The sequence below is a fragment of the Petaurus breviceps genome, unplaced genomic scaffold (genome assembly GCF_028583685.1).
Source record: "Petaurus breviceps papuanus isolate PSGF00001 unplaced genomic scaffold, PetGlider_PUasm1.0 89983, whole genome shotgun sequence".
Lineage (NCBI taxonomy): Eukaryota > Metazoa > Chordata > Mammalia > Diprotodontia > Petauridae > Petaurus > Petaurus breviceps.
In genome coordinates, this window is record NW_027187150.1 from 350,359 (window position 1) to 482,598 (window position 132,240).

The following is a 132,240-nucleotide window of genomic DNA, read 5'->3' on the forward strand; positions in this document are numbered from 1 at the left end:
AATTCCCAGGGAGGAATATCTCTCTACTAACACAGATCTGCAACTGTTCTGTATCTTATTTTAGAAAGATGCCTAGGGACAATGAGAAGTTATGTGACTTGGCCATGGTCACATAGCCAGTATGTGTTAGAATTAGAACTTGAACCCAGATCTGCAAAGCTCCAAGTTCAGAATACTCAACAATAGACTACACTGCCTCAAGTTAAATCAAGGTTGTTACAATGAAAGTTCAAAGTCTCAATGAACAGCAACACACAATGGGATCAATTTCTATACTGCAATGCTTACGTTGGAAAAAGGAATGAAAAGAAAATCTTTTTTTTTTCCTTTTTGGAGGGCAATTGGGGTTAAGTGACCTGCCCAAAGTCACACGGCTAGTAAGTGTTAAGTGTCTGAGGCTGGATTTGAGCTCAGGTCCTCCTGACTTCAGGGCCAGTGCTCTACTTACTATGCCACCTAGCTACCCCAAGAAAATCTTTTAAAAGAGGAAACAGGAGGACTTGATGGCAAATCTGACTCAGGGAATAGGATCTGAACCATAGATTTAGAGCTGCAGGAACCTTAGAGGTCATCTAGTTCAATACCTTTACTACTAGATTTTAAGTAAAAAAGAGTTAGCTTCAAGTTCTGCCTTAGCAACTTACTAGCTGTATGATGTTAGGCTAACTGTGTGGGCCTCAGTTTCTTACTCTGTAAAATGAGGGAATTGGATTTGATGACCTCTAAAGTCCCTTCTGCTTCTTAATTTTTAATCCTATGATTTCACCACATGAAAGAGAAGATAGAGCCCAAGAATTCTAGCTTTAGAACTTGGAAGAGTGGTGTTAACACTGAACCAAAGGGGTCCCTTTTGAGAGAGGGATAAGAAATTCTCTTTTGGACACATTGAATTTAAACAGTTGGTGAGACACCAACTAGAGCTATCTGGTTAGAAGTACATAAAAATTGTTTTCGAGGATTTTGTTTGGCCCAGCAGTTCGATTTTTGTTTTCCTGCTTAGATTTTAATTCCTTGGCATATGATGGGGAAAAAAGCATGCATGTTTTTTTTCCCCCTTTCTGGTATAAAATGCAGCCTTTATTAGAATAACCACAACTTCTGAATGTGAGGTTTTAGTTGGGCAGTAACAGCAAGTCAGAATACAAAAGATTTATTTGAGGATGATAAGAACTTTGGAAGATTCCTTTAACATGACATGTTGATAAGAAGTTTTTGTTGTTATTGAGTCATCTTAGTTCTGTCTTGTCTGACTCCTTGTGACCCCATTTGGGATTTTCTTGGCAAAGATACTGGAGTGGTCTGTGGTTTCCTTCTCCAGATTATTTTGCAGATGAGGAATGGAGGCAAACAGGACTAAGTGACTTACTCAGGGTCATGTAGCTAAGTAAGGTTGAGTAAGTAATGTCTGAGGCTAGATTTAAATTCTGGTCCTACTGACTCTTAGGGCTGGCACTCTATCCACTGCCCCACTTAGCAGCCCAGATAAGAACTGTCTCTTCGGGGTGGCTAGGTGGCACAGTGAATAGCACTGGCCCTGGAGTCAGGAGGACCTGAGTTCAAATGCGGCATCAGACACTTGACACACTTACTAGCCGTGAGGCTTTGGGCAAGTCATTTAACCCCAATTGCCCTCCAAAAAGAAAAACAAACAAACAAAAAAGAACACCCTCTTTACTTTACAAAGTGAGATAACTTCATGTCATTCACCAGAGGTTTTGGATATGCCCTGTATAAAGCACAGAATTTCTTTCCATGGCAGCTGGGAAAGTAAGCACTTGGTAGTCCACAGGAAACTTATGACCCAGAGCTCATTTTTCTAAGGGCCCACAGAGAGCCCTCTCTCTTCCAACAAGTTCATAGAACTATTCAATCATAAATGGTCAAACCCTTGCAGGTCATTTTTTTTTCTATACTTCTGCTGCCAGCATTGGATTACTCTATTCCCCACAGTGGAGTCTCTGTTATTTTGTCTAATTCACTGCAAAACTTGTGCAAACTAGAACACTCACCCACGTCTTTCTCTAGCTGCTCATTCAATAGCACTATAGATGGAACTGTTGAGATTTTTCTGTTGTTACACAACTTGGAGCTTTTCTTGTTCAGTATCTTCTCTCATTTTGCTATTTACTCCCTTCAACATGATAATAATAGTTCAAGAATGTGAACATTGAACACTAAATTCTTCCATATCCAGAAAAGCATCCTTTGATAATCAACACATGGAGTTCAGAGAAGTTTGCATTTTATACACATGTGAGCATATATATGTTTGCTTTTTTTGAGCAGTGTATTAACCTTCCTTAAGTTACTTATTGGACATCTAGGTAGTGTAGAAGATAGAGTAACCAGGCCTGGAGTCAGGAAGACCAGAGTTCAAATGTGGCCTTAGATAATTACTACCCATGTGACCCTGGGCAAGTCATTTAATCCTGTTTGCCCCAGTTTCCTCATTTGTATAATGAGGTGGAGAAGGAAATGGGAAACATTCAAGTATCTCTGCCCAGAAAATCCCAAATGGGGCAAATGAGTGGCACACAACTGAAACAACTCAATAACATAAAGAAGTTCCTTATTTGTAGCTATCATAAATTTAAGTTATCGATTTAAGATACTATGAGAGAAGGAGGCAGCATGGCAAAGTGAATAGAGAACCTTCATTGCAGTCAAAAGACATGAGAAGGGCAGCTAGGTGGCGCAGTGAATAGAACACTGACCTTAGAGTCAGGAGGACCTGAGTTCAAATGCAGCCTCAGACACTTGGGCAAGTCACTTAACCCCAATTGCCCTCCAAAAAAAAGCAAAAAATAATAATAACAATAATATTTGGGGCAGCTAGGTGGTGCAGTGAATAGAGCAAATCCGGCCTCAGACACTTAACACAAAAACTAGCCATGTGATCTTGGGCAAGTCACTTAACCTTAATTGTCCTCCCAAAAGCAAAAAAAAAAAAAAAAAAAAGACATGAGAGTTCAAGACTTGCCTTCGACAAATATAGACTGTGTGACCCAGAGCAAATCTCTAAGTCTACAAGTTGAAAGAGAAGAGTTGCCAATCTGCATTATCAGAGAGACATCTCTGATCACTGATACTTCCATATACCAGTGAAATCACAGGCCCCTTAAAAAAAAAGGAAAAATATTTTATAATAGTTTTATGTAATATTTTTATCACTTGGTACTAAAAACTGCTTTAATACTAAAATTAGTGATATTTAATGGTAAATCTCTGACATTTAAATGAATTTGTATAAGATATTAGAATTTAGGAAGTTCTTTTACATCCATTGTTATATTTGCGCCTGACAACAACTTGAGGAAGTTGTAAGGCAAGCATTGTATCTATCTTATGGATGAAAAAAACTGAGGCTCAGAAAGCTTTAGCAACAAGATAGCTAGTGTGTGGGAGAGACAAGACTAAAGTCCAGTTCTTCCAATTCTCAGTGCAATATTATTTCTATTACCAAGTTGCCTTTCTGGTAATGTGACAACTAATTACTTCAACTAATTACTTTGGGATTCATATACATAGAAATTTATCTTACAAAGGAAGTACCTCCAGGAATGCAGGGACTAGTTATCTTCTCTTCCCTGTTTCATGCTCAGCCATGAGTTCCTGGACTGGGTTAACTGCTGGGGCAACCTATCTCTAATTAGGATAAGTAGGTACACTCACATTGGCTCAATAACAAATTCCCAACCCTGAATCCTTGGGATGATTCGTACTGCAAAAGTTATGGCTTATGTTTGGGTCTCTCCAAAGGGGAAAGTAAAATGATACCAATTCACAATATGAATCAGGTATGGGACAGGTAATTCATTCCTACACAGAAGGCAATGTTAAACCTTGAATCACAGCACACGTTAACAAAATGATTTAAATAAGATTCATAACTTAATTTATAAATTATAGTTGCAATCTTCTAAAAGGCTGATAGTTAAACCTCATTGAGGCATAAAACATTTTTAAAAGCTTCTCATTTGTCATTTCACATTTCACCTTGGCTTAGTTAACTCCTGGTACTAGATTGCCAGTGAAATGGTCAAGTTAGCCAGTCCTCTTCCCAGTAGCCTCTCTCCTGTCCATAGACTTCTCTTGCCATCACTACGGTAGCTGTGGTGGATGCCACCACTGCTACCACACCAGTGAATACTGTTGGGGTATTCTGTGCCAAGAGATGATGTTCCCACTACAATCAAAGACTTCTAAACCTTTCAAAACTCACAAAGTTACCTACCCATTTAAGGAAAGAAAACACAAAAAAAGGACAAAAGCAGTGATCTCAGCACAAGCTCACCTGGTTAAGGCCCCCTAGCACTAGTTACCATATGCATTGAATCACTTGATACCAGAGCAGAAGGGAGCAATCCTTCTATCACCTAGCAGGCTGAAACCAAGAAGCCCTAGTGGGAAGCTGATTTTTTTTTAAGTCCCCTGAGAGGGTGTGGGGTGGGGTGGGGAGGGAGGAAGGAAGAGAATTTGGAACACAAAGTTTTAAAAACGAATGTTAAAAATTGTTTTTACATGCAACTGGGGAAAAATAAGATACTAAATAAAGTTTTTAAAATAAATAAAAGATCTGAACCATCAGCTTTCCTATATATCAGCAGCAAATTAGAGAATTCTTAGGAATGAACCAGATACATTCAGAAGCCAGCTCCCTTGGCTCTCACTTGGCTAGGCAGAAAAATCTATGCAAACTCATATTACATTTATTTTCATAAATATTATAAACATTTAAAGAAAAATTTTCAGTGGTTCCTTATTGCCTTCTGCATAAAATGCATAGAACCCTTGATCCAAAGTCCATCTCCTTATTTATGGAGAGGAAGGCCCTTCCCTATATGAGGGATAGAGTCACCTCCGTGAGGGGCAGTTCCCCTTCAGTACTCTTCAGGAGCAGTCTCCTTTGGGATTCATCAAGATTTCAAATCTTTTCGAGCATTGAGTCTTCCAGCTTTGAGAGAGAAGATGTAAGAGCCTCACCCCACTCTTGGTTGCTTAAGGAAAAAACTGGGAAGATATGAGAGGAGATGGCAATCTCCTTCGCATCCCTATTCCCAGCTTGTTATACTAGAGACTATGAGGAGTTTCCCCTTGGGTGAGATCCAGAACTCTATTGGTTCAGCTGAGTTATCTTGCTCCCGGTTGGAGAACTGTTTCATTCTGTGTTGTCTGATATACATATTCCTATGTGTATCTTCTCTGATTTATCTTTTGCTACAATTTGGATAAATGGGTTTCTTTGCAATTCTCTATATGTCTTAATTGTGGAACTGTTATTAGGTAGGAAAGGGGGTTAAGCCTTGAATATAGAGCATGGGGTCCTTCTCCTCCATAAAAATGACAAAATGATCAGAAGTTAGCTTAAACCCGATCCTATCCTCTAGATGGACAATATTTAAGGGAAAAAGGAGATATGAGTCTAGTCTGGCACTCTCTCTCCCTCTAAGGAGAGTAGAATAGTAGCCTTAGAGCCCAACATCTTGCTTCCCCTCCTGACAATAATGAAAGTCTCCCTTGGAGAAGAATAGGGGGAGAAGATATTAGATATGTCTAGCCTATCTCCCTTTGAGCTACACATGGACAGAGTCCTTGCCATGTGGGGAGCCTCATTACACATGTGGGACCCCTACAGTCTTCTCTACATATAGATTCCTTAGTCTGGTATTTAAGGTATTCTGTAGTCTAGCCCCAGGCTTATTCTACATTACTCCCTTTTATGCATTCTATTTTCCAGCCAAACTGGACTTCCAGTTATTCTTTGAACTCAACAAAGCCTCTGTGCATTTTCATAGACCGTCTTCCATACCTCCCATGAAATCCTTTTTCAGCTTTTAAAATTCTACTCTTCTTCAAGGCTTAACTCAGGTACCAGCTCCTCTGTGAAGCTTTCACTGTTATCTCTCCCTGAAATATTATTTCCTTTCTCAAATTTCCTTGAACTGCTTTGTCTGAATCTGTTCTTTGTCCCTGTTTTTCTGGGTCTTGTATACACATATCTTCATATATGCCATATCTTCTAGCAGAATGTAAGCTCCCCAAAGACTATTTTATTTCCCATGCCTCATACAGCACCTTGTACATGGTAGTTGCTGAATAAATATTTGGTAGGTTGATATATTAAACTCTTGGGACAGGCTATAGCATGATAGGTTCTGAAGAATAGTAGGTTATTAATATAAACAATGCTTCTCCTGCCCTATCCTTAGTTCTCCAGAAGGATCTATAATAGCACCTCAGACCCTCCATTTCCTTACCCCCACATTTTACCACTCCATAGATAGGAAAAGAACACAAAAGCATAGAGATCATAGGATCATATCACGTATGATGTGTGCCAGAGAATGAACAGATTTCCTGTCCTCCAGCTCGTCAGGCTTTTGTGTAGTTATATACTCATACAAGTAATTACCCCCCCCCATTCTCCCTAAACATGACTACATTTTAACATTTATGCTTTTGATTCAATTCAACAAGCATTCATTAAAAGCCTACCACATTCAAGACCTTGTGCCACACAGGTATAAACTTTGACTTGCTAGGGTCACCACATTATGATGAGACATTAGTACAGGGCTTAATGAAGAGATTATATATGCATAAAACTCAAAATAAAAAACCAATAGCTAAGGTGCACTCATTGTATTGTATTGCTCTGAAGTGTCTGGAACAATGTCTCTCCTTAAAAAGATCCTGGGAAGCTTGCTTTTGGGAGAATCGTGTTGATGTGTGAGAGAAATGTCTTGAAGAGATAGGCTTTGGAGGGTGGGTAAACATTCACTAACTGGTTCCATTTGACTAACCATATGTTGAAGAGCAAGCTCTTTGATTGGTTAGGGAGACTGTCAGCTTCAGCTACTGTCTTTGTCTCTACAGGGTCTCATTGACTCTTTTTCTTAAAGTAAACCTTGGGAGTATTTAAAGGTCAGGAGAGTGAGCCACAGGAATCCAAGGGTCAGACCCCAAACTGAGTGTTACAGTCGGTCTAGCACTGATCCCTGGAGCAGTAAGAAGCAATTTTTGGGTTCTTGGTCCAGTGAAAGCTGAGACCAAGGTCATCCCCCTGAGATAGCATCTTTACATGTGAAATTAGTAAGACAAATGCTATACAGGAATTGAATTAAGTTGAATTTCCTTCCTCTCAGAGAGAAAGGTAGTACAGAGGAGAGTAGTGTATACCCCCAAGATGCTGGTAGGAAAGTTTATTTTTTTGTTCTGGCTATGTCTTTGAAATGGTCTTGGATAAAACCTAACAGTGGAGGAAATCTGGAGCTACAGCCTATGGCAAAGAAAAGAGACACCCACCAACCCCTCATAATACTTGAGAACCCTAAGGGGGAGGTGTAGCAGGACTGGCCCTGAAAAAGAACATGCTACAGTATTTTTGCTTCAGTCCTATTACCTAGCAGTTGTAACTTACAGATAAACCTTATGAAGTGTCCTATGTCATTGAAGTGTCCATTCTTTTCTTAAAGCTTTCTCTGAATTCAGGAACACTCCTTTGATGTGGGGAGGAGAGTAGATGGAATCTCTTCTGCTCCTCTTCCCAACTATGAACCGTCCTATACAATTTAAAGAGATAATTCAATTCCATTTAAAAGTCACATATTTTGTGAGAATTGTTCACTTATTAGATACTAGTAGGAGGTTTCTCAGTTTTTGGCTTTGGTATTTCTCTCTGTGGCTTTCAGAAGAAAGAAAGAACTTGGAGAAGGGAGGAAGAGTACCTGAGCATCCCACATCATAATGAGCCCAGGTGAGGACCTATATGAACACAACTACAAAACACTTTTCACACAAATAAAGTCAGATCTGACTAATTGGGAAAACATCACTTGCTCATGACTGGATCGAGCTAATTTAATAAAAATGACAATTTTACCTAAATTAAATTATGTATTTAGTGCCATACCAATCAATTTACCAAAAACACTACTTTATAGAGCTAGAAAAAATAGTAACAAAATTCATTTGGAAGAACAAAAGGTCCAGAATATCAAGGAAATTAATGAAAAGAAATTCTAGGGAAGGTGGCCTCGCTATGCCAGATTTTAATCTGTATTATAAAGCAGCAGTCATAAAAACTACTTGGTACTGGCTGAGGAATAGAGTAGCAGATCAATGGAATAGATTGGGTACACGAGACTCAGCAGTCAATGACAATAGTAATCTACTGTTTGATAAACCCAAAGACCCCAGTTTTTGAGATAAGAACTCACTATTTGACAAAAACTGCTGGGAAAACTGGAATATAGTGTGGCAGAAACTTGGCATAGACCATTATCTAACACCATACACCAAAATCAAGTCTAAATGGGTGCATGATCTAGGTATAAAGGCTGATACTGCAAGCAATCTGGTAAAGCAAGGAATAGTTTACCTGTCAGATTTGTGGAGAGGGGAAGACTTTATGACCAAACAAGAATTAGAGAGCATTATAAAATACAAAATGAATAATTTTGATTACATGAAATTGAAAAGCTTCTGTACAAATAAAGCCAATGTAACCAAGATTAGGAGGGAAGTGGAAAATTGGGAAAAAATTTTTTACAACCTATGTCTCTGACAAAGGCCTCATCTCTAAAATATACAGAGAATTGAGTCAAATCTATAAGAATACAAACTGATAAATGATCAAAGGATATTAACAGGCAGTTTTCAGAGGAAGAAATTAAAGATATCTATAAGCAAATGAAAAAATGCTCTAAATCACTATTGATTGTAGAAATGCAAATCAAGACAACTCTGAGGTACCACATCTCACCAATCAGATTGGCTAAGATGACAAAACAGGAAAATGACAAATGTTGGAGAGGATGTGGACAAATTGGAACACTAATGCATTGCTGGTAGAGTTGTGAACTGATCCAACCATTCTGGAGAGCAATCTGGAATTATGCCCAAAGGGCTATAAATAATTTCATATTCTTTGAACCAGCAATACCACTTCTAGGGTTGTATCCCAAAGAGATCATAGAAGTGGAAGACCCATATGTACAAAAATATTTATAGCAGCCCTTTTTGTGGTGGCAAAGAATTGGAAATTAAGGGGGTGCCCATCAATTTGGGAATCTCTGAACAAGTTGTGGTATATGCATGTAATGGAATACTATTGTGCTATAAGAAACAAGGAGAAAATGGACTTCATATTTACCTGGAGCGGCTTATACGAACTGATGCTGAGTGAGAAGAGTAGAACCAGGAGAAATTTGTACACAACTACAGATACAATGTATGTGTGATGACCAACTCTGATAGACTGGACTTTTCTCAGCAATGCAGGGCTATAAGTCAACTCCAAAAGACTCATGATGAAGAGAGATGTTTACATCCAGAGAAAGAACTAGAAAGAACTGAGTTTGAATCCAGATTGAAACAAATTACCTGCTTTTTTTCTTTGTCTTGTTTGGTTTTGTTTCCTCTTTTCCCATTGTTCATTCCATCTGATACAATCCTTCTTTATAACCTGACTAATGTCTAATGTGAAAGTATTTGCAGATCCTATACTTGATTGTATGCCGCTATGGTGGGGAGGGAAGGGAGGGAGAGAAAATTTGAAACTCAAGGAATGGTGGAACTGAATCTTGTAAACTAAAAGTAAACAAACAAATTAATAAGGACCAAGAAAAAAAAAGAAGAAAGAAGAGGAAACATAAGGGGAAAAAAAAAACCAGTGAGCCCAGGTGAAATTTTTGGAGGCTTCTCCTCAAATTGTTTTAGCTCATAAATCATAGAGTTATTTTTATGCTATTTTGTAGATATTAAAGAGTTTTGCAAATGTGACTTATTAATTTTACATTTTGCCTTGTTTTATTTGTATCATGAAGGCATTAGAGACCATGGATGATGTCTGTTTTATCTCTCTATTGCTAGTGCAGTGCCTGGCACAGAGTAGGTATTTAACATATTTGTTGAATTGAATCACACACATGTATACATATGCACACATGTACACACCTACATGTACAACACACACATATATGCATGTATGTATTCTTATGCTGGGGTTTCACAACACATTTTGTTGTTGTTGAAAGGAGTTTTTGGAGTAAAATATGTTGGGGAACCAGTCATTTCTATAATAAGCCTTAGACTATAAGTTCCTTGAGAGCAAGGAATATTTTTTGCTTTTCTTTTTGTAGTTGTGTTTTTTGACCTTTCTTTGCATCCCCAGGACTTAATGTAGAGCCTGGTACATAGTAGGCACTCCTGTTAATTGATTGACTGTATCTCTAATGGCATCTAACTATACCACTTTGTTCGTACTGGACCCTTAATAAATGTTGGTTTAATTGATGAATGAATGAATGAATACATTTATGCAATGCCATCTCCATTTTGACTGAGTGCCCAGCTTATGAGGAAATTAGCATGGAAGGAATTGACTAATTGATTATCATTGAATAATCTCATCTAATTACACCGTTTAAAATTTCATTTTGAGTTCATGGACACTTTTAAGTGGTAGTATTGTCATGGAAAAAGCATGGACTCTGGAGTTAAAGAACTTGAATTGGAATCCCTCCTCTGAAACATATTAGCTGTGTGACCTTGGGCAAGTCACTTACCTTTCCTGAGCCCTAGTTTTCCTCATTTGTGTAATGAGAGTGTTAGACTAAATAGCATCTGAGTTTCCTTCTGTCTAGATATAGCAATTCTATGAACCTCAATTGCTTGTGATGGACTAATGAGATCAAGTATTCCATTGAATCAAAGTAAGAGTTTTCCTTTCTCTCTCTCTCTCCCTCTCTCTCTAATATCTACAAAGTAACATAATAATTGAATCACGCACATGTATACATATACACACATGTACACACATAGAAGTACAATACACACATACGCATGTGGGTATTCTTAGCCTGGGGTTTCATAACACATTTGTTGTTGTTCTGTCTCTCTCTGTGTCTCTGTCTCTCTCTTTCTCTCTCTGTCTCTCTGTCTCTGTCTCTCTCTGCCTTGGAGGAAAAGAAGGAGTCTGGACGTATGATTTCAGTGGTGCAGGGAACTCCTAGATCCATTCCACCGAGGATTCAATTTATTGTAGTTAGGGAGTTGAACTGAAATACTCAAACAGATCTATAATCTGTAATCTAAGGTTGGGCCTTGAACCACATTCTTCCTGGTTCTGAGGCTAGCCCTCTAGCCACCACACTATATGAATTGGTTGCCTGTTCTCTGAAGCAGGGATGGGAATGCCTGTCCACTCTATGAGAATAAAGTGCTTCTATTAGAGGCAGCTGGTGACACGGCGGATCGAGTGCTGGGCCTGGAGTCAGCAAGAGCTCAGTTCAAATTCTGTCTGAGATACTTGCTAGCTATGTGACCTTGGCCAAGTCACTGTTTGCCTCACTCTCATCAATTGTAAAATGGGCATAATACTAGCACCTGCCTTATAGGGTTGTTGTGAGGATCAAATGAGATAATATTTGTTAAAAAAAAAAAGTGCTTAGCACCAGGCCTAGAACATAGTAGATGATATGTAAATGCTTATTCCCATGTGTCATGTTAAATATATGATAAGAAGAGAAGAAAGACTGGTCTTTGGCCAGGAGGAGGCCAGGTAGACAATTCAAGTCCTTCATTACCATCCTTGAGATGTCAAGAAAAATTGAGGAAGGCCTCCAGTCCTTTAGATAGACATTCTCTGTGGAACTAATGGGATGATCTAGACAAAAGTTCCATAGAATGGGTAGACACGGGTGGTTTGTGAGCTACATCACTGGATGAGACCTACAAAAGATGAGATTACAAATCTATTTGAATATTTCAGTTCAAACTTATCTTACATAGTTTCCAAGCCATTGGAAAAACTTCTGACATTTTTATGTAATATAAAATTTTTTAGTTGGATTGTACTGAATACTGAGGTTGAACTGGGTGGGGCTGATGACTTGCTAGTATTGAAAAAATGTGAACAACATCCTTAATATAGATAGTTATTTGTGACTAACCCAGTGGGTATAATACCCAGGAGAAAACAATAAATTCACTTACCATGCATTTTGAAAACTTAAAATTTGAAACCGTATTTTATCTTTGATCCTAAGCATTACTCAAGGAATTACAAACAAAACAAAACATTTTCATTAGGAAGGAGTTGGTGATGATGGTATGTCAACCACAAATGAGCCTTACAGCAAGATAACTCCCACCACTTCTTTATGAAGCTTAATGAACAAAGCAGACTAACATAATTTCTGAATATAAAAACCCTCTGGCCTTTTCTTTGTTTTATATTTCTTTTCTTTATTTAATTTTTATGTATATCTTTTGTTTTTATATCATCTCCAACTCCAAATATAACTCTCTCCCTTGCCCTGCCCAGAGAGTTATTTCTTGTAACAGAGATCTAAAAAGAAAAAAGGAAACAGCAGTTCAGCACAATGAAACAACATAACTTTGTTGGAAGCAGATGCAATATTCTGCATTCATTTGTCCCACTTCTCTGGGGAGGGGAGAGATACGCATTTTCTCAAAAATGTCATCATAATTATACAATATCTTTTTTGCTGTTCTTGTTCATTCTGTTTACATATGGAGGCATAGAGCCTCATAACTCTTACAAAGGCATGTAGATACCTACTTACAGTCAGGGTTGGCTTGCTTACTTGGACCTGTTTTCACATGGACAGATCATTCTCAGAGAAGGAATACTATCACATGGTTATACAGTCAGTTCTGTTATAACTTGTGTTTTGAAAATGTAAATTTGCTCCCACTTGTTTGATATATTAGGGAAATTTTGGGGCATAACAGAAATTTTGAGTTTGCTTTTACAAGATTTCTTTCTTGAGAAATAGTGAGAATGCAGAAAACTACATCACTTTACAATAACTCACAAACTGCAACCCTTCTGATGCCAGCTTCCAAAAGCCCACTTCAGCTCTTTGTCAAGATAAGGTATCATATTTATTGTTCATCTTCTGGTTCAGTGGGAGCCATTAGAAGAGAGAGGCTGGTCAGCATTGTCACCAGCTTCATCCCCATACTGCTGAACTGCCTAACATGCTCATACAGCCTGAGGCACAGAGTAACAGAAGAGGTTATTCTTTATTGTAGTATTTATGTATTTCTTAATTAATTAATATGCATAAAACTGCACTACCATTTTATTAGGTTCTTATGTCTTTTTTTAATGAGTTGCTGACAAAGTTTTGAGTATTATATCCCTAAACCCATCTTTTCCAAAAGCTCTGTGTTTTTTGTTATGCTTTTTTGCCTAGTACTGTGCTTTTTGGAAACTACTACATCATGTCATACAGAATTGACTGTACTTTATCCTGTAAGATCCTTTAAGATCTCATCAGGCTTGGTACTCCACCTCATCCACTACCCTCCTTCTCTCTGATTGGAGGGTGGGGCCATGAACTCCAAACTTCCATTTCAGGAGACAATTCAGCTCGAACACCTCTTCATTTTTCACCTGGCTGCGACACTTTGGGACTTCTCTGATTAACTTTTTCACTATGCCTTCAAGTTGGTACCTCCTCCCCCCTTTTCAGTTTCCTTTTGTGTGTTGTTTTCCACCATTAGATTGTAAGTTCCTTGACGTCAAGAACTGTCTTTCCTCATGTATGTATTCCCAGTGATTAGCACACTATAGGGACATCTTGATAAATATTTATTTACTACCATTCATTCATCTTGAGCATCCGTCAATGTATTCCTGTTCAAACAAGTCATCCACTTACAACAATGACATTCTCAATATATTAAACATAACAATTAACAACCAGGCAAAAGAAATAATAATATCACAGGTATTCATATAGATAAACCAGTACATGAACATCTCAATTTACATACAACCTAGATCACTCTCCCATCAATGTATTCTCTATCTGTGGGAAAAGAGTGAGCACAGTTACATACACCTGGCACAGAAATATATAAAGGAGATAAATTCATGTACTCAGTACAACTCAAGTCTACACTCCAGGTTTTGATGTCAATGGTCCATTCAGGAATAGCTGCACCACATGAAACCGCTTCTCTGTGAATGATTTGTCTGCTGGTCCTCACCACATTCTAGCTCGTTTCTTCTATATTCAAACTGGCAAAGAGTTTACAAGTTCTTTCATCATATAGTCACTTAAAAGAGTGCAAAAAACATGCAAATGAGATAAAGGACCATAATGACCTATAGTATTTAAGTTCTTAATACAGTCTACCATCACATTTTTTGTCCTTAGAAATATGTTTCTTTGTATTCCCATTTTGTTTTTATTAAACAAAAGGCTTTTTCTACCCCTTTAAAATACATCAACCTGATCATATAAAAATGAGGCATGATCCTACATATTTCAGAAGGTGATTTAAGTCTTTATATTTATGTCACAATTAAATTTCTATCCCAAAGTACTGAAGTCTCATCAGAAAGCTGTTTCTTCATACATGTATCTTAGAAATTTATATTAAGTCAAAGTTCTTTTTCTACTCCTTTTTGGTACCACAATGTTCTTGTGTGACAATGTCAGAGTCTTACATCCTTAATAAGTTGATTTAATAAGTGCTAAGTTAAACTCAAAACAAAGTGCACAAGTCTGAGCACATTTCTACTCAGATTTCTCATTATCATTACATAAAAATACTTTTAATGTCCTTTTTATTACTGAACTACTTCATATGAAAAGGGCCTTGAAAGGATGTTACTTTATACCTCCTAGCAATGGAATCTCTGGGTCAAAAAGTTTGGATGTTTTAGTCACATTTTTTAGCATAATTTCAAATTGCTTTCCACAATGACTGGACAACTCATAGCTCTTCCAATAGTTTATTAATATGCATATTTTTTCTGCAGTCCTTTAAACATTGACTATTTCCACTACCTGTGAATTTTTTAAAAATTTTAAATTTTTTGCTTTTTGGAGGGCAATTGGGGTTAAAGCGACTTGTCCAAGGTCACACAGCTAGCAAGTGTTACATGTTTGAGGCTGGATTTGAATTCAGGTCCTCCTGACTTCAGGGCTGGTGCTCTATTCACCATGCTACCTTGCCGCCCTACTGTGAATTTTTAATCATGTCTCATTGACCTCCTCTAAATTGTCATCACAATTATGGCTGTTATGAGGTTAAAAGGATAAAATTACCTGTGGGTTACTTTTATTAATTTATTACATATGCCATCTCAGAGACTTTCTATTTCTGGTGGATATAGAGACATCTATTTATATAACTGTGTCAAAAATTACATAATCATTGGGTTGCCCATGTTCTCCGTTGGTATCCATGCAATATTAAGAGAATTAGAAGAAGGTTCCCAGCACATTGGATTTGGAATACACGAAGAAGGATATGGACAAGAGACCATACCAAACAAGAGAGTATTGAATGGGTTATAATCTGTACAGCTGTAAGAAGTGGCTGCATTAGGAGATACCAGACCCATTAAAGTATAATGGATATATGCTATACTAAAGAAAATTTTCTTATGGAAAGGTTTCCTATATGTAGACTAATGAACTTCCAGAAGTAGTCTGACTTTTAACACAACCAGAAGGTTGTATCGCCCTGCAACATTTCAGTGATGTTTGAAATGTCTTCTGCAATCAAGGTATAAGTGCCAAGCCAGGCTGGAGACAGAGAACACAAGTCTGAGCATATCTCCGCTCTTGTTCTTAGGACTTGCCTCTTTACTAAAACCCTCTGGCTTTGGTTTTAAAGTCCCTGTCTTGTCAGCTTAGTCAAATGATATAGAGCTATCTTAAGTTAGATCTTAGACAGCCTAGGCAATTAAACCTCTAACATTTATTCTTTTTAAAGACTTTTTAAAGTCACAGTAATATTTACCTCTGCCCCTACATCACATTGAACCTTCCCTTGTAACAAAGAGAAATAGTTAAGTAAGAGCCCCTGATAATACAGCCATATAGTCTCTTAATATAGATATATACAGACATATAGTCTCTTACCTCTCTACTTAGAGGAGAGATCTGTTTTATCCTTTCTTCTCCAGTATCCAAAATGTTTCAGATTCATTTGTCTTTTAGTGTTGTTTTCAACTGTGTTATTGTAATTATTGTGTATATTCAAAGGATCATAGATTTTTATAGCTGAAACAGACTTTAGTGGGCAGCTAGTTCATCTTTCTCCTTTTACAGATGAGGAAACTGGGGTAAAGTGGTACAGTAGATAGAGTGCCAGGCCTGGAATCAAGAAGACCTAAGGTCAAATTTGGCCTCAGATACTTACTAGCTGTATGACTCAGAGCAAGTCACTTAACCTTGTTTGTCTCAGTTTCCTTATCTGTAAAATGAGAAGGAAATGAAAACCAACAAAAAATCCCATAAAAACCAGAATCTCTGCCAGGAAAACTCCAAATGAGGTCACAAACAATTATACCAGATTGAAATGACTCAATAACAACAAACAGGGCACCAGAGAAGTTAAATGACTACCTCAATGTTACACAGGTAGCAAGTGATGGAGGTGGGATATGAACCCAGGTCCAATAACTCCAAATGCAGTGTGTTTTCCACCATATTATGCAATTCTTCTTTTGGTTCTAAAGCAGGTTTATCCCTTTCTTAACCCTGGCCCCTCCCCCATTATCTGGATAATGTCCGCTTCCTACCATGGTACTTACATGATACTCTGATATAGTATATAAAGTGAAATTCAGGGTAATTAATTACATTACAAATTTGAGCAGTGATAACCTGATTGCCAATTTGGAAAATTCTTTTTGTCTTCTTATGTCACCTATGAACCCACCCAATCCTATTTTGGCATTTGTAAGGAATGAAAATTCTGTACAAATTGTAAGGGATCCCTTTGGAATCCATAAGGAAACTAAAAAATGCCCAAGTCACCTTGTCAGAGAAAGACCAACAGTGATAGCCCAAAGTTCCTTTACTATGGGAGTTTGAATAGTAGCCAATTCCCCAGGGTTTTTTTTTCTCTACCTTCTTCTCAATCCTCCAACATTGATTACTACAGTCTTCAGATCCAGGCCTTTCAATTTCCCTCAAAACTCTCCTAATCTACCAACAGAAGAATCCCATAAAACTTCACCAAAATTTACTGGCTTAAGAGGGTACCCCCATTCTCTCTGGGGTATACCCAATTCCAACTAGAATTTCAGCAGATGTGATCTTTTTCTACCATCTTCTTTGATTGTTCTTCATGTTATAAGAATGTTCCCTCAATAAAGCTGGCTTACTTTATTGTCTTATTTTGTGTTCTATGTTTCCTTGTATTCCTGTGTTTATACTTCAAAGTTTCTAATAGCTGTTATTTTCATCAGAAATCCTTGGAAATTCTTTATTTCATTAACAATTCATTTCTTTTTGCCCTCTAGAATTATACTCAGTTTTGCTGGATAAGTTATTCTTTACTCTAAGCCTATATCTCTGCCTTCTGGAATATTCATTATTGTAGTGGCTGCTAAATCTAACCTATTTAGTGTGTGGCCCTGCTTGTAGCTCATAAGTACTTAATCCTTTCTTTCTGGCTGCTTTCAATACATTTTCTCTGACCTAGAAGTTTTGAATTTCGGCTGCAAGATTCCTAGGATTTTTCATTTTGGGGTTTCAGGAGGAACCTGAGGGATTCTTTCTATTTCCACTTTGTCCTCTGGTTCTAAGAGTTCTAGTCAATTTTATTTTATGATTCCTTGAAATATGATAGCCAGGCTCTTAATTTTTTTTGTCATAACTTTTGGATAATCTAATGATTATTAAACTGTCTCTCCTTGATCCATTTTCTAGGTAAGTTTTTTTCTTATGAGATACCTTACTTTCCTTCTATTTATTTTAGTCTTTTGACTTTGTTTTGATATTTATCATTGTATTATAGAATCATTACCCTCTATTTAGTTCACTCTAATCTTCAGGGAATTTGTTCCTTGGGCAAGGTTTTGTATCTCTTCTGCCAAGCTGTTAATTCTTTTTCCAATTCTTTATTTCAGAGCTCTCATTTATTTACATTTTTTTTAATCTGGTGCTCTCAATTCATTTATACAAACATTTTTAAGCTTTTAAAAAATCACTATTACTTCAACTCTTCCAGGAATTCTGGTTAAACTTGTGCCCAAGCTGTGTTTTCTTTGAGGCTTTGCTTATATATGTTTTAGAGTCATTCTTTTCTTCTGGGTTTGTGGCTTAAGTGTTTCTATTGCCAAATAGTGAGGCTTCTCCCACCCCTCTGAATGTCCTCAGATGCCTCATTGCTGCATGATATTGACTAGGGTTTTCTAAGGCTATTATTAAAATTACACTTTGAAAATCACTGTTCCCAAAAAGACTACCTACAAATCACAGTTTTTACTTCTAAATTTTTATAAGTATTGTCTTTAATATATAGATGTAGCTCATTCTGTCAGACCTAACATTCTGGGTTTACTTTTTTCAAGAAAATTTCTTAGTGCTTTATACAACTCTCTAAATTGCAAAGAAAGTGTATAGATCCATTAATAGAGGAAATTCTCTCACCTGGGAATTCTCTACACTAATGAAATTACAGGTCAAGTCCCTATCCTATTTTCCATCCAGTGATAATGATACTTTAACTTAAAGGGACGTAATATTAACTCAGATTTTGAAGACCATGTTTGCTCCTTCTCATCAGAAGTTCCTAATGAGGGGGAAAAGATCAATGAGACTAGGGAAGTAGTAAAACTACCCATGGGCAGGCAGTTTTTTAGAGCTCTTCATTTATTCTTCCTTTATCCTTAAGGGAGACTTCCTATCATCCATTGCTTTTGGCTTAGGTAGCAGAGATATGTTCTTGGCTTTTCTGAGTTTCCCTTAAAATTGAAATTTCCCAGGGGTCAACCAGAAAGAGGCTTTTGACTTTGGTTGTTTCTGGAGTATATATGGGGAGCCATGGTAATAGGGCTGAAACAGAACTGGGAACCAGAGCATCCAGTTGGGGGCTAGGGTGCAGAGAGGTGAACTGAGGTGAACTGAAGAGGTGAACTCTGAACTGAGTGGCAAGCTGAGGTGGTTTATGAAAACATCAGTTGAAAGTGAGAAGGCTAGGTCATCAATCCAACCCCTGACACATCCTATGGTTCCTACTTTGCTTTCACTGTTTCAGTCCAGGACCTCAAGTTGAGCCTTGGATGCCAATATTAAATAGCATTGCCCTTTCCACAGCCAGTAGGAGTATGGGTGCACCTTTCTCCACATAAAGATGCTTGACCTATTTCCTTTCCACTTCTTTTTTTTGTTCTCCCTCAAGTAAATTGGTTACAGAAAGTTGATTGTGTGATACAGAGGGTTTATAGACTGAGCAAGGAAATGTACAAGATATGTGGTGGGGGTGGAATCAAAGAAATTTCTCTAATTTTTAAAAATTCATATTTAATATAAACCTCTAGGATAGAATTTAAAATACAGCAAGGGTTTCTTTCTTGTTTGGTGGTTTAAAGTTATGTGGCTTGATCACAGTAAGAAATTTGTGCATTTGGACTGGAGGGGCTCTCTTGTGCATATGTTGTTATTTAGACATTTTTCAGTCGTGTCCGATTCTTCACGACCCCTTTCTTGAGGGGTTTTCTTGGCAAAGACACTAGAGTAGTTGGCCATTTCCTTCTTCATGTGCATATATAAGACCTCAAAAAGACTATTGGGGTGGTTGCTTGTGTCTGGCACCACCTGATGGTGAAATCATTTATTTCATTTTCTTGTGGGTTAATAATGCCTTTTGATATGCTTGTAAACCAGCCTATGTGTAGTGTTACTGCAGCATCCCAATATGGGGCATCCACTAAGAGCACATACAGCTTATAGCACATTCTTTTTTAGTATAGACCTTCATTGTTTTAGAACTATCCATGTTCTAAAAGCCTGGCTGGAGTAGTTTTGAGTGGAAGAAGATGCACAAACTACTCTTTTTAGTGTATTAAATTGTAGCAGTAAGTAAACTTGTGCATAACTTGTCTACTTTGTGACATTTTAAAATGCAAATTTGTTCATAGCTATAAGCATATCATTACTAGGCCTATGTTCCAAAGAGATCAAAGGAAGAGGAAAAGGACATATGTGCATGTGCATGTATGTATGTATGCATGTTTGTTTGTTTATAGAAATTTTTTTCATAAAAAAACCAAACTTCTATTTTGAAGCTCAGGGGAGAATTTTGAAGCAAAAAGGTGCCCAAAAGCTGGAGAACAGCTAACTTGTGTTGTGTAATTGAATATTATTGTACTATAAGAAATTACAAAATGGATAGTTTCAAAGGAAACTGGGAAGATCACTATGAAATGATGCAGATTAATGTGAGAAAGGGTAACTAGGTAGTACTGTGGACAGAGCCCTGGGCCTGCAATTAGGAAGACCTGAGTTCAAATCCAGCCTTAGATACTTATTAGTTGGGGTGACCCTGGGCAAGCCATTCGACCCTATTTGCCTCAATTTCTTCTTCCATAAAATGAGCTGGAGATGGGAATGGCAAAACTTTCTAGTATCTTTGTTAATAAAACCTCAAGTGGGGTCATGAAGATTTGGACATGACTAGCAGAACTGAAGAACGACAAAATTGTGAGCAAAACTAGGAAAACAATTTATATGATGAAATTCTATTGAAAAACAACTTTGAAAAACTTTTAGAACTCTGATCAATGCAATGATAAACCATGAGTCCAGAAGACCGAAGATGAAACATGTCACCCATCTCGTGTGAAGTAGAATGAGAAAGGGGTTTTTGGGTGTGACCAATGGGGGAATTAGTTTTCCTGGACTATGCATGTTTCTTCTAAGAGTTTTTTTTTACCCCTCTTTCTTTTTTTTTTTATTGTTGACAATGGAAGGGAGAGAAAAGAAATGCTTATAAAAACAAACAAATAAATTCATTGAAAATGCCCCAAAAAAGGGGGAAAAAGAAAATGGAAAACACTTAGAATTCTACCTTTAGCTTCCTAGTTATACCTGTTTCTTATTTTACAGATATACAGTGGCATCATGAGTTATCCTGATAGACCATCCTTTGGTACCTACTAAAATAGCATTTCCTGAGCAAGTCAGTTTTACTGTAAAGCACTAAGCAAATGTAAAGTCAATAATAGTTTACCTATGTTTTTATGACTTCCAGAGTATCACTTTGTCTTTGTAGCTAATGCCAAGATATCAGGAGACACACTGTTTTTTCAGAGCCAAGGCCCAGCAAGCAAGCTGTGCCCTGGTCTTGGCATAACAATAATCCTTTGTGCTCACACTCTGAATGATCTCACTGTCTGTCAAAATCCTACATAATTATTGTACTTCTTTGACCAACACCAGGTGTTCTCTGAGCTTGTATATCAGCTCAGAGAAGTACCCATATTCTAGTCATGAAGCCCTGCTATGAATCAGACTTGTCTCACTGTTGCTGTTACTCTCATTGTCAGGGCTCCAGCTCACTGCATAGCCATTGGTATTAAGTATTGAGATCTCGGAAGACCTGTTTGCACAAAAATATTTATAGCAACTCTTTTTGTGGTGGCAAAGAATTGTAAATCAAGGGGATGACCATCAACTGGGGAGTGGCTAAACAAGTTGTGGCTATTGTGCTGTAAGAAATGAGAAGCAGACAGACTTCATAATAACCTGGAGAGACATATATAAACTGATGCTGAGTGAGGAGAGCAAAACCAGGAGAACTTTGTACACAATTACAGGCACATCATACGTGTGATGACTAACTTTGATAGACTGGGCTCCTCTCAGCAATGCAAGGTTATAAAACAACTCCAAAAGACTCATGATGGAAAGAGACGTCCACATCCAGAGTAAAGAACTACAGAGTTGGAATACAGTTTGAAGCACACTACCTGCTCTCTCTTTTGTGTTTAGTTTTGCTTTGTTCCTTCTTTTTCATTGTTCACTTCATTGGTTATCATTCTTCTTTACAACCTGACTAATGCTTAATGCAAAGGTATTTGTGGATCCTATATTTGATTGCATGCTGCCCGGAGGGGAGTGGGGGATGGGGAGAAAATTTGGAACTCAAGGGATTGTGGAACTGGATGTTGTAAATTAAAAGTAGATAAACAAATTTAATAAAATAAAATTGAAGGAAAAATTTTTTTTTTAATTTTTTAAAAGTATTGAGATATCCCCACACTGCCCAGAGGTGGGGCCCTGGCACATGTGTTCTTGCTTGCAAGCCTTTTCCCTAGCTTGGAAATTAAACTTCTGTTTGAGTCCTGACTCTCCTGTCTCTAGCCTGCTCTATTTGACTCCAGCCACCTACAGGTTAGAGGCCAGTTCAATTCAGTCGACATTACTTGGTATAAGAAGTGGAATTGGATGGGGCGGCTAGATGGCACAGTGAATAAAGCACTGGCCCTGAAGTCAGGAGGACCTCAGTTCAAATTCGGCCTCAAATACTTAACACACTTACTAGCCCTGTGACCTTGGGCAAGTCACTTAACCCCAATTGCCCTCCAAAAAAGCAAAACAAAAAACAAAACAGAAGTGGAATTGGACACACAACCAGGCTATTGGACTCTCCAGTGCTAGTGGGAAAAGACTAGGCACCATCAGAGATTTATTTCTCTGGAGTCTGACCCCTCCTTGTCTGATGAGGCCTCTATCCTTGTCCTGCTCCAATCCTCTGAACTACCTGGTTTGTCTGGGCAAATCTCTGTTAATTGGCCTCAACTGTTTTTTTTTTGTTGTTGTTGTTGTTGTTGTTTTTTTTGCTGCACACCTCTGTAGAATTGTAACTGATGTGCCTCTTGTCCCTTTGCATGCCTCTTGTCCCTCTGCATGCCTCTGCTGTTTTTTAAACTGCACACCTTGGTAAAATTGACACTGTATGCCTTGGTTACCTTGTGCCTCTGTATGGAGCATAACTGCATGCTTTGTTAAAACTATCTGTGTCTGTTTGTCTCTGTCTTGTTTTGTCTGTGTTTGTGTCTTTGTAAAATATATAATTTCTGTGTCATGTTTGTGTTGTGAGCTAGATTCTTACACTGAAAGATTTAAAATGCAGCTAGCTAGAAAAAACTTCTAAGGGCTGTAGTCAAAGAGTTTAAAACACTGGGATGGATTAATACTTGAAGCAATTGTCCCAATAAGCAAGGCTAATTCCCATTCTAGGCTTTCTGAGGGAGCTTAGGTTATAAGAAAAGAGAAAAAGAAGGGAAAAAAACCTGCAAAATGCTTTTTCCCCCTGTCTTTTCAGCTTTGGCTATGTTGGAATTACAGAAATAAAGTCAGATGATCAAAGTCTGTGGAACTACTAAAAACATTTTAGCAGATTAAAGAGCTTGAAGATTAATCATTTTAAGATTGCAAAGGAGAACTCCTGCGACCTTGGGGTAATTCTAGGAGCTCACTCCCTTCTGAAATATCTTAGTAAATTTTGGGATATCACTGAACATATTTTTTAATATTTTAACCATGAGGTTAAAGCCTGAAAGGAAATAGTCTGCTGGTACTTTACACATGGAGGTACCCAGAGAGACTGGTTGAAAAAGAAAAGTTTAACAGTCAAAATGGAAAATGGTTTCGTATACAGTGTAGGCATGCCTTATTATAACAAAATTAAATACAGAGAGACCCCACAAAAGGTTTTCCCAAACAAAGCTGCTGTGTACTACTTCAAAATTCTAATGGATCTGCCATATCATTGATTGTGGATGTTTCTTCTAGGGCTGCAGTTCAAAACTCTCAGACTCTCCTCTATGCTCCCCACAGGTATGTGGGAGAGTGTTTCTTGAGTCCTTTGAACAATGAAACATATCAATGGAACAATAATATTATTGATACATTATTACTAACCCAACCCCACCCCCCAAAGTTACAAAAGCAATTGTCACAATAACATCATTCTACTGATTTTATATTTATATAAACATATAAATGTATAATATAAATTATGAATACATAATAGCAGTAATAATACTTATAAAATTGTTTCTGACTTAATAAAATAAGCATTTTTTCCAAAATAATTGCCTCTCTATTCCTCTAAGATTTAACCTTCTGTCCTCTCCCATCCCCACCCCCACAACTAGATCCTTTATATAGACTCTGCTGAAATTTGTCTCAGTAAGTTTTACTGGAGGAGGAAAGGGAAGATAAGAGGGAGAGAAAATAGATTTTTGTTAATTGAAAAGAATAAAAGAAAAATCCCCAGATTTTTCCAAAGCACCATTCAAATTCTACCTCCTATAGGAAATCTATCCCCTCAGTTACTAGTCCCCTCCCCAATGGAAATGACTATGTATATTTTAGGTAACTGGTGCTCATGCTACACCATATTATCTCCTTCAAGTTATTATTTGTCCTAAAGCCTAGGGTGATGATAGTTTGGGAAACAGAAAGAGGAATAATAAAACTATTCAGATGTCTGTTCTGATTTTTTTTCCCCTTTCTCTCACTGGGAAAACATAGGACTATACCAAATGTGTGCTCAAGACAGGATTAAACCTCAGAAGAGGAAGATGAGATGTGGTGAGGTTTGGTACAACTGCATATGTGAAAGTCACCTCTGTCCCTTTTACCTTTTTTTTTTTTAATCCTTGAGAGTGAGGACACCTAAAAGGGCCATGCCAGTAGTAGACTTGGACTACGGCCTTCTGTATTCTAAACTAGGAGGAATGACTAGAGAACTGAGATCACAACAAACTTTTGAAGCTGCTTAGTAGCAGGAGCTCATATATGCATAGTAGAGAGCATTGTCCATATTTATTAGGGAGACTATGGAAACCTCTTGACTTGAGTGTAGAGCCACTAGGTAGAAAAAAAGAAACCATTATATTCCCCTGCAGGATCATTAATAAAGTAACATCACATAGGTTTAAATAAGGCAGTACACAAAAGATATTGGTTGGTATTATTTCTGTAGCATCTCAGTTATCATATGATACTCACAAAGTATCCCAAGCAGCCTATATTAGTGTCACATTTTATTTGCTTTTCTCTATAAAAGTGCTTTCCCTCCTTCCCCCCTCTCCATGTAAGTTCCTGGAAAGAAGCAATTATTTCATTTTTGAGTTTGTATCCCTATGCCTTGAAACATAATAAGCACTTAATAAATGCTTGTTGGATGACTGGGTAATGATGATGATGACAACGATTTTGATGATATGTGATGACATTAGAGACCAGATTTATTGAGCACAAACTAGAATGGAAACCTAGCAACAATCCAGTGAATTTGAATTGTAGGGTCAATCAATTCAGCTAACTCAGGCGAAAAATGGAGAGGTGACCTAATTCAACCTCCCTTCCTTCCCCCACCTCCACAACTGGATCTTTTTTATAAGACTCTGCTCAAATCTACCGCAGTAGACTTTATTGGATGGGGATAAGGAAAGATGGGAGGGAAAGCAAAAGCAAAACAAGTCCTTTAGGTTGCTCAAGAGTAGGCAATATTTGAAATATACTGCTATACATGAAAATATTCCGTTCAATAAACATCTGTTCACTGTGTGCAAAGTACTACCTTACCTAAACCTCCTTTTTTCTCAAGGACCTCACGGTCCATTAGAGAAAACAACACAGGGACACAAGAACTCCAAAAATTCAAAATCAAATAAAAATCAAAATGTGTTAAATGGATAAGATTTTGGATTTGGGGTCAGACCTGTGATTTTATTGGTAGAAAGAAGTCTTACCTCTGACTGGGGGTCCCAGCAGGCTTCTGGGTGCATTTTATATAGGATTTTAAAGAACATTATTTTACTTGAGTCTCATAACAACCCTGTGAAGTAGGTACTATAGTCTTATTATTCCCATTCTATAAATAAGGAAACTAAGGCTGAGAGGTTAGGTGGCTTACACAAAATCTCATAGCTAGTATCAAAGGTAGGATGTGAACCCAATATATTCTATGTCAGTAGTACCTAACCTCTTTGACTGTGCTAAATTTTTGTTTTTCAATCAGTCTCTCTGGACACCTCCATGTATAATTATTTATTTATTACTGCTCTCTCTCTCAGTAGAAGCTTTGCTTTAACACCTGCCTCCCCCCATTCTCGCTTCTGGGCTTAGTACTCTCTGGACACTAAAACCACCTGGGACCTCCTCACCAGAGCACTCTAATCTTCTGGGTCTCTAGCATGGCATGTGGTTGTTGATCATACAGGGGATATCTAGATAGGGTACGGCAAGGTTGTCTGCCTGCTATGATTGTGCTAGCCTCATTCCAGAACCTCTGACTGAGATTCCCTCCTTAGTGCCAGCAGGCTTCTGGGTGCATTTCATACAGGACTTTAAAGAGCAGTATCTCATTTGAGGCTCATAACAACCCTGTGAGGGTAGGTACTTCAGGGTTTGTTATCCCCATTTTATAGATAAGAATACTGAAGTTCAGAAAGATTAGGTGGTTTGCTCAAAGTCTCACAGTTAGTATCAGAGGTGGGATTTGAACTCAATATACTCCAGGTCAGTAGTGCCCAACCTTCTGAAAGCTATGGCTCCGTGGACAAATTCTGGGCAATTTGGGGGTCCACTTGACTCTGTGAGAGTACATTCTCTTTTAGAAAACTGTGGAAATCAGAGCTGAGAGCCACAATTAGTGCTGCAAATTGAAACTGAGATGTGCCCTGACTACATTCCACAGTTCTAGAGAATAACTTCATCCTGTTAAATGCCAGCCTCATGAGCATGATTAAAATTGACCAGTGACTAGCACTGTGCCTGCCCCTGTACTTCTATACAAACAAAGCTATTTATTAAAGTATGTTTTGGGACTGCTCTTGTACTACTGCTAAACTTGATATTTCTGAACAGTTAACAATATTTATCTTTTTTCATAAAAAAAGAAGTTAAGAATATGATTTTAGCAAAGTTAGATATGATAGCTCTCTGGTGATTATTGAATGGGAACAGAAAGGAGTGTGATCATAGTTCTCAGCTGTGCATGTAAATTTTATATAAATTGTGTATTAATATAGAAAAGCCTCACAAACAAATGCATAAAAGCAAAAATATTAAACAAATATTAAACAAAAAACTGATGACAATGCAATAAAATAAAGGATCCTTTGAAAAAAGGGTTAAAAAATAATGGGCGACTAAATAACTTAAATCTAAAGAATTAGGGGATCAGGTGGCTAGGTGGCACAGTGAATAGACACCAGCCCTGGAGTCAGGGCCTCAGACACAACACAAAACTAGCTGTGTGACCTTGTGCAAGTCACTTAACACCAATTGCCCTACCTTCCCCCCTCCAAAAAAAAAGCAAAAAAAAAAGAATCAGGGGGACAAAAATAGATCAATTTTACAAAGAAAAGGGGAATAATGAGAAAACATGCCAAGATTTGAGGATACAGACAATGCAGCACTTAAGGGAAATTTTATATGACTAAATCCCTTTATCAACAAAACAGAGATTAATAAATTGAACATGCAAGTAAAAAAAAAGAGACATATATATTTCAAAATAAACACCACACCAAAAATTTTAAAGTCAATGAAAAAAATTAACAAGTTAAAAGCAAAAAAGCACTCAAATTGATAAATAAATTAGGTTTTAAAACAATAAAATAAATTAAAAGTTTAATTTATTTAATTTAGTTAATTTGATTTTTTAAAAGGAAATCCAAATTTGTCAGTATAAAAATTACAAAAAATTTACAACTGACAATGAAATAAAGAAAATTGCTAGAAATTATTTTACCTAATTATATATCAAAAGGGATAATTCATATGAAATGGATAATTATTTGTATACAGCTCAGATAAATTGAATAAGAAATAGAGAATTTAAATAATAAATTTTAGGAAAAATAAATCAAACAAGTCACAAATGAATTTCCAAAGAAAAAAAGCCTAGGATGGTTTCACAAATGAATTCTGTCAAAGAACAATTGATTTAAATATTATAAGAATTATTTGCAAAAATAGGAAGATAAGATATCCAACTCCTTCTTTAATTAAAATATGATCTTGATACTCAAATCAAGTAGAGACAAAGCAGAGAAAGATTTATAAATCATTAATCCCAAATGAATATTGATGCAAAAATTAAATAAAATATTAGCACAGAGAATACCACAACATATTGAAAAGATTATACTTTCTGATTATTTTGGATTTATAACAGGAATGCAAAGTTGGTTCAATATGAAAAAACTATTTTTAAAAAGAGCATTTTAATAAATAAACCACCTTAACAACAGTGTCTAACAAATATTACCAATAAATCATGATCTATTTATTAATAAGTATTAATAAAATATCATCAATTCATTAACAAACATTATTAGTAAAATAAATGAACTATATTAACAAAAAGCATAAGATTATATTAATGGATATTAAAAAATGGCTTTTTACAAAATACAATACCTGAATTTCTATTAATAATACACACACACAAAGCATTGTAATAAATGGACCTTTCCCCAGTATGGTAAATAGTATCTATCTAACCCTCAGGCCAACATTTTATGTAATAGAGAAATGCTAGAAACAATTCCAATAAGATCAGTGGTAAAATATGAATGTCCATTAACATCACTATTATTTTCTCTAGTGCTAGAATTGCAAACTAGACCATTAAGAAAAGAAAAAGGAATTGAGGAAATAGAGGCAAAAGGAAAATCAAGCTATAACTTTGTGTAGATAATATATTTTATTTAGACAATCCTAAAGATTTGACTAACAGCAATTAAAATACTAACATTATCAAAGTAGCTAACTTTGCTATTTTTAAATTAAATCTACGTACATAAAGCAACAACTTTTTTCCATATTGCCAACAAAACCCAGGAGGTGAGAAATAAAGATAGAGAAATTCCATTCAAAATACTACAGAATATATAAAATATTTGGTAGCCTACCTACCAACATATGCATAGGAGCTATATAAATACAGAATCAAAATACTCTACAGAAATAAAGATAAACAAAATAAATGAGAAATATAATTGTTCATTATCAAGCTATGCTAATATTTTTAAAATGACAATACTAACTAAATTAATTTACTTATTCAGTACTATAACAATCAAACTCCCAAAAGATTACTTTTTAGAGCTAGAAAAAAAATGATGATGAAATTAATCTTGAGGTAAAAGATAAAAATTTCAAGGGAAATAATGAAGAAAGATGAAAAGGAAGAGGGCCTAGGAACACTACATCTCAAAGTATACTAAAAACTAATGATAATAAAAACTATTTAGTACTGGTTAAAAAATAGGCAAAAAATTTCAGTGGGATAGACTAGACATGCAGCACACTTATAGGTAAATACATATACTTATAGTGTGTTCAAGAAGACCCCAGGTAAAAACCGCTGGAAAAACTGAAAAACATTCTGGTAGAAATTAAGTTCAGAACCAACATCTCAGACCAGAAACAAAATGATAAAACATTATATCGAAGAGTGTGCTGGTAACTGCTTAACAAACACCTCTCTGGGGGAATGGGAGAGAGACAGGGAGTGGGAGAGGGACAACATATGTGTGTGTGTATACTTAAAACACACTTCTAAGCTTAATCTGAATTTTAATACTTTCCTTCATCACTTTCTTAAGTCTAGAGTGGCACTAGACAATCAACAAAACAAAATATCAAGGCTTGATTTGAATCTTTGGTGATTTCCAGGTTTTTAATGCTCACACTGACAATTTAACAATCAGCTTTCACACTACAGTATGAGCTGGTTCCAGAAAATGCCTGGACAGCATTAAAAAATCTAGAAAAGCAGGGAAGAAAATGCCTTTCATAAACTATAAATTATAGAAATTAAAAACCAAAGAAATAAAATGTAGTTTTCATTGCATAAAATTGAAAAGGTTTTTTAAAATACAAAAAAAAAAAAATCAATGCAGTTGAAATGAGAAGGGAAGCAATTAATTAAGGGGGAAACATTTACAGCAAAGGTTTCCCTGATAAGGCACTCATATCTAAGCTATATAAGGACCTAATTCCAAAATATATGAACAAGAGCCATTCCCTTATATATAAATGGTCAAAAATGTAAACAAGCAGTTTTCAAAGAATGATATTCAAGCTATTGACAGATATATAAAAACAATTGCTCCAAATCACTAATAGACAAATGCAAATTGAAGTAACTTTTAAATTTTATCTCAGGCCTGTAATATTAGCAAAATGAAAAAAGGAAAATATTAATTATTGGAGGGGCTATGGGAATGCAGGCACAGAAATGCAGCTATGAATTAAACTGGTCTTTCTGGAAAGTAGTTTGGAAAGGGATGGGAACTATATAGAAATAGCGGTCCCAAAAGTTTGTGCATACATTTTAACACAACAATATCCCTGCTAGAGTTATACCCCAAAGAGATCAAAGAAAGAGAGAAAAATATTTATAGTTAATTCTATGTACTGTAGCAAAGAATAGCTTCCCTTTGGTTGTCCAGTAATTGAGGAATGGCTCAACAAATTAAAGCATATGAAGAAAGTATGGAGGAAATGGTTAGAAAATCATTGAAGACTTGTATGAACTGATGCTAAATGCAGTAAGCAGAACCAAGGCAACTATTCCTACAATAAAAACAATGCTGTAAAGAAAAACAACTTTGAAAAACTTTTAAGAAATCTGATCATTAAATAACCAGACAGAGGACCACTGATGAAATAAATACACTACCTCTCACCTGTCAGAAGTGATTGAGGTCTCAAGGGGCAGAGATAGATATTTTCAGACATGGTCAATATGTAGATATGTTTTATTTGACTTTACAAATTTTTTATAAGAGTTTTTCCGTTCTTCTTTCCTCCTCCACCATTTTTGGAGAGGCGGAGCTGAGGGGAGAGGAGGGACTAATAATGTTATTAAAAAAAACAGAAGTGGGTCATTTCAGCATTTTAAAATTTCTAGAAAGCAGTTCAGAAGGAAACAGGAGCAGAATACATTTGAAAGTACATTGAATTTATCATATACTCAAACGGAAAAGCAAGCTGCACCTATAAGTATTTTTGGTTTCGTGTAAAATTCTGTTTACTCTGCCTTGTATATAAAAATGCCTATTGTCTTTGGTGTTTGTTAATTCAGTTTTTCTAAAGTGCTTATAGAAATGTCAGTTAGTCCCATTCGTTATTATTTGCTGCCTGCATCCTCATCGCCAAGTGGGATGCCGGAGTTAGTAAAAGGAGCCCTGTATCAGCTCTCCCGTGTAGATAATTCCAGAGGTCTCTCGAGAAGATTTTGAGTTGGGGGTCTCTGGGCGTGCCTCTCAGCTCTGCGACCTGTCCGATCTGCACAGCCTAAGGACACCCTTTAGGGTGGCTGCACCTCTGGCGAGCCTCAGTTTCTCTCTTCTGTAAGACGAGGGGGGCTGATGAGCTTGCTGCGGTCCCGTCCCCCCCCCCCCAGCTCCAACACCGAACTACAACTTTTGTTTTCTAGTCCAGAGTGCTGTTGCACGCCGTCACTCGGGGCTGAAGAACACCGGGACTCAGGACTTGGCTGAGAATACGCGGCCCTCCAGCGGTGGCCGTGTGTCCTATGAGCAGCCGTGATCATTGTTGTGCAACTTAGTTAAGTCCCCCGGGGTAAACACTTGCAGCCGAGCCGCGACTTGGGGAGCACCTACATAAAGATGTCCCCCAGACGTTCAGCCCAATGCGTCAGCATCTGCAGCAGCAGCAGCAGCAGCAGCAGCAGCAGCTTCGGGTGCCCCCGCTCGCCTCCACCTGCTTCGGCTCGCAGCTGCACACCACAGCCTCAAGCGGTCTCCGCCGCCGCCGCCGCCCGGGGGGGCTCACTGTGGGGGAACCCCGCTGGTCCAGCGGAGGAGTGCCGGCGCCCGTGCAGACTTACGTCCGGGGCGCCACTGAGCGAGTCTCTCCATCCCCCGCCCTCGCACGGCGATGGCTGCCAGGCCCGCGGAAAACGGAGCTGGGTGTCGGGGGGAGGCGCATCTCTGCTCCCCAGTTCGCGAGGACGGAAGCAGACCTGAGTTGAACCTTCTCTGTGGCTTCCTAGGGACGTTTTCATTATTGTAAGACAAAAAAAAACCTTTGTACCAGGAGTGGGGTTCGAACCCACGCGGACATATGTCCATTGGATCTTAAGTCCAACGCCTTAACCACTCGGCCATCCTGGTGCAGGTATGGAGGCTCCTCTCCGCCCGCCCTACAAGGCTCTGAGGGCGGGCGGGCACGGCTGCTAACTTTTTGTCCTTTCTTTTGTGTGTCTGTAGGATTATCCACGGCCAAGCCCCTTCTCTCCCGAATACCGGAGAGGCTCCGCCACATCCCACCCTGTTTATTTATTCCACAGTCGCTTCCTTTCTCCCGGCCTCCCTCTCTCTGCCGCCTCACGGAGGCGGGGGAGCCGGGAGTGAGCCGCGGCGGAGGCGGAGACAGCAGCAGCCCCAGCGTTTCCGGCTTAGGTCGGGGCTACGCTCGGTGCCCCGCTCTCGGGCTCCTCCCAGCACCCCTCAAGCTCCGGTGGCGGCCGGGCGCTACAAACAAACCGACCGACAGAACAACTTGCCTCCCCCCTCCCCCTGCGGGCTTCCTCGCGGCCTCTAGACGGGAGGCGGCCAAACAAGGAGGAGCTTGCCTCCTTCTGTGTGGTTAGGAATAGCGAGGCTCGGATCAGAGCCGGGGCACAGCCGCGCCGGCTTTATTGTAGGAAAGTTCGGGAGTTGTTTGGACAATTATTTCGTGTGAAAACAAGGAAACAAAGAACAACCAGCATTTTCTCTCCAACTGACAGTCCCAGAGAATATTTATACAAAGTCCGCGGGGCGGGGCCGATCTCTTCAACCAATCCAAACATACTTCCTGTGTGGCGTCATTTCACTTCATCCAATGGCTTTTCCAGTCTTTTTCTTCCATATGTCTTTTCTCCCTTAGGCAAAAGCTGGGGTTCTTCAGCTATTTTTTCTTTCTTTCTCTTGTAATGACGCTTTTAAATACATAAAAGACTTAGGCTTGTAAAGGGAATGCATTATATTGTTTATATAAACCATTAGAATGTGAGTTCCTAGACAGCAGAGGCTTATTTTTCTATTTGCATCCCTAGGGTTAAGTAGAGCGCTTTTCATTCATTCATTCATTCATTCATTCATTCATTCATTCATTCATTCATTCATTCATTCATTCATTCGTTCGTTCTTCCATTCTTCCATTCGTTCTTTCATTCATTCATTATTGAAATATAATCAATAAAATACAATAAATCTCCTTTGTAATAATTGTCAATTATTTGAAATACAATATTGAAATTCAATTTTCAAATATATATATATATACATATATATATATATATATATATATATATATAGTACACACTCAAACACATATATAAAATCACAATACCCTTGATTAAGAACATTAATTGTTAGGGGTGTTTAGTCCTTGTTCAACACTTCTCTTGATACCTCTGTTATATTCTCCCATGATATAGCTATGGGACTAACTGGGATAGGGTGATAAATCCTCACTGCTCTTAGAATAGCAAGGGGTTGCAAAGAATAATAGAGAGGTTTTTGGTTGTCTTGAGTTGTCATTGACTTGCCCAGTCTTCAATTACCTGTGACATCTGAAGTCTTAGAGGTCTCAAGACATGCTATCTTTATTTTAATCTTTAAACAACTTTTAATATGCAATATTGTTACATATTTTTGTTGTCATTACATGTTTCAAATGATTTGGCATTGAGCTCACAGATTTTTGACACATTTGTAGTTCTTCATCATGATACCATACTTTTATCACATTAGATATTAAGCAAACCTTTGACAATTTACTTTTCCAATTCTGCCTTTGATTATAGCCCATAGGTTTTCTTTCTTTTTTGAAAAATTCAATTTCATTTTCAGACCTGCATTCTTTCTGTCCCCTATACTTCTTCCCCACTCACCATTCCTTGAGAAAGAAAAACAAAACCCAATACATACCTACATATAGACATACAAGTCCCATGTATTGTCAATGAAAACAAATTCTTTCATTAGCCATTTTTTTTTAAATGCCTTGATCTGTACTCTGAGTCCCATCATATCTTTATCTGGAAATAGGTAACATTTCATCATGAGACCTTTGGAATTGCGTTTGGTTGTTATGTTGATCAGAATTCCTAAGTCTTTCAAATTTTTTCTAATCAAATTTTTAAAATAAAAAATCAAATATTTTCAAATAGGTCTTTTTACTATTATTGTTATTGTACAAATTGTTCTCCTAGTTCTGCTCACTTCATTTCTAATTTTTCATCAGTTCATACAAGTCTTTCCACATGTCTCTGAAACCACACACTTCATTTCTAACAATATAATAGTATTCTATTGCATTTATATGCATAACTTGTTCAGCCATTCTCCCAACTGATGGACACCCTATCAGGGCTATTGCCAGACATCTTGACTTATGTCTTGCCACTGGACTCTGATGACTCTGGAGGAAAGAAGTAAGACTGATGACATTGTATGACTTTGCCTCACTTAAATCCAATTCCCTCACAAGTCAATACATCACTATCCTAATGTCATTTGATCCTCTTTGAGAACTAAGGACAAACAACAACAAAATAACAAGGACACCCCCATCATTTTCCAAGTTTTTGCCACTACAAAAAGAGCAACTACAAACATTTCTGTTCATATAGATTCTTTTCCTCTGGGCAAATGAAGTCTTGTATTCTCTGAGGTCTGACTTCTTCTCCATGATGCCACCTCATCATTCAAAAACTTCAGTGTCATATGTTTCAAAAGCACATTTAGGATACAGAGCTGTGCCTCCATAGTGAAGGAGTAATGCTCTACAAGGCCAGCTTGAAAGCTGAAGTAGATTGTGGAAAGTTGATCCGGTATATTTCACTGGAAAAGGTTGTGTTTTCCATCAATAGCAAGGTTTTAGGTGTGTGGGTGTGTGTATAGCTTAATCATCTATGTGCAATTCTGGATTAGACAGATAATTAAAAATTATTTTGTTCATTGGACACAACTATTCTATTTAAAGAGTAAAAAGAATTTTCTGCATTCTTACCCTTCTGTTTTAGCTACTGATGAATCAGGGTGTAAGGATGATAGTTATAGGGAAAGCAAATCTCTTTTCTGTCTTAGTTTAACATTAACTGACAACAGCCACCCCATAAATATCAAAACATATATTTTCTGCTTTCTATACCAGCACTAAAATGTCATTCTGTTTCAAGGTCTATGAATTGAATCCAAGCAGAGTGGCTTCTTGCCTTACTTTGTGCCTATTGCATCTCACAGAATGAATGCCTTTCCTCTTCCTCTGACATCTCCCCAGGCCTAAAACCAACTCAATCCTTCAAAATACAGCTCAAATGCAGCCTCCTCCATCAGAACATCTCAGATCCATCCCTCTTAACCACTTACATTTATTTTGCTTTACAGTTACTTCTGTGAACTTCTTACTCGCTTCTACCCTTCACCCTTCTCTGAATGTAGGGTCCTCAAAGGAATAGATTAACTTCTTATTTCTATTTTAGAGAAGTTGGTTGATGCAGTGAAAAGAATGTTTGGTGTTCCACATTGCAGTCCTCTTGCCTTGGTTACTACTTGCCTTGCTGTTACTGCTTCAGTAGTCTTCTTTATCTCTGGTTGATACCCAAATGATCCTTTTTTTTTTTTTATAAGCAATTGGGGTTAAGTAACTTGCTCAAGGTTACAAGTAACTTGCTCAAGGTTACACGGCCAGTTATTAGCTCTGGGTGTGGTACTGAGCATCTGAGCCCGGACTTGATCCAGGTCATCCCGATACTGGAGCCGGTGCTCTTACTTGCTGAGCCACCCGGCCGCCCCTAAGCAATTGGGGTTAAGTAACTTGCTCAAGGTTACACGGCCAGGTGTTTCTGGGTGGGTGCTAAGTGTTTGAGCCCGGGATTCGATCTCCAGGGATTCGATCTCCAGGGATTCGATCTCCAGGGATTCGATCTCCAGGTCTTCTCAACACTGGAGCCGGTGCTCTTACTCGCTGTGCTACCTGGCCGCCCCTCCCAAATGATCCTTTTCAATCCTAATTGCAACTCACAGAAAAGGGAGCCATCAAAATCATCCCTAATCCATGGAGATTTGAGGAGATAGCCTCAATCTTCTCAATAAAATGCCAGTGGGTATGCCCAAACTCTCCATGGATAGCCTCAAACAAAGGTTCATCTTCCTTTAAACTCATCAAACTCATTAGATTGCTTTAATGGGAATGTAAATTTAAAATCTTCCCTGCCCCTAGGCCCTTTGATAGGCTAAGTGCACCTGGAACCTGTGGCCAGAGGCTTGTTTTTCAGGAGATACTTTGTGATTGGGCAGTAGGTCAAGAGGGTTGTTACATTCTCTGAGCCAGGTGAAGGCTATATAAACCCTGATGTAATGCTTTGTTTTGGGATTCACTTTGAGAAGTCATGTGTGATTTGACCAGATGAGACTCTGGGCAGCCGTGGAGAGCCCCCCCCCCCCCCCCCCTTTGAAAACCCAGATGTTGATGCTTCCCTCTCTGGTAACTGTGACTAGGTATGGATGTAATGGTTGGACAGTTGGAGGCCTGTCTGCTTGATCTGTTTGTTTCTCTGTCTTCTTGTAATTTCTGCTTGTAACTTCTGTATACTCTGAAGTTCGGGGTGCTGACTTTTTCCCCTGAACTAGGTAAATGATATGTTTGATTGATTAAAACAAGATTGTTAACCCATTTTGAGTTGCTTTCCTTTAGAAAAGCAGATCTAAGAACCTGTGTTGGCAGTCACCCTGGGGGTGCTAGGGTGCTTGCTGTTAAGATTGCCATGATCAACTACTTAAAGAAATACATAATGAAAAATATTTTTAAAAATAAGAAAAATTTGAAAAACAAAATGAAACATAAAAGAATTAACAAAAATGATTACATGTGTGTCTATAAACTTATTATTTACTGGTTATTAATCCCAGTCCCAAAAATGGGTATATTGATTTTTTAAACACATTAGTACTCACATTGGCCTTGTTTTATGAGTCTTCCTTTTAACTTGTCCAGCATATTTACCATGGATTAGTGTTCTTTATCTTTGTCATTACTTACAGAGTTGTGGTAAGCATGTATATTATTTTGATTCTGCTTTCTTATTGTGCTTTTTCATATAAATCTTCCCATATTTCTTTGAATTCTCCATAATCATCATTTTAGGGCATGATAATAGTCCATCACATTCTGTACAAGAATTTTTTCTGCCATTCCCCACTCATTGGACACCTTGTTTGCTTCTTCTTTGTTTTGCTTTCTTTTTCACTATAACAAAATTGCTGCTAGAAATATTTTTGTATAGATGTGTCTTTATTGTCCTACTAATAACATTCGTAGGGTTTATTCCCAGTAATGAGTCAAAGGGTCTGTATACTTTTGCAACTTGTATAATTCCAGCTCATAATATTTTAAATAAAGGGAAAAGATGTGTTTCATATTGTAGTATAATGAAATGAGAACTAGTTCTAGAGTTAGGAGGAACTGAGGTAAAACTAGTCCCATTACCTATGTGAACTTAGAGATTCACTTAGTCTCTTTGGCCCTTTGTCTTCCATCTCTAAAATGAGAAGTTTCAGGCTAGGAGCCATGTCTGGAAAGTACAAAGCAGCAAATTTAGGCTTGATGTAAGGAAAAATTTAACAGCTTTCAAAAAGTAGATTGGAGTATATTTGTTGAAAACATGTTTCTTTTCACTCAAAGTTTTCAATGAAAAAGTTATATGGTTATAAGATCGTGGATTGGAGTAAAACAGGGTTTTAGGGCCTATATTTTTTAATCCCCCCATTTTGTTGCTTTTTGGTTGTTTCAGTCATGTCCAACTCTTTGTGACCCCATTTGGGATTTTCTTGGCAAAGACACTGGAGTGGTTTGCCATTTCCTTCTCCAGCTCATTTTACAGATGAGGAAACAGAGGTAAAAGCAGGGTGAAGTGACTAGTCCAGGGTCACACAGCTAATAAGTGTCTGAGGCTAGATTTTAATTCAACTCTTTATTTTATATATGAAGAAACTAAGGCCCAGAGAGGTTAAGCAACCTGCCGAGATCACTCTGGCAGAAAATGGCAGAGGCAGGATTCAAAACCAAGTTCTTTGTTTCCAAATACAGTGCTTTCCAAAATGAACAATGATGCAGAGTATTTCTTGGGCAAGTTGTAGAGGGGATTTTTGTTCAGGTACCAGTTGGATTAGAGCAATCAGTCATTCAATCTGCCCTCCCTCAAGCATTCACTAAGTAGCTGCCCTGTACCAAGCACTGTGCTAAGTTCTGGGGATATAGTCCATCAGGAGAGATAGCATGTACAAATGCAACTATATGCAAAATAAACATGAGATAATTTTGAGGGAAGACATTGGCAGCTTTGGGGACACGGAGTAGCTTCTCTAAAAGTTCTTCCAACTCATAGGTTTTATGGTCTTTTTCACATGCTTCTCTCTTTTCTTTCTCTTCAAGGTCACTCAAAATTGAAACATTAAAATGTTGTAATTGTGATGTTCCCACACCTTTTGAGCCAACTTCCCTCTTAGAGTTTCAAGCCATGGGTTCATTCTTATTTTTTAAATCTGTTTCCCTAAAGTCTAAGAGGCATGCTGTTCTAAGGTGCTCTAAGCTCTGTTCTAAGATGACAGGGTAACTTTCCGCTCATGTACCTATGATTCTCAGTTCACCATCCAGTTCTTTATCATGGATCAGAATCAAGACCAGAATGCCACAGTCCCTTCCTGCTGCCTCTGCTCAGATAACACTGCTGCCTAAAATTCATCCTGAAAATGAACTTCCTGCTACTTTACAATGCCTGGTAGGGCTTAGACAGGAGGTGACTGAATGGCAGGTCTCACCACCAACACAGGGCTCATCCTTTACCTCTCTGTGGAGAAGCTTTCAAATGTCAGGGAACCTGAGGCCATTTTCATTGGGCTTCTCCCTTCTGTGTGCCTACCCTCACTAGGACTGAGCCTTTGACCTGCCCTACAGCATAGGAGATGGCCCTGGATGATGGACAAACAACAATAACAGCAGCACAGGAAATATATTGCTATCTCCCCACTTTTGGAATGAGGCAATCTGGATTCAAATCCTGTCTTTATCTCTTACTAGTTGTGTGAATGTGGGCAAGTTATTTATTTAAGTTTTCATACTGCATACACTGGTGCAGTAGATAGAACTCTGGGCCTGGAGTCAGAGAAGGATCTGAGTTCAAATCCACTCTTAGACACATTCTAGCCGTGTGACCCTGGGCAAATCACTTACCCCCTGGTTTTTTGGGGTTTTTTTGTTTTTGTTTTTGTTTTTGTTTTTTTTCAGTTTCTCCAGTTGTAAAATGGGGATTTAAAATGGGAACTATCATCCCAGGACTGTTGTAAGAATCATATGAGATAATATTTGTAAAGTACATGGCACATAGGAGGCATTTAATAAGTATTTGCTCCCTTCCCTTGTTTCCACTGTTATTTTCCTTATCTATAGAATATGCATAATAATATTGCATTCTCTACCTTAGGATCATAGTTTTAGTGATAGAAAGGACCTAAAAAGATGATTTTCAAAAGTCAAGCATTAAAAAGAATTCTTTATGAGAGAGTAGCAGAGTTATAATAATGATCTATGAGACGTAGAACTTTAGAGCAAAAAGATACCATAAAGAAGCGTAGTGATGAGAAACAGCTCATGGTTTGTGATTGGAAGACCTGGCTTTGAAACCTACGTTTTCTACTTATTGCTGATGTGTCCTTGTGAAATTCCCTGTACCTCTCTGGGGGGCCCTCATCTGTAAAGTGAAAGGATTTCACCAGAAGCTCTTTAAGTCCCTCCACTCCCCCACCCCCCACCATGGTCCAGTCGTTCTGGAAAGTAATTTGGAACTTTGCCTAAAAAGCTATTAAACCATATATATCCTTTAACCCAACAATACCATGACTAGAAATATATCCCAAAGAGGTCAAAGAAAGAGAGAATGAACAAAAATATTTATAGCAGTTTTTTTTAAGTAGTGTGAAAGAATGAGAAATTTAGGGGCATATTCATCAGATGGGGGAATGGCTGAACAAGTTATAGAACACGAATGTGATGGAATACTATTCTGTCGTAATGAAAGGAATGGTTTCAGAGAAACTTGGGAAAATTTTTATGAACTGATGTAGAGTGAAGTAAGGAGAACCAGGGGAACAATTTATACAATAACAACCGTATTGTAAAGATTAACAACTTTGAAATATTTAGGAACATCGATCAACATAGGTTCAACCACAATGATGAATGATGAAGACTAATGATGAAACATGCTACCTACTTCCTGATAGAAAAGTGGTAGACTCAGAGGCTATTTTGATATAACTATTGGGGGAATATGTTTTGGTGACTCTATGTGTTTGTAACAAGGATTTTGTTTTTCTGGGTTTTTTAAATTTCAAGGGTGAAAGTTATGGAGAGATGGGAAAAATAAAGGGGGATTAAAAAAACTCATTTAAAAAGAATATTCAATTTTAAGACAATAAATTCATATAAGTGCAATGTCCAATCTCAACTTTGGAGAATTGGTGCAGAAACATACTTCCCTTCTTGAAGTAGAGATTTGATAGACTAAGGGTACAAAATGAGGCATATAATAACAGTTGATCAATGTGTTGGTTTGCTTTGCCTAAATGTACTTTGAAAGGAGGATTTAATAGGAGGTTAGTGAGAAGTATCAATAATGTTTTTAAAAGAATCAATAAACAGTTTTTAAATGTTCTTTTTCCTTTTACATTATTCCTGAACCACAGGCTATTTTGCTTATCTGTTTTTTAATGTATTTTGAAAATGAGAGCTTTTAAAAATTTAAAAATTCTATCACTAAGAGAAGTAGGAATGACTTATGATGAAATATTTCCTAGTCAAACTGTGGTTTCCTTAAGGAAATGAGAAACTACTGAAAAGTCAGTGAGCTTATTGATAATTACCCAAAGGAGCAGACACTGAACAATGGAATATACTGCTCATCAGTGATAACATTTAAAAAATCAAAGTACTTTTAGTTCTGTAAAGCTATTTACTTCTGCCTAGTTCAAGCTTATTTGTCAAAGTGCATGTTGTAACGACGCTCTACTCAGAAACATTTCTTGTTAGACAGGTTCCTTCCAGAAACAAGATTACAAAATGAAGCTGAAGATTGCAAAAGGAAAGAATATCACGTCATCAATGCTTTTTAAGGGTGTGTTTGGATCAGGAAAAGCCACAGATTACTGGAAGACTAATGAAAGAAAAAAACAGACAAAATTATATATACCTATCTATAAGAGCGCTTCCTATTTTAATTATTAGAACTTATAGGCAAGTTCTCTATAAACTATCAAGAACTACAGAAATGTGAAGAATTGGGGGGTTTTTTTGGTGCTTGGAAGGGGCATAATTAGTACTTACCCGCTTTGCCCTTCTCAGATTTGCTCCTTGACTTGCTTGTCCAGTCACTTTGTCAAGTCCTGTTGATTTTATCTGCACAATCGCAATGGCATTCATCTTCCCCTTTACACCTCTACTAGTTGAGGTCTTCATTACCACTTCACCTATTGTAATAGTCTCCTAACTGCTTCCTCTACCTCCTGTCTCTGTCTCTAATCCATTCTTTTGAATAATGCCTTCTATGTTTGAACTAGACTGGATTGCTACCTGTCCTCTGATATCATCTCGATTCTATGCATTTGTGTAGGCTGTCCCCTACGGCTGGATTGGCTTGCCTGTTCACTTTTATCTGCTGAAATATTTCTCTTCCTTTAAAGCCAACTCTCCCTTTATGAGGAACTGCCTTGTTTTTCTTTTTATATGTCCTCTGCTTTACCACAATATAGTAAATGCTTAATAAATGCCTTTAATAAGATATACAGGCACTGGGGTATAGAAATCCATCTTACCCTACTAGAAATGGGGGAGGGGGGAAATGGGGGAGGATTTAAGAGAGAACAGATTGGGAGAAGGGGTATTCAGTAGGCTTGCTATTTTGGGGTGAAGGTCAGGGAGAGACTGGGAGAAAAATTTGTAACTCAAAATCTTGTGGAAATGAATGTTGAAAACTAAAAATGAATAAATAATTTTATACTAAAAATTAAATCTTATAATTCTGTATGTAACTAAAAACGAGCATTATACAAAGCAAAAATAAATGCCTTTAATTCATTTGTTCATTCAACTTCTTCACAAAATATTGTTTCCCTGACCATTCCAGATGAGAGTGATCTTTCCCTCCTTACATTTTTCTAATATTTTTTTTGCATCCCTCCATTCCCCCTGCTACATTCTACCTGGCATAATATTTATTCTGTACTTATCATATCTCTTCTATTGGACTGTAAGTTCCTTCAGAGCAGGGTTAGGTTCCTTTTCATTTTTGTATCCTTAGCACCCAGGAAAGTGCCTTACACATGCACAGTAGGAACTTACTAAGTGTTTTCCTAAGTGTGTTGTTGTTTTTTTTTTTAATAGAATTGGATTTGTTGAATTGATGTGTAGTCCCAGTGCCCATACTTTTGTTTTTGTTTGTTTGTTATTTTTTTTAAATCTCTATGGGGGTCCTAGGGCTCAGGAAATAATTCACAGAGAAATACTAGTATAGCAATTTTTAGAGAACTAGGATCAAGAAGTTCATTACTCCTACTCTTTATCAGGAGTCACAATGAGAGACAGACAGACAGACAGACAGAAGAGAGAGACACAGAGAGATAGACAAAGAAAGAGTCACAGGAGAGTGGGTCAAGCCAATCTGGCTATCACTACTTCCTCCCCCAGGGTCCTCTGGTAGCCTTAAGTGGATTAGGAGTATCTAGGTTCTCCACCAATGGCTCCAGTCCCCATCAACAGTACTCCCCCAAGTTTAGGGGGATCTCCTGCCCCCCATTTCAGTTTAACCATTGATAGTCACATTAGCTTTGAGAAAGAAATATTTACTCCAAAAAGGTATAATCACAAATATACAAACTTACTCCCTCAACTTGGGGAGGCGGGGTATAAACACCCTTACCCCTTTTGTACCATCTTAGTCTCTGGGGAGAAGAGATTTGGTTCATAACTTAACTCAGTTCCTATAGAGCACAGTTCCATTTCCAAATGCAAAATTTCTCTGGAGCTTGAGTCCCAGGCACCCTTGGCTTCTTCTGGTCTCCACTGGGCTGGCACGCTATGCCGTCTCACCTGCAATCCTGGCTTCCAGGTCATCATGACTTGAACTCCTGTTCATATAGAGGTAACCTCTGGCACCTGAAATGAGTACAAATGACACAGAACAGAAACAAACACCCCCAGGTCCATTTCTTGGAGCCAAAAGAGGGAGAACAGGGGAAGGATGTCCTTTTCCTCTCGTTAGTTTAGTTCATGGCACCCATGCTGTGGGTGAACTGATATCTTCACTTTTTGGATATAGCAGATAAGAGTGATTAGAAAGAGATTGGAAGAAAAAAAGATAGCAGAAATGGGTGGAGGGAAAGAGGAGTGTGGGCTTAGTCTCACCAGTTTTAAAATTCAGGCAGCCAATTAAAAGAAGCTAACCCCACCCATATGGTAGGGGATGCAAAAGCCTCCATGGAAAGCAACCTGGACCTGTTCTAAAGGCCCCTCAAGGTTACTTCCATTTCACCCGAATTGGGCATACCTGGATAAACCCAGGTTATAGTGGGATAAAGGGCTGTTATCTTTAACATGTAAATGCTCTCATTTCATTTCTTCTTCCCCCATTTAGACTTCCCAGAGATATTTAAGGCCAGATTATGTATTATATAGAAACAGAACAAAGAAGGCATAGTGCCAGGGATGACCCAGAGTCATGTGCAAGTTCACCCATGGGATAGTTGAAGGTTCTTTTGCTGTTTACATTTACTGAAGGTAGTTTACACTCTCTGTATAGACTCGAAGCCATATTCCCAGGATCTGGCTACCATCATACAGAGATCAGGGTAACTGCTTTCCCCTTTTAATTCATGAGACCAAGACAAAGAATAAATGCCCCTCAATATCCATTCCTTTCCATGAACCTAGGGCATATGTAAGATTTCATTTCTAAACTGTGTAATTATAGCATGCTGAGTTTCTGAATATTTTGGGAAGTGAGCACGGTGTTGGAAGAGAAATATTTTAAAGATTTGAAGCTCAGCCAAATATAGATAGCAGATTTCATATTTTAATATTTTGATCAATTTTATTCCAAGATTAAATTTGGTATATGGCCCAGAGAAGAGTTAACTATCTATTAGGAATTGTGGTTCTTGAGCAGCCTATTTTTAAACTTGAGTGACTTTTAGTGTCTGCATGAGGATACTGAAGCCTATTAGCAATGGTCACTACAGTGTGTATCTGCCAAAAAGCAGCAGGGAAATCAAGGCTGATATCTCAAGTAGGGTACCACCTGGTGGATAAAATAAATATCACACTTAGATAACTTCATAATCAACTTCCTTGCTGGATAATTAACACAGTGACACACTGCTTTCCTACAGGCTTAAGGAAGTATGGTAGCTACAACTAAAGGGTTTCATGTGGGGACTTATGTCATACTTGCATGGAAGTTGCCTGGAGAAACATCACAGCATTCATTGCTAGTAACTCAGAGAAGCTCCAGTAACATGGAATTGCCAAGTATATCCTCTTTGTTGGTAGGAAGAGGTGTAGGGAGACATTTTATCATCCTCCTCATCATAAAGCAGTCCAAGGATATCCTTAAAATAATTTACTCTTCTCCATGCAATCTATTGTTTTAATTAATAATCATTTGTCAAATGACTATTGCAGGCAGTGCTGCACTTGGTACTGCACAAGAGACAAAATTAATATGACATGATCCTTGGAGCTTATAATAGAGGGTGTGATATATATGTAAATAACTGTGGTGAAAATTAATATGTGTAGTACAAACAATGCAATGTGTTATCTAAGGGGTGGGGAGGAATGGCATTAACTGAAAGGATGAGAAAGAATAGTGGCATAGGAAACACTTGAGTAAAGACACAGGTATGAAAGTAGAGTGTGTTAGGAAGGAATATGAATAGTTTAATTTGACTGGAGTAAAGAGCATACAGAGGGAAGTAGATAAGGGTAAATGAATGAATACCAAGCAAAGGAAGTACAAATTTGTTTGATGGGCTATAGGAAGCCATTAGAGGGTTTTGAGCTGAGGAGTGACATGCCTGTGTCTATGTATGAAGATGATTTCTAGTCATAATATGAAGTATGACTTGGAGTATGAGTGAAGAAGAGAGTGGAAGTAATTGAAATAGTATAGGAAGTTAGAGGAAGTAGCTTTAGCAAGGATTAGGCACATTTCTTCCTCTGAGGATAAAAAAAAAAAAGGTAACAGAGCAGATGATGTGGAGAATTTTGAAGGAGTAGAGGAAAGTTAATGTCAGATGACTTCAATTTTTTTTATTCATTTTATTATTTTATTTTAAAATATAATACATGTTTCAATTTAATTTTAATTAATTAATTAATTTTTAGACTTCAACATTCACTTCCATAAGATTTTTAGTTCTAAATTTTCTCCCCCTTTTTCCACTCCCTCCTTCCCAAGATGGCATGCAATCTGATATAGAGTCCACATATACATTCATATTAAACATATTTTCACATCAGACATGTTGTAAAGAAGAATTAGAACCAATGCAAAGAACTACGAGAAAGAAGAAACAAAAAAAGAGCAAATAGCATGCTTCAACCTCCATTCAGACTCCATAGTTCTTTTTCTGGAAGTAGATAGCATTTTCCATTATGGGTGTTTTGGAGTTGTCTTAGATCCTTGCATTGCTGAGAAGAGCTAAGCCTATCAAAGTTAGTCATTGTACAATGTGGCTGCTGCTATGTACAATGTTTTCCTGGTTCTGCTCACTTCATTTAGCATCAGTTCACATAAGTCTTTCCAGACTTTTCTGAAGTGTGTGTGATCATCATTTCTAATGGAACAATAGCATTCCATTACATTTATATACCACAATTTGTTCAGCCATTCCCCAATTGATGGGCATCCCCTTAATTTCCAATTCTTGACCACTATAGAGCTGCTATAAATATTTTTGTACATGTGGATCCTTTTCCATTTTTATGATCTCTTTGGGATACAAGTCTAAAAATGGTATTGCTGGGCCAAAGGGTATGCAGTTTTGTTGCCCTTTTTGCATAGCTCCAAATTGCTCTCCAGAATGGTTGGATTAGTTCACAATTCTTCCAACAATGCAGTAGTATTCCAATTTTTCCACACCTTCTCCAACATTTATCATTTTCCTATTTTGTCATGTTAGCCAATCTGATAGGTGTGATGTGGTACCTTAGAGTTGTTTTGATTTGCATTTCTCTAATCAATAGTGATTTAGAGCATTTTTTTTTAAAGCAATTAGGGTTAACTAACTTGCTCAAGGTTACACGGCCAGGTGTTTCTGAGTGGGTGCTAAGTGTCTGAGCCCAGTCTTGATCCCAGGTTATCCCAACTCTGGGGCTGGTGCTCTTTCTTGCTGTACTACCTGGCTGCCCCTACAGCATTTTTTCATATGATTAGAGACAGCTTTAACTTCTTCCTCTGAAAACTGCCTGTTCATATCCTTTAACCATTTATCAATTGGGAAATGATTTGCATTCTTATAAATTTGACTCTTTTCTCTATATATTTTAGAAATGAGGCCTTTATCAGAGACACTAGTTGTAAAAATTGTTTCCTAGCTTTCTGCTTCCCTTCTAATCTTGGTTGCTTTGGCTTTGTGCAAAATCTTTTCAATTTAGTGTAATCAAAATTACCCATTTTGCATTTCATAATATTCTCTCTTATTTGGTCATAAATTCTTCCATTTTCCATAAAGATGGCTTCAATCTTATCAGTGAACTAGCAGGTGCTATGTGTTTAGGGAAGAGAGGATTTGAGGAGAAAGTTTAAGGTTTTGGAACAGTTGCCACAGGAAACAAGACAGTCAATAAAACACTGTAGGTGAAGGAATGTGTCTATTATGAAATTCCTTCTTCCCTTCCACATAATAAGGTTTGAATTGGTTCTCTTTTCTAATTAGTTAAAATAAAAATTACACATTGTATGAACGAACTTTGTATGAATGGGTGGCCTAACCTATCTAAATGCAATTCTCTAAATGAATTAACTGTTCTTTTAGTTTTGAGTATAGACTAGTCCTGGGACACAGAGCAGTATACTCCACATGACTCAGGAATCCTTTAATACTCTAAGTTTGGTATGGTAGTATTTGGGGAGTAAATCAAAGGAGCATTCCCTCTGGGACCATTAGTCTCGATTCATATTCACAATAGTGGTTTTGAGCCCCTGAGGACTAACATCCCCTTTCCCTTACACAGTTATTTAAATATGGATTGAGCTCCAATCTAATGCATCATCTAGGACAAGAAACCATAAATCAAATATCAAAGCTTAAAAAAATTTCAGTAAGTAAAAATCCACCTTCTCCCCATTTCAAATAGCAAAACCTTTAATTAGGACAGAATAAACAAGTAAATGGTGTAAGAATGAATGAAAAATAATTCTTGCTGTGGTGAAGGGCTGAACTAAGCATTAGAATGCAAAAATAAAAGCAAAGAGAGTCTCTACCTTCAAGAAGCTTGCATTCAAATAAGAGGAGACAGTGCTTATAGAAATGGTGATAGTAGAAGGATATTTTTGGTTTGGAAAGTTGCTGAATTGGTGTATTCCCAGGTGTCCTTCCACTCCCTTTCCACCTTCCTTTTGTATGTTGTTCTCCCCACCCCCCATTATACTGCAAGCTCCTTGAAGCCAAGAATTGCCTTTTTTCCCTCTTATTTATCTGTTCAGCACTTAGCACAGTGACTGGAGCATAGTAGGCATTTAATAAATGCTTATTGAAATGAATTGAATTGAATTGGGGAGTGGAGTCATAGAGAAGTAGATCAACACATTCTTTCCAGAAGCAATGGCAATGTTGATTTGATTTTGGGGAATGAGGGAAAGGCAACTGGCAAAAAGATGGCTGAGGATTCAAGTAAAGTATAGCTGGCACCTGCCTGAAACAGCAGATCTCGGATCTCCTGAGGAACTTCTGAGTCAGACAAGTGTAGCCCCAGGGCATCCATCTTCAGGGCATGGTTTCTGGCCCTTGCTATATGGCAGCTGGTGAGAAAGGTTGCAGTCTTTCATAGATTCACCTGCGGCTGATGGGAGAAGGGATGATTCTTTGGTACTCGTAATCCTAGAACTGTGCCCAAACTGAAGCAACTCTCAAGCCTCCAGGTGTAGGCCAGTTTTAACTCGTTGCCATCTGGTGGGGTTGTTTTTCATTGCTTGGGCTTCTTCCTCAAAGAGTATTTTCACTCTTTATGAGCCTGTCTGGCTAGTATGCTTCAGATTAATCAATGCATTTCCAGTTCCATCAAGTCTCCAGCTACAGGCCTGGTGGACCACAAAAGGGTCCTTCATGTTAATGCCTTTTTTCCCTCCAAACTCAAATGCTACCCTTTCAGTGGAAAGTCCTTAAAGCTCCCCTGATAATTGGGGTATAGTGAGTCAGTTCCTTTAAACTCCTTCCGTGTCTTTATCAGCCCTCACCAGGGCTGAACAAATCACCATAAGGCTTCAATAAAACAATAAGGAGGCACTTGACTACCTTAGAGAATATAGGGTGGAGTTGGCCTTTGCCCAGCTTCTGTGCCCAGGAATGATTCTAAGGCTTTTCTGCTAGTGATATAATTACATGTAACTGAAACCTGAGAAAAGACTTTTTCCATAATTCCTATATATGATTAAATATCATCTTAAAAAACCTTTCAGGTAGAACATAGTTTCACAAATTCTTTAATTCTCTGATATAACATATATGCTTTTCAGTTAGTTGTATAAAGAATTATACCTATGGCAGAAAACTGACATAGAACATCTCTTGAATTTAGAGCATGCAACTTGGAACGCTTCATATTTCTCACTAAGAGAACTGAAACAGAATGCTTAAAGGAAAGAGTCCTGGGGGATTAAAAGTAATGGAATGGGGGAATATTAATTGATGACCTTACATTAAAAATATTTCCTCTTTTACTTTTCTTGGTTTGAATTTCACAGAAACTGAAATCTACTTTTTACTTTGGGAAAAAGTCTTTTTAAAAATATCAATCATCTTTTAGGTTGGTAGAACATTTGAATAAGGGGTTCAAAACATAGAGTTTTGGACTTTCAGTCAAGATTTGTTCAAATCTTCCCCACTAACCAACTAACTATGTGGCCCTGGGCAAGTCACTTAATCTCTATAGGCCTCAATTTTCCCATCTCTAAAATAGGGATAATAATAGCAATGAGCTGACAAGATTATGAGAATCAAGTGAGATAAAACATAAAGCACTTTACACAGCTTAAAGGGTTATATAAATATTAGCTGTTATTATTATGTAGCATACAAGGCAGGGGAAGCTAGGTGGTGCAGTAGATAGAGTGCCAGGCCTGAAGTCAGGAAGACTTGAGGTCAAATCTGGCCTCAGACACTAGCTGTGTGACCCTGGGCAAGTCACTTAACCCTTTTTTCCTCACTTATAAAATGAGCTAGAGAAGGAAATGGCAAACCACTCCAGTATCTCTGCCAAGAAAACCCCAAATAGGGTCATGAAGAGTCAGACATGACTGAAATGACTGAACAACAAATAAGAGTCACATTGTCAATGTAGAAAGTTAAAGTCCAACTTTTTCCCACATGATTTCATTGACTACATCATTCTCATTTCACTCAGTTAATCAATCAAAAAGAATGGATTTAGCACTTACTAGGTACCAGGTGTGTTGATCAGCCCTAAGAATACAAAGGAAATTAATCAGTCCCTAACTTCAAGAAGCTTATTTTCTAATAAGAGAGACGAGACATTCGTATATATGTATATATACACATATATATATACATATGTATGTATGTATGTATCAGAATATGCAAGATGAAAAACAGACCTTAAAGGGAATGCTACTAACATCTGGGTGGATCTGAAAAGGGGGGAGGAGGGAATGGAGGAAGAAGAGAGAGACAGAGACAGTGACAGAGACACAAAGGCAGAGAGAAAGGAGAGAGAGAGAGAGAGAGAGAACAAACATTTCTGTATACAAAATCAGACAGAAAATGAGGATTATATTTGTAACAGTGATAGGCTCTGTCTAATCAAGATTTATAGATCCTGAATCTTTATACTTTGGGTAGATTGTAGTCCTACCTTTGGTTGGGAAATCACTCCTTTTCCCCCTATCTATCAGAGGGCTCTGGGGGTAGAATTATATCTATCAAATACACTTCAGATATTTCTAGGGTATAATTCTTTTGGGGGGAAGATTCAAAATAAAAGTATTTTTTTCTGGTCATTTGGGGTAGGTAGTAGTTATGCCCAAGAAAGGAGTTTCACAGTTTACTTAATCTTGGCATGCTTAACTTCTCCTCCCACCATATCCTCATAATACAAAAGACAATCAGAGATAGTGAGCAAACATTGATCAAAGCAAGAAGTAAAACTGTAATCAGGGAAGTCATATAGATTAGTTTTGGTGATAGAACACATAAGACTCAGAATCTGGAGCCTGGAGTAAGATGAAATCTCAGCTTAACTGGGGAAAGAAAGATTGCATCCTATGAATCCATTCTTAGCAGTCTCCAGAGTTGCAGGCACTAGGAATTTGCTGTCATTTTGGGGTGTCAGCTTTTCCGCATGTGCGTAAGGGTCTTCCATTTGCCATTTAAAGCCCCATCTTTTCTCTCTTCCTTCATTTCTCTCTCTACTTCTCTTCCTCACATCCCCCTACAATGTTACAGGGTTGTTCTGAAGGTACACCAAGCTTGCCTAGGGGTGGGACTTCATTTGTAAAACTGTGAATCTCTGTCATACAATTGAGCTGAGTTTTAAAGGAAGCCAGGGATTCTAAAAGGGGGAGAGTATTTGAAGCATGGGAAATAGGAAGTGCAAAAGTTTACATATGGGAGAGGAGAGTCATGGGTGAAGAAGAGCAAGCAGGTCATTTGGCTAGTTTACAGACTCTAAGGAGGGGAGTGAAGGGGGCAGCTAGGAGGCACAGGGAATAGAGCACCAGCCCTGGAGTCAGAAGGACTTGAGTTCAAATGCGGCCTCAGACACTTAACACACACAAAAAAACTAGCCATGTGACCTTGGCCAACTCACTTAACCCCAATTGCCCTGCCTTCCCCCCTCCAAAAAAAAAAAAGGAGGGGAGTAAAGTCTGAGAAGACTAGAAAGGTAGAGAGGGGCCAGGTAATGATGAGCTTTAAAAGCCAAATGCAGCATTTTACATTTGATCTTTGATGTAAGACAGAACATAATAATTTACTAAGTAGGAATGGTGACATGGACAAACCTAAACTTTAAATAAAAATGGCTTTGGCAGCTGTGTGTCAAATTTCTGGGAGGAAATGGACAAAAGTAGCACAAAGTGGGTAGGAAGAGATGAGCTGTGATCTGTATTATTGGAGGGAATGCCCACATCGATGAGATAACAGGTTCATTTGAATAATTGAGAGTACATAAAAAAAAAAGACAGTTTTGGGTAAGGGGGAGTGGTATGTCAGAGCTGTTTGTTCTTGCTATATACCTTTGAAGTAAATATTTCTTTGTAAAAGTTAATTTGACTGTTAAGTGGCTAAATGGAATTCAGGTGATTGAACTTCTAACATTGGGGGGAGAAATCAGTGAGGGCTTGAGCCAGTAGCAGAAACAAGAGACCCTCTTCCCAATTTTCTTAGGGTAGGAGCAAAGAACCTTGAGAGAGGGCTGAAATATGGGGGTGGGGGGAAGAATCTCATGTTACATATGTCGCCAGATCTTTTCCATTTTTTGCATGCTTCCTCCTTGCTGTTTCTTCTTTTAAATGTTCTCTGACTAATTTGGTTTGATTGAGTCTCCAGCCAAGATTTCTGCGCATTTGTTTTACTTTTCATTTTTCATTGCCTTTCAATATTAAAAATGCATAGATATATTTTTTTGATAAAACAGACATATCCCAAATAACTGCTTCCAGCTGTATTCCTCCTAAACAGTCAAGCAATTTCACTTTCTAGTGCCTCATTGTTTTATGAAGAAAAACTACTTATAAATCTCCCACCTTCCTCCTCAGTAAGACTTTGTAAATGAGTTTGTAGTCTGTACTGGTGTTACTCTTTGCTACCATGTCTTACCATTTAGGAAGAAACTTAAGTGTTTTGCAGCCTGAAGACATTACTAGGCTCTTTTGAACTTCTTATTTTGTCAGTTGCTTTACTTCAGTTAAATTTCCATAGGAAATGGTGATATCTCTCATTGTTCATTTTCTAATTTCTTATGTCAATTTCTTTTTTCAGATATATCAGATTGAGCTATTTATATATATATATATATATATATATATATATATATATATATATACATATATTTGAATATTTGATTTTAAAACTTTCAATTCCAGATTCATTCCCTTTCCCCCCTGCCACCCACCCCCACTGGGGAGACAAGCAGTTCAGTATAGGTTGTACATGTGTGGCTAATGCAAAACAATAACATAATAGATGTATTGTAAAAGACTGACTATATTTCCCTCCCTCCTATCCCACTTCCCACTTGTTCTATTCTCTACTTTGATCCTGTCCCTTTTCAAAAGTGGGTGCTTCCAACTTCCCTCCCCCCCAGCCTGCCCTCCCTTCCATCATCCCCCCTCTCATCCCCTGCCCCACTATTCTCCTGTAGGGTGAGATACCCTATTTAGTGTGTATGTCATTCCCTCCCCGAGCCAAATTCAATGAGAATAAGGCTCACCCATTCCCTTTTGCCTTCCTATTCTTCCCCTCTATTGTAACATGCTCTGGCAAGCTGGACACACACCCCAGGACCTCCACCCTAGACTGCAATCCAGATCCAAGCAGGTTAAAGCAAGAGCGATTACCCTATGAATGGTCACTTGGTCCCCCTACACTCTGCAGGCCAGGGGCTGAAGCCCCCACGTGGCGCTGGCAGGCTGTGCCAGCATCTCAGCGGTTTCTCGCCCCAGGGGTAAAAGCCACACACTCCCACTTACTGGGTCCCAAAGTCCAGACTGCACTGGCCTCCCACCTTGTCCTTCGCATCTATGTATTGATAAATCTGGAAACAGCAACAGCTGCTGCTGATCTGGACTCCCTCTGGCTGGCCAGGAGCTGAAGCCGCCACGTGGCACTGGCTGGCTGTGCCAGCGTCTCAGCGGTTTCTCGCCCCTGGGGTGAAAGCCACGCACTCCCACTTACTGGTCCCAAAGTCTAGACTGCACTGGCCTCTCACCTTGTCCTTCGCATCTATGTGTTGATAAATCTGGAAACAGCCACAGCTCCTGCTGATCTGAAGTCTCTCTGGCAGGTGGCTGGTCAGGCCCGCCCTGGCGCTAAAGCCTCGGTGTGGTGCTGGGCTCGGCTCCCAGAGCGTTGTGCTGGCCGATTCCTGCCAGCCTGCCGGGCTGTTCTCAGCGGGAGGTTAGCTTCTCTGTGTCATTTTGTGGGTTCTGCAGCTCCAAAGTTTGTTTAGAGTCCCCTTTTTACATGGATTGGGGAGGGTGGAAGCCAGGGAGAGTCGTGCTTCTACTCCGCCATCTTGGCTCTGCCCCCAGATTGAGCTATTTTAATTACATGCTGTTTACCTTTTTTTTTTTTTCAATTTTGGTGTTGACTTTGATCTCTTTGAGCCAACAAATCAGTGATCTGACTCTGCACAGACAGCTGATTCAGAAAAGTCTACCACATCAATAACTAGTCGTTTCCTGTCTGTTGAGACATAATTAATTTCATTTTTTGGTAATGTTTTTCAGAGTTTCATTAATTCATTATATAGTCTCTTAAATAATATCCATAATAATTCAAAAGAGTTCAGCTTAAAAAACTGTGTGGATGAAGAATGCCTATTGTCTCAATTATGATCTACAATTGAATGGGCAAATCCATCCAAAACTGCTCTGTATGTATGTTTGGGACAGATTCCATACATGGACAATAACCTGGGCCCAAAGTTCAACAAGAGTAGACTAGTGGGAAATTGTGAGAAATTGTGCCATGTTTTCAATGACCCCTAAAACAAAAGTCCTTTTTCCTAACACCACTATTCATTCTTTCAGTGCATGTTATGTCTCAGTCATGGAATACTGTAGTCTCAGTAGAGTATATATCTGTCTAATTGAATTAAATCCAATTAGAGATGTGAGTCATTCAGCAAAAGAGAGGAACATGTTAAATGTGAGTAGCCTACAACATAAGATAAAAAATAGTAATAAGTGTAATAGAAGCAGCATAAAGGATGATATCAGATTGGTGTATGACTGAAAAAAGATGGGCTGGTCATTCATTGAGAGGGGCAGCTCATCAATTAGTACTAATGTGATATCTTATATATATCACTTTGATTTTTTTCTGCTTAATTTTATGTTTATTTTTAGTTTACAACATTCATTTCCACAATATTTTGAGTTACAAATTTTCTCCCTCTCTTTCCCCTACCCACCACCCCAAAACAGTGATCCCACCGAATATCCCCTCCCCCAATCTGCTTTCTCCTATATCCTCCCCCCATCCCCCTTCCAACTTTCTAGTAGGGCAAGATGGATCTCCATACCCCAGTGCTTGTATATCTTATTTCCCAGTTGCATGTAAAATAATAATAATTTTTAAAAACATTTTATTTCAAAACTTTGAATTCCAGACTCTTTACCTTCTTCCCTTGTCACCTACCCTTACTGGGAAGATAAGCAATTCAATATAGGTTATGCATGTGTAGTTACACAAAACATTTCCATAATGGGTATATTGTGAAAGACTGACTATATTTCCCTCCATCCTATCTTGCCCCCCACTTATTCTATTTTCTACTTTAACCCTGTCCCTTTTCAAAAGTGTGACCTCCTAACTCCCCTCCCCTCCAATCTGCCCTCCCTTCTATCGTCCTCCCTCTTCTCCCCTTATCCCCTACTTTCCTGTAGGATAAGATACCCAATATAGGGTGTATGTTAGTCCCTCCTTAAGCCAAATTCAATGAGAGTAAGGTTGACCCATTCCCTTTTGCCTTCTGGTTCTTCTCCTCCATTGTAACAGTTTTCCCTTGCCTCTTTTTTTTTTTTTTGCTTTTTGGAGGGCAATTGGGGTTAAGTGACTTGCCCAAGGTCACACAGCTAGTTTTTGTGTTAAGTTTCTGAGGCCGGATTTGAACTCAGGTCCTCCTGACTCCAGGGCCAGTGCTCTATTCACTGTGCTACCTAGCCGCCCTCCTTTGCCTCTTTTATATGAGATAATTTGCCCTATTCTGTATCTCCCCATCTCCTCTCATTATGTTCTTCTCTCATCTCTTAGTTTTATTTTTTAGATGTCACCCCTTCCTATTCAATTGATCCCGTGCCCTCTATGTATACATGTACACATATATACACACACTCACATATGTATTCATACATACATATACCCTCCTATATAGACATATAAATGTATGTATACATATATTTACATTTATATTCCCTTCAACTATCTTCATATGGAGAAAAGTTTCATAAGTTACAATCATCATTTTTCCATGCAGGAATGTAAATAGTTCAACTTTGATAAATTCCTTATGATTTCTTTTCCCTGTTTACCTTCTCATGCTTCTCTTGCTTCTTGTATCTGAATGTCAAATTTTCTATTCAACTCTGGTTTTTTCATCAAGAATGCTTGAAAGTCCTCTATTTCATTGAATGACCATGTTTTCCCCTGAAACTTTATACTCAGTTTTGCTGGGTAGGTGATTCTTGGTTTTAATCCCAGCTCCTTTGACCTCCAGAATATCATGTTTCAAGCCCTTCAATCCCTTAATGTAGAAGCTGCTAGATCTTGTGTTATCCTGTGTTTCCACAATACTCAAATTGTTTCTTCTTGGCTGCTTGTAATATTTTCTCCTTGATCTGGGAACTCTGGAACCTGGCTATAATATTCCTAGGAGTTTTCTTTTGGGGATCTTTTTCAAGAGGTGATTGGTGAATTCTTTCAATTTCTATTTTGCCTTCTGGTTCTAAAACATCAGGGTAATTTTCTTTGAGAATTTCTTGAAGGATGATTTCTAGGTTCTTTTTTTGCTCATGGCTTTCAGGTAGTCCAATAATTTTTAAATTACCTCTCCTGGATCTATTTTCCAGGTCAGTGGTTTTTCCAATGAGATATTTCACATTGCCTTCTATTTTTTCATTTGTTTGGATCTGTTTAATAGTATCTTGATTTCTCATAAAGTCATTAGCTTCCATTTGCTCCAATTTAGTTCTGAAGGAATTATTCTCTTCAGTGAGCTTTTGAGATTCTTTTTCCATCTGGCAAATTTGGCTTTTTAAGGCATTCTTATCCTCATTGGCTTTTTGGACCTCTTTTGCCATTTGAGTTAGTCTATTTTTTAAGGTGTTATTTTCTTCAGTCAGGTTGTTGACTCTCTTTTCATGATTTTCTTGCATCATTCTCATTTCTCTTCCCAATTTTTCTTCCACTTCTCTTACTTGAGTTTCAAAATCCTTCTTGAGCTCCTCCATGGCCTATAACCAATTCATATTTTTCTTTTTTTTTTTGGGAGGGCAATTGGGGTTAAGTTATTTGCCCAGGGTCCCATGGCTAGTTTTTTGTGTTAGTCTGAGGCCGGATTTGAACTCAGGTCGTCCTGACTCCAGGGCTGGTGCTCTATTTACTGAGCCACCTAGCCGCCCAACCAATTCATATTTTTCTTGGAAGCTTTTGATGCAGGAGTTCTGACTTCATTGTCTTCCTCCCATTCCACACTTTGATCCTTTTTGTCCCCAAAAAAGGAATCTAAGGTTTGATTGCTGTGCTAGCTTTGCTTCCTTAGCTTGCTCATGTTGCCATTCAATTACTTGACTTTTGAACTCTTTGCCACAGTAGAATTCTGCTTCTAGAGAGGAGAGATTTGTCCCAAATAACTGGGGGTTTTGCAGCTGCTGGAGGTATTAGTTGGGTGCCCACTCTGCAGCCCCCACAAGCTCTGGTCCACTGGCCACACACCCCAGGACCTCTACCCAAGACAGTGATCCAGATCTAAGCAGGTTAAAGCAAGAGCGATTACCCTATGAATGGTCACTTGGTCCCCCTACAATTTGCAGGCCAGGAGCTTTGAAGGCACCTCTGCCACTTCTCACCCCAGGAACAGGGGCCAGACTGCGATCTTCCATCCCCCCCTCTCAGCATCCCCCTCCCCCTAGTAACAACAGAGCTCCACACTGACCTTTTACTTTGTCTTTGGCATTTATGGATTAATAAGTCTGGAAACTGCCATAGCTGCTTGTGATTCATTCTCCTGAAATCTGCTCTAGCTGCTGCTGGTTGGGGCTACCCTGGGGCTAATACCTCAGGTTCATGTGGGGCTGGGCTCAGCTCCCAGCATGCTTCGATGGAACCTTCCTATAGGACTGCTGGGCTGCCTTCAGCAGGAGATTTGTTTCTCTCTGTCATTTTGTGGGTTCTGTAGCTGTAAAATTTGTTTAGAGTCATATTTTATTGGTATTTGAGGTGGTTATAGGGGGAGCTCATGGAGTTTTCCTGCTTCTATGCCACCATCTTGGCCATAATGATGTGATATCAAGAGATGTAGAGAAAGACACCCCCTTTTACACCCCTTTAGTATTTTGGTGGGTCCCTAATGGAAGGTTTATGGGATAACATGGGCAAAACTAGAAAAGCATATGCAGGCATGGATACAAAGAAATCTATATTACAGGAGCATAGGAGGAAGTACCCACATGGATGAGATTAAAGATCCATTAAAGTATCAAACTATTCAGTGTTTTCAGTGTCTAGCATCTTTCATTTTCTGAAGAAAATATGATATACAGCATGTCTCCAGAATCTTAGCACATTAAATTATATATTAAAACTTAAAGCTGTAACAGTAAAACCTTTAAGATACTATGTATAAGTGGGACACTTTTGTATAATCTAGTTTAGTATAGTCTATATGACCTTTTTTGTTTTCTTATTTTGCAGAGGCTTATTTTCCAATGTGTTTTTGTTCTCCCCTATATTCACCTTTAGATTGAAGTCATGAAGTATTAAAGTATATCTTAATGCTATTTGAAGAACCTTACTGAATTTTTTATAGAACTGATTTCTTTATCTTCTGCAACAGATGAACCAACATTCATTAGTCACAAGTAATTTCAAGGTGGTTGTTTTGCTTATGATTTTCATGAAGCCCTGTAATGTTCCATTAAATGTCCCATGAAATGCCCTTTGTTTTTCATACATTTTTTGTGCATGATAAAAACAATTCTGACAACTCACAAAGAATTAAAGAATTACAATTCCTTTATCTAAGGGGAGCCTATAAGACAGCCTTCAGTTGAGCTACGACTTCCTCCAGTAGTCAACTCATTGGTTTTTATACAAGGTAAATTGCAATTGTGAGCTGGGTTACCAGTCAAATCAATAATCAAAACTATCTTAAAACTTTTAAAATGCTCAAAAGTTTCTAAAAAGTTGGATTTTTAGCATCTTATGAACCTCTCTTGCCATCCTACCACTGTCACTGCAGAAGCGGATGGGGGATGTATAGAAATGGAGGCCATGAAGTGTTTGTATGCATATATATACACACATACATATATACATATGTGTATATACTTATCTACATACATATATATTATAAACAGAGAGATAATTCTCACCATAAGTAACCCATTCTGGAGATCTCCTCCCCTGGGGAGATCCACATGGCCCTGCCCCCTCTGGGGCTCTATGCTCCCCACAGCCCAAGTTTCAGTGCCTGGGGTGCTGCCACCCCTTCTGCCCAAGCCCAAAGTGTGTGTGTGGGGGGGCTTCCCTCCCATAACACAATAGAATTTGCATAATCTGAATTTAAAGAAATCAAGATTTGTATACATGTGTCTAAAGATATAGATATATTCACACACGTGCCTATATGTGTGTCTATATCTATATACTTTTTTTCATTGCGATGGCCGACTTCATGATAAAGTGACTCACTTTGGCAGTGAGATTCCTCCTACATCAAAATGAGAAAAAAAAACCCAACAACCAACAACTGCTCATAGTTCTGTAGTACATTTTTATATTTGGGGAGAAAAGAAGATCTATATGAGAATGTGGAAAAACCTAGTCCACACCTTTCATTTAATTTACACCTAAATGGGTCTGTAACTCATTCCTACAACTTCAATCCTTCCTCCTCCGATTCTCCACAGATCCTGACCTCTAGTAGCAGAAACAATCGCGTAAACACATGAATTTATCACGTTTTATTGAGTATTTCCCTTTCACCTTTAATTTTTCTTCTGGAGTTGGATATTGTCCTGCTTCTCCAGATCAACTTGTGTATAGAACTACAAATGCAGTTATGAAAGAAAACAAACATCTTTATCACTGCAAAAAAAAGGTTCCTTATACACAAATTAGTTATGTTCTTATTCTTGCTAGACCTACTGTTGTCACTTTATTAAGGATCTTCAGTTGAACTGTCTGCTCTTTTATCTTTCCAAAATATTTAATAGCTTATCTTCTTAGGTTAATTTTGGGCTCTCAGGGAAAAAGATCCCCAATAAAGCTGCTACCTGAGCTGCAGAAACTGGAAACTTGGGGCAAAAAAAAAGTTCTACACTTTCTAAATGTAATTGTCAACCAATTCTCTAAGCAAATTAAAATGTAGGCTTTATTCTGTTTATCCATTTGAGATGTGTGAAATTCAGGCATACTTGTAACATGCAAGTGTATTTTCCTTTTCCACAGGCCTGTTAATCTGACCAAAGTGTTTTCCTAGACAATTATGTGAGTTGAGAAAATTACCACATTTAGAACAAAACCCAACCTTAGAGATTATTTAGTCTAGTTCTTTTTCTTTTTTTTTTTTTTTTAGTGTCTGGGAAATGTGAGATAAATCATTTATCCCTAACTCACAGAAAGGAATGCTAAGTGTAATGGTAATGGAATTTGAATTTGAAGATCCCTTTATATTGGCAAAGGTAACAGGTACTTAGACCTTAGTAATTAATCAAGCCTATGTTAAAGAAACAGAAGGTATGAGCCCCTGTTGCTGACGTAACAGGAAGGGGTGAAACAGGAACTAGCTGAAACAGGAAGGAGCTAATGCTGTGTGTGTGTGTGTGTGTGTGCGCACGCGCATGTGTGTGTGCACGTGTGCGTGCACGTGAGTGTAAGGAGAAGCCCCTGCTGGGTCAGATAGATCTTCTTGGATCCAGGTTCTGGAGGCTGAGGAAGAGAGGCCCAGGCTGGAGAGAATGATTTTTATTTTGAGAACCTGTATGAAGTGATTTTGATTCTGGGAACCAGCTGAAACTTCTGCTCAGTCCCAGGGCCAGCTGGAGCTGCTGAGGATTTCTGAGGACAAGCCAGAGCTGCAGAGGACTGAGGAAGCATGACTGTGGTGTCAGTATTTTGTCTGTTTGTGGCTTTGTTAAGCCTTGATCTTGGGAACAGAGACTATGAAGGACTTAAGGTGGACTGGACACCGTGAACTTCAGTGTGGAATAGGGACTACATGGAGAGCTGGACAAAGAGCTGGGAGCTGTCTGCCTTTGAACCCAGGTGACAGTTTGGTGAATCCAGGTAGGAGCTGGGACCATAGAAGGGGATCCATGGAATCTGAGAGCCTACCTCAGGTCAAGATGAAGAGATCTCTTTGTGGATACTGAGTAGTGACTAACTGAAGTTGTAACTTACTTATGACCTTGAAATTGTAATTTATTTGTGACTGAGGGGTAGATTGCTTGTATATTTTACACTACCCCTTAAGAGAGTGCTGAGTAGTGACTGATATTGTAACTTAGTGTGCCCCATGAGGGGAGAACTTTGACTTTTGTATTTTGTGACCCTTAAGGAAGCAAGCCTTGATTAATGATTGAATGACTGAATTACTAAGTGATTGATTGACTAAATGATTATACTTTGTTCAAAACCATGTGACCACTGTGCTGAAAACTATGTGGCCATCTCTGTGATAAATTGTTGTGAAAGCTGTATTTTTTTATCTGTGATAAGTTGTAACATTGTGAATGCTGTACCTTGATTTATTGTGAATGCTTTGCTCTGATTTGTTATTGAATAAATAGAGTGTTCACTGTAGTATGTAATCAGAACCTTGAAAGCTGTTCACAGCAGCAGTCCTCTGGAAAGCTGCTTGTGCTTATACACTAAGTCACAGAAAGAATAAGTGAACATTAACAGAATAATTAGAATAGCATTCTATAACAAAGTACACTTATGTTTACAATCAGTTAAGAGGCTAGTTATTTTTTTTAAGAAGCCTCATCAGAACATAAAGTATAATACTGCTAATTAGGTACCTCCCATTTTACCTTGGCCCTAGACACTATCTAATCAAACTGGCCAAGCTCCATCTCTCTCCTCTGGCCTCTCTCCTGCTAGTGGCTGAACTCTCTGAAATGGAAGTTTCCTCTGCTATTCAGCCACAGACACTCTAGTGAAGATCACTTCACCCTTGGATACAGCTGTCCCAACCACATGCCTCCAGACCTTTCCACACTCATAAGGTTTTTTAGGTCAAGAATTTTTAACTTTTTTCTGTAATGGACCCCTTTGGCATCTGTTGAAGTCTATGGACATTCTTCTTAGAATAATGCTTTAGATGCATAAAATGAAATACATAGTATTACAAAGGAAACTGAGAATATTGAAATACAGTTATCAAGATATTTTTTTAAAGTACATGTGCCCACAGATTAAGAACTTTTGATTCTAGTTCACTCTTTTCATTTTATACATGAGGAAACTAAGACCCAAAGAGGTTGAATTCCTTGCCCAGAAGTAATTGCCACAAAGTGGGTAAGTATAAACTTTAAATAAAACATATGAATAGTTCTTCCCTGCAGTGGACATTAGCTCATATTCTTTAGATATAATAACTACCCCTATGACATGCAAAACATAACATTGTAAATAACAGAGAATTTCTTTTTCTAATTTGTGAATGAGGATTTTCACATGAAAGAAAGAACAGACTCATTAATGACAAAAGAAATGGTTTAAAGCAACTTTGACTCAAAATGGTTACAAAGAGCCTGGTGGCATGTAAATTGGCCCAATGTTTCTAGAGAAAAACAAGTCATATTGGTAGAGTCATGGAATACCTCATATTCTTTGGCCTTGTAATTCAACAAATACTTCAACTCTTTAAGGATCCGATATAGCTACTCTTTCCACCTATAGGAATGGAACTCTTGACAAACAAAATTGATCAGCCAGTGGTCTACTAGTTATGGACCTCTTGGCTCTTACCTTAGATGTCATGTACAGTCCATTGCCTCGTCCATCACCCAATTCTTTCCAATTTATAAGAACCTGACACAGTTAATTCTATGCTATCATAGCTTCAGAAGACATCATACCGTGATGAGACATAAAAGTACTACTTTAATGAAGGAAATAATCTAAAGAAAATAAATATAATTTATATAAAGATGTTTATAGCAATTCTATTTGTAAGAATAAAACATCAGAAAACAACCCAACTATTTTATATTAAGACGAGATATGCAAACAATCATATATTAATACTATAGAATATTATGTAGCTATTTAAAAGGACAAGTATGTAAATAATGTCAATATACAGAAAGATAAATAAAATGTTAAGTAAAAAGGCAGAATTGTAAACACTAATTACAACTATGTAAAACTACATGTAGTGACATAAACAAAGTTTGGAACAGAATATAGAGTGGTATAAATAGAGTTTACTTTTCATCAAATTTTCGTACAAATTGTGTTCATAAAAATACATATGTACAAAAAGGGGAAGGGAGAGAAAATTGAATATCTATCTCAAATTATAGTCTCAAGTTAGTAATAGTCCAGTTACTGAGAAGGGATCTTAGATTTAGAGCTGGAAGAACCTTCACCTAGTTCTACACCCTTATTTTATGTATAAGGAAACTGGGCTCCAGAGATGTTAAGAACCTTGCTCAGTATCACACAAGCAGAAAGTAGCAGATCTGGGATTTGAAACTAGGGAAACAGTAATGACTATGGAGATGATGGGATTCAAAATCCTCGGTTTCCCCTAAGATTAATCATTAAAATAACACAGAGGTCTCAGCCACAAAGCTAAAAAACAAAACAAACAACCAGTTAAAGGAGCTATAAATAAATACTCTACTTCATCTTTTTATCCTCTTTTTATCAGAGTTTTCCCAAGAATCTATTCATTGGAGAACTGAATGACTTACCATTGACCTGGTTTGAGAAGGAGCAGCAGAAAGATATTAGGTTGACTGGAAAGGGGGCAGGACAGATGGTTAATGTGGGTTGGTTCAATGTTACTGGAGTACAATTTCCACCATTATGGTGATTTTGGTCACTGGTAAAAGTTTTATACTTCAACTCATAAAAAGGCTGGGAAGAGAAAAGATATCCTCATGTGAAATAATTTCAGTTTTCAACATGTTTTCCCTGACAACTTCTAGGCACAGAGTCTAACTCAGTAAATTTTAGTTTATAATAATAGATAAAATCATATGGGGCTGAGGCTTAAAAGGATGTGACACAAAAAATATAAGGAAAAACTACAATTAGTACTTAAAAAGACTTGTGACAAAAGGTTAGTAAATAGTACTACTTTAAAATACCCTAAATTCCTAAATGTTTGCTTTGCACAGATAGTTCTAAATTCCACTGGAGAGAAGTAGAATAAGATAAATTAATAAAATCTGACAGATGGCAAGTACTCAAGAGATCATTTAGGTCTTTATTGTCCTCATTAATTCCTTATAGTAGATAATATTTTGCCTTTTATAGCTATGATTTTCATATATTATAGAACCCCTTATTTTACAGATGAGGATACTGAAACTAAGAGAGGTAAAGTAACTTGGCCAATGTTACTTAGACACTGAGGTGGCAGAGCAGGATCTAATCCCTCAGGTGTCCTCACTTCTAGGCTAGGGCTCTTTTCACCCTAGAAATAGGGCTAAAAGGAAGAATTAGCTGTGGCGAATTGCTAATCCTAAACCATTCTTGAATTAGTGTATTTCGTTCTGAATGTCTTTCTGGCCCTTTTCACCTATCTTTGTCAAACAGAATCAGTACAAAGAGATCCTGAACAAAATTTTTAGTAGGTTTTACAGGACAGAGAAGAGACTTTTAAAAAACAGCCCAGAAAGGTGTGGGAATTCGAGGCCTTCTTAAAGTACTGAGATCTACCTAGTAGTTATTTTTAATAAGGAGTACTAATAAATCTGAAGGAAAGTGAGCTGGCTTAGTACTCATGTACAAACAACAGTGAATAGTAATGTTCTACTCTTGTATGTGCCAGGATATTCATGTGTGCATAAAATTAACACATTAAAAAGTGAACTTTATGTTAGTTAATATATATAGATGTCTAAAAACATGGGTGCTATAATCGAAGTGCTTTGTACCTATTCAATCTTCAGTGCTTAAAAATATTTGAAAACTGTTCCCAAAGTGTTCTCTAACAGAATAGAAGCAAGGAACTAATGAATGTTAATACAACACAATAATAAAGATTAGGCCGGGAGGTTGTCTAGGTTGTGATCTTAAAAAAAAAAAAAATTCATCAAAGGAGAAAAACAAGTAATTTTACATTTTCTCTCTGTTTCCAAGAGAATTAAATTCTTAAGGACCAGGTCCCAGGAGGATTCCAGCATCTAGTTATGTGAGGAAGTAATTTATTTTTCCAGTTCTATTGGAATCAGCCTATTTGACCATGATCAAATGACTAAGAAACCTCATAATTTTAGCGGACCCATAATTGGACTTCCTTTCCCCTGCTGAGAAAAAAGCTTATAACACTAACTATCCAGGGATAAGAATGTTTTCCTATCTCTATGAAAGCATTTTGGATACACTAAACACAGAGCTAATGAGAATTAGTATTATAGCAATACTAATTGCTGATGAAAACTTTGGCAGCATAAATTATCTTTTAGAGAGGAGGTGGAACCAACATCTTAGCCCAACTTTTCTTCTTCTTCTTCTTCTTCTTCTTCTTCTTCTTCTTCTTCTTCTTCTTCTTCTTCTTCTTCTTCTTCTTCTTCTGCTGCTGCTGCTGCTGCTGCTGCTGCTGCTGCTGCTGCTGCTGCTGTTGCTGCTGCTGCTTCTCTTTGAGAGATACAAAGATGACCAACAACCATTCCTGAGGCCCGGGTGAGGAAGGTCCAACTCATTTTTGTTCTGAAACCTATAAAAGTCTTGCTCAAAATGTGTTCATTTAGCATCTTCTAGTCACAGTCATTTGGTGGTGATGGGGGCCCAGGGGTTCCTGGCACATTCCTCTCATTCGAGGCATCGGCAGCAGCAGCAGCAAAGTGTCCGACAAGGGTTCTTCTTCTTGTACTCCACGGCTTTCTTCACGTGAGCTTTTGCCTCACCCGTGTAGCTCTGGATCTTTTCCACGTTCAACTCTATGACATCCAGCGTGTCCCCCTGCTCTTCCACAAGCAAAGCCATCTGGAGGAAAAGTTCATGCACCTCCCGGATCCGGCTCTCCAATTTCACCAGTTCCTTGTGCCGGCTCTCGATCTCGTTCAGGGCGGACCGGGCCCCTTTCACATCGGCCAGGAGGTTCTCAGAGAAAACATCCCACTTGCCTTGCTCGCACATCTCTTCTATCTGAGCCCTGGAGACCTCTTTGCCCATGATCTCCAGCTGCCGCTGAATACGGATCTTGCAGTTCTCCCTCTGGTTCATCTCTGCTTGGTTGTAGTCGTGCATAGCCTCCTGGAAAGCCCGAGTGAGCGCGTTGTACTGGGCCTTGGAGATCCGGGCCATGGCGGAATTGGCCCCGTGCTTCTCCTCGGCTGTCTCGCTGAAAACCTTCATGCTCTGGAGCTTCTTATGGATGGCCTCTCCCCGGGTTTTGATGTCCTTAGCAATGGAGTTGGTGTCCCGCTTAATGCTGCTGAGGCGGCGCATGGAAGTGAGGAAGCGGACGTTCTGCTTGCCCAGACGCTTGACGTCCACCGTCAGCAGATGATTCTCTGTCTGGATGTCTTGGATGTCTTTGTACAAAGATTCCAGGATGTAGTCTGTCTCAAATATAATATTCTCCTGGTCGAAGTTCTCTTCATCCTCTCCTTCAGGAAACTGTTGGTCATACTGCCTGGATAATTCTAGCAACTCCGGCAGCCGGTCTTTCATCTTGCCTGCAAAGAGATGGAATGCAGAATGGGATGAGTTCAACATTTTCATATTTTGAAGAGTTCTGCCAGTGACCATGAAATTCTTGGAGCGACATAACAATGTATTGTTATAATAATGTAATATATTATTATGCTGTAATAAATATTATTATTGTTTTAATTCCTACACATATAGTGCTTGAAAGTTTCCAAAGCACTTTCTTCATACAACCCTATGAAGTAGTAGCACCTGTATTATTAATCCCATTTTTAATATGAGGAAAGTGGGGCTTTGAGTGATGGTTTATTCATGGTCCCACAGCTAGTGTGTGAGATAGCAAAGGAACATAGGTGTCCTCATTCCTGAGGACAGTTTCCAGGCAGTTAGGTGGCACAGTGGATAGAGTGCTGGAAGTAGTAATCAAGGAAATTGGAGTTTGAATCCTGTCTCAGACACTTACCAGCTATGTGACTGTGGGCAATTCACATAACCTTTCTGAGATTCAAATTCCTCCCATGAAAAATTGGGGTGAAAATAACACCTAAATTGCAGAGCTATTGTGAGGATTAAATGAGATACCATATGCAAAGCCCTTTGCAAACCTTAAAGTACAATATATGTGCTGGCTATAATAACAATAATATATTATGATACTAAATACATAACAGTACTCTATATAATAATATCATTATTAATTACCAGTGTTCTAGTCCTGGTTTCACTACTTACTATTTGTCTTCTAAAACTTGTTTTCCTCCTCTACATAAAGTTAGGAAGCAAATGAGACATGTGAAAGATATATGAAAACTTTAAAGAAGTGTGTGTGTGTGTGTGTGTGTGTGCGTGTGTGTGTGTGTAGAGAGACAGAGACACAGAGACAGAGTCCAGAATTCTTAATGATTTGTTAGAAGACTCCCTCAATTCTCCAACACTTTATCTCTCAGGGGCAGCAATCAGTGTACTGAAAACAGCTGCTGGCTTCCCAGACTTTTTGTTTCATGGAATATTGAAACAAACATGAATATTCATATGTAGTCTGAGCCTCATAAATGCAGCAGTCCAATGCTGCATTTATGCACAATCAGTACTTAATCAACAATATACTGGATTTGGAGACAGAGCACTGAATCTCAATTCTGCTCCTTACTACCTGTGTGATTTTAGACAAGTCATAACTTTTCTGGACCTCATCATTTCTTCATCTCTACAATAAGGGGGTTTGGAATCAGCCTCTAACATTACTTCCAGTTCTAAACGTGTGATCTTTTCATGCAAAGTAAAATGTGACAAATCACACAATCCACATTTTAGCCAAGTGACAAGTGTCACCTCATCGTATCCTCCCCTCTACATGGTCTGGGAATTCATACAGACCATCTACCATACTGCCTGAAACATACTCCCATCATTGCTCACTGACATCCTTCTTTCCCTTTAAGATTTGGCTCATGTTCTTCCTCCTCGATGAGAATTTCCCTCATCTTCTAGTTAAAAGTGTGCTAGCCCTCCCCCTTCCCCAATTTTTTTCTTGTGGTACTTTGACTCTATCTCTCCTTTGCTCCCCTCACATTCACACTTCTATATCAGTCATAGACTTCTAAGATCTGGACCTGGAAGGAGCCATAGAGATCCACTTGTTCCCTTGAGGACATCAAGGACATTGTCATCTTTATATCTCTAAGTGCTATCGCATTGAACAGGAGAGAAGTGCAATGGGCTTTTAAATAAGATGGATTGAGGCTTCGTGGAGGAGGTGACAGAATGGATAGGATATTAATCAGCAAAAATCAGTTTGTTTCAGATATAAAAAAAACAGATGGCAAAAGTACAGAAGTAGGAGAGCATGTCTATCTATAATATGGGAATGTCTAATTTGACTTCAGTATACAGTGTGTGATAATGAATATGTAATAACACTGGGCAGCTAGGTGATGTTTCCTGGAGACAGGAATACCTGAATTCAAATTCAGCCTCATACACTGTGTGGCCCTGGGCAAGTCATTTAATTTTGTTTGCCTCAGTTTCTTCATCTGTGAAATGAGCTGAAGAAAATGGCAAAACATTCCAATATCTTTCCAAGAAAAACCCCCAAAGGGTCGTGAAGAGTCAGACATGACTGAAAAATGCCTAAATGACAATGAAGGAATAATGTAAAAACACTAGAATACTCTGAACACCAGTAAGTGACAACCTATGATGTTGTCTCTACAGATCTGAGAATTTAAAGCAATAAATAATTAAACTTGCCTTAAAATGGTTGAATCTTTGTTATCTTAGAGGTCACTTGCAGCTTCTTCCTGGAGGATCCTTTTATTAACATTCTGTGGTGGAGTGTGATCCCTACCTAGCAGATTCCTATTTCTTTGCATCAGTGATCCTGATGTCCTTCTTGCTTAATAAGGCCAGAGAGAATGATCTACATCTGTTTTTGCTCCCAAGGGAGATAGGAAGCTCCTAAAGCTTTTCTTTGATTAGTGGTGCCATTTGCTAAAATTCTGATGATGTGGTTCCTACTGGGATTTTCATAGTGTCAGGTATATGCTTGCTCCTATGTAATTTGGACCCTGGCTTCCAGTTAGTTGGGGAAGGAAGTGGTAGTACTTTGCAGATAATTATTCAAGGTGGGAGACCCCAATCTGCTAATCTCATGAGCCTCGGCTGTAGTTAAATTATTTCTTAGCAACATTAATGAAGTGCTGGGCAGCTATATTTAATGAGAAACAGAACAGAAAAACAGGTATCTCCCATGCCCTTCTACTACCATGGTCACTATTTGTAGAAATTGACTCGAAAGGTCTTGCCCTCTGGGTCTGGTTTTCAACATCAGTAGTTATCTTGATCACAAAAATAGCTTTGGCTTTTAACCATAGCCCTACTCATAGATATGATAGAAGACTGCCTTTCTGTTATGAGGCAAGGGGGAGGGGCAATAAAAGATTCTCATACGAAAACTATCAGACCCACATTGTCTTGCTTTTTGGGTCTAAAATGCTTTAGCATTACTCCTTAAGGGACCTCTTGGACTATGGTTTTAAGCAGGTAAAGGCTTGGGGTCCTCCACTGTAGTTCTCTGATGCCCTGATACCTCATTGTGCTGTGATAATGGCCCTATGTTCTTCAAGGCTGTGCCAGTGTAGGACACAAGGTCTAGCAGGTCCCACCAAACTAAAGAGCCTTCAAGTACTACTGGAGACAAGCTGTATATCTGCTTCCCAAAGACCAATCTGTTTGAATTTGGAAAGGCCCATCACCAGCTCTTGAAGACCATCTGGTAAGACAGCAGTTTTTAAATTTTTTGGTCTCAGGGCCCCTTTTCACTCTTAAAAATTATTAATAGTCTTTCCTCCTCTCCCCAAAGAACTTTTACCAGTTACTCATGTCAGTTTTAACTACATTAGAAGCTAAAATGTCTTAGTATTATTATGAAAATAGCTTTGATCTCACAGATGATCCGAAATGATCTTAGGGGCACCCCCACACTCCCACAGTTCTCCAGACCACTCTGAGAATTGCTGTACTATATAAAATGGCTTACCATCCCCAGGAAAAAATCCCAAATCTTTAATATATTGATATATAAGGCAGGATTCTAATTAACTAGCTAACACATTAGCAAGGATTAGTTTATCTGATTAACACATTGACATTCTCTCAACAAAGTGCTAAGGGAATAAGAGATGATATGTTTTGATAGGAGTGGAAAAATTAGGGAATGGGAGCCTCTGGTATTCTCTATGATTAATGGGGCACCATTTTAGTAAGTTATAAAAGGTCTAGAGGTAAGGTCACTGCCTCCCTACAGGGTGAACAGGAACACAGGTACAAAGGAGCCCTACTGATACTAAGATAAATCTCATTCTCTTATTCCCTATTCTTTCTATCCCCTCAAAACTGACCAGTCTTATGTCCTATTCCCTCTGGGTTCTGCTCTCTGTTTGCCTATTTCTGTTAGTGGTACCATCATTCTCCCAATCATCAAGGTTCCAAACCTGGATGTCTTCTCTGACTCTTCACTTTGCTTTATTCCTCATTTTCCATTACTAACATCTTTGAATTATTCCTTGGAAACATCATCTGTTTCCATTTCTTCTTTTCCATTCCCATTGCTACCACTCAGCATTTCACATTTTTTTTTTCTATTATAGCTTTTTAAAAGAGCTCCATGATCCCTCTAGTCCACCCTGAAGAGAACTCCTACACTTCAATGGTTATGTGATCTGACTGATGTGGATTCTTTCTCACAGAAGGTCTTTAATAAAAGGCAGGAAGAGCACGTCAGTGATGTGGTAGAGGGAATCCCTGTTCAGGGATGGGTTGGACAAGATGGCCTCCTGAAGTCCCTCTGGGGTTCTCTAACTCATTTGTTCACACTATTTTCCTTGCCTAGAATCACTCCTTGCCCCTCTCTGTTAATCTCAGAATTCTGCATTTCAGGTATGGCTTTGAGTAGATGCTAACCCAAAGTGTGCCATGAACAGATGATAGTTTCAAGGAACCCACAATTGAAGGGAGCCTAGTCGACAATAATTGCACATCTCACTATTTTGTCTAGAGCTGGAGTTCCTAACCTTTCATTTTGTCATGGGCCCTTTTGGTAGGCCGGTGAAGTCTATAAACCCTCTTCTCAGAAAAATGAGTTTAAATACATAAAACAAAATATATAAGACTACCAAGGAAACCAAATATATTGAAATAACGATATGACTTTTTCTGATCCAAGTTTATGGATTCCCTAAAGTCTTTCCATGGTCTCTTTGGGGACCCGTGGACTCCAGGTTAAGAACCCCTGGACTAGAGTATAAAGTTTTTAAAGGGTCTTGTGATACAATTCCTTGATACTTGGAAGCTCTGACTAGCACAGTACTATGTAGTAGGCCCTCATATATTGACAAAAATTAATGAATTTTAATATTTCTCACTTCTTTCAAAGTTACTCTGTCATTGTTTTTCTTTTTTTTTCTTTTTGTTTCTTGGAGGGCAATTGGGGTTAAGTGACTTGCCCAAGGTCACATGGTTAGTTTTTTTGTTGTTGTTGTTAAGTGTCTGAGGATGGATTTGAACTCATGTGGTCCTGACTCCAGGGCCGGTGCTTCTGTCATTGTTTTTCACTTCTCCATTCTACACTGCACCTAGAGATCCTGAATAGCCTTTAGCCAATAATTTTCCTTTCTTATCATTTTTTCTCATTAACATATGACAAAATATGCTATTTGGGTACTTCTCATAATCAGACCTAGTATGAATTTTGCCTCTATTAAGAGTACTTAAATATGTCAATTGCTCTTTCCTAGAAAGGGTAAGTATGGATGGATGAATCTTCCAGAACTGTTAATTAAAAACATTCATATTTTTCTCTTTTATTAGAGAATCTTTTTCTTCATGTCTCAGAAGAACCACATAAAGAATCAAGTACTGGTTGTTAGAGTTATAAGGGAATAAGAATCTAGCCTCAGGATATTTCACCTTTCCATGAAACTCCAGGGCCTTCTTGGATAGATTTCAGGGGATCCATGAACTTGGGTGGGAAAAAATGTCATCTTTATTTTCACTTTCCTCTAACTGAAATTTAACATTATTTTAGTTATTTGAAAACACACAAGGAGGCTAGGTGGCGCAGTGAGTAACGCACCAGCCCTGGAGTCAGGAGGACCTGGGTTCAGATCCGGCCTCAGACACTTAACACACACACACACACACACACACACACACACACACACACACACACACAAACCTAGCCGTGTAACCTTGGGTAAGTTACTTAACCCCAATTGCCCTCCAAAAGGCAAAAAAAGAAAAGAAAAAAAAAAGAAAACACACACATTCCTGCATAGGGTCCATAGATTTTATCAGGCTGTCAAAAGGAACTCGTTGACTCAGAAATCATGAAGACTCTCTGACCTGGTTCAAGCTCCAGACTTCACAGATGTCTATGACTGAAACTCAGAGAGAGGGGAATTAAATTGTTCCAAATAAAAAAGCTAAGATGTGGCAGAGCTTGGATTGGAATGCAGGTTTCTTTACACCTAAACCCATGGGAAGTCATGAGTCCCTGAGGATTTAAAGATGCTTTCAAGTAGAGAAAAGAAAAAAAAAAGAAAATCCAAGGTTTTTGAGAAACAATCTCTTTAAAAACAACAAAAACATAAGTGATGAGATTTTAACACATCTGACTTTTTTTAACACTCCCAAAATCTAGTGTTCATACTTTCTGTAAAGATGTGTAAATGTGTTTCTTACATTTATCTTCAGCAAAGACTCAAAACATTATTCAATTTTGCCAACACTAAATTGGTAAAATGAAATAAAACTCATGAAAACCTCAATTTAAGCCACAAATGGATTCTATCTGTAGTTAACGATCCATGACAGTGTTTTTTTTTAATTTGCTGATATGACTTAAGAGTCATATCTTAAGAGATTTCATTCTCTTAAAACCTCAAAAAAAAAGCCTATTGCTCACTCTGCAATCCCAAGAGTCCTAAAGAAACAGTCTCCACAGGTCATTTTGAACTATATAACATGAGTACTTTAATGATGCTATTAAACAGTTACAAGTCTCTTGAGGGCAAAGCTTCAGTCAATTACTTCTTTCATAGACTCATATAATTTCAAAGTCCAACCAAAGAGTTCATTCAGTTCAAATCAAGGCAACTAGGGATACAGTGGATACAGCACTGGTCCTAGAAACAGGTTCTAGTCTGACCTCAGATAGCCTGTGACCCCCCGCCCCGCCTTCCCTTCTCCTACCCCACCCCAGAGGCACTTAACCTCCATCTACCATAGTGGCAACCACACTGGCATAGCCAGGATGGCTGTTAGCACAGGTTCTCAGATCTGCTTTAGTAGGAGAGATAGCTGTTTAAGGGGTCAACACTCTTTTTTTAATTAGATTCATTAGTTCAGGGGAAAAGTCAGCACCCTAAACTTCAGAGAAAATACAAACAGAGAAAATACAGAGCAGAGAAATAAAGACCAACAGACAGGGCTCTGACTGCCTGAATCAACTATACCCTTTACATACATCCCTGGATCCAGAGAGCCTTTATATCTGAGCAGTTCGGAGCTCTGAACATGTGGCCACTCAGAATCTTGACCAGGGAATCACAAGATCCTTCTCATAAGGAAGCCCCAAAGCAAGATACCAACTCAAAATATATATACACTTCTCAGAGCCAGAAGGCATCACAGCCCTCCCAACTCAGTGCCTAATTAGAAATTAGCAAAAGGTGTGAAAGCCTTCCTATAAGCAAGACTCCCCTGAGCAAGCTTCCCTTAATGAGCTCCATGTGAGGCCTGTTAATGGGCTGGGGAGATCTTATATCCTATTAACATTACAGCTCTCAGTGTCTTCATCTGTAAAATGGGGATAATAATAGCAAGTACTTCCCAGGGTGGTTGGGAGGATCAAATGAGATAATAACTGAAAAGTAGTTAGGACAGCACCTGGCAAATAGAAGTCACTTAATAAAGTTTGTTCCTTTCCCTTCCCCTTCTGAACTGTACCCGAACAGGAAGAGACCCTGCAATATCTCCGACAAATGTTCATTCAGTTTCAGTCTGTTTATAACTGCCTGTTAATAGTATTGTTAATGATGGGAACCTCACTACCTCTGAGGCAACCCATTCCACTTTTTGTATGTTACTGCTTTACACATAGGCCTTCTCAATGAATACAAACTTTCTAGATAAATAGAGCCTTTGTGTCCTCATCTCTTAAGTAACTTGGGGAATGTGGAGAGATTTTCAAATAGGACAAAGCCCCAAAATGTACCAGTGTGATGATTAGGAGTCATATTTTCAATATGACTTAATTCTGAGGATCATAGCTATAGAATGGAAAAAGTCCTTAGAGGTCATCTAGTCCAACTTATCATTTTATAGGTGAAGAAACAAGAGTCTTGGAGAAGTGAAGTAACTTGCCCAGGCTAACACAGATACTTAGTAACAGGGCTGTCATTCAAACTGAGAGCTGGTGCCTGAAAGTTCAACACTTTTCCCCTAACATGGGGTGTGTGGGGGTTTCCCATTGAGTTGCCCACATAGCTTGGTCTCATGCTCATTTAAAAGATATATGAGACAAAATGTTTTTGTTTTTGCAAACCAATATGTATTTATGTGACGTAATTGGACTAGATAATCTTAATTCTTTAGCTATAAAAGTCCATGATGTTCAGTTGTTTCTACAAAGACATTTGGTAGAGTCAGGGTAGTGAATGACTTCAAGGGTAGTTTAGCAATAATTTTCTGGTTCAGATTCCTACCATAACAATGAGTCCTTTCAGAATTGATGGAAATTCCATACTTATTTATTATGCTGATTCATAATAAGAAATAACTTCACTCACCTAGATAAAACTAATCTCACCTGTGCTAAACCTATGAACAATTTCAGTTGGCTCCCTGAGGAAAAGAGAATGGGGTTTTTTTTTTGTTCAATGATTTCAGTCATGTCTGACTCTTCGTGACCCATCTGGGGTGAAGTGCAGGTGTTATTAGTCTTCACACTGCTGCTAATGACATTTTTCTAATTTTCAAGACTGAACTCATCATTTCCTACTCAAAACTTTCAGTGGCTCCCAAAGCCTAGAATATAAAATACAAACTCTTTAGCCTCACATTCAAAGTTCTTCACAAACTTAACTCCAACCTACCTTATCTAGAATGATTTCATGGCATTCTTCCTATACTATCTGTGCCAGACAAAGAACATGGTATCCTTCCCTCTTCCACCACAGTGTTACTGTACATTTTATCTCCCATTGCCTGAAATACATTGTAGCCAGTAAGCTTGATGGTAGGGAATATAATTTTTTCATCTTGCATCACCTTCTCATAATACACAAAGTTTCTTGTATATAGTAGATACTTAATGTATTCACTGAATTAAATTTTGGCTGCTCACTTAGTTATTGACTTTATTTTAAAATTCCCTTAAGGTTATACTTTGATTCACAACTCAAACCCTCATACAGATCCATGAAGTCATAAATTTTGTGTTTTGTTCATCACATTTGTATCATGCCCCACTGTTGAGAAGATGGCCACTCAGATGCTTTACTGAATAACCATTATGGTTTTAGAGCTCATTGACTACAGATAAAGAAGAATTATTACAATGGAAACTTCAAGGCTGGATGGCACGTAATTGCAGATGTTTTTCTCATCACCACTGCCATAAATCTACCGATCTCTTCTTCTTTCCTCCTCCAGTAAACAAGTTTAAACAGGCCAGCATTCTTTCACAAGATTTGGGGGGACAGTATTTTAGAACCAATTCAGCAAGATGCACCCTTTTGTCTTTTGTTGCTTCATTCACTGAATGCTGCCCATTGAAGATCTATCATTTAAATTTTCACCACAGTTTATTCTACAGGAAGTAGACATCATGTCCCCTTGGCCTCTGCTTTCGAAGTCTTTCTATTTGGTTGCATGTGCTATAGCTTGTGTTAAGTACTCCAAATAACCTTTGAACATCTAGGTAGGGGTTCTTACCTGGGGTCCATGAACTTGCTTTTTAAAAACGTTTTTATAACTATTTCAATATAATTTGTTTTCCTTTGTAATACTACAAATTTCATTTTATGCACTTAAGAAACATTATTCTGAAAAGTCCCATAGTCTTCCCTAGATTGCCAAAGGGGTCCATGACATCCACACAGAAGTTAAGCCCCGGGTACAATGTAGTAGGAAAGACAAAGCACTTGAACAAGATTTTGAAGGCAGAATTTTAAATAGTAGAAAGGGAGGGGGGGGCATTGTAGGTATAGACAGCCCAAAAACCCTGCTGCTGTTCCTTCTGTTTATTTGACTAAAAGGCAATTTGGAATTAGTATATAAAGTTATATTCAGCCAGGATTTCACCTTAAGGGCTATCTACTTTAAGAGGAGGCTTCTAGGAACCCTAAAACAGGGACCACCTGCACTAAATTCCTTAATCCTATCACCTTCCCAAATGTATCTACCATCACTGTGATCCATGATTCTATAAGATTCTTCGCTCCCTAATTAATATCCCAAATATTTAGATTGTTAATCTCATAAATTAAATCAGTGATTTTCAGATAAATAGGTATTCACTAATAGAAATACTTTTCTTCTCCCTTCCCTCCAAAACTTTTAATGTTGTGACTTCTGCAAAACCACATAAAAATATTATTACAACATTCAATCTGGCAGTGACCAAGCTGCAGTTTTAAAATGTTCATTGAATAATCTTTGGAGACAAAGATTCATTGTGGTTCCCTATTACTGACCAAAGATGATCGTGATAAATTATAGCAAGATAGAATTAAGCAAGTATTTACTTGACATCCTCCATGACAGTATTTTTCTGGTGCTTTGTCATGGTATGGAGGTGGTCCCTAGATTATCAAAGACAGTGCCAGCAGTGCAAGGTCTGGCAGGTTCTATCATCTTGGAAAGGCCTTAAGCATGGGTCAATGTTGGATTATGTGACTGTTGTCTCAAGACTAGGTTCAGAGTCTCCTCTCCTGAGGACTGGCCATCAGCAAGTGAATCATTTGGACAAAAGCAATTTATTAAACTATCTAATAAGATGGTGAGGGATTGCATGACTAACTGAATATAAGGGGAAATGGGAAGTCCTTGACTTCAAGATTTTGAGCTGAACAACTTGGAGAATGATGGTACCATTTTCAAAAATAGAAAAGTCTAAAGGGGGTGTTGTCTTCTGTGGAAAAATGATTACATGGTAAACTTTAGATATGTTGAGTTTGACGGGAAGTCTAGAGAGTGAGCTATCTTCTGGGGAAAAATGATTACATGTTGGGTTTTAGATATGTTTAGTTTGAGGTGCTGGAATGTGACAGGACCCACATCCAAGTGGAACTAATCAGCATAAAGTTAGAGTGTGGAACTGGAACTCAGGAAAGGAGTCTAGGACTGAGTGTAGATTTGGGAATTATGCATAGAGAAATCATGGATTTAGAACTATAAAGAACTTCTGAGTCCATTTAATCCAATCCCCACATTTTACAGATGAAGGAGTTGGGAAGGTGATTAAGGGAAGATGTGGGCAGTGTAAGGACTTAAGGAAGCCAAGATTCCTCACAAACAGCCAAGTGAAGTGCTAAAAATGTACCAGAAGGAACACAAAACCAAAGAGAACAAGTTATAAGACCCTCCATCCAGTCCAAAAATTCATATAAAGACTGCCAGAATCCTATAGAGGCTCTGTGTAGAGGCAAGCTAGAGAGGACAGGAGGCAAAGCATGGAAGCAAACAGGTTCCACAGCAGGAAACAGGGTCAGATCATTACTCAAGCAATACAATGCCCAAGTCACCAAACCCAAGCCACAATAAAAGACAGAGCCAGAACAGCATTTGTCCAAGCCACCTAGCACAACCCAGCACCCCAGTAGCTCACAACTAAACCACAGTAGGAGAGAGTTATAATTAATGCCCACACAGACCATGCAAGAACCAGGGCAGAAATAGGGGCCAGAGAGGCCTGTGGAAAGCATTACCAACACAAACAACATCTGGTTGGGGTCTGTCACATTCATAGTGACCAATTCCAAGTTTGGTACTATGCAAGGAGAAGACAGAAAAGGCACTAAGGCCAAAACCTAAGTTGAGGTCCCAGGGAAATGAGCCAAAACTCAGGAATTTTTGCAGGAGGCAAGGCCTAGTCTCAGCCACTATATCCAGGACCAAGAAAGAACTCCTCTCCAAAAGTACTGGAGTGAGGAGGGACTGACTTAAGCACAAAGCCCTAATCCAGAAACTGAGACTGATGAAGATATGAATAACAAAAAAAGTAACCAATACAAAGATGGAATACTATATAATGAGAGGACAAAACACTCGAACAGAACAACAGAGAAAAAAGTGTTCTGGCCTCAAGGAATGGAAGAAATGGAACAAGAGATACAAATTGAATAACAGCTAACAAAGAAAGAAAGTCAAGGAGAACTTGAGAACTGGACTCCTTGAAAATCAGAATAGGCCAGACAGAAAGTAATGATTCCATGAGATGAGAAATGTTAAAATAAAATAAAAAGATTGATTTTAAAAAACCAGAAGAAAATTTAAGGTATATACTGTCAAAAAACAGTTGACCTTCGGGGACAGCTAGGTGGTGCAGCAAATAGAGCACCAGCTCTGGAGTTAGGAGGAACTGAGTTCAAATATGACCTCAGACACTTAACACTCACTAGCCATGTGACCTTGGGCAAGTCACTTAACCCCAATTACCCTGCCTTCCCCCCTTCAAAAAGCAAAAAACAAACGGTTGACCTTGAAAACAGTTCAAGCAGATAAAATCTAATATTCAATGGACTACCTGAAATCATGACCATTTTACAGATGAGGGAATTGAGGATTTGAGAGAAGTTAAGAGAGTTAAGTTAATTGAGAAAAGTTAAAAAAAATTACTTGTCCAAAGTCACAGGTATTAAGAGTGGATGAATATGTATGTGTGCATGGGGAGTGGGGTAGGGGTGAAGTCACTAGAATGAGTAAGATCTCTGTGGGGGTAGAAGAGCCAAGGCTCAGAACATCTCTCCAGGTTTTTCCACTTCTGAAATGTACTGAACTTTCACAAACTAAAAACAGGAATTGCTGCATCTATATCTGTTTTGGATCTAGTAAAGTATGTCAAGCAACATTTTGATAATTCATACATCCTAAGAAGCCAGATCTCTATGTAACGAATAAGGATGGCAATTGAATCACTGAGTGAGTCCAAAAGCAACATTCTTTGGCCCTTCTTTCAAGTTTATAATGAATGTAAGGTATGAAAAATTTTTAAGGAAGAGGAATCAATGGAATTTCCAAAATCATAAAAAGACTTTTTTGTTTTTTTTTAGTTATGTCCAATTCTTCATGATCCCATTTGGAGTTTTCTTGGCAAAAATACTATAGTAGTTTGTAAGCAGCATTATAAGGGAAATTCCTTCTCCAGCTCATTTTACAGGTGAGGAAATACTAGCCCAGGGTCATATAGCTCATAAGTGTCTAAGGCTGGATTTGAACTCAAGTTTTCCTGACTCCAGACCCAGAATTCTATCCACTGTGCCACCTAGCTATCCTAAAAGATTTCTGTTTCCATACAAATAGCAAGTGTTAGGGGAAACGGTGTTCTTTCTAGAGAAATCCTTTGTCACTGATGTTATTGTAATCACTTGGCTATTACATCTAAATAATATTTATAGCTATTCAGTGTATCTTACAGGATTACTTTTGTCTCTTTTTTCCATGTAAAGTAATAATAGCACTTGATATTAAAAAAAAAAAACTCTTTAAAGTTTCTAAAGACCCTACAAAGTAGGTATTACTGTCTGAATTTTACAGGTGAGGAAATTGAGGCTTAGAGAATATAAGTGATTTACCCCTGGTCACATAGCTTACACATGTCAGGCAATATTTGAACTCAGATCTCTCTTAACTGAAAGTCTACTGGTCTTTTCCACTACTCTATATTGCTTCTCAGCGTAAAATTTGTCTAGCCTTATAAAAGAATATGCTTTCACAATGTTATCAGTGAAATTTTCAGATAATTGAAAGCTTACATTTCTTTTTTCATTTTTTGCCTTTTGGAGGGCAATTGGGGTTAAGTGACTTGCCCAAGGTTACACAGCTAGTGTGTGTGTGTGTGTGTGTGTGTGTGTGAGTGTTAAATGTCTGAGACCGGAACCGAACTCGGGTCCTCCTAACTCCGGGGTCGGCACTTTACTCACTGTGTCACCTAGCTGCCCCTAAAGCTTACATTTCAAAGACAAAAACTTTTGAAAATTTGAACTATTTTAATGGAATCTTTCTAAACTAAATTGAATGCTTCACTGCCCTCTTTAACAGAACATACTAAAAATAATTTAATCTTTTCTCAATGTATCAGATTCATCACTATGAACATCCATCACTGTACTATGCAGTAATACGATTCTGTCTTTCAAATTTTGTTTGCCTCATCTCATGATATGAAGGTTGTTGTAGCTCCTATATCTAATAGCTCTCCCCTTTTGCTTCTAGTTGGCTATTTCTACTCTGGTAGGGGCTGGGAAACAAGAAAATCAAGCTTGTTTGTTATTGTATTTTAATTGTGTCAATAAGCTCTAAGGAGTAAAGAGCACAGCTGTGGGACTAGTTCTTTGTGCCCATCATTTTAGGGTTCATAGAACTTTGTCACTTAGATCTTGTTAGGGGTCCTAGACAATGGAAGCTGTCAGGTCTTTAAACATTAATCAGAATAGAATCTTAGAGTTCAAAGGAACTTTAGAGGAAACCTAGTTTGATTCAGTTCAATCAAATAAGTGTTTATTAAGTATCTATTATGTCTAAGGCATTGTACACTGGGTACAAATATAAAAAGATCACTTCTGACCCAGCACAAAGCCCCAATCCAGAAACCAAGAATGAAGATATGAATAACAGAAGAAAGTGACAAATACAATGACAGAATATTTTACTGAAGAAAAATGGATCATGGGATCATGGCTTCAGAGCTGGAAGGGACTTTAGAGGTCATCCAGCACAACTTCCTCATTTTACGGACAAGGGGACTGATGCTCAATGACCTGCCCAGGGTCAGAGTGCTAATTCATGGAAAACAAAAGAAAGAAAAACCCAAGAGACTTGCAAGTTATATTTTAATAACATTTATATTCAAGAATCTTTACCTTATTTTTGTGTATATATGTGATAGGGAGTTTAAATTTTTTCCATTGACATATAAATATAAATATATATATATATATGTTAACAATATATTAATAATGTAACATAAATATCAAAATATATAATATTGTATATATAAACAATCCAGAAACAAGTATTTATTAAGCACTTACTATTATGTACCAGGCACTATGATAAGTACTGGGGACAAAAAGTGCAAAAATATGAAACAGTCCATTCCCTCAAGAAGTTTACCTACTAATGGGGGAGACAACATGGAGAGCATTTCAGGCCTGGAGCACAGCCAGATAAGATAGGAGATTAGTATCATGTGTCATGAACAACAAGCAGGCCAGCATGGCTGAACTGGACAGTCCATAGAGGGGCATTAAGTGTGAGAAAACTAGAAAGGTAGGAAGGGGCCAATTGTAAGAGTTTTAAATACTAGGAGACTTCATCTTTGATCTCCGAGGTAAAAGAGAACCGCCGAGGTTTAGTGACCAGTAGGCTAAGATGGTCAGGACGACACTTTAAGAAAACCAGGGTATCGGTTAGTTAAGAAACATTAATGAGGTGTGAACTTTGTGCCTGGGGAAGCAATAAGAAGCAAGACATAGTTCCTGTCTTCAAGGATCTCACAGTCTAATGAAGAGGATAACAGGAAAATATGTACAAACAGGCTATATTCAGGATAAATAGGAAATAATTAAGATAGGGGAAGCACTAGAATTAAGGAGGGGTCAGGAAAGACTTCCTGTAGAAAGTGGGGTTTTAGTTGAGACTTGAAGGAAGCCAGGGAAGCCCGGAGATGGAGATGAGGAGGGAGAGCATTCCAGGGATGAGGGACATCCAGGGAAATTGCTCTGAGCAGAGAGATGAGTATCTTTTTGTGGAACAGCAAAGAAGAAGCCAGTGTCATTGGATTGGATAATATGTGATGGGGAATAAGGTATAAGAAGATTGGAAGTGGGGGTTAACTTATTAAGGGCCTTGAACACCAAGCAGAGGATTTTGCATTTGTTTGTGGAGGCAATAGGGAGCCAGTGGGGTTTATTGAGTGGGAGCAGCAGGGTAACATGGTTAGACTTGTGTTTTAGGGAAATCACTTTGGTGGCTGAATGGAAGATGGTCTAGAGTGAGGAAAAATTTGAGGCAGGCGGATTTACAAGCAGGCTTTCAAAATAGTCCAGATGTGAGATTATGAGAACCTGTTCTGGAATGGTGGTCCTAGTTGAAGAGAGATTCGTTCAAGAGATGTTGCCCAGATGACATCATCAGGCCTTGGCAACAGATTGGATATGGGAGGAGGGGTGAGAAATAGTGATGAGTCAAGAATGACACCTAGGTTATCAGCCTGTTGGACTGGGAGGATGGTGATCACTTGAGCAACTGATAGATTAGAATGAGGAGAGTTTAGAGGCAGGGATGCCAATTAGCAGATTTCTGCAGTAGTCTAGGTAAGAGGTGATGAGAGCCTGAACCAAGATGGTGGTTGTTTGAGTAGAGAGAAGAGGATGTATGTGAAAGCTGTTGTGAAAGTACAAATGACAAGATCTAGTAATTGTCTCTATGGGGTAAGTACATATGAGGAGGCCAGGATGACTCCAAGGTTGTGAACCTGGGTGACTGGGAAGATGGTGAGTAACAGGGTCATTTGGAAGAGTAGAGGGTTTTCAAGGAAAGATGAGTTTAGTTTTGGGTATATTGAGTTTGAGATATCTGCAGGACATGCATTCCACAATGGTCAAGAGTCAGTTGTAGGGCTTAAATTCAGAAGACATTTGATCTTTGATTCTAGGGTCATCTGCACAGAGACAAGAAACTGAACTTGTTATATCATTCTCAAACTAATGTGGCCTCTAGTTTCCAAGATATGATGGTCATCATTATAGTACCCCACCTTCTTTACACTGCTACCCCTCAGCCCTAGATTCTCCACACATACACTTCTGTTTACACACACACACATACACACGAATACACATGTCCATGTGTGTTTGCATATATTCATTGTGTTAAGTGCTGAGACACAAAGGCAAAAACAGTCCTTGCCCTCAAGAAGTTTACATAGTAATGGGGGGAAAAACATGTAAAGATATGGTAATATTAATGGGATTTAAGATCTTCCCGGTCCATTAATATGCCTCATGTGGAGCCCATTAAGGAAAGCTTGCTTAGGGGAGGCTTGCTTGGAGAAAGGTTTTCACACCTTTTACTAATTTCTAATTAGGCACTGAGTCATGAGGGATGTGATGCCTTCTGTCTCTGAGAAGTGTATATATACTCTGAGTTGGTATTTTACTTTGGGGGCTCCCTTATGAGAAGGATCTTGTGGTTCCCTGGTTGAGATTCTGAGGGGCCATATGTTCAGAGCTTTCCCGACTGCTCAAATATAAAGGCTCTCTCAATCTAGGGATGTATGTAAAGTGTATAGTTTATACAGGCAGTCAGAGTCCTGTCTATTGGTCTTTATTTCTCTGCTTGTATTTTCTCTCTTTATGTTTTCTCTGAAGTTCAGGGTGCTGACTTTTCATCTGAACTAGTGAATGTAATTTTTAAAAAAGATCATTGACCCCTTTAAAAGCTATTTTTTCCTTTAAAAGAAATCAAAGAACCTGTGCTAGCAGGTCATCCTGGCTATGATTGGGTGCTTGCTGTTACAGATATATACATATACATGTATGTATATGTGTATATATGTATATATACATATATATGAAATAAACACAAAATAAGGAAGGTAAGCTTAGAGTAGAGGGTTCAAGTGGATAGGGACCAATAAAGGCTTCATGTAGCTTTTATTTTGAGCTGAATCTTAAAGGAAGACAGGGATTTTAGGAGGTAGAGATGAGGAAGGAGAATTAATACATGTATGTGTATATATCCATACATACACGTACATGCATGTATATATGTACATGCACACACATGTGTACTCAATAATTTACTGTCCTTTCTCTAGGTCCTTCACTATATATATATATAATATAATTATATAATATATGTTATAGCTATATAATATATAATTATAATATTGTATAATTATGTGTAATTATAATCATATAGGATATAATAATGCAGAATATTATATATAGTGAAGAACCTAGAGAAAGGACAGTAAATTATTGAGTAGTGATCATTTCAATAAAATAAATGAATGTATACCCTAATAAAAACAAACAAATACATAGAGAGAAAACTATTGTGGTGCTCCCAACAATTCCACACATTTTGAGTTGTAGTCCTTCTTTTATTTCCTATTAAGGACTGTGGTCACAGCACTAGGCAGGGAATAAGTTGCTGTGATATTCAGAAGTAAACATTTCACACACTCCCAACCACCACAGGAAAGGCAAAGCAACAGCTGTTTTGTAACCCAGATGAGATAGTAAAAGTCCTTGTGCTTCTGCAGAATGTCAGGTCAGCACTTGAGCTATTTGGCTGCTTTGAGACTAAGTCTCTTTCTGATAAAAACAACGACAACCTTTTGAGAACCAAGTATGGCCAGTTGTGAAAAACAAGTTGCTAGTGAAACACTTGAACTAAGCATCTGCTTTTCAGACTGCCAAAGTTAAAAACAAACAAACAAACAAACCACATGGGAGAAAAAAGTATTGCTTCTCAAACTACTCAGTGACTCTACTGCCACATTTCAAACATTGATAGAACTTCCTTAGGTGCTTTAAAAAAATCTAGTGCCAATGTATACAGAATTTGGATATAGTTAATTACTTCCACACCTTTCCCTTTAGGAGATAGATGCTCAAGGACAAAGCCTACAAAGATTTGGGAAGGAACTTTAGCTATCATCTAGCCCAACTGCCTTATCTTTCAATCGAGGAAACAGATGTCCAGCAAAGTTAAATGAATTGTCCCCCAAAGTTGATACACAGAGCTGGAATTTGAACCCAGGTCTTTTGGTTCCAGATTCACTACTACTACTTCTCAATAAAGACACTGACTTTCAGATTGGGTCCAATGATTGGCTTAACATCATACTCTTTTTGTATAATTTTAACTTAGCCACATGACTAATATCAATTCAGTTATGTTGTTGAGTGAATATGTGTATAATAAAATGCACATGGGGTGGCTAGGTGGCACAGTAAATAGAGAACCGGCCCTGGAGTCAGGGGGACCTGAATTCATATACGGCCTCAGACACTTAACACAAAACTAGCCATGTGACCTTGGGCAAATCACTTAACCCCAATTGCCCTGCCCTCTCCCCTCCAAAAAGTAAAAAAAACAAAAAACAACCTTCTGACCTTCTGCTAATGGTTCTTGAAGAGGCATACTTCCCATCTCCTCTCAGGACAAGGTCATAAAGGCAAAGTAATACATGTAGGTGACTAATATTCTATTTGGGCTTAAAATAATTTGTTATTCTTACACTTGAAAAGGGAAAATTTATATGCACAAAATTATGGAGACTGCTACAATTTAGTTCTACTCATTTTAAAGTGCAATTTCTACAAAGTACATTAAAACAATATTATTTGCCAAATTACTATCCTTTAAAGCAAAAACTTCTCTGAATTGCAGTTTATCTAAAAATTATAATTATGACATTATTATTACCAAAATGAGGGGACTAAATGAACTTTAAATTTCTCCTAACTCTATTTCTGGATGATTTTGTAATAAATATTTAGTACAGTGAACACAGTATATAAGGTAACGAGAAACATCATTTCATGGAAGGATGAATCATCTTGCCTTGCTTTGCTCACATTTGCCATAAGCAAAAAGTCCACTGTAAAAATAATTTCAGGGAATAAGAAAACTTGAATAAAATTTTTGAATTTTTACATGCTAAAAAGGTTATATCTGCTTGATGATTTTGCTTTGTTCAGTCAGTTTTCAGTTGTATTTGACTCTGTCACCCCATTTGGGGTTTTCTTGGCAGAGATACTGGAGTAATTTGCCATTGCCTTTTCCAGCTCATTTTACAGATAAAGAAACTGAGGCAAACAAGGTTAAGTGATTTTCCCAGGGTCACACAGCTAGTAAGTGTCTGAGGCCAGATTTGAATTGAGGAAGATGACTCCAGGCCCAACTCTATCCACTGTACCACCTAGCTGTCCCATCTACCTTATACCTTATTCTTTTTATTTTTTTTAAAGCAATCGGGGTTAAGTAACTTGCTCAAGGTTACATGGCCAGTTATTTCTGGGTGTGGTGCTAAGTATCTGAGCCCAGATTTGATCCAGGTCATCCCGACACTAGAGCCGGTGCTCTTACTTGCTGAGCCACCTGGCCGCCCCTAAGCAATTGGGGTTAAGTAACTTGCTCAAGGTTACATGGCCAGGTGTTTCTGGGTGGGTGCTAAGTGTTGGAGCCCGGATGCGATCCCCAGGTCGTCCTGGCACTGGAGTTGGTGCTCCCACTCTGTGCTACCTGGCCACCCCCCTTATACCTTATTCTTAAAAAAGAAAAAATGTTGAAAACATAAATTGTGCAAAAGAACTGTTCTGGTTGTTATAAAAGATGAAATAGGGTTCAAGAGGCCAGGAAAAAATACACAAATATAATATTTTAAAATGCACATAGTACATGTTATTCACTCTTGTGGGTGGCAGGGTTACATAGCAGTTAGGGATAAACCTTAGAGTTGAGAACAGCTAGGTTTAAAGTCCTGTCTCTGACAAATATTATTATATGACCCTGGGCAAGTCACTTTTAACTTTTTTTTTTGGTGGGGGAGAGGGGAAAGACAATCAGAGTCAAGTGACTTGTCCTCAGTCACATAGCTAATAAGTTTCTGAGAACATTTGAACTTGGGTTCTCTTGACCCCAGGGCCAGTGTGCTATCTGTGCCACCTAGCTGCCCCTAAGCACTTCATTTCTTAATGCCTCAACCAATGCCCTAAGACTCTTATGTTAGAGAGTTGCAAATCAGTTAACTACACTGATGAAATCATGGGTGGGGACCCTCCTACACCTCTCATCCCCCCATATAATAATTTGCCCTTGCAAAGCATAATAGATGGAAAGCCTGGGTATTTATTGGTATTTATCTTCTCTTGTCCACTATAGATTATCCCAAAACTATGTGCATCTGTCCTTCGAAGGGTTGGGGGAAGGGCTGCCCTGCCCTCATCCTGGTACTTTAGTAACTGCTTCCCTATGGGAAAGGGAACACACTCAAGTGGGCAAGCTTGAGGCTGGGCCTCTGGCCTTAGCTCTGTACCCTTCCCCAAGCATGGGTGACTGAACATCCATTTTCAGATGGGAGACAGCACAGTACGGTGGGGAAATCCCTAGCTGTAGAATTGGAAGAACTACATTTCATTCTCAGTTCTGTCACTTCTTGGCATTCAGTTGTTTTTCAGTCATGTCCAACTCTTCATGATTCCATTTGGGGCTTTCTTGGCAAAGATACTGGAGTGGTTTGTCATTTCCTTTTCCAGTTCATTTTACAGATGAGGAAACAGGCAAACAGGGTGAAGTGACTTGCCCAGGGTCACACAGCTAGTAAGTATCTGAGGCTGGATTTGAACTCAAGAAGATGAGTCTTCCTGACTGTAGGTCCAGCACTCTGTGCACTGAACCAACTAGCTGCCCCATATATATATATATGTATATGTATGTGTGCATGTGCGTACACACATATACACATGTGTATCCATATATGTCTACAATTTATATAATACATGTGCACATATACACTCACACAATGTACACACAGCACAGTGTATTGTGTGCATGTATACATATGCATATGTGTATACAATCCACACACAAATACATTTACACACATATATGATGTCCCCAAAGTCTTAAGTTTTGATAGCTTCAAACCAGATTAAGACTTTTAGGGATACCTTGTATATATTTATGCCTGAACTTGTGATATCATTAGTGTAAGGAACTCTCAGAGAGGATTTTCTTCTGCCAATGCAGATGAGCAACTAGCCTAGAACTTATAGTCTCAGAGAGTTCCCTGGCGGCACTGAGAGGTTAAGTAGCTTGTCAATGGTCACACGAACAGTATGTGTCCAAAATCAGACCTTGCCTGTCACTGTATATAGGAATAGTCATTTTTGTACTACCCATTTTTCAGAGTTGTTGGGAAAAAGTACTTAATAGGAAAAATACTATACTGTAACATTTAATATGCAATACAATATAATTATATAACAATTATATTAATATGATGTTATAGCATATAATTTTTAAAAGAATCTTCTCTTCCAACTCAATATTAGATCCATCTTATAATGCTTGCCCATGATATACATGTTGGACATGCATTCAGGCCATACATTCAGTTGAGTATCATAGTAGAGGAAATAGGCAGTTTTATTCCACTTTTTTTTTCCATTACAGATATAAAGATCAATATCATTTGAATTACTATGAGTTTCATTGAAGGTGATTTGTAATTGCTCTAGGGGTCTATTTAGCATCACATGAAGTATCAAATACTATTCTTTCCATTTGTTTTGCTGAGTTATTTTATTATTGTTGTTTTTGTAGTTGGGTAGGAGAAAGGCTGATGGGGATGAGGAGAGGCTCTCACCTCAGTGATCTGAGGACTGAAAATATTTATGAAACATTGACCTAGAGTGACCCCAAATACCAGGGGTTCCCTTTCACTACTAGGTTCACATTTCTTATAAAAGCATTGAAGGGCATTTTAAATGATTGCCACCCATAAACAGGTTATTGCAACACATACTGTGTTTTAAATTATCCGTGGCTATGGTAAGCAGTCTCTGTGCATCACTTCTCAGGAAATATGACCAGTATTTGGAAAATGTGGAATTTAAGGAGTGATATTTAAAATATAGTTTGTTTCTTTATGCAGATTTCAGAATGTATGATTTTTTCAATGAGAAACTTTCACTCTCATGTTTCCTTGAAGCACATATGGATACATGTATACAAACATACACACATGCATAGAGATATATACATGTGTAGTAACCCTGAGTACTTTGTTGCTAAATAACTTACTATGCAGTACTTTGTTGCTAAATAACTTACTATGCTGAACCCAGGACTATTTTATCTGTTTCTACATCAGAAGTTAAATACCCAAATTAAGAGGAAATTAATACCCAAATTCACTCAAATACTGAAGATTTGTTAGTAAGTTTAAAAACGGGTAGCATCATTCTTTGCTGTGGGATGCTTATTATGACTAATACAAATATGAAATTAGTTAATCATAGAATTACAGAGCTAGAAGCTCAGAAATCCTTTCATTTTATAGGAGAGGAAACTGAGAATATGTATGCATGTGTGTATGCATTTACATACATATATGTACAATGTGCATATATGTCTGTATCTATATATGTTAAATGACTTACCCAAAGTTATGTAACTTCAGGGCTAAGACTAGATCTCAAATATCTTGATTCTGAGCCTGCTATTCCATGTATTATAGAAAATCATAGAATTATTAAGTTTAGAGCAGAAAGGAACCTTGGAGATCATATCTAACACCCTAATTTCATAGAGGAGGAAACAGAAACTGAGGGAAATGAGAGTCAAAGGTCACATATTTCCATATTGTCTATAGGATAAAATACAATCTCTTCAGTTTTGTATTTAGAGCCCCACACAATCCCTCTTAGCCTCCAACTCTTAGAATCCTTAGTTTCCATTAAAGCTCAGATCAGGAGTCATCTCTTATAGGAAGTCTTTCCTGAGCCTCTTAGTTGTTACTGATCTCTCCCTCATCAAATAATCTTGTCTTTATTTATCAGTTCATATATTGTAGTTTCCATTGGAATGTTAGGTCCTATGGGGAAAGGTCAATTTCTCATTTTTGTCTTTGCATCTCCCACGCACTATTTTGTATATAGCATATAAAGCAGAGTTGGGATCATCATATTGAATAACAAGCTAGTAATTTAGCATTTCTCAGCTCTCTATCAAAAATTTTATTTTCCCAAACTATTTGACAACTGGGTGGCAAAATGGATAGAGTACTGGGTCTGGAGTCAGTAAGATTCATCTTCCTAAATTCAAATCTGGTCTCAGACACTTACTTGCTGTGTGACCCTGGGTGAGTCACTTAACCTTGTTTACTTCAGTTTCCTTATGTATAAAATTAACTGGAGAAGGAAACAGCAAACCGCTCCAGTATCTTTGCCAAGAAAATCCCAAATGGAGTAATGAAGATTCAGAAATGACTGAACAAAAACACATAGCTTTCTTTTAAGAAGATCTCCAAAGTATTTTAAATATCAGATTTTTCTTTTGAAGTCAAGAGGATGTATATTCAACTGTTGCATTAGACATTTGTTCCTATGTGATGCAGGGCAAATTAATCTTTCTGGACCTTAGTTTCCTCACCTGTAAAAAGAAGAGGACTGGACTCAATGATCCCTGAGGTTCCTTTCAGCTCTAAACTTTTGATCCTTTGGTTCTGGGTTTTGTCATGAGAGACCATAATGGAGATTGCACTAGGCTTACAAGCTAAATATAACATGTTTGTTTTAAGTATTTCTTGGGTTTAACAATGTTTTGCATGTGTATACACATATACAGATTTTAAAAGAGAAAAACAACTAAAATCTGAAACACATAAAGGATCTTTTATAATTCTAACTTTTTTAAGAAACAAAACTGAAACCAAAATGGTGTCTGTGAAACTTCCCCACTGTTTTCTATTTCTCAATAGTAAATTCAGTAAGTGGGGGAAGTATGAGAGTGCTCAATTGGGCAACAGTCTTTAAGGGTGGGGATGAGGGAAGCTCACATCCCAGTCATTTCATGAACACTTTACAATTTTCTCAACTCCAACCATTGAGATTGACCATATCACGTACCTCATGCCCTCTCTCCTCTCTTCTCAGCACCTTTAGTAGTTCCATAGTGTCTACAGAATAAAATATAATCTCTTCATTTTTGTATTTAGAGCCCCACATGATGTCTCTTCACCTAAGCTCTTAGAATCGTTAGCTTCCTTTAAAGCTCAAATCAGGTGTCACCTCTTACCGGAAGTCTTTCCTGCGTCTCCTAGTTGCTACTGATCTCTCCCTCCTCAAATAATCTTGGATTTATTCATTAGTTCACATGTTGTACTTTCCAGTAGAATGTTAGGTCCTATGGGGAAAGGTCAATTTTTTATTTTTGTCTTTGTATCTCCCAAGCACTATCTTGTGTATAACATATGCTTAATATAGAATTTCTCCAAAGTATCTGAGGCTGAATTTGAACTCAGATCTATCTTGATTACAGGCTCAGTGCTCTATCCACTACAACCTAGCAACCTCTGATTTAGATGCAGAATTTAGAGCTGAAAAAAAAATCTTTAAGAGATCCTTCAGTTCAACCCCTTCATTTTACAAACAAGAAAACTAAGCCCAGGAAGGTAAAGTATCTTGGCCAAGACCAGACAGAAAGTTTACATGGCAGAGCTCAGATTCATTCCTAGGTCTCCAAATCCAGTCCTTTTTGCACTATACTGCCTCTCAGAGATCCCTTGATAAAATACAAACATAATACTTGGGAGAATATTAAATTACATTCAGCAAGCATATAGAGGGTGTTCCAGAAGTCTCTGGAACTGCTCTCTCCTGGTATGTGAATCATGATGAAGGGTCTGGCTATTGGCCTACTTCTTGTCCCCAGTCTACCCAGGAGTTGTACTGGCTGTCTGCCCAAGTCTGCCCTTGGTCTGGAGGATCAACATTTTCTAGCAGATTCCACACATACCTGTCAGGATATACCTGCTGCGCTTGGAGTTTCCTTCCATATAGACCAGAAAAAGGTGGAGATTTGAACTGTATGATTAGGATAGAATGTTACCTACTTCGAATTGATAACCTAGAAAGTATCAGTTGTCAATAGTATTATTGTCAGGGATAGCCAGGAACAAATGAAGATCTGTGGGCAGAGATGTGATGTAACCACAGTTATGAAGGAAGATTAGTCTGGCAATAGTATGAGGGATGATTTAAAGGGCAAGAGAGTGAAGGTGAAGAGAGTATTTAGAGTGCTATTTCTGGGGTTCAGGTGAGTGGTAATGAGGGCCTGCATTGGTGTGGTGACTAAAGAGGGGATGGATGGCTATGAGAAATGCCGCAGAAAAGAAATTAATAAGGTTTAGTAATCAATTTGCCATGAGAGAGGTATAAGAGAGGAAAAATTAAGGATACCCTTAATGTTTTGAACATGGGAGACAGGGTGATTGAGGCACCATAAACCAAAATAGTCATGGGGGAAGAAGAAGCATGTTTACTATAAAAGATAATACTTACATGGGAACAAAAAAAGTGAAAAATTAATGAGAAAGCAAATAATAAAAAGTATCTAAATCAAAAAAAAGAAGCTAATAAAATCAAAGTAAGATATGCCTAGTAAATGAGATAGAGACAATTAAAAATTACTGTAAAGCACCAACCTCTTTTAATGTTGTCACCAACAATATAATTATATGGTTTTACCTAACTTGAAAACATGATAAAATTCTTTCCCATGGAACCATCTACTTCTGCTGTTTCCAGAATCTCATAGTCCATGAGTTAATTGAATTTTGTTTTTTGCAAACTCATTTCAAGAATGCACTCTTCAAGCAGATTTCTCTTAATAATAATGATGATGGCTAACATTTATATAGTGCTTACATTGTCTCAGGCACCATGCTAAGTGCTTTGCAATTATTATCTCATTTGATTCTCCCAACAAACCTGAGAGGTAGGTGTTATATCTCATTTTACAGATGAGAAAACTGAGGCAAACAGAGGTTAAATTATTTGCCCAAGGTCCCACAGCTGGTAAGTGTCTGAGGTCAGATTTGAACTCAGGTCTTCTTGATTCCAGCCCAGTGTTGTATACATTTTACCACCAGCTGTCCTGGCATCCCATCGGGATGAATATCTGGCTATATCTGAAAAATTAAGTCTAATAAAAATATAACCAGAAAAAGGTGGGGAGTAGGATTGTATGATTATGATAGAATGTTACCCACCTTGTGGGCAGGGCCTAGTATAGTGCCCAGCATGCTTAATAAACAATTGATGATTTGATTATGCCCTTATTTGTATTATTGTTCATATTGAAAGTAGTACCATGGGGGGTGGCCAGGTAGCACAGCCAGTAAGAGCACCGGCCCCAGTGTCGGGATGACCTGGGGATGGAATCTGGGCTCAGATACTTAGCACCACACCCAGAAATAACTGGCCGTGTAACCTCCAGCAAGTTACTTAATCCCAATTGCTTTAAAAAAAAAAGTAGTACCATGGGCTTCATAGTAGGCAGCAAGATTGAAATGAAGAGAGAAACATGACTTTAATGCTCTAAACTTCATCACAAGGTGGATAAAATTTTTTGAAGCAGCTGGTTTAGTGATAAGCACTGAAGGACAACTCAGGAGACCTAGACTCATCCCAGCATTGTCACCAACTAGCGATTTGACAACTAGAGTGATTCTTTTACCTCTCTGGTCACATTTCCTCATCTATCAAAAGAGATAGTTGGCTTGGATAATTCCAAAGTCCTTTCCAAGTTTAAAAATGATATGAGTTTATTTCTCTGAAAAGTAAAAACAAACGTTAACTAAACATGAAAAGCATTTACCCTCAAATAATATTTTCCCTGATTTGTCTACTGCTAGAGCTGTGATTGCCTAAGACATTATTTACCAAAAAACTTTTGCACTAAAATAAAATAATTCTTCTAAAATTTGTCACCCTGGGGAAGCTAGGTGGCGCAGTGAATAGAGCACCAGCCCTGGAGTCAGGAGGACCTGAGTTCAAATTCAGTCTCAGACACTTAACACTTACTAGCTGGGTGACCTTGGACAAGTCACTTAACCCCAATTGCCCTGCCCTCCCCCCTCCAAAAAAGTAAATAAATAAATATTAAAATTTGTCACCCTGATATTTACACATCCTTAATTCTTAATATACATTCATAGTAATTATACAAATTTAAATTAATGTTCAGCTGGACTTCTCAATTGAATTGAAAACAAATGGTTTGAAAATAAAAGGTAGAATAGTAAGCCTAAGAACAGTAAGGGTTCAAACCACAATTAGTAGTTCCAAAGACTTATGTCCAAAAGAGAAAACACCCTGCCTGAGATGGCCAGATTAAGTCACCAGAATTATTTCATCATAACACAACTTGTACACAAAATATAAACTAAATTAATCACCAAGAAATTTATCAAAAAGGGGACTCTGTAAAAAACATTAGGAAGTTCAATTATTTGTTATGTTTAGATAAAAGAAAGAAACCAAAGGACTAGACTAGAAAGCAAGATTTCCCTTTAAAACATTTTCCTAATGTCTTTTTTAAAAACATAGTTGACTTCAGAATCACAGAATGACAGAGTTGAAAGTGACCCAAGGGGACATATAATTGAATCTATAACTCCATTGAATTCAAAGAAGTTGTATTAAAAACCTATTATGTGCAAAGCATATAAGTGTATAGGCAGTGACTTAATGAACAGCAAGCCAGCCTAAGATCCAGGAAGACCTGCGTTCAAATCTCACCTCTGAGACATACTGGCTGGATGACTCTGGGCAAATCATGTGCTCTAGGTAACTCATATAAGACTACAAGTTGCAGAGAAGGTTTCAACCTACATTGTTAAAAGCGAGTTTCCTCATCCTGAAGTCCCTTACAGCAGCAAAAGCACCATCCTTTATGTTCAGGGTCCAGTGCTGAACAGAATTAAAATCCTCAACCAGAAGAACAAAGCTCTATAAGTTTCAAGAATGATGAAATGTTGTTTGTCCTTCATTTCTAAGAACATCATAGGTTATGTATTAACTTGCACATGGATTGGATTTATGCGAGGCAAAGTTATGCAAAGTCATCAGCCTCCCTCTCTCTTCCAGTGTCATTGAAACTCAGTGGCAGGACCAAAGTCAAGACAACTGGCAATGGCCTGGGATGTAGTGGATGACTTTGGCATCTTGACCAAGTTCTAAGTGCCCCATGGCGCCTACTTCAGCCACCTTCATGGGTATTGGAACAAACTATTCTCAACTACCCATTCCACCAGGGGAAAGTCTTCACATACTTGGGGTAGATGTCCCCCTAAGTAGCCATCAGGTTTGAGGCCTATGGGTTACCCTCAACCTGGTTTAGCAAGTCTGCTGAGACAGTTTTACTGAGATATGGCCTCTGTGCTTGCTACAGTTTTTTGGAGCCACAAGTGAGAACTGAGTGACCAAAGGTGAATGAGCAGCCCTTCATGAGTTTCAAGGATGATGTGACTAGAAGAATGAGGGAAGGTGTCATTTGCCATGTCAGCTTTATATCCCCAAGTGTAGGCATATCAGCAGGTCACATTCCAGTTTCACCCTTGCCACACATCCCTCAAATGCTAAAATAACTCTCTCTGGCAAGGAATAATGGTCTCTATTTCCATACCCCAGCATTACAGAGAACCTCAGAGGCTGAAAGGACTTCACACAGTATGTAGTCCAACTCTTACCTGAACAAAAATCACTTTTTTTTTTAATATAACTAACAAGTAGTTAGCCAGCCTTGGTTGAAGTCTTTGTGGGGAAGGACCTACTGTCTCCAGAAGCTGCCCATTCCCCTTTTAGAAATTTTCCTTTTCATGATGCCTACATCATGCCAATCTGTTTCTGTAAGTTTCTTCTGTTGCTACTAGTTTTGCCCTCCGGGGGTCAAATAGAACAAATACTCATCTAGCATCAAAGGAGACAGCATTCCATTATTTTAAGCTGGATCAGGATCTTTCTAAATCCTGTTTGTGTCTAGAATAGTGTCTTACATATGGCAGCTAATCAAAAAAAATGCTTGTTGAATGCATGGATATATAACCCTTCTAGTATCAGAAAAGGCCTGAATCAATTGGGGTAGGTATTTCTCTGCTTATGGGCTAACAACTACCACCCAGGATTTTGAAGAAGTCTCTGCACTAGAAAGCCTACCTACTCCCTACAATGACTCAGGCAAAAATGAAATCAGAGGCAATTTTATTACCAAAAATCACTGGGAGAGGAAAACAAAGAAAATCTCCACAATACCTTAGCTTATTGTGACTCCCAAGTTCACTGTTCTTAAGTGAATGTCACGGAGTCACAATGTTCATGTTTTGGGTCTGGGTATAGAAAGTTAAGTTTTCTCATCTGTACAATGAGAGGATAGGACTAGATCAGGTCTGTAGCTTTGTACCAGGGAACCAGAGTTTGACAAGGTTGATAGTACTTGGAATTCCTTAGTAGCTTAGAAACAACAGAGTTAGTTGGCAAGAATAATTGAAAATATGAAACTACAAGAGAATTTCCTCCTCCCTCCTCTCTGTCTGTGGTAGGCCACACAAGGGAACTCACCACTCACCTAGTTTGCCATGTCCACTCCACATAGCCTTCTCAGAGGGCATCTTTTGCCATGTGGTTTGTGCTACTTGCAAAAAACTGTGAATTGTTGTCTAAAATCCTATGCTCACCTTCTGACCTTTCTACCAAAAATGATCTTTCCCTCTTCAGATTTTGCATAGTACTTTGCTGGGTATTCACACTTGTCACATTCTCCCTTAATTGCAGTTGGGTACATCTTCACCCGTCCTAGGACCCAATTCTACCATAAGCTGCCTAACAGCAGGGTTTGTGTGGGATGTCCTTTTTGATCCCTAGTGCTCAGCACATGACCATATTCATAGCAGATGCTTAAAAAGAGTTTGTTGAATGTTGTTAAAATGACACTGTCACCTAATTGACTACGCACTCAGCTAAATCTTCTTAATAATTAAAATGCTTATGTAGATGAAAAAAACAAGCTAGTTTTTACTCGGTATTTATACCATTTGCTTTTTAACCTAAGGTAAAGCATGAACATGGTTCTCAGTGAATCACTCTAACTTACTTAAGAATGGAGTTGCTTTGAAGCTTAGACATTTTTTAGAAGGAAGGTCACTTCCACAGACAGAACAGTGAAGGGGAAACTGGAAACACATGTGTAAGGACAGGTGAAAACTAAGGCTGCCACTTGTATCTGGGCAAACATGCCTTCAGCTCTACTTCCCTTTATTTAAATTCAAATGCCAACCAAAAAGGCTGAATGGTTCTGAGTCTTTCATCAGATTGGGGTTTTTTTCCAATTAGTAAAATAAGTGCATTTACACAAGCTTTTCAGACCTGAGAAAAATTTGCAAAGCAATACTTTGCACTTCCTGTATTAACTAACTGAATACGTATAGCAAAATTAACTCCACCAACACTTTTGCTTTTATTTGCTTTTATATTTTGCTTTTTTTATTTGCTTTTAACAGCAAAACAAAGTGGATTCTTTCCTTTTCCTATGCATTGCTGTTCTGCTGACCTTTGCTAAAAGAGTTCTTTTCCTGTCTTCTCCTTGACTATATAGGTACACACAAACACACACACACATACACACACTTCAGTATTATATAATCTGCTATCCTTAAAAGTGAATTCAGTACAGGATTGATCCATCTTATCATTATTTGTTATTGTTTATTTGTTTCAGTCATATTCAACTCTTCATGACCCCATTTGAGGTTTTCTTGACAAAGAAAGTGGAGTAGTTTGCCATTTCCTTGTCATTTTACAGCTGAGGCAACTGAGATAAATAGGATTAAGTGATTTGCCCATGGTCACACAGCTAGTATGTGTCTGATTTGAACTCAGGTTTTCCTGACTCCAGGTCTGCCCTCTGTCCTCTATACCATCTAGCTGGCCTAGGGGCCATCTTTGATCCGTTGAAATAAGGTTGAGTTATAGATATTCCAAAAGAATTTAGTTCTATAACAGTCTCATGGCATGGAACCAAAGATAGTCTTATAGTTAATTTCTACATATATATCCATTGTGTTTATATGAGAACCTGCTCTCACCTGGCTAGATGACAGTTCTTTTTTTTGCTTTTTGGAGGGGGGAGGGAAGGGCAATTGGGGTTAAGTGAATTGCCCAAGGTCACACATCTAGTAAGGGTTAAGTGTCTGATGCCAAATTTGAACTCAGGTTCTCCTGACTCCAGGGCCTGGTGCTCTACTCACTGTGCCACCTAGCCATGACCTTGCTGCCCCCTAGATGGGGGTTCTAATTAGACATTTCTCATGCAATCTATTTGAAAAATAAATTCCACTGGTCTTGAAAAAGACATGGATGGAGATAATCCCCTCACTTGGTAACTTCACGATCAAACAACCAGAAGCATATTAAAACTTAGATTTTAAGATAATATAGACCTTTACGTCTGCTGCATAAAGAAACCCACTAGTTTCTTACACTTCTCCTTTGGTGATCAGGCTTCTATTTCATGCTGAACCTCAAGCAGTTTTCTGGGACAGGGATAATACGAACTCAAGTACAATCGATCTATCATGACCAGGCCTACATTGCTAGAGTCTTCCACAGAGCTCATTCAAATACATATTTCTTAAGCACTGGAGAAGAGACAAACACAACTCAACCCCTGCCCTACAGGTGCTTACATTGTACTAGGAGATAAAAGACGTTCACAGTAATTTCAATAGAAAGAAAGAATTCTGTGTTTCTGGAAAGGCCTTGTGTAGGACGTAACAGTTAAACTGTGCTTTGAAGAAGCTAGGGATTACAAGAGGTAGCAGTGAGGACAGAATGTATTCCAGGCACGGGGTCAGCTCAGAACAAGGCAGACAAGTGGCAAGTGGAACAATGTGTCCAGGGAACAGCTAACTAACAGGACTGTTTGATCATAATGGAAAATATGTGAAGTGGAATAACATGAAATAAGACGGAAAAGGTAGGCAGAAGCTCTACTGTGAAAGATTTTAAATGCCAGGAAAAGGATTTTGTGTTTCATCCTAGAGAATATTAGGAATCACTGAAGACTTTTTAATAGGAGTGACATTAGTCAGGTCCGTGTCTGTAATTGAAGCCAAGGGAATGAATGAGATGGTAAGGAAGAGATTATAGCTCAAAAATAGGAAAAAAAAAAAAAGACAGAACCTTGAAGAACTCTCACTTTAAGCTGCCAGGAAGATAAGGATTCAGTGAAGAAGGTGAAGTTCCAAAGATAATAATAGCCTAGATAAACAGTCTAGAGGTTAAACGAGATAATTTGTTTAATCAACCTAACTGCCCATTTATGCTCTTTCAGGTAGGCAAGAATGGGCAGTCATAGATAATGGCATCTATATGATTGCTGACCAATATCACACTCAAACCTCCCCAAGCCACTGCTATACTTGTCTATCACCAAGTTTGACATTCTACCCCTATAAATACTATGTTTGGATTAATGGATTTGCAATCTTCAGGAATTCCCAGTAAAAGTGGAAATGCTTAAGAGAATTTACACAATTAGCCACAAGCTTAATCAGGGATTAGGTTATCACTAGCTGTCACTTTAGAAAGTAGAGAGCAAAACCCTGATGGAATTATACAAAAGCAATTTTTAATTGGAGAAAGTGGAGAGAAGTCTAGAGGTTGAAATACTGAACAGGGAGGACAGGCCTGGGTGTAATAAGCTTAGTAAGATATTTTTTGACAATCAAAGGGTAGCAGGAGGACTTTGTCTAATTGGAAATTTTCTCTAAGGTCAGCCTTGGCTCAGAAGCCTAATTTCAGAGTAGCTTTGTTTATTTAACTAAATGAAACTAAGGGAAAAAAGTGATAAGCTCATTTAAAATTTTAAATCTAAAATGGTATAGGAAAAAACAGAGCAAACTGATCCCTTATGATTAAAATATAGATGCATATGTGTATATGCATATATCATTATATAAACATATGATCTAGCTATATAAATGTATATAAACATGTCTGTGTATCTCCTGATCAGATGTCTAAATAAGCATGTTATTGTTAAGTTCGGTCCAACTCTTTGTGATTCCATTTAGGGTTTCTTGACAAAGATACTGGAGTGGTTTGCCATTTCCTTCTCCACTTCATTTTACAGATGAGGAAACTAAGGCAAACAGGGTAAAGTGATTTGCCCATAGTCATACAACTAGTAAGTGTCTGAGGCTAAATTTGAACTCAGGTCTTCCTTACTCCAGGCTCAGTGCCACCAAGATGCCTCTCTAAATAAGTGTACTCTTGTGGTGATATAATCAGCATTTATAAATCACAGTTTTTCCATGATTTGTAAATAAGTAAATATACTTGTCATACATATATGTATGTATATATATACACATACATATTGTTATATAAAATTATTTCAAAGTGTTTGAGCATTATAACATCCATTGTAACCATAAGCATAAAGACTATGATTGTAATAAAGAGTCCCTTAAAATAAATTATGCAAATTTATTCTGAAAAAAATCACCAAGAAAATGAAAATCCAACTTGGAGAATTAATAGGAAAAATTCAATAGAATTTTTGGACATTTTATATATCTATATATCTATATCTATATATAGATATAGATACACACACAAACATTCCTTTTTTAGGAATATGTCTATCTGTGTGTATACATACATATTCCTTTTCATATGCTAGCTAGTCAGAAAAGAAGGCCAAAAGGCAATTTTATATAAAAAGTATGGTAATCATTCTTAATTCTTCCATCTGAAAACAGAAAATTTCAATAAATTGTGGCATCATAATAGCTAGCAGTAGGTAGCATATATAGAGTGCTTTCAGATTCACACAGTTCTTTACTACTTGTATCTCATTTGAGCCTCATAATAATCCTGGGAAGTATGTGATATTATTATTTCTATTTTATAGATGAGGAAACTGAAGCAGAAAAAGTTAAGTCACTTGCCCAACATCACACAGCTAGTAAGTTTTTGAGTCTGGATGAATGCATACATGTATGTTTACGCACATATGTATATATGTTTATATGTGTGTATATGTATATATCACACAGAGAAACATATCTTAATGTTGATCTAAAAGTGGAATGACCCCAAGACCTCCACTTTATTTTGTATTTCTATAGTAGTCATCATGAAATATCGTATTTTTATGTTTAGCTATATTTGTATCGTCTCCCTGGAGGGTGTGGATCATATCTCATGTAAACTCTGTATCATGTGAAATGCAAATACATTTCCTATCCCCCCCTTACCCCTCTACACACACACACACACACACACATCAGGGACTTAATAAATTTTACTGATGAATGATTCTCCTTCCCCTAAGAGCTTTAAAAAAAAACACCACCACCATAATTATCAATGCCACAGATAGAAGGTTGGATCATAGCATCTGAAGAACCTTAGAGATAATTTAGGTCAAACTTCTCATTTGGTAGATGAGTCAAAAAAGAGGCTTTGCAAACTTGTTATTTGCCTAAGGAAATAAAGTTGGTAAGTAGAAGAGCTAGGATTTGAAATCGTCTTATCTGACTCCCAGTTTAGTATCTTTTCTACTATATCATGCTTCAAGATGATGATTTATCTATGACTATCCACTAAGAAATCTTTGATTCTGAACTGATTATTTCAAGTCTATCAAACTCCACTCCTCCCACTTCCTTCCTTTCCAAGAAAAATTTTTACCACCTATTATATGGTAAATAGATTACTATCTATTCTACCTATGAAGATCGCATATATTCTTTTTATTTTTGAACCTATGATCCTGCTTACAAATAAAGCTACCTACCTCAGCCCCTTAAAGTTGAATGTAAATATAAATAAATGTAAACAATTCACTTCTATGAGTCAAAACTAGGGTAGGGGCAATGGAGATTTGACCCAGTGCAATGAATTCAGAGGGTCCTAAAAAATAGAGTACTTCCTCTCCTGCCTGTTACATTGCCAAGGCAGCGGCAGTGGTGGTTTTATCCCAGCATTACTTCTTCCTCCTTTCAGCATCCCCTCACCACTATAATTCCAAATACTTGAAGGGCACTCCCCAACTCCTGCATCCCCTTTCTTGGCACAGAAATTCCTAGTTATGATTTTCCTCTTCTCTCTTCTTTGCTCTTCTCTCTCTCTCTTTCTCTCCTCTGTACCCCTTTAGAAGGCAGTAAGTAAGCATCTCACAGTTATGTCAAGCCTCAGAAAAGGTTCCTTTCTTTTTCCCTAAAAGGATTAATGATTACCAAGATAAGAAACTTCCTTCTGTCAGGTAAGTCAACCTTCATAATTCTTCCATAAAAAAAAAGTTTGAAACTAGAAATTCAGCCTCAGACATCATTCCATTTTCATATTTAGATAATTCAATCCAATTCCACAAATATAGTCCACATCTACCATATACAAGAGGACAGAGCCCAAACTCTGGCTTGCTTGACACAATGTTCTGAAGGGGACAACACAGGGTGAAGGGAAATATAAAACGTTGATTCAGCAGGCCTGCAAACTGCTTCATGATCTTTTATATTTAATTCTCAACTTTCCAACAGAGTATACAACATACTTTGAACTGAGTTTAACAGTAAATTACGACCGCTTGTTTAAGCTTTTCTGCCTATTTGTGTTGATGAAAGCATTTTATATTTACATTACATTTCTCTTGTGGAGGAAAACAAATACCTGTCCCATATCTATTTTCTGCGTACACTGAATATTCTACTCCCCACTTTGGGGAGATTCTAAACAGGAGCCAAACCTCAACTTTAAGTAACTTTCTCCTGGGTTGCCAGAGTGGAGGTGTTATAAGCCAAAAAGTGTGAGAAAAAGAAGTTAACCCCTATCATTAGAGGCCAGGCTTTTCCAGGACTGAACATAGATCCACTAACAAAATCTTTTGAGTGGAGAGGGAGAAGGTGTAGTACCCCAGCTCAAGGATCAAACAACAGTTATTAATTATTAGATAAATAAATATAAAATATAAAGCGCTTAACCTCTTAGCACTCTAGGCAATTCCTAGATAAAATACGGAGAAAGCAAAAAAAAAAGTGATTGTAGAGTTGGGGGAGAGACTAACAACTGGGGGAATTATAATAGTTAATATTTATATAGAATTTTATGATAGTTAATATACATGTAACACTTTATGAGGCAGTTAGTTAGGTGGCACAATGGATAAAATGCTGGTCCTGGAACCAGACTCATCTTCCTGAGTTTAAATCTGGCCTCAGACAATTACTAGGTGTGTAACTGTAAGCATGTCACTTACCTCCATTTGCCTCAGTTTCCTCATCTGTAAAATGAGCTGGAAACGGAAATGACAAACCACCCCAGTATTTTTGCCAAGAAAACCCCAAAAGGGGTCCCAAAGAGTTGGACACAACTAAAAAAAATGACTAAACAACAAATGTAGTACTTCAAGGTTTGTAAAATTTTATATATATGTATATAAAATATATATATATGTACACACATATATTTATATTTGTGTATACAATACCTATACACAAATGTATATATTACCCACTTATATACATACATATATGTATATATACACACATACATGCACACACACACTAAACTTTGAAAGGTACTAGTGATTCTAGGAGGTAGAGATGAGAACAGAATATATTCTAGTTATGGGGGACAGTTTGTGCCCAGAGACAGGAAGTGAAATGTCACCTATGTGAGACAGCAAGTAGGTCAATTTAGCTGAACTATAGAGTGCTTTTTTGAAGGGGAGGAATGTGTAATAAAGGTAGAGAAGTTAACTGGAGCCAACTTGTGAAAGGCTTTAAATGCTAAACACAGTCTTTTGTATTTATTTAATCCCTAAGAAAATAGGGAGCCACTGGAACTTTTTGCAACAGGAGAGTGATGCATGAGTGAGTTGCAGCTGGCACATTTTATGATGGATATTATCAAATCAGAATATATCCAGAGGAGGAGGATCAAGATGTTAAGAGGACAGAAAAACCATGTCATATGAAAATGATTAGAAGAAAGTAGGGTTATTTGCCTTGGAAAAGAAAAGACTGAGGGGAGACATGATATAGCTGTTTCAAATATTTAGAAGGGGCCATGTGAAAAGAGACCAATGGGTAGAAGTTGTAGGGAGGCAGATTTTGTAAGAATGACCTTGCTGATAACTAGAGAGATCTAAAAATGGCATAAGAACTGAACAGCCACTTATTGGAGATGATACAGAAAAGAATCATACATCAGAGAATGGTTAGATCGATGAGGGGTTCTCAATCTGGGATAGATTTCAGGGGGTCTGAATTGTATGGGAACATATATATGTATGTATGTTTGTATATACACATATCAACACATTTAATTTCCTTTGTAATATTAGGTATATTTTATGTATTTAAAGACATTGGCTAGGTGGTACTGTAGAGACAGTGCTAGCCTGGAGTCAGAAAGACCTGAATTCAAATCTGGCCTCAGGCAAACTTACTAGTTGTGCAGCCCTGGGCAAGTCACTTCACTCTGTTGGCCTCAGTTTTCTCATCTATAAAATGAGCTGGAAAAGGAAGGCAAACCACTCCAATATCTTTGCCAAAAAAATCCTAAATGGGATCGTGAAGAGTTGGACACAACTGAAATGACAGAATGACAAAACAAGAAGCCATTCTGAGAAGGGGGTCTATAGATTTCATCAGACTGCCATAAGGGACCATGACACACACAAAACTTTAAGAACCCCTGGACTAGATGTTATTTCAAATCTGTTCCAACTCTGAGATTCTATGGTCTATAATTTTGTCATTTTGAAATCCTCTGCCTGACTGTTTTCTCAAAGGCTCTTAGCAGTTGTACACAACAGATTAGCAGTAAAACATAGGAGTCTAAGTATATGACCACCACACAAAGAAGGTAAAAGATTTGTAATAAAACCTAAGGGGTTACTTCTATAGTAAGTCCCATGGTAACCTATATAGATGAGTCAGGAAAGAAGAACATCACTTCATTCCACAAAAACTTGGGAAGATTGAAGATAACCAACTAAGATGAAAAACTGTATCAATAAATCAAGAACAAGTTTAGATGAAGAAACTAAGTGAGTTGCCTAACATTTGACCAAAATAACTTAACCAAGATTAATTACATAAAAACTACTCTGTCTCCTTCCCACCACCAATCACATGGAGTATAATGGTGCTTCAACAATTAGGAGATTCTACACTCAATTTTGGTCACAAAATAGATGTGTCACAGAGTCAATATTCTGAAGGTACTAACTGCATGTATATGTTGAGAAAGGGGAAGAAGGGATCAGTTGTACAGGATGGAGATATGCTATGGAAAAAGTTTTTCTGAAGGTACATCCACAATTTGGCCATTGGTGGGGATGGGGCGGAGAAGGGGGAAAAAGGAATAATGGAATGTGTTTCAGTATATTAAAAACAAGACTGCCTAAAACTATGTTTGATTCATAGTGGAAGTAAAGTTGGAGGATTTTTTTTTCAGATCATCAAGACAGGATGCTTGCCACTGACAACTACTAAAAGTATATAACGATGGAAAATTCAGTTAGCAAGTACATACAACAAGACAACTAGCAAATCAACTATGTGTTGGCTGATGCAATCAATCAGCAAACATTTATTAAATGCCTACTATGCCACAGGGACCGTCCTATATAGTGGGGATAAAAATGCAAAAAATGAAATAGTTCCTACTCTTGAGGAGCTTTCATTTAGACAGAGAAATGTCTGGAGCCAGTCTGAAATCAGGAAAGGTTTCTCATATAAAATAGTGCTTGAGCAGCATCATGAAGGGATTCTATGAGGTAGAGATGAGGAATGACTGGCACAAAGACAGAGCAATGAGAGTTGGAATGTTAGGTGTGAGGAACAGAGAGAAGACCAGTTCATCAAGATCATAAAGTGCAGGAAGGAGAGTGATATATAATGAGGCTGGAAAAATAGGTTAGAGTCAGGTTGTGAAAGGTTTTCAAAGCCAAACAAGATTCTGTAAGCAATGGAGAGCCTCTAGAATTAACTGACTGGGGCAATGGCCAGGTCAGAGCTGTACTTACTGGAAATCATATTGGCAGTATGTGGAGGATAGTTTGGAGTGGGGAAAGACATAAAGCAGGGAGAACAATTAGGAGGCCTTGGATATAACACCTTGGGTGCTGTGAATTATAACAGCAGGCATAATTTTGCTAAAATTATACACAGTCAAGTTTCTGTTGTATTAATAGAGGGACCATAAGTGTGAGCCTGAGAATATTAAAAAAAAAAATTACTACAGCACATGCTGAGATGGAACTAAAATAACAAACTAATCAATCTTGGTCAACAAAATACTCATCCTGATATTTAAAATGACTAACAATGCCATGGAAAGTATGGTTATAATTGTACCATTTTGTAGAATCATTTATAGGACCCAGTGCAGAGTAAGTAAATGAGTGTATGGCTCTGGCAGAGGAGTTGAGGTAAAGGATAGTCAAGTTAATCTCAACCAACAAGAAGTGTTCCCCATAGGCTGGTTTCCCATACATGGAATGTGGAGAAATCTATCATCCTTTAGTATCAATTTGAATGTCTGTACTTTTAAGCATTTTAGTGTTTTCTATTCTAACAATAAATCATAATGTTGGCCAATTAGAGCATACATCCAAAATAAGTTAGGACCAGAAGAATGAATGGAGTCATTCATTAATTTAATTTATTTAATAATCAATAAATTATTTAATTTATTAATTTAATTAATTTCCTATTATGTGTACATTTCTATGCTAGGTACTGAGGAAAATACAAAGATAACCATGTTCTATCCCTGGCTTTCAGGAAGCCACCGCAGCATAATGGGGTATAAAAACCACTATGCCATTCATATATTATTACTGTCTTAAAATAGCAATGCAATTTGAACTATTATTCCCTAGTTTACTTAGGGAATTGATTTTAAAATAAAGAATAATATGAATGTGGATAATTAAAAATCTTTAAAGGCCCTTACTCTTCAAATGAAAGTCTTAACTGTCATGAAAATGAGGTTTACTTAAAAGAAAAATCTGTGACTTTACCACTGTTGTCAAAGATATTTACACCCTAACCACTTTTCTATATATCTGAGCATTGACCTAGACTAGGGATGGGGAGCCTGTAGCCTTGAGGCCACATGTGGCCTTCTAGGTCCTAGGTCCCTTCTAGGTGGGGCCTTTTAACTGAGTCCAAGTTTTACCAAATCCTCTTATTAAGGGGATTTGTTCTGTGAAGTTTGGATTTAGTCAAAGGTCCACTCTTGAAGACCTAGAGGGCTACATGTGACCTCAAGGCTGAAGGTTTCCCATCCCTGACCTAGACCATTCCATCTGCCAGTTCTGTGGTAAATTGAGTGATATCACCATAGTTCCCCCACTAACTACAGCTTCCTTCTTTCAGAAATTCTCTCTTTCCTTTTCCCATTTTTGGTGATGTGTCTGCCTGTAGTTTTCTTCCAGAATTTTGCTATTCAACTGCAATGAGGGCTTCAGGGGTGCTAAAATGTGAGGGGCTATGAATTTAAGGATTTCAATGCATAGTTCCTGCTCCTGAAATTGTCCCTTGGCTCAGGTACCAATTATGTACAGTGGCAGTGAAGGCCCACAGTATTGTGGACAGACAAGTAGAGAGACACTTTAGAAACCACTTTCTAAAGATTAGCACTATCTGAAAGGATATATTAGCACTGTCCAAAAGATAATAAAATTATGAAATAAGGATGAGATGAGTTTTCTTTTGGGGATGTGTGTGGCAGAGCTTACAATTATTTAATAGGTATTGGTGCCATCTGATAGAAAGTACCAATGGACACTTTCCAAAGGAAATGAAAGCCTGAATTATCACTTTCTGTACATGACTCATCCCACATTTAAAATATATAACACACCTGTAGTATTATTTTGAATAACACATACAAAGCAAGTCTAATTTTTCAAAAGTTCATTAAAAAAGCCTATATAATTAAACAGCACAATGACTCATTTTAAGAAGCCAATGTGAAATAACAACTCCTCCCAGGGCTGAGAAACAGCAAACCAACTACACAAGTGCTTAATAATCACAGGAAGTAAAGCACATATTTACTTAATCCAGGAGAATTTGGAAGTTTGTATGGGAGGGGTGGGAGTGGTTCAGTGTCCTCCAGAAAGTAATTATTTCTCTCAACCCTGGCACCACAAACTTCTCTCCTCCATTCCTCAAAAAGCCCTGTGAAGGAGCCGATTCAAGGCCACAACAGTTTCCTGTTAACTTCCTGTCCCATTGTCACTTTCTGTCAAGACAGAGCAAGTCATGGGAAAGATACATAGCCTGGTAGGAAGTTCAATAAATAATCAATGGAACAGAACTTTTACATGAGTTCTCAGAAAGTTTAGTCCTCCTGAATGTTTTAAAGAAAATATGAAATAACTTTGTTGATGAAGTATTTAAGTGGAATCTTATAAAAATAACCTATTAATAAGTTAAATCTATATCTAGACTGAGTCATTTTATATGGCTTTTTAATAAAGACAAGTGCAGCACATGTCCTCCCCTCTCTATCACCTCAGAAGCATTTGTTGAAATTAATGCCTCCTGAAATCCCAAAGAATTTCCTTCTGCATAGAATAAAGTTGGGAGAATACTGTATTTTACGAGACAAGAAAGAGATCAGGAAGCTAAAAGTCTTTTTTCTCTCGAGGTACAAGTCACTCAATGGACCGGCATCTTACCTCTTCCCAGATACCTAAGTGACGCCCAGTGATCACTTCCCTCCAGAAACCCACGAGTTCTGAGAACTTTCGCTTTCTTGTCCTGTGGGGTACGTATTATCAGAGAGAAATAGCAACATAGACGGGGGGAAAACTAACCGAGAACTGAAATCGCTGCCCTTTTCGCTGTCTTCTCAGGCGCCGCTCCAAGTTGGGTGCAGTGGGAGAGAGGAAAACCTGTTGCCTAAAAAGAGCTCCTCCGGCTGCACTCTTGAGACCTTGGCACTTCTGGGCTCGGCTGGGCTCGTCAGGCCCCCTGCCCGACTACTGACTGGCTTAACGCGAGGTGCCACAGCTTGGCTCCAGGACAGGGTCCTTAAGCCCCCAACCTTTCCGCGCGACCACGTCCTGGCTGTCACAGGTAAAGAGGACTAGGAGCGCGCTTGCTAGGATGGGAAGGCGGCGTCCCTACAGCCCCACTAAAGACAAAAAGTCGATCCTGAACTAGTTTCTTCTCCTCTTTCTTTTTTTCGTTTCCTTTTTCTTTCTTTTCTCTTTTTGTTCCCACTCGCCCCCCAGATCAGCAGCTTAGCCCCCGGCTGAAGGGAAGGATAAGAGATGGACCCCACAATGATCCTATCGCCGCTGGGTCCTCTCCAACTAGGCGAGAGGAGAGAGGATGGGAGACCAAACAAGTCGGGAGGAGGACCGAGTGTGACGAGGGCAGTGGAGGGGCGTGTTTCTGTGGGTATCTGAGCGATGGTTTCCTTCCAGCACGCCTGGGCTCCACCAGGGGTTGGTGGAGGCACGATGGGCTTTCCCAAACCTCGTGGAATCTCCGCAGCGCGGGGTGAGGGTTGGGCGTCCAGCTCATTTCCCAGAAGCTGAAGAAACCCACGGCGTGGGTGGTGACAGCAAAGAGCCAGACCCAAGCAGGGTCCTGCTGAGGGCGCGGTGAGTTTGGCATTTGTTCCAGGATAAACCTGGCTGGGGTCTTAGGTGAGTGGTCCAGCCGCGTACTCAAGAATACCTAACTGCAGCCTAGCCTTGAAGAAGAATGCTTTCTCGGCCCCCCCCCCCCCCGGCTGTCCCTCATCTCCTGGCCCACGTAATATCTGATCTTTGTCCTTCTCCGCTACAGTGTTGGTCACTTCACCCAAAGTTATGTTAATTTCATAGGCACAGAGCCGTGGGCTGCTAAATATTTAAACAACTGGCTGTGTGGGAAAAAACGTTCGAAAGGCACACCTTTAAGTTTAACAGTATTGTTAACATTTCCATCTCTTACATCTAGTGTTTGCTGATTTCTGAGGTGTAAATGTAAATGAAAATTTAACAATTGCCTCTTGGAGCCCCGAAGAATCTCCACAGCAACCCTGCTCGAGATTGCTTCTATCCCTTCCAGTTTTATATGTATATAGGATCCTTCGATCAGTTCAACATCCTTTATTTTACAGATAAAAAAAAGTGATGTCCAGAGAAATTAAGTAATCTGCCTAGCCTAGAGGGTACATAGCTAGTAAACAGCACAGTCCGAACTTGAAACCAGGCAGGTCTCATGATTCCAAATACAGTGAACTTCCTTCCCACTACATCTTGTTACTGTTAACAGGAGCTGTACAGTTTTTTACTCCCCGCACCCTGCACAGTCATTGAAAACACCTGGAGAGATGAAAACTAATGTTATGGGAGGAGGAAACGGGATTGATAATTGGTATGAGATGGGTATAGTGAAAAGAGTAAATAAATTTGGGGTTGGGAGAGACCTTCTGAGACTTAAGAGATGTATGACTATAAGGAAATCACTTAACAACTCTAGGCCTCAGGTTCTTCCTCAGTAAAAATCAATTTAGTAATATCTATGGGACTTTCCTGACATCTCATAATAGAGATAGTGAATTTAAAGTGCTATGTAACTCTTTTTTTTTTTTTGCTTTTTGGAGGGTAATTGGGGTTAAGTGACTTGCCCAAGGTCATACAGCTAGTTTTGTGTTTAGTGTCAGGGCCACCTAGCCGTCCCTTGTACTATGTAAATCTTAAAGCCCTATATACTTGTGAGCTGTTTATGTATTTTTGACAACCATAGTCATATTTGATTGCTAGCTACTTGTAAGTGTAGTATGCCATGAGCTACCTTCCAACTCAGACTCATACTCTGGGTTGGGTACCCCATAGAGTAGTTACTACCCTAGGATTAAAGGGTTCTTCTCTATTCCTAAATCTTGCTTTCAGGCCACAACCAGTGTACTTACCTTTAACAGTGATGATGATGATGATGGTGGTGGTGGTTGCCAACATTTATATAGGACTTTATATAAATGATAGTTATTATACTAAAGTGCCAAACGCTATACTAAGTGCTTTACAATTATTATCTTATGTGATCCTCACAACAACCCTGGGAGACAGGTGCTATTATTATCTCCATTTTATAACTGAGGAAATTAAGGCAAAGAGAGGTTAAGTGACTTGCCCAAGGTCACAGAGCTAGTGAATGAAAGAGGATGGATTAAAACTCTGTTACTGTAATTGGGGAGGGGAGAGGAGGGAAGAGGAGGAGAAGGAGAAGAGAGGATATATATACATACATATACATATATATATATATATATATATATATATATATATATATATATATATATACTTAAACCTCTACTACACTAGCAAAGTGTGGTCCTTCCATATGTACTCTTTTGCTATTCAGAACTTTTCATTTCTCTATTAGCATTCAATTAATTCAACATATATCCCTCTTTTGTCCCAATGTGTGCTATATCCAAGGTGGTTTGCCCTCCTTGTCCATCCCTAGACAGAGTCTGACTGAAAGGCTAACATAACCATCCATAAGTCTCTCTACATCTGAGCTTGATTATTAAGTTCCCCTCTGGGTATGAAACTGTGCTGTGCGTTTAGCATACAGATCAACAGAGCAGACATTCCCTTGTCCTGGTATGTCCAGGTAAAAAAATAAAGAGAAAATGACTCAAGAAGAGTCTAAATTCCATTCAAGAACCAATGGGCAATTTCTAATAGCTAAAAATAGTAATAGATAACATTTACATCGAATTTTAAGGAATGTCAAGTGACTTACATATGACTTCATTTGTGCCTCAGAACAACCCTGTGTGGTAAATACTGTCATTATCTCCATTTTACAGATTAGGGAGCTGAAACTGTGACAAGTTAAGTAACTTGCTCCAGGTCATACAGCTAAGTGTCTTAGGAGGGATACAAACTCATGTTCCTCAGACTCAAAGTCCAGTGCTCTATTACACACTCGACTGTCTAAATAATGTGTATTGTTGTATGATGGCAAAAGAAAAGTGAAATTTCATTGTTTCCCCATTAAATGCAATGCACTTTATTTTGGTATATAATTGCTTGTTTAAGCCTTTCTTTTCCATCCACACTAAGGTCTGGCCTAGACCATTTATTGAGAGAACAGCAAGTCTCTGTCTCTCTGTCTCTCTGTCTCTCTGTCTCTCTCTCTCTCTGTGTCTCTCTCTGTCTCTCTCTCTCTCTGTGTCTCTCTCTGTCTCTCTCTCTGTCAATGACTGACAATTAGCAGAATAAAACAAGATCTCTATACTTCTCTGGAGCCCAATTTCCTCTCCTACAAAATGGGGGATTTACATTATATATATATATATGGTCCCTTTTCAGTTCTTAATATTGTATGACAATCAATTTTGACACAGAAAAAAATACTTATTAATTTTTAAAAGCTAAAAAAAATTAATTTAAAAATATTCCTCTTTCGGGTGGCTAGATGGCACAGTGAATAGAGTACCAGCCCTGGAGTCAGGAGGACCTGAGTTCAAATATAGCCTCAGACACTTGACACACTTACTAGCCTTGTGACCTTGGGCAAGTCACTTAACCCCAATTGCCCTGCCTTCCTCCCTGCAAAAAATAAAAATAATATTCCTCCTCTCAGTATTTCACATTGGTTTTATTTTACCCTCGGGACACAAAATTCCAGGTTTCTTTCATGTGACTTTATCATATCTAACAGTGCTTATTTACAGATATAAATCTTCTAGCATCCTTAGTTCTAATCAAACAAGTCTGATAAGACTGTAAACTCCTTGAGGGCAGGGACTGTATTTTATTTATTTATTATATTCCCAGCACTTAGCACAATGCTTGACACATATGTAGATGCTTAATAAATATTTGTTGGACTAGATTGGAAATATTCCACTTATCATTCACTTAAAATCTGCCACCCTTAAGTCTTTTTATGGGATATCCTTTTTGTGTAAAGCTTTCTTTCTCTCATCCTTGGAGATATTAGTCAATTAGTCAATCAACAAGCATTTATTAAAGAAGGAAACAAACCTTTATCAAGCACTTACTACATGCCAGGCATTGTACTAAAAAGTTTACAAAAATAATCTCACTTAAACCTTGAAATAACTACTCTATACACTGTGCCACCTCCTTGCATTAAGCACTCATTATGATATGTGCCAGCCACTGTGCCCTAGGTTCTGAGGATTAAAAAGACAGTTTGTACTAAGGCAAAGAAATGAGAGGTAGAGGGTGGCCAAGTAGCACAGAGAGTAAGAGCACCGGCTCTAGTGTTGAGAAGACCTGGAGATCGAATCCCGGGCTCAGACACTTAGCACCCACCCAGAAACACCTGGCCGTGTAACCTTGAGCAAGTTACTTAACCCCAATTGCTTAGGGTCAGCCAGGTGGCTCATCGAGTAAGAGCACCGGCTCCAGTGTCGGGATAACCTGGATCAAATCTGGGCTCAGATACTCAGCACCACACCCAGAAATAACTGGCCGTGTAACCTTAAACAAGTTACTTAACCCTGATTGCTTTAAAAAAGAAAATGAGAGGTAGAATTCCAGTGTGAGGCACAGCAAGGATAATTTGGCTGGACCAAGAAATGTGTGAAGGGGAGCAATTCAAACCTGGAAATGCAGGTTGGGGCTAGGCTGAAGAGTTTTTAGTTTAATTCTAGCTATAATAGGGAGCCACAGTAGTTTAATGAGCAAGGATTTATATGGTCAGTTCGACCTGTGCTTAGGAATATCATTTTAGCAGCTCGACGGAGCTGGGTGGATTAGAGAAGAGAGAGATTTGAGGCAGAAAGCCCCCTCAGGAGGCTCTTATAAAAATAAAACATACAAATGATGACTAGGGTGGTAGTCATGTAAGAGGAGAGAAGGGGACAGATGCAAGAGATGTGGAGGAATGAGCCAAAAGACTTGGTAATTGATAGGAGAAGTGAGACATGGGAAAGTAAGGAATCTGCTGGCTTCTTCAGAGCTACAGGCAAGTTTATAAATTTTGCTTATTACTAATTTATGTCATGATGTTCATTTTAAGTCTTAAAAACACTTGCTGGTCAACAAACATACTCAGTCAACTCTAGTGGCTTCCTATTAACTCCAGGATCAAAAATAAAATCCTCTGTTTTGCATTCAAATACCTTTATGACCCCCCCCACCCCCACCCCAACCTCTCCAGTCTTCTTACACCTTACATCCTGCCATATATTTTGCTATCCAGTGACACTGGCATCCTTGGTGTTCCTAGCATAAGACACCACCACCCAGCTCTGAGCATTTTTGCTGACTGTCTTCCAATGGCTAAAATGACCTCCTTCCTCATCTCTGCCTCCTGACTTCCCTAGCTTTCTTCAAGTCCCACTTAAAATCCCACCTTCTATGGGAAGCCTTTTCCAATCCTCTTAATTTCCACGCCTTCCCTCTGGTGATTAATTTCTATTTATCTTGTATATAGCTTGTTAGTACATAATTTGCTTGTTGTCTCCTGTATTCGACTGAGTTCCTGGAGAAAAGGGACTGTCTTTTGCCCTTTCTAGCACAGTGCCTGGCAAATAATAGATGCTTAATAAATGTTTATTCTCTGATTCATAATGAGAAAAATATATCAATTCCATTGATTTATAGTGATAGCATTCATTTACTTGTCCATGTAATAAACTTTTATTAAGCGCCTACTGTGTACAGAGTAGTATGCCTGGTTCTGAAGGCTCACAAAGCACCATCAAGCTGCTTGGCTTAGTGGAAAGGACACTGAACCTGGAGTCAGGAAGACCTTACTGGTTATGGACCTGGGTAAGTGACTCAACCTCTCTAATCCACAGTTTCCAAATCTGAAAATGGGAATAATTATACCTAATTTACTGGGCTATTAGGAAGAGCAAATGAAATCAATGGAAAGTGCTTTGTAAAAATTAAAGCACTATATAAATGCAAGCTATTGTTATTACATGTGACTAATTTCAACTCTTTAACGAGGAATTCTGTCATCAGAGCAGATTCAGTTGAGTCAGGGTGTGGAGGAGGGAAGGAGGTATTTGGCATGACCACACCCGTTCCTGTGTGTGGTGTGAAGTGTCCTAGATAAAGCAGTCTTGGGAGTTTAGGATGTTGAGGAACTGGGAGGTCAAGGTATTTGAAAGGGGTGTGGACTGGGGTGGAGAAGACAGATACTAACTATATTGAGGGGGAAGAGTGACCTGCTCCATAGTTGACAGTAACAAGGATATGGACAGGATGGAATGAGTATTACTATCACTCAACAACCTTCTTCCCTCAGATCTACATTTCCCTTCTTTCCTCTCTTCTGCATTTTCCTTCTCCCATAAGTTTTATCCTTGCCTTTACTAACAAAGAAACAATGACACCATAATTTTCCACCATTCTTACAATGTTATCACATACTGCCTTAAACAGTAGTCTATTGTATAAGCAATGGGAACTGGTTGCTAAAACAAATTGTGGAATCCTTTCCCCTGTAGAGATCTTTAAAGATGAAAGATAGCTTTACAAATGGGATATTTTAAATTGAGTCCTATTTCAAGGCAAGAAGGTATGGAATAGACTGGTCCTGTGATTGAATATGTAGGTGGAATTGCCTGTTTGAGGAAACTCTTTCCATCTGTGCAGGTAGCCATGTTATCTTCAGGTTGTAATATTAGTTGGCTAGAGCACTTAGAAGTTAAGTGACTTGCCCAAGGACATACAAGCCAGAATGTATCAGACACATAACTTGAACCCAAGCTTTCTTGTCTTTGTGGTGGGTTCTCCTTCAGAACACCATGTTGTATCTCGACACAATGAATTATGGAGGTCCTATAGAGCATAGGGCCTGGAGTTAGGAAGACCTGAGCTCAAATCTGGCCCTAGATACTTAGCTGTGTGACCCTGGGCAAGTCACTTCACTCTTGCCTCAGTTTCCTCATCTGTAAAATTAACTGGAGAAGGAAATGGCAAACCACTCCAGTATCTTTGCCGAGAAAACCACAAATGGGGTCATGAAGAGTCAGACACAACTGAACAACAACAACAGTAATATACACTGGAGATCTCAGAACTATTAACTTCCTATCTCTTCTAATCATCACTGGGCCCATCCTTGAAGCATCATCACCACCTGACCCATACCTGAAGCCGCTCCAGTAGAGTAGAACCTTCCACAGCTTACACTTTATTGATAATACTTTCAAGAGCCCAGATGGCTTTGATGAGGAGTCACAGTAGGATTTTACAGCTATTGTTTGAGGACCAGCATAATTATCAGATTGTTCACAGAATGAAGAATACTTTGTCCACATCAACTGTTAAAGTTGTAGAGAATTTGTAATCTGGGGTGGAAAGAGCAAATCTCCTCAATTAAATCAAAGATTATTAAAGTAAATAATCCTTCCAATAATCTTATTATCACTTCCTGCTATTCACTAACAGATGGCATGGGGTTGTTGTAAGATCAAAAAATATATATATGTATATATATAATAAATTTAAAATGCATTGAAAATCTTAAAACTATATGAATGCCAACCATTATTATTATAATATTGAGGAAGCATATTGATGGTACAGAGGTTAGTGTTAAACTTGGAGTCAGGAAGACCTGAATTTGAATCCTGTCTCAGGTGCTTACTAGTTGTGTTATCTTGAACAAGTCACCTAACTTTTATCAGCCTCAGTTTTCTCAACTGTAAAACAGGGATAACAGTACCCCCAACTCACAGGGTTGTTGAGAGGATAAAATGAGATAACAAATGTAAAATGCTTTGCAAATCCTAAAGTACTACATAAGTGCTAACTCTTATTATTTTGTCGTCTTGTTGGATGTTGGACTAAAACCCAGGCCTTCCTAAGTTAAACTGCTCTACCCACTATGCCACACTTCTCATCTCTGATAAATTCTGGCTATTTGACCTTGGACAGATCACTTAACCTTCTCAGGGCTCTAGACAACTTTCTAAAACTGTAAGTTGCAGAGAAAGTGTGTCATCCTGCCTAGGTATAAGGAATTCCCTAATATTAATGAAAACAAAAGTCTAGTCCCCATCCCTAATTTTGATGTTTTTTCTGTTCTCATGCCCCAGTGCCTTAAGAATGAACACAACTTTAAGTATGTTAAAATAATGAAAAATAAGGAAACATGGAGTAAAATGAGAAGATACTCTAAACCTGAACTATTCTCCCTTCCTTTTGATTGAATGTTTTCTTCTGGTTTATACAAGAGGCACAATAAGATGTCACTACACCCATTCTGTGGTCTATCACAATGGACAGTTGGGACTTATTTCTCTATTAACTATAGCTTCTCTCCTGGTAACAGATGGCTCCCATCTTTGATTTCAACTTTTTCTAAACATTGCAAGAAGTAACTATCTTGCTGCACAATATTTGATCATTCATTCATTTTAATTCATTGAACAAATATTTATTGAGCACCCACGATGTTGCTTCTTACAATTCAGATAAAAAATAACTAAAGGACCTGACAGCCTGTGATTAATATCTCTCACAGGATCATTAATTTGAGGTTAGTATCATTAAAAGTGTCAGCACCAGGATCAGCTCCCAAGTGTCTTGAGTCTAAATCTTATGTCCTAACTAGGTATATAATACCATCAGCTAGGTGGTGCAGTGGATAAAGCACTGGGCCTGGAATCAGGAAGTTCAAATCTGGTCTCAAACACTTACTAGCTGTGTGACCCTGGGCAAGTCACTCAACCTTGTCTACCTTAGTTTCCTCCTCTATAAAGTGAACTGGAGAAGGAAATGGGAAGCCACTCCATTCTTTACCAAGAAAACTACAAATAGAATTAGACAAAACTTTGCTTTGTTTTCTCCCAATTATCCTCTGAGGTAAGTAGCACATATGATTGTCCCCATTTCACAGATGTGTAAGAGTTTATTAATCTGCCTTTACAGTGGACTTCTGATGTTCTCCAGTTGGCTGATTCCCTTTGACTGATCTTTGCTTTGGAGGTTGTCCCTCACTAACCTAATCCTAAGAGACATGGTGCCAAGGACATATGACATGGAGTTTCTGAACGGCAGCCCAGCACCTGAAGAGGGGTGTGAAATCCCATAATAGAAATCAGACTGGGTCAACAAGAGGATGGGACCAATATTGGAGCAGGTATTCCACAAGGGAAGGGGGAGCACAGAAACCATGGCCCTCCCCACCATGTCACTGTTTGGAGAAATAATACCAGTTATCTATCTTGTGCTAATTTTTCTCTGATTCCCAGAACCTTATGCAGAACTACAGTTATTAAATACATGATTATTCAAGATTCTGTATACTGAACATGCTTTTTTTACAACCTTTCCTTCAATTCAGAAAAAAAATTATTGGTGTCAGAGATAGATTCATCTCTTTATATACAATATCAAAATTGTTATGTGTAGAAATTTAAAAAATGAAAATTTAAGAAGGAATTGAGTGTCAGTTACTTCTGTAGTTGTTAAGGGTTTAAAATTAAGGGACACAATAGATAGAGTGCTAGGTATGGATGCAGGAAGATCTGAGTTCAAATCTTACCTCAGATATGTACTAGTTTTGTAGTGCTTCGGCAACTTGACCTCTCTCAGTCTCAGTTTCTTTAGTTGTAAGATGAACTGGACTCCATGGCTTCTATTGTCCCTTTATCTCTCCATATTTCAAGCTTTAACTTTCTATGAATTCTAAGAATACCTGTTGGTTCTCTGTGGGTGGTTTTATTTTACTAGACAAAAACATGTTATTTTCATATAAGAAATAATCTACCAGAGACCAGAAAATGACAGAATTCATTTTCCTTCTCAAGAATTAAGGAGAGAAGTTCTAATACTAATATTTTCTTTTATCTGGTTACTTGAGAAAAAGATATATTTTAGACCACCTTATACAGAATTATCACTTCTTTTAAGAGGAGTATAAAAGAGATGATTAAAACAGAACAAAGGCATAGAGTACTGCCAGCTGAAAGAAATGGAAGAGGAAGAAGAAGAGGAAGAGAAGGAAACAAGTATAGTTTTCAAACCAATGATCAAGCAAAACAGTTTAATAACCTAGAGGAATATTGCCACCAGGTGGCATGATGTATGATAGAGTGCTGGACTTGGAGTCAGAAAGACCTGTGCCCAGAGTTCGTCTCCAGCATTCTTGCTTTCTGTGTGACTGAGTATATGGACAAATAATTTATTCTTTTAGAGCCTTCATCCATAAAATGGGGGTAATCAAACCTGTAGACCCACTTCACAAGACTGTTATGAGCCACAGACAAAGTCATAGAGGTAAAGTGCTTTGCAGACTCTAAAAGGCTATATATTGAACCCCTTGTAGTGAATATGTGGGAAGATGAGGACAAAAGGCATGGATGGGTTGGAATTAGCATTGTTGGAGAGAATACCCATGCTGAGATCATAGATACACTGAAATACTGGAGTACAAATGTCACTTGTTATTATCGTTGTTATAGTATTATTAATAAAAGTTATAATTATATAATATGACAATAGTGATGATAAGTCCTTGGGAATGGTATAGGCTCCATGGGGGCAACAACTATGTTCAATCATGTCTGTATCTTCTAGCACTTAGCACAGTCCTTCCTATATCTTTGGTCTTTGGTAAATGTTTGTTGAATTGAATTGAATAAAAATTAATCCTGAGAGAAACTTGAGAGAAATAGAACCAATAAATCATATGGAAAAACTTCTATTTCTGGTAGTTTAGTAAAGTTATGTAAATGGGAAAGTGAAGGGGTGTAAGTTTCATTATCTCACAGACAGTCAAATTTCTCTATTACTATACAGGAAACACTTTTAAAAATATCTTAACTTTAAATGTATCTCAATGAAAATTTTGCTTGGAGACATCTACATATCAAGAGTCACATAATTTAACACGAACCATCTCATTTATCCTCTCAAAAATGGTTCAAAGAAATTTGGCCAAGAATGGCCCTTTAGGAGAAAAATCTAGCCTTGAACTCATCCTTGGCCTGCTCAGAAGCAACTTGTGAAAGTTTGCACTTTTGCATTTGGTTTTTTTGCATAATACACAGGTGTTACTCAATGATCTGTTCTCGGAAACCCCTTTTTGCACCATTTCTCAGTCTTAAAGGAAACCATAAAAGAATGAAACTGTACATCTTATACAGAAGGTACATTACTAATCCTATGCTTTATTTCTGAGATTGACCTAGTCTGTTTTTTTAGGGACTTGACTTTAGAGACTTGCTTTAGAAAACAGATTACAACTTCAATGATTAATTTTTTTTTCTTGATCAGCATCATTTTTAGAAATAGAAAATTCTTAAACCTCCATTCTGTTTTTCTGGATAAACCATTGTAATTAATTAAATACACAAGCATATAAACTTACACATGTAGGTGTATTAGACACAGACATATATATATACATATGAAGAATGAACTTATGATATCTCTGATATACAGAGCTCTCAGATAAAGAAACTCCTTCTACCCATGCAGGTTGGCAACTTATAGCCTCAGAGAGTTGTCTAGAGTCTCTCTCTCTTTTTCTCTTTCACTCTCCCTTCCCCACCACCTCCCCTTCTTCTTCTCCCAGCCCTCTCTCCATATATATGTATATGTGCACACACATATACACATGTAAATACATACATATTATACTTAGGTTATCTCAACACATGGTTAACACACACATGTACATGTTATATATGGGTTGTCCCAATAGTCTTAGTTCAGATTTAAGTTTTAATGGCTTAAAACTGCACTAAGACTTTTCAGACAACCTGTGTGTATGCATGTATGTATATATGTATGGACATGTATGTATATATGTTGTCACACATATAGGTGTATATATTTATAAAATCTTTACCCACACTCAAAATCCTTACTTTGGAGAAGTATAATTCTTTCCTTTTCTTTCTCTTCTTCATCCTCCTCTTCCATTTCTTTCACTTGCTAGTAATCTAGCTCTTTTTGTTTTTTCTTTTATGTCACTCCTCAACTGGAATGATTATCTCTTCATAGGGTTGTTTGCAATATTTCTCTTCCTCAGGCTCCAGCTTCCTTCTTTGCTCCCTGAAGAAAATAAAGTACAGATAAGTTCCATTAGACTCTATGGGGATAGTTTCAAAGTAAATGTTTTCAAAGAGGGCAATCTTACTATGAGTTGGTGTAGAAAAAGCAGACTTGGCAGTGCTGTGCCCAGGGATCCAATTGATCCAAGTGACGAAGTATTTCTATCAGAGCATCTGCCTCCTGTCATAGATAATACCATCAAGGACAATAGGGCAAGCTTGACAGCTTTTCTACTCTGCCCTGGGAACCTTGTCTTGCCAGTGATCTAAGAGTTCTTGACAATATTTTTTTAGATGTTGACATGATATTGCATCATATTTTCTGAGTGTTGAAAATGGGCAGTGCCTGCTGGTTCCTTCATTTTAAACTTTATTTTCTATAATTTTGTAATGAGGAAAAAGACATATTTTGAAATAAAGGAAATCTTGTTTGCTACTATACACCATTTCCTACAAAGAAAAAAATGTCAAAAGAAATATAATAGAAATTCACATTTACATTAAGTGACTAACAATATAGTAGGAGTAATAATAATAATAAATAGAATTATATAACATATGTAAAATGTTTTGCAAATCTTAAAGTGTCATATTAATGTTAGTTATTATTATTGCTAATTAATTGCAACTAGGAAGTTGAATATAGAGGGAAACTGATGTTTATAACTCTCCAAAATCTGGTTTTAAATGACCTTTAGGGCTTACTTATATTAGTGCAATAATAAAGGATTAGCACTTTAAAATAGGAAAATACATTCTAAATATGTGTGAATGTGTGTCATTTCTTTTGATCCTTACAATAACTCAGTGAAGTAGGTTGTATAGAATTATTACTCCCTATTTTACTGATTAGGAAATAGAGGTTCAGAGATGTGACTTGCCCATGATCACATGGTTCATTAAGTGTCAGAGGCAGAATTCAACCACAGGTGTGTCCTGACTAAACTCCATCATGCTATCTATTATATGTAGGTAGCAGAATTGATAGAGTGAAGCACCTGGAATATGGAAAACCTGAGTCCTGCCTCAGATACTTGTACTAGCTGTGTGACCCTGGGCAAATCAATTAACCTGTCTGCCTTAGCTTCCTTATCAGCAAAATGGGGATAATAATAGCACTTATCTCCAGGTGAGGCTAAGACAAAATAATATTTGTACAGCTGTTTGCAAATTTTAAAATGCTATGTTATTATTATTTATCATGATTATTGTTCCATGCGTCTTGAAAATAGTGGAAAGAGTCTTTGAATTTGGAGTTAGAAAACACTGTGGAACTAGGCACAATGTGCACAAGTTTCAGAAAGGCAGATTTAAGCTTGATGTAAGGGGGAAAATTCCTAAAAATTAGAACTTCCCCAAAATAGAGTACCTTGGGAGGCAGTTTCTCCCTTTCCTAAAGGTCTTCAAGCACAGTTTGGGTGGACCATTCTTTGGGGATGTCATATAGGGGATTCTTATGCAGCCACAAATCAAATTTGAATTCTCTCTGAACAAATATCTTGTGCAGTCTCTCCAGTTTCTATGGAGAGAGTTCTGAAGTACACAAGAAAACCTAGATCTCAGAATTTGAGCATATCTGTGACATTCTCTTGGGGAGATACCAGCTACAAGGCCACAAGCCCTGTATTTGTGCACAGATCGGTGCATACATATCCTTACACACCATGACAGTCATAGTGGGGAAGGAGATCCAAGATAAGGCTCCTAGCCTCCACATTCTCCCACAATTACTTTCCATTTTCATGCTGACATGCACACTTGGAACTGAGTCCCTACAATCAATGGCTCTTCTCCCAGAGTTTGGCCTTCACACCCTCCAGTCTGACTTCTAAACGTGTTTGCCACACGCACGTCACTGGCTTACTACATTTCCCTACATTACTCTAGCAGAGATCGCATCAGTTGCCCCTTTTTCAAAGTGCCCCTGTAATATCAAGAGGTAGGAAGTAATTTTTCCACCTCTCCCACAGTATCTCAATCTTTTGACATTCTTTACCATCAACTAACCTAGGTGGATGCAGATGCCAACCTGACTATGCTTATCTGGCAGTGAGTTAGCAACTTTGTCTTTAGTCCGAGTTTTTTCTTCAGTTGTGATCTAAGTTATGACTGCCTAATCATTCATTCAAAAAACTTTTATTGAGAGTGTAGCACACATTTTGGCTGTAGCCACAACGATGACTCACAGGACTGGGGAGAAAGGTTTACCCAGAATTCCCTGGCACATAGTAAGTGCTGAGTAAACACTTGCTTGTAGACTGACTGGCTTATTAACTTTGAGCTAGAATTGTCTTGTGAGAAAAAGAGAGTTACAGGATGCCATCTAAGGTGTCAGAGGATGCCAGAAAACTATCATGGCTTGCTATAAGAGAAGCATGCTGGCCTAGAAGGAGGATCAGGGCAAACTGCTTTCTGTAACTGTTTATTGAGAATCAGAAGAGAGCAGCCAAGGCAGACCAATGGAAATTGCTATGAACTAAGGACACAAGCAGGCTCAAGTACAAGTCATAGGACTAATGCGGCACATAAAAACCCTTCAAACCACAATGCCTTACTTTCCTTCCTACTGTGTGGTGTGTGTATACACACATACATGTGTGTATACATGTGTGGTTGTATCCATGTGTATACACACATGATTAGGTGGAGGCTGGAGGGGAGGGAAGATTCCCATTTATTGTTGAAATCATTAGCTTCCTGCTTCCAATCCTTTTTCAGGCTATTTTGAGCAGCGGCAGGATTGGGGAGTTTTACTTTTTAAAATATATACATATATGTATATAATATATAATATACACAGAAGCATTTCTATTTACCAAGTAGAACAGAAAAATAATATACAAAGTACTTGAAACTAAATCTATTATGTGCATCTTGCTTTTTTAAAAAGTATGTAAGTTCAACCTGTTACTTTTAAAGCTATCTTGCTTGTTTTCTTCTGAACACCTGTGCTCTTTTGTGTATTTTTCTCTCTCTTTTTTTTAAAGAAACACTATCCCTTGCCCTCCTCTCCCCACCAAATCCTTCCTTCAATTGAACAAAAGAAACATAAAACCATGATCCTGAACAAACTTTGTCAAGCAAAGCAAATCCATACAGTGGCCATGTCCATAAATATACATACATGTATGCATACAAATGCATATATACATGCATGTATATATACATGTATGCATATACACATGCATGTATATATACATGTATGCATATACACAATGTTTTCTTGTTCAGTTGAGATAAACTGGGGCCAGAGGCACAAGAATAGAAAGAGGAATGCAGATATCCATAGACTTATTTTCTGTTTCCCTTTTGCTTAACACCCAGCCCCTGAACATCATCTAGGATGGGATTGTCCACAGATCAATGCATCTGCCACTGTGGGTAGGTAGGAGGAAGGGCCATAACAGGCTCTTTCCACCTATTCCTAGGCTGATCAACTCTTAACTACCCACCCCACTGTTCTTCATACTTAAAATCAAACTTCCCAATTACTTTGAGGGTCTTAGTATTGGTGGATTCAAAGACCTCTATAAACTTTAAAGCCTCAGTTTTCATCCAATAAGAGTGAGTATTCCTTCAACTCTGTACCTCCCATGTAGGAATTGAAATAATTGGTGAGTACTCACCTTGATACAAATCTATGATCCAGGATACCAAGGAAATGTAGACCTGAGTTTGGAACAATTGCAAATTGTTCAGCCTAAATATAATTCCAGTAATGATGGGGACCCATGGTAATGTATAATCTAATCATTGCATGGAACTTCGGTGGTGCAGATGAATACTATGTCCAGCCATGGTACCCTACCGACCCCAATAAAGAATTTTCTCCTTAGTTCCAGAACTATCAGGCCATTTTAAGTGAGCCATATCCATTCATTGGCCAGGCTAGATATTTTGGCTCAGCAAGAATTTAGGGGTAAAAAGACTGACAGAAGACATTTATTTTGCCCTCCTTTGTATGGTCAGATACCTATTGTTTCTTGTTAAGAAGAACAGGTAGTTAAAACTTTATCATGAATATAGATCCCTGATGGCTATCATTACCTGGACCTGTCCTTGATAATCTACATGCTGGATCAGCTAAAAGCACCAATTATAATTAGCAGATTGGACCTCTGGGGAATGCAGTGGTATTGGTAGTAGTCCAAAGTAGGCATAGCACATATCATTAAAATGCTTATCTTAATATTTCTTTAAAAAGTGGAAATTTATTGAATCCTGATAAAACTAAAGAAACTAAGACTTTTTAAAATAAATTATTTAAACTTTACTTTAAAATACCCCAAATATTTCTGCAAACTCACTGACTTGTAAATTCTCTACAATGCAGGTAACAACACATTTAAGCCTTTTCATCCAATGTGACTCTTCCTTGTGTCTTCCCATATGTTTGACACAGGTGGTCCACCCAATGTGCTGGGGGTTTTGTTTAATTTCTTCTAACAAGTAGAAGGTACCAGTGGAGCATTCTGGGTGGCTGCCTATTATCCTTTACTCTTACCACTTGACCAACTCATTCCTTTTCCCATCATGCAATTTATTGCTGATCTCTTTTACTCCTCTTCTTCAGAGTTCTTCACAGAATACATATTGCAGCTTGCTCACAGCCATTATATATCTATCTCCCCCTTGCCCTTGTATAACCCTCTTACTTTAAAAATGGGCCTTTGCTTTCATGAGAAGCTTGTGGTTATTAAAGGAGCATTGCAATTTCTTGAAGGAAATCTTGCTCATTTTCCCATTTAACTCTGGGCTTTGCTCATTGTCACACGCACACACACACACACACTGTTGGACAAATGCTGTAGGTTGTTCTTCTACATGGATGTTGAAATATAGACTATAGACATTCTTCATCTACTTGACCTTTCCCTTGTAATTGTACAAGCCAAATTCTTCTGAAGGATTATAATGCTCTTCAAGGATTATAAAGTGTTTCACAGCTTTGTGAATGTCATGTACAAATACAAACATCTAGAGGACCATCCATAGAAAATCCGTCTACAAACTGGATCTCTCCAAAAAAAAAGTTTGACTTAAAAGTCAGGAAGACCTGGGTTAATAGTTCTATGACCCTGGGCAAGTCATTTAATTTTTCTGGGCCTCAGTTTCCTCATATGTAAAACAATGGGGGTCAGACTTGATCATATCTATGATCTTCCATAATAGTTATAAATATATTTGTTGAGCATACATATCCCTGTTTTATGTCTCATTTGAAGTTAATTATCAGAGGGTTATTGGACAATAATGTTTCTGTTCAATCTTTCAAACAATTTTAACTGATTTTGATGGATGCAAGAAATCTTGTTGTAAAGGAGCCAGTAAGGTGATTATTTTTATTCTCATACATTAAATATTTCTTAGTATTATAATAATACAGTACAATCTGATCTTATATTTTCTACATTTTTTAGTTGATTGTGAAATGGTAAGAATGTAGTCTGTTGTTGAATATAGCTTGTAAAAGCCTGCTTATTCCCTACTAACACCCTCATCAAAGACACCGCATTATAGGTGACTCTCATAAAGATTCTGTGTAGATTAAAGGAGAGATGGAATATAGGTCAGTTGTTATTTATGTTCTCTCAGACACTTTTTTTTTTTTGGTACAAGATTTTTTTCCCACAGCTTTGGTATCTTTCCCTCTTTCAGGCACCTTGTATCTCAATCCCTCAATGCCTTCACAATTGTGTCACCTCAAGCAAGTATCTCCTTAGATACACATTTGGTCAATACAGCTCTTTCCCCTATATTTGTTCTCTTTAGTGTCATTTCCACCTCTTCTTTAAGCACATCTGCAACTATGATGTTAAGCATGATACAAGTATGTTGGTTCTATGGTCCTCGATAGACAAAATAATTATAATGATTTTTGCAAATCTTTTTCCCTTTCTGCTTGCAAGCCTTCTTCCATTTTGATCCTTTAGTGCTCCTGTGATAACTTAACTTAGGTGGATCTTTTGCTGAGCTGGCTTTAAACAGGTTTTACTCTCCATTTCTATCTTTTCTATAAAATGATATTGTTTGTAATTGTCCATCATTTTTAGTAATATTTTTAATGTATATTCTAACCCAGTATTATCTCTTTTTTCCTTTTTTTTTTTTTGGAGGGCAGTTGAGGTTAAGTGACTTGCCCAAGGTCACATGTATAGTTTTTGTATTAAGTGTCTGAGGCCACATTTGAACTCAGGTCCTCCTGACTCCAGGGCCAGTGCTCTATTCACTGCGCCACCTAGCCGACCCTTAACCCAGTATTATCTTTGGCAGCTGTCTCTCTCCATTTGGCAAATAAATTAAATATTTGTTATCTAAGGTGCTTTATGGACTCTCTTGGTCTCCTTGTAGTAATTAATTTACATTGGTTTAGCTTTTCAATAAAAATACTATAGTGGTGTTGATGTCATTTCTCCAGTCCATTTCCCATTTTTTGTTTTCAGTTCCATGTTTAAAAAGTTCAGAGTTTTTTCACCTGTCTGGTGTATCTTTCTCTCATTATTATCATTATTATTTTACAATTCTGATCTTATCTCTATTGAGCTGACAGACTAGTTATAGAAAGACAACTAAACAGAAAGAATTTCCACATCACCAGTCTTGGTGATTGGCAAAATGTAATCTATTTTTGGTGTTACATGGTACTCACCATTTCCAACACCTACTAATTTTCTTCTTAAAGAAAATGTATCAGAAGCATAAACCATTTGCGTAATCTATGTCTTTGATCTTTATCCTTTCTTCTTCCTGAACTATGTTTTCCCATATATTTCTCCTATACTCACCTTTTCCCACCTGAAGTTACCAAGTGTCAGAGTGTGTGTTTTAATTTGAATGGTCCTACCAATTTCTTTTAGAATTTCTATACTGCTTCATCCTCAGCAATCAAGATTGGTATATGAGATGCAAATATTTTCATGGTGATCTTTTTACAAATACTTACCATGAGTACTTCAGTACATAATGGCCAAATATCCCATGAAGTCATGTTACTTGTTGCCTTTGGGTATATTATAAAACTCTGTCCCATAAACTCTTTTCTTCAGCTATCCAAGGAGAACCTATAAGCCAATTTTCCATTTCACAGAAACTTTCATCTTCTGGTTGGGGTTATAGCTGTAAGGTCAAGATTAATATAATTCAGCTCCTTATCACATTTACAATACCAAGTCAAAGTAAAGTTTATGAACAATCTACAAACTCTGTTATTCTTAGTACCTTTTGCCCACTTTCTTGATACCTTCAACTGCATAAGGTAGGCTTCTGCAGTGACTTAGAAAGTGAGACTCAAATACCACATTTTTGTTGTAATGCTAACACTAGCTCTCATGATTTTTATCTCTACCTTTGTAATAAGCTAGCCCAAATGAAACAAAACAGATTAAGTTTTCTTCACCTAGAGAAAGAGATTTTATTCACCAAAGACTCAAATTCTTCAGTGATATCATTGTAATTAACTGATTCTTGTTTAATGTATAAAAATATGAGTAAATCAAAATGTTGATGCGTCATTATCCCCCTTTGATTTTCATGTGGGAGTTTCAAAGAAGTTTTTTCATATGAACAAGTAAAGACTGTAGACATGACATTTCCCTGAGCTCCTCCTCTACCCCCCATAGCCCTAGGCCCCTGGCTCCCCACCTTCATCTGATCCCCTTTTCTTTCTCCTGTTGGTCTCTGTCCAGAAGCTACCTATCATATTGGCTACCTATGAACCCTGTGTTTTGGAGATCTAGCTGTGTGTTTGGAGATACACTAGGCTCCCTGCCCCCATTCCTAGTTAAATAACTCATTTTGCCTACAAACTCCTCTTGCCCCACTCTGTTCCCAAGTCCATTTCCATCAATGCTTCTCTACTGTTCTTCCCACAGAGTCCCAACAAGGTTGCCCCCGCTCCCCTATTCATGCTTTTTCTAGACTGATAGTCAGAGGGGAGAGGAGAGCAATGGCAATGCAGTTCAACAGTAGTGGGGACTCATGCTGTAAGCCAACTTGACTTTTTTCTACATTTCTACAACTCCTAAATTATACAATATGATGCTTATTATATAATACAACAATTTGAAGTTAAAACTAAAAGAGTACATAATGCAATTAAATTAAAATGCAAAATCATTTTTTCTTGAGATCTTGGATACACCCTGTATATATGCCTGGGCTAGGAGTGGAGAAAGTAAATCTGATCTGAAGGTGGTAAATGAAAAAGAGCCTTCCAAACTTGGAATGCCCTCTTTAGAACTCATGTGACTTTTTTTGCTTCTTATAGTACTGTCCTGTTCCCAATGTCTGGGAGTCCAATTGACATACCTACCGTGGTCAATGTGTGTGTGTGTGTGTGTGTGTGTGTGTGTGTGTGTGTGTGTGTGCGCACTGAGGAGTTTGCTACCGAGTAGAGGTATATGTCTTGCTGACACGGAAACACAAGCAAAAACCATTAGAATGCAACCACTGTCCCTAAGAGAAGGAAAGGGTGGCTTAACCATCTGGCAGGCAGAAAGTCCAACAAGAAGGTACAGTTACCATGGATAAAATTTAAGTAAAACTTTGTGTCAGAGTACTTAACCCTTGAAATGGACCAGTATACAACCCATAACAGGCACACTGTTTTGGCAGGAGACTTGCTTGGAGAGTTTCTTTAGAGGAGAAGCATGCACTGAACCAGGCAATTTCTTGTCATTGTCACTGCCACTGTCACCCCCCTCCCCCCCAGTGTAGATGTATTAGTTCCCAAGGAGGATACAAAAAAGCTAGGATATTGAGGGCATAGATGTCATAACTCCCTTGGTGCTGTTCCGAAAGGGAGGACAACAAGAAGAACATAGTTCATAGTAAGTATTTAATAAGATGAATAGATAAATGTAGAACTGTGTCCTGTGTGGTTCTACAACTATGTGACCTTAATCAGATTGCTTCAGCTCTCTGAGGCTAAGTTTCCTTAACTGCAATAGAAGAGAAGTGGAATGAATGTTCTCTCAGGTACCTTTCAGCTCTAACATTCTATGTGGGTCCAAAAAAAAAAAAAGGAAACCTAATCTTGACCATCATTTTGATGGAATGATTCCCTGACATTCCTGTTTTTCTCCATCTGGATCTGATGGTCCCTGCTATTTGTGTCCCAGTTAGTTAGTAGGCAGTAATTGTGAAACCATACACTAACTTATATAAATGTCATGCCAATGAAAATGTTAACTGAAGAAAAATGAAGTGACATTTAGGAAACACGAGTCAATAAACGGAAAATTATTTCGGTGCAAATGAATAGCTGTCACTTGAAATGAATAGGGTGAAAATGGACTGTTACACTTGATTTCAGTTCCAGATTATCCCAAAGTTGCATTATTGGATATACCTCCTGCCTAAGATCCTTCTTCTGACACCTTTAAAAAGTCCCTTTAGGGGCAGCTAGGTGGCACAGTGAATAGAGCACCGGCCCTGGAGTCAGGAGGACCTGAGTTCAAATGTGACCTCAGACACTTAACACAAAAAAACCAGCCATGTGACCTTGGGCAAGTCACTTAACCCCAACTGCCCTACCTTCCCCCTCCAAAAAGCAAAAACAAAAAAAAACCCCACCCCTTTGGAAGAAGTAAAATCCTAAACCTGGATCCCTGCATGGATCCACTTGCTAGAATATGGTGGGGTAGATGACTGACTATGGAGAGCTAATAGTGTAGTTTTAGGAGGAAGGCTCTGCCTTGTTCCCAAGAGCACTTGGGGAAATGACATAGAAGTTCAGATAACATGGTGTTTCTTTGTCTCCTACAAGACCCTTCTGATCATTTTAAATCTTAGGGGTAGAAATTGAACCTGTGATTTCATTGGTATAGGGAACTCCCAGGAGAGGAAACTCCCTCCACTAGTGTAGGCCAGCACCTTCTTTTCAACTAATAGTCTTAGAGAATTGCCTTAGAACATTACTAGGTTAAGTGACTTGCCTAGCATCACATAGTCAAAATAAGTAAGAATAGGATCTTGAAGCCACCTTCCTGACTTTGAGGCAAGCTCTTTATCTACCATAGCACACTGCCATTCTTTTTTACAATTTGGTATGACATGGCAAATTCAATCTTTAAATATTAAAATTTAAATACTAATAAACAACTTGCATATAAATTAATAGAACAAGAAGCTTTTTTATTACAAAGGTGGAGTAATTTTTTCTTTTAAAAAGTCTTTTCAGTATAATGCCATGATTTTTTTTCTTTTTAAACATTACAAAGGAAAAGGTACATACACACAAAGTACAGCAAAGACGAAGACAAATTTTGTCCTTAGAGTAAGAGTCCCAGAGAGACTTAAGCCACTATTGCCAGACCAATGATCTGTATTAGAGCTGAATTTACTGTTACTCTGTGAACTTTTGCCAGAAGAGATAAGACCACCCCCAGTTTCCTTCATCTGTCCCCAACCAGGTAATGGGCACAAAAGTAATTAAAATACTGCCTGTATTTGAACTTTGGACAATTTTCATTTGTTTAACTGTTTTCTGAACTTTTTGAATTATATATCCCTTATTTGTTGGCATTACATCAAAAGGAATAGAAACAAGTTTGTTTCATTAATTTTCAATAACTTTGTACCACAGCTCTCACCCGTAGATGATCTTAATGAAATTCTGGTGGCAATTAAACTAGATTTTTATGGTTCACTGAAGTAAGGGTTAACCAGCAGCATTCATCAGCCTATATGTCTTTTTTTGACTTTTCATTAATGTTAAAAAGCAGTTTGTTATCAGAAGCATTGCATCATTCTGGCCCAGTGTGTGGTTTTCCTTCTGTTCAGCCATACTCATTGCTCTTTTCTAATGTGCTTAGCACAGTGCCTGGCACATAGTAGGACCTATATAAATGCTTAACCCCTTCCATTCTTGATTCAAAGTGCAGATTCTTTTTTTTTACATAGCTAATGGGGGAATTTGTTTTATTTGACTATATATGTTTGTAATAGGGATTTTGTTTTTATTTCTCACTGGTGGTATGGATAGGTAAAAGGGAGAATAGAAGGCTTTACTTGATTAAAAAATTATTTTAAAAAAAAAGCAAAGAATCATCCTTTAAAACAAAACTGATATTTTCCCTACTATAAACTCTATATCTTCAATTTAATAAGCTATAACATTCTCAGATTTTACTCTTTTGCTAACTAGCCAGGAAGAGTTCACAGTTCATATAAAAAACTGTAATATAGGACAGCTTTGATAATGGACAAACATTTTTACAGAGTACATGGAGGGGAGTAAGGTGCAAGAGGAAGGGGTCAGGTTATGAAGGGCTTAAAAAAACCAAACAGATTTTATATTTGAACCTGGACATAATAGGGAGCCACTGGAATTGACTGAATTGGGGTATCATATGGTCATACCTAGGCTATAGGAATATCATTACAGTAAGTAGATTAAAACAGTCCTGCTCTCAAGAATTTCACATTCTAATGGAATGTGTAGGCTTGATAAAAATAAGATATCAAACTTTTTTCAGTCAGTTAACAAGAATTCATTAAGTACTTGCTATGTGCCAGTTTCGAAAGTAGATAAAGAAGGAAAAAAAGGACTAAGACATATGTGTGTATGTCAGGGAAATAGAAATAAACATACACATAAAAGTACAGCAAAGACAAGGACAAATTTTGTCCTTTCTTCTCTGGTAAATCAATATTGAATTATTTCCTTCCCAAGTCCAAGTCTATGTGATAAATTTTTGTTAATTGGAATTATATCTATTCTTTAAAATGGAAGTTACTGCAATTATCTGTCTCTAGCCTCCACCCCTTGGAATAGTTCATTCTCACAATTCTTTCTTCTGCATTCAAAAACTTATATACAGGAATTTAAAATGAAAAAAAACATATATAATATCTCTTTCATTTGTGCAGAGATAGTTCATCATTCAGCGATGAGGAAATATCCTGAGTGTGGAAACCCAAGTCTTATAGTGGGGGGGGGGG

The 132,240-nt window shown here is 38.0% G+C and overlaps 2 protein-coding genes, 1 long non-coding RNA gene and 1 other non-coding gene across 9 annotated transcripts in view; 1 reads left to right on the forward strand and 3 right to left on the reverse strand.

Moving 5' to 3' along the window:
- The window catches only part of LOC138176559 (utrophin-like), a 382,659-nt gene extending 341,132 nt beyond the window's left edge, over nt 1–41,527 (reverse strand). For all 3 annotated transcript variants that reach the window (XM_069107343.1, XM_069107341.1, XM_069107346.1), the window contains exon 1: nt 41,214–41,527. The gene's annotated coding sequence lies outside the window, so the exon portion shown is untranslated. The remainder of the gene's footprint in view (nt 1–41,213) is intronic.
- TRNAL-UAA (transfer RNA leucine (anticodon UAA)) lies at nt 31,875–31,957 on the reverse strand. The gene has a single exon. It is a non-coding gene; the product is annotated as a tRNA-Leu (tRNA).
- Nucleotides 41,528–62,479: 20,952 nt separating the features above from the next.
- STX11 (syntaxin 11) lies at nt 62,480–120,575 on the reverse strand. 3 transcript variants are annotated; one of them, XM_069107348.1, is made up of 3 exons: nt 120,384–120,575; nt 120,112–120,298; nt 62,480–65,928 (listed from the first exon to the last, which is right to left on the reverse strand). In XM_069107348.1, exons 2-3 carry the CDS (start codon nt 120,164–120,166, stop codon nt 65,060–65,062), a joined length of 924 nt encoding a protein of 307 aa, XP_068963449.1. In that variant the 5' UTR covers nt 120,167–120,298; nt 120,384–120,575; the 3' UTR covers nt 62,480–65,059. The 3 variants fall into 3 exon arrangements, with proteins under 3 accessions (XP_068963449.1, XP_068963450.1, XP_068963451.1); XM_069107349.1 differs by lacking the exons at nt 120,112–120,298; nt 120,384–120,575 and adding an exon at nt 108,110–108,276; XM_069107350.1 differs by lacking the exons at nt 120,112–120,298; nt 120,384–120,575 and adding an exon at nt 107,972–108,099.
- Nucleotides 107,442–118,730, forward strand: LOC138176564 (uncharacterized). Of its 2 annotated transcripts, XR_011172335.1 has the most exons (5): nt 107,442–107,573; nt 107,941–108,060; nt 108,149–108,371; nt 108,725–108,904; nt 117,167–118,730. It is a non-coding gene; the product is annotated as an uncharacterized lncRNA (long non-coding RNA). The 2 variants fall into 2 exon arrangements; XR_011172334.1 differs by having other exon boundaries at nt 107,460–108,060.
- Nucleotides 120,576–132,240: the final 11,665 nt, after the last annotated feature.

What these genes read in the sequence shown, in the direction of transcription:
- STX11 (XM_069107348.1), bottom strand. Translation starts at nt 120,166, where the DNA reads ATGGAAGAGGAGGATGAAGAAGAGAAAGAAAAGGAAAGAATTATACTT. An exon ending in AAGAATTATACTTCTCCAAA is followed by an intron (nt 65,929 to 120,111) that starts GTAAGGATTTTG and finishes ATCTCTTTGCAG; the next exon opens with GCAAGATGAAAGACCGGCTG.